At 41.3% G+C, this 117,069-nt stretch overlaps 1 protein-coding gene and 2 long non-coding RNA genes across 6 annotated transcripts; 1 reads left to right on the top strand and 2 right to left on the bottom strand.

Annotated features, from left to right (window-relative positions):
• Positions 1 to 8,084: 8,084 nt before the first annotated feature.
• MED27 (mediator complex subunit 27) lies at positions 8,085 to 91,537 on the bottom strand. 4 transcript variants are annotated; one of them, XM_068211194.1, is made up of 8 exons: positions 91,293 to 91,536; positions 88,679 to 88,823; positions 58,783 to 58,913; positions 34,582 to 34,675; positions 24,418 to 24,525; positions 18,215 to 18,256; positions 10,996 to 11,073; positions 8,085 to 8,534 (listed from the first exon to the last, which is right to left on the bottom strand). In XM_068211194.1, the coding sequence occupies exons 1-8, from the start codon at positions 91,496 to 91,498 to the stop codon at positions 8,400 to 8,402; spliced, it is 939 nt and encodes a 312-aa protein (XP_068067295.1). In that variant the 5' UTR covers positions 91,499 to 91,536; the 3' UTR covers positions 8,085 to 8,399. The 4 variants fall into 4 exon arrangements, with proteins under 4 accessions (XP_068067295.1, XP_068067296.1, XP_068067297.1 ...); XM_068211195.1 differs by lacking the exon at positions 18,215 to 18,256 and having other exon boundaries at positions 91,293 to 91,537; XM_068211196.1 differs by lacking the exon at positions 24,418 to 24,525 and having other exon boundaries at positions 91,293 to 91,537.
• Positions 91,538 to 92,260: 723 nt separating this feature from the next.
• Positions 92,261 to 96,563, top strand: LOC137486163 (uncharacterized). The gene is made up of 2 exons (XR_011005604.1): positions 92,261 to 93,505; positions 95,777 to 96,563. It is a non-coding gene; the product is annotated as an uncharacterized lncRNA (long non-coding RNA).
• A 1,080-nt stretch (positions 96,564 to 97,643) lies between these two features.
• Positions 97,644 to 98,872, bottom strand: LOC137486164 (uncharacterized). Its single transcript, XR_011005605.1, has 2 exons — positions 98,667 to 98,872; positions 97,644 to 97,683 (listed from the first exon to the last, which is right to left on the bottom strand). It is a non-coding gene; the product is annotated as an uncharacterized lncRNA (long non-coding RNA).
• Between the last annotated feature and the right edge of the window lie 18,197 nt (positions 98,873 to 117,069).

The following is a 117,069-nucleotide window of genomic DNA, read 5'->3' as shown; positions in this document are numbered from 1 at the left end:
TTGTAAACATGGCACACGGAGTTTTTGGGATAAAATGTGAACACCGCCATGAGGGCAGACAGAATGTCATGGCCGACCTGCTGGACAGAGCTCAGCAGGGCAGAGAGAGAATGTTCTAGATAAGGGAAAATAAACAACCTTGAGAAGCCGATCCTACACACTCAGAATCCTTCTCTGGCTGCACGGGCTGGGAAACGAGGACTTTTACACTCTTGGGGTCACCTCGATCCACAGACCCTGAGAAGATCCAGCCCATGATCTTCCTGTGTTTTATTCAGGCTGATGAAGCATCTCCACTTGTTCTACAGCATCACCCTGTGAGGTTGAACATCCCCCTTGCATTGCTGCACCCTGGGACCTGTCCAAGCTCCTTGGAAAGCCAGTGGAAAACTCCCATTGGCATCAATCAATCCATGATTAAACAGAGGCTGTAAAGCCTCTGATACCTGAGGGATGAAAGATAGAAATATAACTCCTTTTCAAAACCTACATTTTAAAGAAATGCAGTTTTCCATGATCAGTAAAAACCCAGCACTGCTTGTTGTGGTGAAACTCGGGAGGTTGTACTCCTGATTTCAGGAGACACTGAGCACAGGGGGAAAGCTGCTGAAATCTGAGTACAAACCTGGAGGACAGAGAGGAGCACATGTGCCAAAAGCACCTCAGAACTCAGGTTGAAGGATGCTTCAAGCCAGGAGAATTCACCCCCAACGGCCTCTTAGTGCAATAAAGAAAAGACTCTTATTTTTTGCAGCTTCCTTGAAATAACAGGGGAAGAGAACAAAATGCCAGGTATCCCAAAGTTATTTCTTTGAAAGAGGAGCATTAAAAGGACTAGTTTTATCTAAAGGTGATAAAACAACAGAACTCAAATGGCATCCAAGGAGACCAAAAGCACATTACTCGGTGCTAGGAGCCTTACAGGAGAAAAGTTCTGGTTGGCAGCACCAGTTTAAAATGCAGCTTAAAAGCCAGGGACTTCAAGGTGGGTTTTTTGTTTCTGTTCTGTTTCATTAAAAAAAAAAAATTATTTTGCCTTTTGAATGCTCTTCAAAAGCTTTGCCTTTTCTATCTAGCAATTCTCACACCATGCTTGTGCAGGGCCCTGGTGGCACCAGCCTTGGGAAAAATAAAGTAAATCCACTTTTAATCTCAAGGGCTGAAGGTGTTAGGTTTTGTTTATATCACCACTATTTAATGTTGAATATTTTCAGCCCTTCTGATAACCAGGGTGAGGGTGTATCGATTTCTCCACCTCGTGCTGTAAGGTGGCTTGTATTAAAAAAGAGAAAACTCAGCTCTTTTCTAGCTCAGAGCCTACCCATGTTTGACTGTTTTTTAAGCAGTGGTGAACCACCCTTTCTCCCCCAAGAAAATCCTTAAAAATATTCACAGATGAAAACTAAACACCAGCCTTTCTGCTGAGTCCAATAACAGTCCATTAACAGTAAAACAATCAAAAGGATTTTTAACAGAAGCAAATAAACCAGTTTAACTGATTTAACAGGAAACTGAGGTGTCAAATGTGGGATGGTACCCAAAGATTACAGCTAGATTTGTGAGGAAATGCACGGTTTTAAAGCTTCTTGAACAAGTTTGGGAATTTCTGCCTGCACACCTGCAAAAACTCTCCAGGGACCAGCTGTGCTGATATTGGAGCGCTCACCTGTATTTTCCCAGCACCATCAGCGCGGTTGTCAGGTGAGCTTGGCAGGACTTCCTTCCTGATCCCCCACCGCTGCTGTAAGGATGGAAGAATGTCCTGTCACAGCAATTTAAATGTTTCCCAGCCCGGCCTTTCCACTCTCCTACTCAGCAATTTGCAGTTTTAATTTCACGGATGTTTGTAATTACAGCGAGGGGCTCAGTGAAAACAAAAAGCAAACCAGGAGAGCTTGGCAGATTTGCTTCTTGGCATGTTTTGTTGAATACTCTGGGATTAATTTCCTCATGTTTTTTTGTGGGAGAAAAGTACTTAATACAATGAATCTAATTTGGCTATAACCTCCCAGGGCCTCAGCCCCAGGTGGCACCTGAGCTGCGGCCAGGAGCACATCCTGCAGCAGCATCAGTTGTTCATCCACAGATCCAGGGGAGGAAAAACACCCAAAAGCTCAGGGAACCACATGGGCCCTGAGCAGAGCAGACTTTGATGTGAAGGAGCAGCATGGTTTCTCTCCCTCTCCTTAGCTGGGAGCACATTTCTGTCAGAAAATCGAGGTTTGGGAAGCTCAGGAAGAAGGGTTTTGGAAGCATGGGCGAGCATTTCATCAGAGTCACCTCCTGGCTCAGGAGGAATTCATCACGAGAGCAGGATTTATAGGAGAGCTGGGTAAAACCTCAGAGAAAGAAAACAAAATCTAATTAAGCCTCCTGTTAAGGTCGTGGTTTAGCAATTTTTGCTGAGATTCAGCATCTCGGGACATCACCCGGCTTTGGCTCGCCCGGTCCAGGACGGGATGCTCTGTCCCCCTCTGGGACCACCTTTATTCCCTCCCAGCCGGAGCCTCCCGAGCTCCCATTCTCCTCTGACATTTTCCTTCCCCTCAGGTCCCTCAGCAGGTTCCAGCCTCGCCAGCTACCGGCTGGTGGAGTTTTTCATCCAGCAGAAAATGAGCAGTGCCCACGGGTCACCTCTGCCTGTGGCTGCTCTCCGGATTGCTCTGAAGCGAGGGGAACCCACAGCCCATTGTCACCCCCGAGCCCCGGCTGGTGGCACTTTAAAAAAAGCGCTCCTGCTTTCTTTTTCAGCATTTTAAAGAGGGATTGTCAACAGTAAGGAAGGAAAAAAGACTAAAAATACCGTAACAAACCCAAAATGCAGGGAGGAATTGCAGATGGTGAGAGACAAGGGCACGGCACAGGCACAGGCTGCTGCTCCCCTCCATCAGCTTTATTTTTATACCAAGGCTACACCGAAATTTCCTGCTCATAATTCTTCACCTGCAGAGGCCGAATGAGCAGCTTGCTGTGAAACTCAGTATCTGAGACGTTGGTAGCACGGGTTAATTGTAATTGGGTACATAAATCCCAGCCTGCGTTACTGTCCCTTAGAATCACGCTCTCGACGCAAATATTTGTTCTCATGAATTCAAAATGATCTCACCATTAATATTTTTCACATATTTGTTGTTTTCTGGTAATACTCCTGAGCTGATTTGCAGGACTGATGGAGATGTTGAAGACCAGAGTGGGGCACCTTTAAACCCCAAACGCTCAGTCTCAGAAGCTGAATAACAAAACTTCTCTGTCCTTGATCCTGGTCCTCTGGTTTTCAGAGCAACTTTTTAATCAGCACAGCCCTGTCTATTACAAGGACTCCCATTTCAAATTAGCCTCCTTATTAACATAAAAAAGTAAATAAAATGAGAAATGCTCAGCTATCTCTTGGTTCTCTCAACTCAAAAGACAATAAAAGCCCATTTACATTCCTATGCCATACTTCATTTTTTTAATCCCCCTTTCATTTTTATGACACAAACCCAGTAATCAGGTATTAGTGCTGCTGTTGAACTTTACAGAGGATAAAATGCCAGCTGATAAAAAATCTTGGTTGCTGCAGGGACACACCCCTACCCTTCCAGAGGGTCACTGCTCTCCTTGTGTTAACAAGGAGCATGTCTGGAGATGTCTCTTGTTTTGATCATTTGCTTTTAAAAGGGAAGAAGAAAGACAACATCACAAATTCCAACAAGTTCATGACACACACATGTCTTTATAGAAACTAATTATCTGATATTTCAGTCACTGTTCCTCAAAGCAAGAGAGGAGACACAAACCCCAGCGACTCGGAGCCAGCTTTGTTTTGGGGCTGCTGCTCACAAAACAACCAATTCCCTCCTTACCCTGCTGCTTCCAGCCAGGGAATAACCATGGGAAAAACAGCTGATGTCTGATGTGAAGAAGCCCAGCTGAAGCCCCCCCTTCCCATGTTTACCTGCAGCAAATCTCCTCTCCTGAAGGACACCAGGTGAGTTTGGAACAGAAGCTCTGACTTGCAGTGGAGCGTTCGTGATGAACCGCGGCACCGGAGACCTCGGCTCAGGCTGTGGGATTCAGCCCCCATGGGACAGCTCCTGCTCAGTGCTGGGGGAGGAGGACCAGGACACGGCCTGGAGGGCCAAACTCTCTGGTGGAACCTGTGTTCAGGGTCAGCTGGAGGCTGATTTGACCCCCCTTGCATGGATGTGAACTAAATCCATGCAGGGATCTGTGCCGCGGTCACACCAGCGGAGGGGAGGGTGGCAGGAGGAACTTTTGAGGTTTCCCTGCAATTTTGGGTGACAGCTGGAATGGGACCCTGAGCCTCCTGCCTCACCCCCTCCCTGCCAGCATCTGCCACCTCCAGGGGCTCGGCTCTGGGTGTCCTGGCACAGAGCAAGGAGGGATGCATTCCCAGGTAGATGCTGGTGGAGAGTTCAGCCAGGGGTGTGAAGGGGCCCAGTCCTGCACTGCCCTCGTGCAAACCCTCCATGACAGGGGACTTTTGGAAAGTTTTGCCACATTTTTGGAATTCGCAGCTCTGGAGACATCAGAACAAGCTGTGGAGACAACACTCAGGATGGGGATCCTGCCACACACCAGAAGCCCCTTTCCTGCTTACCCAAGACAGGACTGCAGCACCACAGCACAACACAGAGCCCAGAGGCTGCCACCGAGAGACAAATATTCTCATGTTTAAGCTGCATTTCTACCTTGAAAAGCAATTTGCAAACCCACGGAGCGATTCTGACAAGCCTCACTGAAACCACGTTCTGAGTTTGCAAGAAAGATGTTTTTACCCACCTGCCAGCCCTGGGATTCATCATCATCAGGGCCTCAAAGTGCTCTACAAGGCAACCCAGCTCTCACATTTGCAGAATTCCAGCGGCTTTCAGCGTGTGCAGCAGCAGTGGGGTGGGTGAAACCCGTGAGCCTTCAGGGGGTTTAGCCAAGGATGTCAATTTGGGGTTGAAGAACCTGCAGGAGCCCTGTCAGGTAGCCAGACCCCAAGAGCTGTTGGTGTGGCCAGGGCTGCTGCACTGCTGTGATGGGATTCCGCTCGCTCTAAAAAGAGGCCAAAGAGAAAAGGGAAACCTTTCCCACGTGTTCTTCAAGCCCTTCTCCAAAAGGTTTAGCTCTGAAATGGGACCACACCAACAGCACTCACCCTCTTACTGCATTCCTGGGTAAATACTTCCCTGTGGATTCCTCTGGCTGGTGCACAGCCCCAATTAACCCAGGGCCTAATTCAGAAATGTTATTTGTTTCTGAACAGACGTTAAAAACTTTGGGGAAAGGCAACAAATATACAAGAAAGGAAAGAGAACGAAAAGGCTTTGGTTAGAAAATTAAAGTTGTTTGCCATGGCTTGATGGCTTAATCAGTCGATCAATATTGTTCACAGGGCAGGCAGGGAGGGAGCCATGAGCTGTGATGAAAAATGCATGAGGGGACAAGGGAGACCTGGGAGTAGAAAATTAAAAAGTCAGCCTGTTACATTTGTCCAATATTGGCAGAGAAATTAAAGAGGTTTGGGGAGGGGTGCGTGGAGGGAAAGGGGAGCAGCTGGGAATCTGCTGCGGGTTCCCTCCACCAGAGAAACGCGGACATTAATTAAGTTGCTTTCTTAGCAAAAAGATGGATTTTGTAACCTTTAGCACTCGCCAGCACCACGAGCACAGCGGCAGGGGTTTGCACAGGGAAAACAGAAGGGATTTCTTGCCAGAGGAGCAGGTTGGGCTCAGGGAGGGTGACAGCGAGTGACAGTGCCCAGGGCGAGGGGCTGCACCTGTCCCGCAGCAGGAGGGGAGCTGGATGGATCCTGCACAGAAACAGCCACCCCGGGATGATTCAGCTCTGTCACAGCCAGAGCCACTACAGCAGCTCTTGTTTCTGCATGTGCATCACTTTCCTTTTCTTTCTCTGCTCAATTTGGCCACTCCTGATTCTGCTGGCCTTGCAGAAATGAGGATAAGGACAAGTGCAGGCCTGGAAGATGCTCTGGAAGAAGTGAGAGCCAACCACTCCTTATGGATCACGGTCCTTGGTGTTTGCCTTAGAGACTGGGACGGCTTTAATAACTGCAACAAACTCCAGTGGTAAAGAGCAAAGCCTCTCATTCTTCAATTAAACTGCTTTTGGTCACCCATCCTTTCTAAGGGTGACAAAAGTAATTATAATGCCCAAAGCTGAAAAAAACCACAGAAATTCTGTAACTGTGAGAATGGCTCTGTACTGAGGAGGGACCTCCCAGTCTCCAGCCCTCACACTCAGAGCAGCCTCTGCTTTCCTTGGGAATCCACATCCCAGGGACAACCAGGCACTGCCACCAGGCTCGTGGACTGCCAGGACAAGGAGCAGGGACGGGCACAGGCTGAATCCAAACTGCTGGAGCTCCTCAGGTGAGTTCCACTGCCCCAGATGAAGACATTCCAACCCTTGCCCTTCAAGGCTTGCAGGGACAGAACTCCCTGCTCCTCCCAGGGCCCTGGGAGGGGAGATCCCGATCCCTCTGCTGCAGCTCAGGGGGAAGGGACGTGACAAAGGGGTTTGTGTTGCACTTCAGTAAGACAAATTATTTTTGTACTGAGGTACCTATGGTGAATTGTGTGACTCTCCATCAGACTCCCCAGTTACAGGTTTAAAATTTCAGGCTCAATTAACAGACTTGGACAACGCTGTTTTCTGCAACTAATTATCTCCAAATGCCAAGACACGATTCCACACACGGTACTTTTGTGAACCTCAGGATTTGCTTTCTACACCATTATTTAAGCATAAACAGAAGGGAGCAGCCAGCAGTGCCTAAAGCAAGCTGGATATCATATTATGACCTTTATAGTAAAAATAATAATAAAAAAAGCTTATGCTATCAGAAAGCCAGGCTTTCTAATTAGCACAGGAACAGGATGGAGAGTGGGGCTGATTATTTCCAAGGCTTGGGCTCATCCAAGATGCAAACGTTGTTCTGTCTTGGCTGATCTTTGGACTGAGAAGGCTGCTTGGGTCAAATAACAGCACAAAAAGTTTTCATTAGGTAATTCAACTGCAGCTGGGTTTGAAATGGCCATTATCCTACTGCTATGGTAATTCTGTTTGGTGACTGGGAATGTTAATAATAGTATGGAAAAAAATTAGATCTCATTATTAACATTCTCAAACACACACTCTCGTCCTTCACACACAATGTTGTGCCTCCAGAGTCATAAACATGCATTTTCTTCCAATTTCTCTCTCCTTCATACAAGCCAGTCCTGCAACAGAAGTTTCTCCAAAGGCAGAAGGAACCTCAAAAATTACTCAGCAGCACTGTCAATTTATTTGACACTTAATGGAGTGACAAGGGTCCTCCAGAACTCCCCTTCCGAGCTCCCAGCTCAGCTGTTACTGACGCCTTTGTGGTTTGTAGAAGCAAAAGGTGGGAACAAGAGTGGAATTAATCAAATTGGCTGTCAGGGGGTGACACAGGAGATGTGGAGTCGGCAAAATACCAGAGGAGACACTTCACCCACCACACCCCTGAGCTAGGACAGGACCAGGACCTTTCCCTGTGTCTGGGAGAAAGAAATCCAGCCAAGGCTCATAGGATGGAACTCTCCCACCCCTTCCAAGCTCAGGGATTGCTGGGAGGGTTCCTGCTCTTCTCCAGCGTGTTCCGTGTACATTTTAAATCATTTAGGAAACATGCTGGGTATCTGTGCTGCAGAAACTCTGCTTTAGGGCTGAATTATTTCAGTCGTAGAACACGACTGTCACTGCTCATCACACGTTTCCTAACCACTTAATACATGCAGATTTTGTTAACATTTCTCATTACAATTTCAGTAAAGGGAAACATCTGTTTCCCCCCCACCTTAGAAAGTTACACTGCATCTTCTAAGCTGTCACATGCCTTTGAAATTCCGTGTTTAATCAACACCATAATCTCCTCTCCCACAAAAATATCCCAGCATTGAGATAAGCAGCCTTGCAACAATTCCCCTCCCCAACATTTCAGCATGTTTAAATGTTTCCAGTTTTCCTAAAGGAAAGAGCAGCACTGAAAAATCCAAGCACCAAACCCAAAGGTTTTGCTGACCAAGTAACGGAACAAACAGCACAAATTTTGAGAATACAAAATTTATTTCAAGCTTATAAAAGTCCTCAGCATTTCAAATTCTGTCACAAAACGCAAACTGTACAATGGACATTTTCATTAAATCTTGGAGTAATGATAATTACTGCCAGATCTTCCCAGGCAGATTATTTCAGATCACACACAGCTTCTCCTCCAAGATCTACCAGTCTCACCTGTGCCTCGCAGATGGCTGTTCCAGAGTCAAATGTTTCAGTGCAACCTCACTGCTTAGGACAGGGAGGTTCAGAAGTGGAGCCATCAGTGCTGTCCCAAACCCCCCAGTGCTGTCTCCTCTGGGCTCCTACTGCCTGCAGGTGTCGTGGAAAGCCTCGAGGGTTCGGAAGTCCCTCCACGTGGGTGGCAGGCCATCCTGCAGGAACTTCCCACAGCGCTGGCACGGAGCCTGGAACAGCTTTATGTAACTCCTTAACCAGGTCTAAAAGGAAAAGGGAGAGAAATTAAAGAAAACTGGATATGGATGCTCCCATTTGTCATTACTCTTGTCAAACAGGAGCAGCAAGGACAGAGGATGTGCTTTGGCCAGGCCCCAGTGAGGTGCAGGGTGATTTTATAAACACAAGCACACTGAAGATTACAAGGTCACCATAGAGCTGAATTCCCACTTTATTAATCATCTCTTGCTTTTTTAGTCACTTAAGCAAATTTGTTAATAGAAATTCCTGCCCTGTGAGCAGGAGGCATTTGCAGCTCCAGAATTGCGAGAGGAGGCGAGTGCTGCAACGCCTTGTATTTTTACTGGGATATAATTGTTCCTCCTGGCGGTGCCTTCTCCAGCTGAGTATTGGTTTGTCTCTTGCCATGACCATCTATCAGCCCCTGCTGCACTCCCACTGCAGGCTGGGCTCTCCAGAGCTGAAGACAGAAGGACTCCCACATCCAGCTAATGAACTTCCTCTCTAATGCGATTTTAGGATCAATACTCACTGGTCATAAAAATACTGAGCCATTTTAAACCTGATTACACTGATGACTACACACATATACATAAATAAAAGGCCAGTAGTGCTGAACAACACAGGGTAAGTTCAGATGTTCCTTCACAAAGTTCCTGCCTCTGAAATGGGTTGTTCCCATCATCACACGCAGCAATGAGCATTGCATAACCCAATTCCCCACTCAAAGAGATACACAACTAAAAAAGCCCTAGACCAGCAGATTTATACTGTGAAGGATGCACATGAATCTTGTCATTTAAAGTCCTATTGAATTACATCGATAAGAGAAAATTGTTCTCTAAAGAAGAGGTCAGCTGAGTTTATTGAAACAAATCCTTCCATCTTCATCAGAGTCTTCTCTATAGCAACCAAACCTCGGGCTGTCAATAACTCTCCTCCAGAAGAGCTAGATCTTGTCTGGGTTGAGCAGTAAATATGGGGACAAGGGCAACACAACTCTACAAGTAAATTGCTGTTATTTACTTCAGCTTGGATGGGCTCTGCTTGCACTATCGAGAAATTGAATTTTCTGAGCCATAATACAAAAATAGGTAAATGAAGTTAAATTGTGCACTTGAGATGTGTGTTGACAGAAAAGAAAGGAATGGGTTCTTCATTCCCATCAGAAAATTAGGGCTCCAGAAGATCCTGTCATGTGGATTGCTCAAATGACAGCTGAAAGGCCCAACATATTGACACTTGCGCTGTTTTTGCTTTGTTGGAAGCTTTGGTGTTTTCTCTGATCAATACAGCAGGGCCTTGGCTCACACAAAGCACTTGTTCTACTCAACATTCATTTTCAGGACCACGTTGAACATGCATCTGACCAGTAATGGTTGCTTTCACCTTTCAAAACCTATTATTTTAAGATACACTTTGCAAATCTCTCATCTTAGTGGCCTTTTTATTAAATAACCCATCCAGCACATCAGGAAGGAGAGCCTGACTGCTCTGAAACTACACACTGGAAATTAGGGATGTAAAAGAACTGGTGCTAAACACTCCTAAAGACAGTGAATGGCAAAATGAGATTTATGTTTCCCAAGGTCTCAGCTGCATTGCTCCAGGTGAAGTGGCAACATAAAGGAAGGAAATGGAGTAAAAAGCCTGATTTGTGAAGAAAATCTCTCCCCAAATCCTCCTCTGACTGTAGCAGAGAGAACAGCAAGAGCCTCTACTGCCAAAATTCATCCTGGTAGAAGGAATTCTGAATCTTAGTTCCTTGTATTCACCCTCTGATTAACATGGCTGCTCCTTATGCAAGTTTATTTCACAAATAGGATTCTAAATACAAAAAGAATTAAAGGGGATAAACATAAATCTGTATATGAAGGCAGAATTGTATTGGATTAATTTTATTCAGTAAGAGAAGGTCTGAATACTCCAGTATTTCCTTGCTTCTCCAAACACCTGCTGCTGAGCTGGGTGAGTACACACAGTTCCACAGGAACAAAGTTTGGATACAGCAAAATGGAACCTTCTGTAAGTAATGCCCATCACCTCCCATACTGGGCAAGCTGCCTCAGCTGGATTACTAATACTGAGAATTTCAATTTCCTCTTACCAGGAACTTCCAGTGCAGCAGATTTTGTACATCCAGAACCTGCACAGCAGGAACTGTCAAAGGGCTGGGCCAGAGGACAGAGTTTGGTTTGGTTGAGGGGGTTTTTCCACCTGTTCTGACAGATGACCCAGAGCTTTGCAGACAGGAATCATCAGGCCAATATTCAGACCTGGACAGAAGAGCCATTCCCAGATCCTTTTTCCAACACCAATTTCCCCAGGGAAATAGGGAAGGGCTCTTCATCCTTGTCCAGGTAGGAGACACAAAGAATCAGAGTCTCCAGCTAGCCTGAACTGGGGAAATTCCAACTGCCTGATGCCAATCACTGCAAACACACTCAAATCGGGCTGGGAAAAGGTGTTTTCCAACACACTCACCATGAAAGACCTGACCACCACATCTGGCATCTGGGGCAGCTGGTAGTGCAGCAGGGCAGTGGTTGCATGATCTGTCACCTGCATCAGAGCAAAGGAGAAAGAAAATACCTTTATTCACTCCCCATTTCACACAAAGCAGTGTGAAATGCAGGAAACGATGAATTCCACAGGGAGGTAGCAAACCAGGGAGTACAAGGATTACTCAGTTTCATTTCCTGTGACATCAGGAATCAATTAATATGATTATGGTTTACAAATACTTGCATTACTAAAAGATTTCTGATAAAAAGCTTTTTAATTTCCCACACAGAGCCATAACAAGATCATACATCTGGGAATTGCACATGGACACAATACATATAAAATGTGTATTTATAATAACAAGAATAATTAAAGAAAAATCAGGAAAACTAACCAACGCTGACAGATTAAAAAAAAAACAAACAAAACTACCATTTAAAAATTATTCTGGAAGGGGCAGTTTCTGACAGTTATGATACAATTTTCTAGCAATATTCAGCCTGTCAGCTGTTATCAGCACAGTCAACAGCTTACTGCTTCTTAGAAATTCCAGGCTGAATGCAAGGAATTATTGGAAAAATTCTTTAGGCTGGACAATAAAGAATTCAAAACAACAACACAGTCACAAGAGCTCTTTCACACATTTCAACTCATGAATCTCAATGGTCCTCATCAGTAATGTGAAAGCTTCCAACATAATCCATGACTTTATAGAGAGTGATTCAATTGTATTTTCTAGTTCTGGCACGGGGGAGTGGAGCTCTTCCCAGGGCCAGTCTAGAGACTGTAGCAAACTTTGAATAATAGAAAGTGAGAATTGAAATTCCCATTGCTATTCCCAGCTAACTCCAGTTGTTCCAAGTTAAGTCCAATTCAGCAATGGGAGCTGGAGCACTCCAAGTTTCACTGGAGAAAAGAGAGGCTCGTGCTTGAAGCTATTCAGGGAGGTGGTTTTGTCAAAGATATATTCCTGAATAAATCCATGTATAGCCAGGCTCTCATTCACACCATACAAACTTCCTCCACAGAGCTCTCCATCACATCAGTCTGTCTGAATCCAGTTCTGAGTTTTCCTGCTATTTCAGACACAGGATGTGCTCCCCATCATTCTCACACACCCAGCTCTGTCAGCCTGAGCAGGGACTCACATGTGATTCTGACATTTGGAAGGGAAAACTTTCAGGACTTTGCACATTCTGGTGAGTTTGTAAAAATATTCACAAAACGGACCTCGGCCCATTTTAGCCATTTCTATGTTACCATGTAAAAATAAATATGAGAAATAAAGCGATGAACTGTGCATTAATAGCACAGCACAACTCAAACCAGCCATTTCTTTTAAACACATCTCATGCAGTGCTCAGAAGCCAACCCGAGCCCCACCAGCTATCTGAATTTTTTTTGAGATGGTGCTTTTATAGGATAGTAGCAGACACGTCAAAGAATAGGAAGTTCTGAAGATATTTATGAGCAGCCGTTCTCCTTCTGCTGTATTTCTACTTCTAACAAATTGTGGTGGTTTTTTTTGTTTTGGTTTTTTTTTGTTTTTCCTCCTGAACAACAAAGTTGTTTTCTCTCGGCACCACCCGAAAGAAGTTGCTTAAAAAATACTGCTATTAACAAATTTAAATTGACTGGCCACTTTGGCAAAGTTGCCCATATGCTGTTGCTATTGTAATGTAAAGATAATGAGATTCCTTGGGGAGATGAAAGCCATCCCAGCATTGCTGGAACACTAATAATGCCTTCTGCACGAAAAGAAGGCAGATTTCTACCCTAAGCAAGAGCTGATAGCTAAAAAAGATCAAAGTGGGTGTCAAATTTGAGGAAGAAAAGTAAAGGAATGACTCCCCTCCCCTTCCCAACCCAGCAAAGATCGTGATGTCAAACAGAAAAGAGCTGGGCCATGGATAAACTGCCCAGGGCATGGGAGGGAGGGAGAATTTAACCCCCTCAAGATAACAGAGATGATGAGAGAAAACACAAACTGACCAAGATTTAAAAAGAAGAGGAAAAAGGGGAAAAAAAAAGGAGGGGGAAAAGAAAAAAAACCCAAAAGATCAATACCCAGCTTTCCTAATGGCAATACAATTTCACACCAAAGCAAAGCAAAGCAAACTGTGGATGTGCCAGCTCACTTAGGGGACACGCTTTTTCTTCCAGCCAAGCTGGAATCAGAAACTAATTTATTCTGGGTGTAGGATGATATTTTGTACATCTCAGGGTTTTATTTTATTAACTCCGCTTTTATCGTTGTGCCTTACCTACTGCTAGCTAAGTTATCAGTCACTTTCTAATTTCTCTACTTTTTTTTTTATAGGGAAACATATTCAGGGGAGCACACATCGATTGGGATAGCTCTGCTCTGGACCTTGAAATGGATTTTCAAGATATCTTGCAGAAGAGCTCAATATTTCACAATTCATCTATTGAAAAGCACTTGTGTTTCTTGTCTAAAAAAAAGGAAAAACAAGGCAATCTCCTGCAGCAAAATTCTGCTAAATAAAATAGCCATTGTTTAACTAAGCACTTGGAGACTGAGGAAAAGAGGCTTCAGTGACACAGAAAAAGCAAATTTGGCAAAAAGTCTCAATTTTTCAAAGGAAGAGTTGTAATGCATTGGAATAGTACAGAGTTTTCCAAAGGTGACACATCAAAAAATGGCTTTATTGGGCCTTGATGACACTGGTTTGTCATACAGAATTCCCAAAGCCGGAAAATTCATTAAAAAAAAAAATACAATTGACATGGGGAGAAGGCTGAGCAGTTGCTTCCTGTAACTGGGATAAGCAGCACAAAAGCAAAGACCTAAGGCACAGCTTTGCTCCACCACAGACCAGGTGAATGAAGCTACACCTGGCCTAATAAAAACCATCACAGGACTGAATTATAAAAGTTCTCCTTCTCCCCATGTATTCTATCTCACTGCCAGGAAATATCCTTCTCAAAAGTAAGTGCAGAACTTCCTTTAAGAGCCACAACTTTCCTTGCCACTTACTGGTTTATTCCCTCAAGCATGGCACTGACAACTCCATCTAATATAAAGGGATTCTTTACATCCCCTGGAAGGTTTTTAATTTTTTTTTTTCCAAACCCTTGTAAGTTCGTGGCCTTAACAGCAGCCTGTAGCAATGAGCTCTGAAGGCTGATCACAGCACTAAGGGAAAGGAAAAAAAGGAAGTTATTTTATTAGTGTTTAGATCTTTTACAGCGTGGAAAACTGCACAAATGCCTTTGTTCATTTCCAAGGATCCCCATTACTCAATCTTCTCTCCAGGAACACATCTGAGTCTCTCTGGAGGGAATGTGGAGCACAAAATGTGGTGCCTGAGAGGTGCTGGGCAGGATGATGGATGGAACAGGCACTGAGGAACTCACACAAATCTTTACACACCCTTCCTCACTCCCAGTTCAGGAAAACACCACCACACTCCTCTGAAAAACAGGATTTATCAGTTGTTTTCAGAGCTCACAGTGTTCAGTTATTATTTTGCTTGTTCTGCTTATTTGGACTGGGTCACAGAGGTTTTCTTTCACTAAGGGAGGTCTCTGAAGAGAGCCAGGGGCTGATCCTGCCCAGGTGACCCTGGAGCAGCTCAGCTCCTCTCCTTGAGCAGCAGCAGCAGCAGCAGAGCCCACACTTTGTCTCATGCATGCATTCATCCTGCATGTGATCTCACTCTGAGATTATTGACAAGAATACATCTTCATACATTACAATACTTATGTGCCCTTGTGGTGGTGAAAATGCCATCACTTTGGGATCACACAGCTCAACAACAGCTTCTCAAAGTTCTGGTGAAAATCTGCCATGGGGAGAAGCAGATCAAGCAAAATCATGACCAGTTTGTGGCATTGCTAGAACTGGTGAGAATGTTTAGGTGAAAATAAGGATGGGACTCTGAGATCAGAATGAAATATATGGGTTTAAAGGCTCTGCATATGATTTAAACAGCCAAGGTCATCATAGTACCCAGCAACACCAGCTATGCTGCTCTTAACTGAGCAGCTGTTTGACACCATCTCCCAGTTTGATTCACTCACAGCAGCTCCAGAATTCTATGTTCTTCTCTCTTTTTTTGAATGCAAAGTTAAGAACATTGCACCATTCTTTACAATTAGAATTTTGAACCCTCTGCACAATGACTGGAATTATGCAGCCTTCATGTACACCAGGATTTAAGCCTCAAAATCTTTCCGTATTTCCTGTTTTATTCCTCTTCTTGCTTTAGTGGATCAAGAGGCACGAGGTGTTAAAATTAGGAGGTTTAAGATGAAAACATTTGCTGCTCCTGTGGAGTTTAAATGTCACACCAACATGGAAGCCTGAAAAACCTTTTCTTTGCTCCTCATGCTTCTGCCCTTTCAGCATTCCCCTCTCTCATTTCCCAGCTCCATTCTCTGGCTCTAACCCTGCTGGTGCATTCAGTGCCTGTAAGGATTGCTCACCCCAGGACCAGATTCAGGAAGTCTCCAGGGAACTGGGAAAATGACTGTACACTGGAACAGTAATGGGCCCTCCAGGAGCTGCCCCCCACCAAATCACACACACTCAGGTACCCTGCCTAATAAGGAGAGAGAAAAGCCTTGCTGACACAGCCAATGTTTGCAAACAAAAAGGACAAATTTAGCTTGGTTTGACAGGGTTGGATTGAAGATCAGAGGTCTCTGGTCCTTAACCTAGAAAGTTGTGCTGCAACCCTGTGAGGTTTTGACAGGACTGCAGCTCCCCCAGGCAGGAATCTGGGGAGCTCCAGATGTTGCTGCATTATCACTGAAGAGAGATTTTGGGCACTTGGTTGGGGTTTTAAAGAGGAACAGCCCTGTCCTTCAGAGGGGTGATGGACTGTACATTTAAAGGCAGCAGAAAGGGCTGCCCAGCCTCCTCCATGGGGGCAGCAGTTACTCATCCCTATTTTTCCTTCTTCCACATTGCCATACTGGTGACAGCCATGAGAAACACATTTCAAGAACATTCAGATGTGCTCTGACACATTTACTCATGATTTTTTAGTGGCATGAAAACATTTGTTCAGAAAATCCTGCAGTACAGATCCTACCCTGGTAACAGAGTGTAATAGTTTCTGCAACACTATTTTATCTATTTCCTTCATTTTGCTACTCCTAAATCACTACTCCTGGGTATTACAAATAGACACAAGTGCAGCTTTAGAGAATAAAGAGGAAATCAAACCAAGCACTGCACCACAGAGAATTTACTATGCTGAACCACAACACTTTCTATCACCTGTTTGAAAACTTGACACAGGTCCCAGCCTTAACTTCTTCAACTATCAGCTCAATCTACACCACCTATTGATTAGAAGGTGCCATCACCTTGCATTTTTATCACATTTCTCAGGCAAGAATCTGAGAGCTCTATGCAACCAATTCAGTGAGAGCTCCTGTCAAGTCAGCAAATATTACCCTAGCCTGAGGGAGGAGAAACTCAGCCAAAGAGAGGTGAAGCTGTCCAAGGTAACACAGTGACAGAGCCAGCAACAAAATCTATAAAACTACTATAAACCCCCCCCTCCACAGACAGTTGTTCAGCTGGTTACACAACACCCTTTCCCTGAGGTCTTTCTGGGTTGGTTTTTATTTTTTGGCAAATATTACTAATTTGGTATTAACCAAGAGAAAACTGGACAAAATTAACTTAGGAAGAGAACAAAGATTCTCATTCATCCAAACTGCAGCCACAGAGGCAGCAGGAAGAGGGTTATTTTATGTTTTCTCACCGATCTCTTCCAGCTTCTGCTCTGAAAGCATCACCTGGACATGAAGGGAAATTTATTCCACTTCTTTATTCACCCTGAGTCCTTAATGTGGACATCTAAGCAAACTGGACATTTACTGAACTCTGTTATCTTGCTATAGACAATTATATCATCAAAACCTGATTATTTATTACCATTTAACACAAATTTCAGCAATATGACTTTACCCTTTCAAGTTATTCTAAACCAAAACATCCAATCTTATGCCCAAATGAGTGTTCAACCAAACACACACATTGGGAAATTGAGATGGTGCAGGTCATTCTAGAACCTTACATTTATTCCACTGCAAAAATCACTTTAAAGCAGGCTGATAAACAAATGCTGTTTTACTTCCTGATCTATTACCCTACTTGATGCTAAAATAGAAAGAATATTTAAACCACTAATCTCCAGGGTAAAGAATCAACTGCAGCAAAAATTCGCTTTAATGCCGGGCAGAGAAGGGAGAGCAACCAAGCTCCCCAAAAGCTGTCCTTTGATCTGCAGCAGGGCAATATCCCAGGTCAACCACCTCCCCTCCTGACTGCCTCTGAAATCCTGGAAGGGAGCTGCACAAACACAGCCAAGGTGCCAGAGTTTTGACCCCTGTTTTTAAGCCCTTTCGAGTCCCTGACCCCCATTTGCTTCACAAACTCCAAACGAGGATGAAAGGAGCCAGAGCAGCAGCTGGAGGCTCCAGCTCCTTGAACTGGGGCTTGAGGGTAGGGAAACTGGAATTTAAACTCGGATCAATCTGAACTTACAGCATTCTGACAAAAGGCCTTCAAAGAGAAATCTTCCCTTCCTTGAAAATAGCAAGGTATAGATCTTTCTAAAATGCACTTTAACCTTCTTAGCAGTTTTATTTTTATTGCTGCCGTTCTCTCAGCGGTCTGCTCTCACTTTATGGCACAACATTCATTCCAGTAAGTCCCTCCTCTTGCTTACACCATCATGGGAAGAAGGGCAGGCAAAAATAATGTCATGGAAAATATTTCCAAACTCATTTTGGAAAGGGAGTTCCACTGATTTATTAAACTCAAACTCTCAGGAATGTGAGGCAACCAACCCCAATGAAAACAACAAAGCAAAATCCAAATGAACATGAAATAGTCTTTTCTCCCCCAAAAGATTTAAACTCGAGAAGGGAATGCTCAAAGATTTCTCATGAAATTTTAAGACTAGTGTAGTATAATCTCTGATTTCCTATTCCAAACCATGGACCGGAACTGTGATGGGAAATAAATCCAAATTAAATAACACTAGAAGTGATCTTCTTTTCTACTCACAGTTTTCCATCATTACAGATTATTGTTTGCTATTTGCAAGTTGTGATGACAAAGAATAAATTCTGAATTATTTAACATAAGGGCCCAGATATTTAAAATCAATTCCACATATGTGCCTTAGGTAGAGAGAAATGATGTGAAACTTACCTTCTGAAAAACTTGATAGTTGGATTTAGACCATATGTCAAGCTACAGTAGGAAAAAAAAAAGTAATATATTACTACTGATAAAGAAGCAGCTTTGGCGAGAAAATGGAGCAACAAAGATGCATCTCTGAGTTCACTCTTTTGACCCTTTGCCCTCACCTGTTGCAATCCAAGAAGGGGAATTAATAACATAAGATTTCCTTTGTATTGCAATGAAGAATGAGCATAGTTCAGCACAGTTTCAATAAAAAAATTATACATACAAGACCTGTTGAATTAATGAGTTCTCTTTAAAAAAGCAAAATCTTCATTTGTATGGGGTTGTGGCTGATCTATGCAAATATTCATCAGCTTGAGTGTGTTTCTAAAATGAGGGCATTTTTATTAAGTTTATGCTTGTCTTGTGTTGAATAAGTGATTCAGTTACAAACGACACAAAGAGCATTTAGCTGAATTAAACCAAAGCTTTGGGTCTACTGGGGCTAAATGAAACATCCCTCAGGAAACTGCAAATTTACATTTGCAGACAAAAATCACACTAAGAGAGATTTAAGGTTGTAGATAACTGCATACATCCATGACTTAAACGTGTTACATGCAAACTAAAAGTACAAAACTGAAATTTAAGATTTATTAGCCCAGTGGCTCTGGTGTTTAACAATTCCTACTGACACATTAATGCTCTCTTAGCCAGCCCCGTGGAACATCTCAGACTCTGTCAAGGAAAAGCAGCAGGGAAAAACAAGAGGAACTTCCATCAATCCCAGACTTGCAAATCACTTTTTTTTTAACAGATCCCAGTGTACTCAACAATTCTGTGTGCACAGAACTTGTCACAGGAAAGGTGTTTGATAAAGCATTAATCTCAGGAATCTTGGTCTAGACAGAAGAACTTCTGAGTGAATTTATGAAGGAGGGGTAGCTCCTCTAGTGCCTATACCATGGCTGGACACGTGCTCTCACAAGGGGGGCTCTCTCTTTTTCTGGTACAACTGATTCTTTCAGTTCTGCCTTAGGTGTACATACATTCTAACCGACAGTACAAGGCTCTTCAAAGGCACAAAAAGAGTCTGAAATGAAGGGAGTCATGTGAAGTGAGTAAAACACATGAGAGGGAGGTGAGGGAAGTGAGGGGGAAGGATGCTGAGTCCAAGTGATTAATTCACCATGCTAAAAATGGTCAGAATGCTAAAAGCTCTCATTCTTTTAGGTGCAGCAGTGTGAAGTGGCCCATGTCCCAGTCCTGCCCAGCAGTGACTCCTGAGTCCCCAGTGCTCAGGGTGGACAGGACGTGATGCTAAAACCTCAAAAGCCACTCCAGGATCGATGTTTCATGGCTCAGCACCGCTGACCTTGCCCTGAGACAAAAGGCAGCGGTGGATGGAGACACAAGTATCCTGAGGCACCTCCCTTCAGACCTTGTAACATTTCCTGGCTCTTGGGGTGAGATCAGGAACCTCTGTGAACACCAGCACTCAGGGTGCAGCCCAGACTTGGATCCAGGCTTGATTTACTATCCCACCTGTGCCTGCTGGGAAGGCAGCACTGCACTTTCAGATTAGAAAAGCCTACATTTGAAAATAAAAAAATTAATGTATATTAAAAAAAATATGTTTTAATGTAATTTACAGCTTTTCTTTGACGGCAGAGTTGCTGTAATTGGAATGTACAGATGGTTTGCTAATCTCCCGTGATCAAACCAAATATGTGATCCTCTCTAGTTAAGCTCAAAAAAAAGTCCACTTCAGATGCTGGTTTAAGATGAGTTCAACAGGTTCTGAATGTTCATTAGTTGGCATGGAGATGGAAAAGCTGAAAAAGTAATGAATGTCTGTCTTACAGATGTGATGTTAACCATGTTAAAAAAGGAAGAAAGAAAAAGGAAAGAAAGAAAATGCCACTAGACCCTGCTCCATGCATACATCCTAAATGAGTGCCCACCTTTCCCTCCTGAAATTGAGGATTAAGGCAGAGGCAGATTAAAGAATGCATCGTTATAGGTCTATTATTCTTCAACTTTTCACTTTCAATCAAGACACACATTTGTAACTAAAAAACTGCTGAAAGCACAATTTCAGGGCATCCTCTGCATGTGAATTAAACAGGGGCTTTCTGTCCCCAGTGCCCCTCTCCCCACCCAGCCCCAGCAGCTGGAACAAGAGGCCGTTTTCTGAAGGTCGCAGAGCGATTTCAAAGGCGATAAGAAGCCAGAATGTTCCCTGCATCCCATATCAAACAGGTCCGGTGCCAACACTTATTAGAGAAATCAGATTCAACCCCCCTTTCACCCAAACACACACACAGCCAGCTTTGAAGTGGTGAGAATGCAGGGATCAGAAATTACCCCAGAGACAGCTCTGCCTGTCTTTGAAGCTTTCCTTTGATACTACTATTTCTTCTCCTCTCTTACGCTAGGAGGCTAAAAGCTGCCTTTTCTTATTGATATGGGGTAATTAATGAAGCCATAGCATTAACATAACCCAAGTTCCTGAACATGAGAATTCAACTGAGACACTTATGTTTCCTTAGTTAAGTCTAAGGGATGCAAAATAGGAATTTGGCTAGGCAGTGAAGAGCCCACATACCCGGTCAAGGTGGTTCTTGGTCACTGCATTCAAAGAAAAGCATGGTATTATCATGCCAAAAAAATCCCAACATGACTTTTTTTTTGTTGGCAGACTGATGGCTTAGCTGCCCTGTGAAGATGAGGGGCATATCTTCATTTAGTCAGGAATCAGGAAAACACTAGTAATTAATTATTATCCATGGTTACATTTCAATGCACAACAAGCATGCCACAGTCTGAAATGAAGGGTGGCACTGTGCCACCACTAAAATGATGAGGGTAATTAAAATACATCAGTCTGTGGTGGACACGAAGGGTTAGGATGGTGAGCAACAGCAACTGTGAGCAGGTCCAGCACCCACGACATGTCAGAGCCTGCCACATCTCACTTATTGTTTTTGCAAAGTGGCACCAAAAATGTCCAAGTTATACAGCTGGCAACTTGGCAAAGACATTCTGCAGGGTCTGTGAATAATTCACAAGAGAGGTACACGAGGCACTTGAGAAATGCAATGATTCTGTCTGTATAAGCAAAGCTTGAAAATAAAACCCCAGAATGGCTGGTCTTGTTTTACTCACTGCAAGCTTAGAAATTCTGCTTTTTCACCTTAATTTTGAAAGTATTTAAAAGCGTAAGAGGGAGGACCCAGTTTAGGGAAACTTCAGCAGAGACCACGTGGGGCTCTCATGTAAGCACCTGTCAACCTGCACAGCTCAATGTGTGAGCACACAGCAAGATAAAGCAACCTGGAAAATGCAATGTCAGCTTTGCTGGGTAACTGCTGGTGTGTCACTGTGCAGCTCCACAACCAGGAGAAACACCCAGATCTGGGGGTTTCTGCCAGACTTGCCTGACTGAAGGAACCAGAAGAGTCTCAACAGCTCTGCTGTTTGCAATTGTCTCTTCCTTTTTTCTTCCCAGCAATGCAAAATTTGCTAAAAACCAGCGTATTTTCAGTAATAAATGATGACTGCTCCGATCAGAAGGGAAATCTTTGGCCTCTTCTGTGCACAGCCCATTTCTCATTTAGTGTGTGTGTGACCAGTCTCCCAGTGATGGCCAGTCCTCCTTTTCTAAATACCACTGAATACATCTGGTTGTCCCAAGCCCCTCTCTACTTGCAAAAAGTCTTTTTCCACTGAATTTCACTTTTTGTACTTAAAAGCCTTTTCAAAGTGTGCAGTTTGGAGGGTGACTCAACAGACCCTCATCCAGTTATTTCAGTGCAAAGAAGATTTATCCAGTGTCCCCTCTTCAGCATGCCTTACAGAAAAGAGGCCCTTCAGCATTGCCATATTGCATGTTAGCACCTAATTCCTCATCTCCCTGTTGTTTACAAATATTAAATGTTTCCTAGGAATACATAAGCTAAGTCCCAAATCAACAATGACTATGTAAACTGTTCCCTGGAAAAATTACCACCGCCTACTGTGTTCCTGAGGGTTCTCCATATTTCTGTTATTTAATAAGGATGATACTCACTGATCTTTTTCTTACTTTTTTTGTGTGTTTCTCCTTAATGCTGGTGCATTTTTCATGCTATCAGGCTAGCAACTGAGAAGCCAGAATGGTGTAGAAACCTCACTGAAGTACCTTCCCAGCAGCATCTGTTGTGACAGGAAAGGAATTGCAATGGACTCTGTTCGTAACTGACTGCAATCGCTCATTCCCAGCAGGCACAATGAGGAAAGCAAATCATTGTGAGAACACAATCTTAATTCTTATTCTCCAATTACCAGAGTAGTTAATTAGTGACAAAAAAAAAAAAAAAAAAAAAAAAGAGCTCACTGTTTGTCAATATGTGCTCCAGTTGGCAAAACTAGCAAGCTACGCATTTATTTAATCTTTCAAGCCAAATTTGCTCATGATTTAAGTGGCTCCACCGCCAGTTCTACTTCAGTAAAATGAAATGTTCCTATTTATACCTAAAACAGAGACCTTCAGGTTTGCAAAATCTCTGGGATGCCCACTGGAATAGCAAAGTGCCACGTAAAGGTCACAGGTTGGTGCAGCCTTGCAGGAGCAGTCACACAGCCCAGGTTTGGACACAAAGCTAAATGAGTAAAGAACAGACTCCCCTGCAGACTGGCTTAAAGCAAGAAATAAGCCAGGTGTTAACAGCAATGCTCTGGAGGAGCAGAACTGCTCCCCACTGACAGCAGGCAAAGGTTAGTGCCCCGTGCCCAGAGCTGGCCTTGGCAAGTCCTGCTGTCCCCTGGCAGCAAACGATGGCAGAGGAACAATGTGCAGCTCCCAGGAGAGTTCACCTTGAGCTGAACAGAATCCCAGTGCCAGATGCTGAGTTTCAGAAAGGAACTCCTTACTTAGCTTTTCAGCATATATAGCATTATTGTATTTCAAGGGAGCTTCAAAGGAAACTGGATTCATCAGAGAAATCGAGCACACCCAAATGAAGTGTGACACGGGAATCCATCACACACTGTCAGTGCTCTCTCAGCAGACTATCATTTCACTTCCATGCAGAACTTGGGGTGAAGAGGGGCTGGTGCAGCAGCTCTGCATTTATATACAAATATACAGGGAGTAGAGAGCAGCTGCTTCTGTGGCAAACTGGTATTTAAATCTGCCTATCTGAAAAAGGCAAATCAAAATTAAGCAATTTTTACTTTACTACTTCTTAGGCCAATCCTCCGCCCTTTGAGAGAGAATGTCTCACCTGGGAAATGGAGCTGCACTATTTCCTTCAGCAGCTCAGCTCCTGGCCTTTCCCAGAGAACAGAGGCTCAGACTCAGAGCTGCTGAACTCTGGGTCAGCACACAATGTGCTTCTGTGTGCTGAAACACAGTTATCACTTTTGAAAGGAAAAGAAGTCTCACCTCATTATAACATGGCCTATGGGTGCCAAATATTCATCTTGATATAATGAACTTCTTATTTTAATAGGCTTCATAATCAGAAGAGAAAGCTCCAGAGAGACAATGTGAAACATGGAGGTATTTAGTGCTGTTACTGGAATGGAGAATCCTGGCGGATGTCTCGGGAACAGAGACCCTTCCACCCTGGAAAGAGACCCGAGCTGAGCTAAGGCCGTCAGGTCCTGTTAACATCTCCTGATGTGCTGAGGAGAGCCATATGGAGTGTGTGCAGGCACAGGAAATCTCAGAGTTCAAGCAGGGTGAGCTGTTCACAAAATAAATCACTTGTGGAAACAGGTAACACTTGCTGTAGTAGCTGCTGTTCAAGATGTGTTGCTGCTGGCAAGCAAATTCTTGAGGAGCACCTACCAATGATCCTCTCTGTTGTGTTTATCAAGCCAAAAAAAACCAGCCCAAGATTTTTCAATGGCTCTCAGAAGAGCAAAAGCTGAACCTTGGGCTGTTGATGTGCTGGTACACTGCAAAAATGTTTTCTCAGCAGACCTACAAACACAACAACTGGGGTCTAAGGTGATAAATCAGAAATTCAAGTGAAGGCTTCACAGCTTAGAAAGAACTCAGAGATTTGGGGATGCAAAACCCAAGCGAAGCAAGACAAATTTAAACTGGAACATTCTGCAGACATCCTTAGTCTTTTGCCAGTTTTAGGTTTCTGGTGTGCCTGCAGCAGGATCCCAGTTTTCTGCCATGCAAGCAGATGGAAATGAACTGCAGTGCTGCTGGAGAGGCCAGGACCCACCTTGCCATCCTCGGTGTAGACGTTCTCGTTGTAGCCCTTGACGATGGTGCGGTCGATGAAGAGGCTGCGCATCACCACGATCACCTTTAACACCTTCCCCAGGGTAACCTGGCAAGAGCAGCACAAGGACACGAGCGAGCTGAGGGCGAGCTGAGGGTGTCTGAATTCATAAGACCATCGAGTTAACAGCTTAAGTTGATGCCATTTCAGTTTTCAATATTTTATAGAGAGACCAAAATAAAAGATCTAAAAGCAGTGTGTGTTATGAGGAGGAGAGATACTATAAAGTGCAGAACAAGCAAACATTCATTTGCAACTGAAAATGTATGAGTTCACAGAATTCCCTTGTGCAGACGTGACACTGCCAAGCAATTCTCTCCATTTTATTAACACCACAACTCAATAACTTGTCAAAAACAATGGGCAAATGTGATTATTTTCGATGAATTTGATATTCTCCAATATAAGTCCACTTAGAGAAAAACAATTTGAAAGAAGAATCGGACTCTCCTAATGCTGGCTTGTAAAAGCACCATGAGTTTAATGGAAAACATTTTCTGTCCAATAAAAATGTAAAATTATTTCAAAGGAAACTACAGCTTAAAGTAAAAATGTTACATTTTCAAAGGTTTCATTTCCTTCTGTGAAAGTGTTAAAATGCAAAGAATAAAACTAGTATAATGGAAAATACAAAGGGACAGTCGGAGTATAACAACAGAAACAAGCCTAAATTATATTATTGACAAAAATGCAATAATGAAGGCATTTTAATCTAAAAATCAATTTACATTTCAAAGATGAAGTTGTACTTCAATACAGTTAAGATGCGTGTCTAACAAGAATCTCGTCTTTGTATTTTGTTATGCAGAGATTATTAGAGAGTTTTTCCTCACCCACAAAAGCATAAAACTGAGATAAAAAGGAAACAATTAGTTCATTTCAGTATTTCCCAACTGGCAGCAGCTCATTTTCTGCCAGTGTTCCAACATTTCATCCTGTACAGATTAACACCCCCTAAAACAAATGTGTTTTTACTGCTGACCTCAGCAGACAAATCCACACCTAAATAAATCAGTCAATATGCACCTTTATTGATCTGTTGGATGTTATTCCTTTGTAACTTCTGTTAATGACTGCTGCCCATCACCTTGTTCCAACACCAGCAGCCCCAGCCTGAGCTGATTTAATCAGTACAGAGCAGGACAGAGCCACAGACAGACAGAACTGATGCCAAGCCTTTGGCACGGGACAGGGAGAACTCCAGCAGGGAAAAGTCAGAACAACAGGGCAGGACAAGTTCACAGCAAGAGAAAAGACAGGGGAACAAGAAGGGAGGACAATGACAGCCATCAAGCAGACAGGCTGCCAGGCATAATGCTGCAAGAACATAAAAAGTGGGTCAGAAGATTGGGTAATTTCTGAAGAAAAAAATGTGAATATCTTGCCAGGGTACTCTTAAACAAGATCTAGTTTGTCCTCATATACAGAAAATTGGCAGAGTTATTTCAGCACCTGGCACTGGTATTAATTAAGTTAGAAATGCTAAGTCATTACCCAGAGGTGCCCAAGCTATGATGCTGATCATCCACTGGAACCACAGATTTGTCATAATTGCTAAGAGGAAGAAATGAATAAACTTTGAGAGAAGGTGCCAGCACATTAAGAGTTAACAGTTCTCAATTTATTTTTCTGCCTTATTAAAACTGGCACTTCAGTGGGATATTGGTCTGCTGAGAGAACAGACTCTTATTTATAACTTCACACTAGGCATCAACCATACATAATAAAACTAAAAGGAGGAAAAGAAGACATTTTAAAGAAAAAGAAATCTTAATGGAAGAGGGATAAGGCTGCCCTGCAAACATCCAGACCCAGCTTTCTGTATAGTATTTCCTATCCCCATTGCCTTCACACACTTTAGTTGATGCTCCCTCCTTTCCTCTCTTTCCATTGTGCATTCACAGCACCTCCCATTGCTGCCAGGTAGAAATAAATCTGAGGTTGATCTAAAGCCTGTGTGGGATGTTCCTGAAAATCCTCAGAGTGAACAGTGGAACATAATACGGTGAAAAATCCTGTGTGTGGCACTCCAGCCTGCTGGAATGAACTCACTGCTGGCCTCAAACCTCCTCCCCACATGATTTACCTGCACAAATGCTCCTGCATTAGCTCCCTGCCCTTTTCCAAGTGATCTGACTTCATACCCTTCCAGTGGTTCACTTCCCACTTCCAGAATCCATCATAGCACTGAAATGTCACATCCTGCACAATGTCCAGGACAGGACCTTGATCATCCACTTGCCTGACCACAGAAATTCAAAATTCCTGTCTCCCACATGTGTAAGGAGCTGTGGAAACCCAGCTTTAGCTGGATACCTCAGTGAGCTCCCTGAGAAAGGTCCTACAGCTGCACTCCCCCTTTACAGGGGGCACCCAGGCACCCTGGAAATCCAAACTTTGGCTGGGTTGGTGCTGGGTTGTCTGAATTAGCTCTTACAGTGCTCTAGAACTGAAACAAAAAACTTCCCTCTTTTGTACCACTCTTGTTTTGACAAGGGATTCCTGCAGATTTTACTCTGGCTGGAAGAGAGATCCAGACACTGAGAGGATTTCTGTAGGACTGTATCATTAGTTAAGTCTGACAGAAGCAGGAATTTTGTAAAAGAGTAGCTCAGAGAAATTACAGTTCATGGTTTTAAGAGCACTGAAAGAATGAGGGTAGTAGTACAAAGAATGAACAACAGCCTGTCACCAGACTGGAGGATGCTGTGAGATGTGGAAGCCAGAACTCTGCTCCACAGCTATTTTCAGGGTGAAACACATTCCATACTGTACACAGCAAATGCAATAGCCTTCATTTTTTCCTCCAGTAATCAAGATTCATATCTATTTCCAGGGCTTAATGTTTTTGTTCAACTCTGCTGTATTTCAGAGATCATGTTTTTCAGCAGACCATTTTATTCCAATCCCTGCTCAACTTGGCTACTTGGAGATGGTGTTCAGAACAGATCTATGTATGGAACATAATTTACACTTGAAGTCATACAGCTGAGTCCCTGCAGACCACCTGAAAGAAGGTAATAAAACACTGATGGCTTTGGTAAACCAGTAATTTGATAGTTCTACTCCAAGCTCCAAAGGTGCAGATCTCTCCTGGAGGTCCAGACTCACCCAGATGATCCCTATTTAATGGGCACTGAAATGTCCCTGCATTTCCACAGGTACTAACTAAGAGAAATTTCCTTCCTTGTTCAGAAAAGATACCTTTCAATTGTGACAATATAGCAACAATTTTCCTTCTAAGCCAAGTTTTCCTATTAAATTTCAACTTCTTCTGTCGATATCCTGTTAAGACAGCACTTGGCTTTTTAATATTTTGCCTGAAGGATATATGCCAACTCGTCCTTGATGTAGAAAATTTTAATTCAAATCAATACATGTACAAGGTCACTTTAAAATTCAATTAATATGAATGAAAAAATATGCCCCACAGTTCTGTGAGCTGAAAATGGAACAGTTGCAAGTTAAATACTTCTGTAGCTTCTGTTTTGGGCTGTGTAATAACAACATACTTCTAACTTCCTTTTAACTAAAGTATACTAAATTCAGACAGTTAAGTTATTCATAAATCCCCTGCTTCCTAAAATGGCAAGCCCGAGAAGAAGGTAGGACAGGCAGCTGATTGAAATCTGCAATATTATGCAGCTTTTCTGACAAAGACATATAAAATAAAAATCTTCTTGAAATACCCCAGTTTTAAAAATATTTTGTCTATCACCAAGATAAATCTCAAGGAGCATCTGACAGACACAGAATGCCAAGAAAGGGAGAGGGGGAAACAGAATAATCAGGGAGAATGACTTAGATAATTTCTTGTAAGACTGCTAAAAAAAGTCCCCATTTAACACCAATTAAAACTACTATAAAAGAAGAAAGTATCTTTCCAAGTAAGTCAAAATAGGGTCCACATGAGTTTACAAAATGAAAAGGATCAAAACTAATTTACCATGCCAGAACTCTGCCTGGAGAAACAGTTTGAAATCCCCTCCTTTAATTTTGCCTCCTCACTGAAACTAATATCAAGTGAAAAGCCCTTTTATGAACCATTTAAAACAACACATTAACAAATGTTCTTTCTTAAAATTTATTTAAGTTCGATATCAGGAAAATGTATGCTGACAACACCAAGCTCCCATACTTTTTGAAATGAAAAATTCCCAAAGCTGCAGATTTCCCCTCAGCATTCCAGGGAATTTGCTGCTGATTTGAGCTGCAGATGCTCTGCAATGCAGAGCTAAAAGAAAGAAAACATTATTTTCAGTTAACATGGGCACCTCCCCGCTTCTATAAAAAGGAGCACAAGTGTGTGTGTGGTTTTTATTCACCTCAGATATAAGGCAACATCCAACCAGAGATGTAACCAAGCTACAGATTTCCAGCAAAAGGCCAGACACCTGCTCCCTGCCATGGAACCAGCCATAAGCTCAGCCTCCCACTCGCAGATCCTTCTTACTAATCAGTACAATGCATGGAAATCGTATTTTTATATGCTGGAAAAAAAAGGTTTTGCATTAAAAATAAAGTTAAAAAAAAAAGCCAACACACAGACTTTCAACTAGATTTTTTTCCTCTCGTTTTTTATGTCTCATCTGCTGTTGGTATGGCTGCGTTTTCCCTCACATGCTCATTATTCTTTAATGATGCCTATTTGTAAATAGCAAGATAAGATGCAATTAAGCCATTAGAGTCTAAATAAACAAACATACTAATTAGGTTTTTTACAAGGATTTCTTTTTTTATGCAAGGGCTGGAATTTACCTTTCATTAGTCTAACCTAATTGCAATAGTGCCTGATAAAAAGTCAACATAAATGAAGGACTTTAAATGCTTCCACCATATGAAGGATGAGCTGGCTCTTCTCCCTCACTAACATTCCCTATTCTCTTAATAAGGCAAAAAATTGGCACAGGAATATTGTTCAAAGGTTTAAGGACAGATTTTGCCACTGTCCAGTCACACTTAGGGAACACTCACACCAGTCCAGCATTGTTACAGAAGATGAAATGGATTTTGTGTCTTTTTTCCTTTCTAAATTAAAGCACATCAGGAATTTTACAAGGATAAAAATGATGTCTGATCTTCCACATTGTAAATCTATGGGAATATCCATACACACCTGAGAGCTCTGGGCACAGTAATCCTGTGGAGGGAGCAAAGCTGAGGACATTTCTCACAAGTCTTTCTCTACTTTTTTCTGTTCTTGTTCCCTTTTCCCAATGGAAAGGACTCCTCCACATCTTCCTCATTCTTCATTAGACAAGCAGAGAACACTTTCCACTTTACATGCCAACCCCTGCTCATGTACTTTGTTAATTCAAGACGTCCTTCCCCTGCCCCTGTCACCTCAAACACTGACTGAATGCCCTTTAAATGCTGATTTTAATGCTTTTTAAATGCTGGTTCTCCATCTTCAGGCACTAACTGTGAAGCTACTGCAGTCACAAGTCTCACTGTGAGCCCAGGAGTGATTCCTTAAACACCATCCCAAGAGTTCCCTTAAACACCAAAACCAAGCTGCTGTTTCCAAGGCAGTAAATCCCTAAATGAATATTCATCCTACAGGCTTAAAAATCAGCTGCCCAAGCCACCAAACGTGACCACCAGAGCTACATCCCTCCCATGAACCTGCCTGCTTTCATCCCGTGCCTGCTTTCCTGAGAAACACCCAACGGGGAAGAAGGAAGGTTTACACTGCAAAGCACTCTGGAAATATGAAATTGTTTTGGAAATAACAGCACTGAATTGTTTCCAATCAATACAACATCGATACTGATTTCAAATCACTCTGCAAATTCCTCCCCTCACTCCTCCCAGTTCTCCAACATCAGGGTCTCATGCACAGAAATCAGTCTGATGCCTTTCTTAATGGGCAAATAACAAATTTCAGCATCCATTTTCCCAACAAAAATAATAATGGTTTTATGTAAAACACTAATAAACAACAATGAGACACAAGGAATTATTCAGTTTCAGGGAACAGATGTCTGGCCTATTTGCAATTAATACAACCCACTGCCACACAATCAGACTGCTGCAAATGCTGGGAACAAGATCTGAAAGTTCAAATGCAAACGTGTCTGGTTTTAAGGAGAATGAATAAAACTCTATAAAAACTTGCTTCATATTTTTATATGACAGATCTATTAAAAAACTAGGCAGCAGTATAAATTTATAAAAATCAATTTAAAAGCAAAAATTTGTAAGATAACCTGGAAAGAAAAAAATCATGATTTCTGACCTGAGTTTAGCAGAAACAATCAGTTGTTTGGGTTGGAAGTTACTTATACATATCATTATGCTTTAGAAACACAAATTACAGAAAATAGTTCCATTATCTGCAAAAATATTTACCCAGTGCTTGTAATTTCTGTAGTAGTTCTTTACAAATATTGAAGATAAAAAGACTTTAAAGGCAAAGTAGTTCCCAGACACAGATAAGAAAATAAGCTTCTTCCCTGAGTAGGACTGGCTGGGTACATGATGGTAAGGAACTCATATTTCTCAGCTGGAAAAGTAGGGCTGAAGTTTACTGCCTTCTACAATCTTTCTGTTATTAATGAGTAAATTGTACACAGGATTTGTTTCACACAAAAAATATTATGAATGTTGATAACAGAAACAAGGTACGTGAAACAATCACAAAATAATTTGATTGTTACAGTAGGAAAAATAATGTATCTAGGAATATGATTAATCATTCAAGGAAAAAAATGTAGGTATTTTCATTCATTAAAAATTAGTTAATGTTTTCTTAATACACAAGATAAGGTTTACCTATTTACAATTCCTGGCATTTGATCAACAAAATCTCACAAAAACCTTAAGGAGTCCATATTTCCCTGTGCTGCTGCTGGAAATTAATTTTGCATTACACAGTTATTAGAGCTGATATAATTCTATGTTTAGTCTATTTTATACATAGTGCTATTAAAAGATTAATTGGAAAATCACTGGTGAAGACTGGGATTAAACAGCACCTTGAAATGCCACAATAAACTGCTTTTAAAATCGGCTGAGGATCTCACACAGCTCTGAAAGGTTTCAATTATTTATGTGTTTGGCCTGTGTAGCATAAATCCAGACTAATGAGGTACAATTGCTGTGTATAAATCTAAAGCATAAAAACCTCCTCATTGTCTGGAGGCAGCAGTTCATTTTTCTCACAGGAGTTTGCAGCTTCTGGTCAGGGAGAGCCCAGCTGAGCACCAGGGTTACTCGCCAGCAGAGTTTGACCAACAGGCTCACACAGCTTCTAATGATTACAGAACTCCAGAATTGTTGGGGTTGGAAGGGACTTCTGGAGATCACCTCATCCAACCCTCTGCCCAAGGCAGGGTCAGCTGGAGCAGGTGACACAGGAACACACACCCAGGTGGGTTTGGAATGTCTCCAGAGAAGGAGACTCCACACCCTGGGTTCCTCTTCCAGAGCTCTGCCACACTCCATGGAAAGAAGTTTATCACAGAATATTCTGAGTTGGAAGGGACCCACAAGGATCACTGGGTCCAACTCTTATGTGAATGGCCCACAAAGAGATCAAACCCACAAAGCTGGCATCACTGGCACCATGCCCTAACCAAGGGAGCTCATCTCAGGGTTCTTCCTCACACTGAAGTGAAACTTTTCGTTGTGTCTTTTAGTTTCTGGCTGTAACTCCTTCTCCTGTCACTGGGCACCACTCAAGAGAGTTTGGTACTGACTTGACACCTCTTGGGAGATATTGACATGGATTGCAGAGATCCCCTCTCAGCCTTCCCTTCTCCAGACTAACCCGGCCCAGCTCCGCAGCGTCTCCTCATCAGAGACACGCTCCAGCCGCAAATCCTCTGGGTGCCCTCCGCAGGACCCTCTCCAGCCACTTCTTGTTCTTCTTGAAGAGAAAGACTTCTTGAACCACCAGATGAATCTTAGTGGTGCAAGTCCCACCTCTACAGCTAAGGACATAAACAGATTTCCATGTGCACATGAAGTTGTAGAGTCTGGGGCTGAAAGTTTCTCTCTTGGGTCTTCTTCCTAAAGGTAATTTGTTTGGCAAAGGCCTCAACGTTTCTTGAGTTTCAAAGAGTCTCCCAGACCCCCTTTCCCCTTCTTCCCCATCTCTCTCCAATCATTTACACGTTTTTAAGATATGTATAGTGCTTACCAGCGCTTTTGAAGATGATTGCATGGGTTTTCTCTGGTAGATGGAATGACTGTAGTTAAAGATGCTATAAAAATTAGACCTTTGTAGGAAGGACCTTCCCAAGACACCAGGTGTGCCATGAACAGTCCAAGGATGAGCATGGTTGAGATTATACAGTTAGTTAATTAACTCTGGGCGAACAGTTTGGCTGTGAAATATTTTGATAAAATGAGCGTTATGTGAAGCCTTTGAAACTGAGGTAAACCACACTGCTGCAGGGGAGCAGCTCCAGATGTAACTTGGGCTAAGTTCAGAGTGAGAAATCACAAGTGCTGAAGAAACCTCCCTCCTTCTGGGGGAGGTGCTCTTCACACTGCCCATCCCTCAGCACCTTTTTCACTGAAGGATCCGTGGCTGAAAACAGCAAAAGCTTTTGTAGCAGTCAGGGCCAGATGGAAAGTGCCATATTGGCAACATCAACTGAGACAGATGGGGAAGAGGGAAAACCTGGCTAAAAGCAAAAATGATAAACCCATCACACAATCACACACAAAAATACTTTAAAAACAATCTTTTTGATCTCTGATCCAAGGAAAATATGCACACCACTAGTTCAACATGGGGCTGGGATCTTGTAGAAACAAAAATGTCCTTGATTTAGAGAGCCACATGGAATTCACTCTGTTACTGCTGCTGGTGAAAGGCACTTCCTTTAGTTACCACCCAACCTTGTTCCTTGGCAGTCACATCCAAGATAATTTACCTTATTTCCTAATGGTGCCTGAGTCTTGAAAAACATCATCTATTTCCACACCACCTCAAAAAGCCACCTAAAGTGGAAGGCACTTCAGTATGCAAAGAAGGGCTCCAAGAGAATGGAAAGAGTTTCAAAGTAGGGAAGCAAAACCAGACATTTTTTTACAGCAAAATAGATAAAACACAAAGTCAGCTTAAGAGGAAATGCAAAAACTTCTAAGACTTATAACTTCTTAAGACTGCACTGATGAATTCCATTCTTTTCTGGAATATATTTTTCCACTTGGTGAATCCAACAATTGCAGATTAAATGCTTTAATGCCAGCTGTTTATTTTAACCTCTGACTCAGTTAATCTCTTGTGAATTTGTGGCTGTTCAAAGAAAGTTAATAATGAGATGTAAGGCAGTTGATCAATTCAAACTAAATACAATTAAAATACTTAAACATTAAAAATAATCACAGCAGTAGTTGCTATAGGGAAATTTCCATGAGAAATGTGAGATGGTAAAGACTGAACTGGCCTCAGTTCTTCATCTATGTATGTGGTGTATTTTCTAGTTTTATTAAAAATTTGGCAAAATATGTGACTTCTGCCTTTCCCTAGAAGGAAATCAGCATCCAGCTGCCACACCATGGACTCCTCTTCCACTTAAAGTCTTAGAGCTCTGAAGACTTCTTTTGCTGTAAGCACAACAGCTGCCTGTAAAAATGGATGTGAACAATAGCTTCCTCTGCAATGAAATCTTGCTTGGTCAGGCAGAAATAAGTCGAATGTATTGGACTTGTTTATCTCAAATCCAGCCTTTACTGCTCAATTACTTCAAAGGCAAATTCTTAACTTCATCATATAATAGAAATTCACTGACCCAAGAGCAATGTGAACAAATTTAAATCATATTGGTTTCCTTCTTCTTTTCTTCTTCACAACATTCTCTTCCTTCTTAATTATCATGATTAAGATTCACTCATTGCCAAGTCTGCCAAAAACCACAGTGAATATTTGAGTTTTGTGCTCATATTTCTACAATCATATTTAACAATAAAGCAATAGATCTTCTGTTTAAAGAGGAAATTATTTTTATCACTTATTTGCCTAAGAGCAAGAAAGATGCTGCATTTCTGTAGCAAATGAAGAATGATATGTTTCTGGGGAAAAAAACATCTTTAATAACCTGCATTTTTGGGACAGTAATTCAACTCAAGAGATTAAATGTTTCAGCTTACCAGAAGCATTGCAGAGGTTCCATTTGGCCGGGAGAGCTGGATGGACATTTCAGGGAACATCCTATCAATCCGACTGATCACATCATCAACGTATCTACCAACCAAACCAAACAGCAGCATTAACACAGGGGCTCTCTCTCACACTCTCAGATTATAAAACCTATGCTTTTTAAAAACATTTATCCTTTTTAGGAATGATCAATTTAAAATTTATCCTTTTTAACCCTGTTCATGGGACTTTCCTGAATCAATTTCTCTCTGATAACGGCATATTTTTCAAAACCACATGCAAGCAATAATTCAAGAAGTTATTGACAAGAGGAAACAAACCAAAGTTCTCTGCAAGTTGTTTTGAAAATCAATTACTCTGCCCTTAAAAACATGCACTCTCTTAAATTTTAGTCCAAATCTGTCAGCCTCCAACTCCTGCCATTGTATTTCCTTACTTTCTCCTCAGGAGGATTGAAGGACACATGATTACAATTACTCTTCCAGTGCAGGAATTCACAGGCTGTCATGTCCTTACTCTCTCTTTGATAAATTTAACAGATAAAGGTTTTATCAAAGTCTTCGGATGATTCTTAGGGGTGTTTTTTTTTCCTTGAATCTTTCCAATTTATTTCATGCACTGGTGACTCTGAAATTGGTTGGTAAATTCCAGATGTTTCTCTGGAGCAATCAAACACGAAGGTAAAACAGCATCCTTTCTGCTGGGTGTAATCCCTGTTTCTGCAGGCCAAGGTGTGCTGGCACACAGCTGTCCTGTTCCCTGGGATCAAATTAAGAACTGACCTCCATTAACACTGAAAAGAGCCTTACAGAGACCTTGTTTCTCAGGACACATCACCCCAAGCCATGGACATGCCACTTCAGCCACTCCTCTGGACACATTAAAATCCAAATATTTGCTTTAGCAGAGTTCCCAGGACAGTCTGTATCAGCTGTGCACTGATCTGTCCCCATTTACAAACTCTGCAACTCAACCAAATTAATGAATGAATGAATTCGTAAATAAAACTGTTTTCATGCTAAACCACATACATGCTCTGAAAAAAAAAAAGACTTTGGAAAAATTGGTTGCCTGAGTTAGATTAAGAGTAAAACTCAAAAAACAAACAAACAAAAAAAGCTAATTATTTCCCTTTATTCTGCTTAAACAAAGGCAAAAAATGTTGAATTCCTGCTCTTCAAAGTAATTAATTTCTAATGTTAGTGCTAAAACTTCCTGAACATCAATGAGGTGCTATGCTCCAATTGCTACTTTGCAAAGGATTAAAATAATCAGAAAAATTAAAATCAAATCAGGAAAGCTACACCACCTCAGCTGGTAAAGTCAGCTTTTAAAAGTAACCAAAGAATGAAATGAGTTATGGCAATTTTGCACAAAAACCTTAATCCACACTTGTCATTGTGCAGAACAAAGTTCCCCCATTCACTGCAATGTCTCATTAACACTTGCTGCTGATAAGAAAAGCCAAAAACATCCAGAAGCCAAGAACTTCCTCAGCACTGGGAAAGAGGAGGCACATTAGACACTGCTCCAGGAGGAATCAACTACACATGGACAGCACAAACCCAACTCATTTCAATGACTGCTAAATCCCAGACTGATTTCATACAGCAGAAGAGTTTATATTACTTCATAAATGCTGTTACTCCAGGCTCTGCAAATAAATTCATCTCTTGCATGTGGGGGACCGGGGATGACTGGCTGTGGTAGGGGCAAGGAGAGATTCTGTGGTTCTGAACATGTCGTGATGCAGATTTTTGCATAGCTTAAGTTTTCCAATTTGCCAAGCTGTAGCCAATAAGAAGTTAAAACAAACAAAATAAGAAGTTGTAGAAAACAAGACACTGGCATAGTCAATGCATTAAGGAAGGAAAATTCCAGCAATTTTAAATCATGTGAACAACAGTTGGACGTGGACACTTAATCTGCTTACGTCCTTCTGAAAATCCCAGTGGACATGCACACTCATCCTTTGAAAATGGGATGCAGGCTGGCTGGAGGTAATCAATTCTTCAAAGTCTTTCTTAGATAAGATTATTTTTAAATGTAAAATTGTCTTGACCATGAGGCTTAAAATCTGACTCAAACCCAACTGTCACCTTGTACTACGTGAGCAGCGTAAGGCAGAACAGGGAATTCACAGGGTTGCAGAATCTTCCCTTTAAATGAAATCGCACATACAGCAAACCAGAAATCTCCTAATTTGCATTAACCGCCTTCTGAAAGCACTTAAAGGTGAGTTACTATGACTTTTTGGGCTCAGATGCCTGTTAATTTTGTACCACTTTTCACAGATCAGTTGACAGAAGACGCAAAATGAAAACCACGTGCCCCAGGAAATGTGCTGTTTTACTCTGGAGCTCTGTCAGGATCATCACACAGGGAGCCTTTTCCTTCTCTTCTCAATCAATGGGATGTCAGAGAAGATCCCAGACCAACAGGAGAAGAGAGCATTGATGTATGCAGCATTGTTTTGTGCCTCTATGCCTTTTATCAAGTAGTCATCAGGCTCTCCTGAGCACTCAGCAGAACAAAGATTCTTCCAAAAATACATATATAATTACTCAATTAGCCTGACTGGATTGTGTATTGTATCAAATAGGAAATGACAAACAACCTTATCTGAGGCAAAATTCCATAGATTTGCCCTTCTGAGAGGACATCTGGTAAAACATCATGTGAAAGGATAGACATGAGAAATCAGGTGCAGTGAAGTAATGTAAAAGTGTAATTGGTGATGACTTCAGAGAAAGCTGAGGAACACATGTTAAAGAAGAGATAAAGTGCACTCTTGAGGCTGTTTGGAAAGAGGGTCAGAGAAAAAGCTGCTGTCTGGAACTTATTTTGTAGAACTGAAATACATACATTTACTGCCAAAATAAGCACTTACAAAATTTACACATCTCTGTCCAGTTTTAGCTCAAAAATACGACAGTTCCTATTTATGTTACAGAACCTCTTGCCCAGTCTCAGAGAAGCAAAGCACTTGAGGATGGAGAAAAGTCTAATTTTACTTTGCCAACAAGCACTTCTAACTTCTGACGTCCTTTGCACATCTCAGTTTTCTCCTACATACAAAAGATGATGGTTGGAACGAGTATTTACCAACCCAGATGAAATAACGCAAAGCGGGGAAAAGCAAATGGCAATAGGTTTGTTCAGACATTTGGCTTATTTTCATCTTAAGAAATTAATGGAATTCTCAGAATTAAATATAAGCTGAAATTTCATGTCCTAGAACAGGCATTGTTCCACCTACAAAGGGCTGAAGAGAGTGTCTAGACAAATTCCCTATTGCTTTTCTGGGATGCAAAAATGGTTCAAAAAGGTCTGAAGCCAGATTGCAAAAGACTGTACCCAATAATCCCCATTTTACAGCCCAGAATCTTAACTCTTTTTAGACAGAATTTCATATTATGAACCATCTTAGGTCTCAAAAAACATTTAACAACTTCTCATTGCAACATCCTGAGTTAGTCTCATTCTATTTAAAAAGGCTTTAAGTAACTTCATCAACACCTGCACCCTAATCCAGATCCATATGTGCCTCCTAATCCAGATCCATATGTGCCTCCTAATCCAGATCCCAGAAGATCCTACTCAGAAAAGAACAACAGACTCAACCAACAGGTCTTCACCTCATTAAATCTCATCAAGTACTAAACAATTTCCCCAGTGTAATTTTATTGGTCTGGGAGGAAATTGTTAAAACATCTTCAACAGCAGGTTTGTACCAACTTTCCCCTCCCATTTTTTCTTCTTCTTTCCTTCATGACACAGGTTCATGATTTTTCAGGAGGTATTAAAATTGAATTTTAGATACAAAATCTTTACTTATAAAATGCTAATATTATCATTCAGAGGTTTGCATCTGAAGGTGCAGAGCCAGCCAGTCTATTAGATGCTCTCAAAGGCTGTCAACACTATAAATCAGTATTTTTATTTTAATGTAGAAGAGTTATTTTTTCCACAAACATGCCAGATTAATACTACAAAAGTCAAAACAAATCTACTTCATGAACATCAGCAATGACTAAAATTAATTCAAAATATTACACTTCAAATGAAGCGTCATTATGAACATGCAGAGAAACCAAAACTAGAATAAAGTAATAGAGATATTAGTTAAAAAAAAACTCTCTGCCATTTTGCCAGTAAATGTACACAAAAACCCTTTAGTCCCTATTAGAGAAACAATGCCTGGGACATGCAGAAGACACCTCTGAAGCCAGTTAGAAAATACTGTTTAGAAAGACCTAATTATCTATGCAAAACACTCACTGAGAAGTTTCATGCTAAAACATCAGGTTGACAATGTAGAAATAATTCAGGAACCATTTTTGTAGATAAATGGCCTTGTACCATCTCTTTGATTCACATAAAGGCCCCCCAAAAGACAGCAATATAGGAAAGTAATTCATTATAAATGCCTTTCAATTCCACACTGGACAGATGGCTCCGCTCTCTAATGTGACCTCTCTTTTTAATTTTTTTTTTTTATTTTTACTGGATTAGATCCAGCAATCCAGTGTTGGTGTGATGTTTAACAGCTTAGACAAGACTTAAATAGCATTTTTCCCACACAGTGTTTCACTTGCATGCTGTTCATTTTTTCCACCCAATACAACAATTCAAAAATTAGAAATATAGGTATTAATAATAATTTTCTTTTCGAAGAAAGAAAATTTTGCTACGTGATCTTGGGAAGATGGACATAAAGAGAAAAGGAGTAAAAAGACACATTTGTAACATGAAAGAAGTTAATTTTTCCTATACACTTAGCAGAAAACATCACACGTAAGACAAAAATAAACTCTACAATTCTGTCAAATCTGGATTCATGATATTTTGGAGAGCAACAGGGGAAACTCTCCACACATCCTCTCACTTACTAGCACAGTATTTACTTGCTCACAGATTTTAATTTTTTTTTTTTTTTTTTGGCTTTCAGTTAATAATTTCTTTTCACATGTGTGATATTTCAAAAGCATGAGCTGGCCCTGTTGCACATGTTGGGTTGGTTGATGGAGGCATCGGGGGACAGTGTTTGCCTGCACTCGTTCCAAGACCTATGGAACAGCTATTTTTGGAAGAACCAAGACTCAACATACAACTTAAAGACTCTAGCAGCAGCAGAATTTAAAATATTATAGTCTTACAAAGAGATTTAATAGTTTCCAGGCAGCCTGATTGGAGAAATAGTATATTTTAACACATACAGGGTAACCACAGCTCTAGTGTGATTTATTCATCACGGAATTTAAGTTTTAATTTGATTCAGCTACCTGCTAGGCAAGTCTCTGCAGGTAGCAAATTCAAGTTGATAGAAGACTTTTCAGAAGCATCAATTAACAATAGTTATTAAAACAGTGACCTCTGCCAGCTCTGGTGAGATGACACTTCCTGCTTGGATAGGCAATGAAGAGCGTGAAAAGAAATTCAACACCACTCACGCTGAGAAAGCGACTTCACGTCTCAAGACTAAATTAGACAGCTGGCACCATCCCTGACATCTGTACAACAATCCTGGAAGTCTCTGCCTCCTCTCCCAAATTCCACAGGTTCTGTAGAATTTTTTTTTATTATTATTGTTAACACAGGCTCTTGCTTTTCACTTCTGCAGAGCCTCTATAAAATGCTCACGGTTTCCTGGCTCCGGTACTAAACTCTCTTGTTTTGAGCAAATTCTCCTCCAGCTACGAGTTTCCTTGCCAGGCTGTTTTCTCTTACAGTTGTTAACACTGTCCTCTTGTCCTTTCTGAACAAACTGCTTCAGCAGTTTCCTCTCTCTTCTCACCCAATTTCCAAGTTTCTTGTGGTGGAAGATTCCAGCCAGGATCCTCTTGGCTCATCTTTCTCTTCCCTTCTCATCTGCACATGGACTTGGTCTCTGCTACTCCTGCAATGCCTCTGTTCCTGCTGTAAAATCTTTATTCATGACACATCAGAAAGGAAAAACATTCTTTCAAATAACTGACTGACTTCGAAGTACCAGGAGGCGAGGTGAGGGCAGAAGGAGCAAATCTGAGTTGTGCACAGTTCTTCAGTCTTGGGGCTAAACCCCAGGATGAGCAGGAGGGAGTTTCAGCACTGGAGAGTCTTGGCAGTATGAATCCACAGGTGTGGGAAGAAGTCAGGATGTGTGGGCTGCAAGGAATTGATTTGCTAAGACACCTGGAACAAAGGTCCTAAGGAACAAATCTGCTAAAATTTTTGTGCAACCCCACTCCACTCCACCTTCAGAGGACTGGAAGCACTGAAAGATCCAAACCTGAGAGAAGGCAGACTTCCATTCTTAAAAATCTTAAAAATCCTCCTGTTTTCAACTTTGCTATGGATGTTATTTTGGTCATAGAGGAATTATGCTTTATTACTGAGTGGATGCAAAAGATTAAGTTATGTGCTTAAATAGTCTAGCAGTGTTTACATATAAACACAGGGTGGTCTGCTGCAAAAGCATATGCACACAGAGCTGTATCAAACACTCACCATCTGCACTTCTCACTCACAAAAGGCCAAACCTGGTACAGCACTTAAGGACACATGTGGAATCATTTGGACAGCTCTCCAGAAGCCAAGACAGAGTGTTTAAGGGTTGGATTTACAAAGATATTTAGAAACCTGAGGCTGTGATTCAACAATTTTCGGGCTTCAGCAGCAATAGTGACATAAGGCACTGACACATCCCCTCCTGCACAGCATTCAGCCCCCTCAGATGTGCTGTGCTGGAGGAGCTGGAGCTCACAGCTGAGCTGGCTTGAAAAAAAGAAGTATTGGTTTAAATCTAAACCAGTTTCATGATTCAACTCCCTGTGAGGCTGCACACATGGCGTGCCAGTACAATTCCTGCTGGCACTACACATCATGGGCCACGAATGCTGCACACTGGGGTCATTCTATTACAACAATAAAATATTGGTTTATGGTAAAATGTTGTTACTTAAGCAGCATTGTTTATACAGCAAACACAATTCTGAATTCTTCAGTGAGTCCACTGCTAAATGACGTGGTGCAGACCTGCCTGGAATGTCCTCAAAGGTCTGAGCTGACAGTGATGGCACAAATGAACACAGGCTCTCCTCCTGAAAGCTTCTGGAATGCAAACCTGCTGCTGAATTAAATACTCTCTGGACATCTGCACATTTACATTAAATATGAACAAACAGCTCTGTAACACACTCTGAAAACACACGTTGTCAGTGCATACTTTGTTTTTTAATACAGAGCAAAAAGACATCTCTTCACAATGCTGAATTCCAGTGCACCACCTTAAAAAGCGCAACTTTAATAAGGAAAACTTTAACTTACAAATAGAGACCTTGCAGTCCAATTCCCAGGGCTATTTTATTATAGTACTGAAATAGCTTTCTTTGTACTTATGCAGAATGCTCTTCAAAATGCCTTTAATTCACAGCAGTAATCATGAGAGGAGTATGGATATTAGAATGTGTGAAAACTGGTTAACAAAACAAGCATGCATCTACTTTACAGTCATCACCAGGATCCTGCCTGAACCTGCACTGGTCTGTGCTTTATGAAATAGAAAAGCGTTAACTCCTTTATACACACCTTGAGAGGAAAACCAGCCCTCCCTTAACCATTCAGCATCAGAGGTGAAATAATTTCAGAACCAAAACTCCACAGCACAAATGCACTGTTTATATTTCCACTTCATGAAACATGATGTTGCACAACAACAATAATTATACTGCTATTATTAACAACAAATGCTAAAGTAGTTTTCAGGGGCCTGGGTAAGAATCAGAATTATTACATTCGTGTTTATCTACAAAGATGATTCTTGTATTTTTCCTAACTTTTCAAGAAATTTGTGCCACTCACATCAGCCTAAATTTGCACGTGCACACCCATTTCCATACAGCAGAGCTGTGTCAGAATTCCTCAGGAGAAACTCAAGCCAGAGTCCTTTAAAAAGGAAAACAAATGCTTGCACACACACAGAGCTGTCCCCCACGGTGTTCCAAAGCTGGATAATGCCCCCACCCTCTCAGGGTTCACCTGGGGCTGCTGGGTCAGTGCTGGGAGATGAAGCCCCCTCTCCTGCACCCCCAGTCCTGCAGGTAGGGACAGGGGGTTCAGCTGATCCCACTAAACACCAGACACTGCTTTGACAAGGGGCTCAAAGGAAGGCACAGAGCTCAGTCCTGCCTCGAGGAAATGTGATGGGCTGGGATGGCTTCTTAACCAGCCAGATTGCCACGGGAAGTGAGTGGGGCTGTTTCCCACCTGGGAAAGGCCCCACTGTGTGCACTGACCACCTGATGGGACCCTGACACCATGTATTACTCCACACTGGCACTGAACTTGAGTTCAGCCTTCTCAAGGTAGAATTCATTATTTTATAACCTGTTATTTTCAGCTCTGCTATTGAAGATTTACTGCAACAGCAAAGCCTTCTCACTCTCTTTCTTTGTGCTTTATTTCTCCCTGAACAGAGCAGAAATTACAGTACTTACCTCCTTTTATGAACACCAACAGATGATGCATGATTCCTATTATTTATTCTATACTTATGGGAAGCAGCAAGATTTTACCTTTGGGTGCAGTGAGTGATGAACAGGAAACACAGGATGTTGTGCCCAGTTAGACCTTTTCACACACTGGGCTTGACCATGACAGGCACTGCTGGCAGGGAGAGATCCTAGTGATCACTGCACTCAGGCACATCACCTCCCTGAACTTAGTGAAGGCATCACAAGTTCCAGAGGCGGGGAGGAAGGGAAGATCAGGGATCTAACCCTTGGAGGATAGCTACTATATCAAAACAGGAGAGCAAAGCAGACCATTTCATACACAGGACTAAAATTACACAGAATTAGCAAGTGAAGACTCAAATTTTAGACCTCATCAATAGAGTTCAAACAGCCACTCCAAAAAAATAATCCTCTTCAAGGTCTAGAGCTTTTGTTAAAATTATAAATCGTGGTAGAAACAGGCAAGTCTTAATATCATTAGTTCTAAGGGTACTTAAGATACTTGATATCAGCCTTTAAGAATCCTTAAGATCAATTTGTTCTTCTGTAATTAAGAGGGAAGCAAAGGTGAAGAAAAAATCAGAAAAGATGAGATATAAACGTTGCACAGCCCACTGCAATTTATTACACAAGCTTTTACCCATTTCAACTTTTGTGATCACTTACTTTAAGTTTTCTTGAGGGAATTTCATAATTAGTCCTGGTTTTTAGCTCTTCAGAATTATGATCTGACCAAGTACTTCGATCTGCCTGTGATACTACAGAGATAAAAATCTATCTTACAACTCAGAGGTTTATCAAAGGACTCCTTCAAGGTCATCTTCACACTTCAGTAGAAAAACTGGAGGTAACAAGAACAATTAGGCATTTATAAACTCAAGACTCTCCCAGTACAAACATTTAGGAGAGAGAAGCCCTTCAAAACCCTATTTTATAAAAAATATGCTTTCATCACTTCTTCCTCCAGCATGACAAGCTGTTCCTTAGGTTGAGATTTTGAGATTTTTTATAGGGCTTATGGAAATTAATTGCGTGGCTTCCGCTGAAAGTCAATGTGGGGGAGGAGGGTGAATTCCCTTGAGAAAAACTGAGAAAAATTCTCCTTGAACAAGAAAGTTGGTTAAAGGAAAGGGCTCATCATGGCTGTAACTCCTGGGCTTGGTGAGCACAGTGCAGACATGGCAGCAAAGTGACAGCAGAAATTCACTGCACCTTTCTGGCCATTTCCCCACTCCTGTAATCAGATTCCCTCTCATTTGTTATTTCCACTCACACAAGGATCATGTGCAGCCCCAGCACAGATCACACAGGTTTTAAGTTCACTGTGGCTTTTGAAATGTTGGAGCCTCTGAGCTGGAGTTTGAAGTCTTTCATGGGGCTGAGAGCTGGACTAAAGCCAAGTACCAGAGTAAGAAATACAGAAATTCAGAAGTGTAGTCCTGTACCTGCATTGCTTGACATCACCTGATGATTTTCCCTAAAAAATAGAACCTAAGCTAGCATTAATGCCAAATATATTTAAAGTAGAATAAGCCCTGCAAAATTACCATGTCTGGTGCAATCTGGGAGAAAAGCTCAGCCTACTAAAAAATACTATGATTCTGTTTATGTAGGCAGACTAAGAGAGGAAAGTGCCCAAGTGAAATCCAAGGAATGAAGATCTCCCAAGGTAAGCACAAATATTATCATTAACACTGTCTAGCTTAGTTCCAAATACGTTTCCCAATCTTCTTCATGAATATCGAGCTCAAAACTTGTGAAGAGCAAATTCCTTTAAGGCATGTCAAGTTGGTTATTCAAAGTAAAGAAATTCCAGGTTGTCAGATAATTTCTAATAGTAAACAGATAGAGATTTAAAAAAAGAAAAGACAGTCTATGCATCCACAGTCCTTTATTAAAAACAAAGAAAAACTAAAGCCTGTCCACTGTAATGTGACTGAGTGGTACAAAATAATCCACCTGTTCCTGGGTCTGTACTTGGTCAAGAGCCAAGGTTTGTACTCTGCCAAACATCTCAAAAGTGCTGCTAGAGAAGGGCCAATAAAACATTTCCTGCAAGCCCTGCAGACAACACGAGCCTGCTGAACCCTTTCTGATCAGCAGCCCCAGTGTCTGGCCTGTCTGTCAATGCCAGTGGCTCTCAGCAGGGAGTGGTTTATTATTCTAATAAGATGCTCCAAATGAAGAAAGGGTCAGCTCTGAATCACTGCCATGAGAAGATTTAATTAGATTTTTACACTGACTAAAGACATTCCCTGCACACACACACAATTTTACATATGGAGATAAATGATAGTGTCTTTTAAAGCAAGGTTACTTTTGTTTTCTTTCTGTTTTAAATACCCTGCTTCTATTTTTCCTTTTCTTGAGATAGCTGTTTACATTACACAGTTATAGTGTCCAAGCTTAAAGGTTTCTTGTGAAAGAGTTCAATAATTTTCTGATTAAAAACTCTCTGGGCAAACCTGAAGTATTCCACCCATTACAGAGCTCTATAATTTCCTAGGAAAAGGTCTGAGAACTCATACCCAATTAAAAATTAGAAAAACCCAACAAAAACAGCCCAAATTTTCTTAATGACAGAGTAAAACCTACAGAACAGATTGATACTGAATACATGCACATTATATATCAACGCATTATTGTTAATATGCTGTTTTAATTAAAAATATACTAGATAAAGAAGAGAAAGAGGCTCAGCTGTATCTGATCCACACAGCTGCAAACTCTACCTGTATTAGCAGACAGAACATTCATTAAAGGTAACCTCACATCAAAGATTTTTCTAAAAGCCACCAGAGGAACGTTGAAGTCAAGCACGAGGGCCAGAGCTATTAGGGCTGTTTCAATCATTAGGAAACCATTATCTCAAATTCATGCTGCTACCAGGATACAGGTTCACCCAGTAACATGACAGCAAATTATATGATTAATTAGCTCCCACATAGCTACTGTGAGTCAACCAGTTGAATCTGATACCCTAGAGAAACAGATAAAATTTTACCCAATGGTAGCTACTGGCTGCACAGATCTTCCTGCAGTTACACTCCCAAACATCAGAGAATTTGCAGATGTTTTAAGGGAGCTCCCCAGCCATGCTCACTTTGCATTCACTACTCAGTGTACAGATGTGCATTTCTGTATTTGATTTTTCTTTCGCCATGTAATTATTTTCACTTTTTTGCTTAACTGCCATCAAGGTTCCTGTAGATTCAAAACATAAACTACACTGGCATTCATCTAATGGTACCCATTCTTAAGAGCACTTCATAGGCATTTTTAAAAAGGAGACAAAATATTTGCCTCCTTTGGCAATTTGGCAAAAGACACAATGAGACAAACACTGCACAACAAGTCTGAAAAAGATGATGGGGAAGCTGGAAGAGAATGCTTAACTGAGAACAAAACAAATTAAATTACATCCACCACTGAGAACTTCCCTGCTCTGACTGGTGTCCTGCACCCCATCCCGCCAGCTGAGTCAAGTGGTGAGAAGTAAGCCACAGCAAAATAAAAACAAACATGGGAAACAAAACAAATCTCTCATTTTATTCTTTTCAGGGGTTTAAAAAAACCCCAAAGAACATATGTGTACAAACGTTATCCAGTATTACAGCAGTTGGTGCTCCCTGACACCTGGAGAGGCTCTGCTCACTCGGAGCTGAACTTTTCTCAGTACATCCTCTCCTTCACACTCAGGAGACAGGAATGAACTATTTATTTAGGATCTGACAACACCAGGAGTCATCAGTGGAGAGACCTTATGTGAGAGAAAACAACTTCATCCTTGAAACTCCCAGAAACAAACCAAAGCAGATTAAGAGATAAGGAAATATTTGAAACAACCTGAAAATCTAAGGACCATCCAATAACCAGGTTCTCTGTGTGCCTTCTTCCCACCAGCATTTTAAGACATCTTGAGGATTTCAGCAGAAGGTATTTGAGAGATTTGCAGAATGCAGACCTTTAAGATCCAGTATTTATTTACTGACACTTTAACAAAGCAGTTAATGCAAAAGCAAACTGTTCACTGGCATTAAGAGGTTTCTGGTGGAGGGTGATGCCTAAGACACCAAAAATTAACTGGCTTTAACACATACCAGCACAGAAAGAGATGATTCAATCATGGCACTGCTGAGAGATGCAAAAGAGCAGGACAGAAAGAAGGATATTACAACACTCAGGCTACAATATCAGAATCTTTATCTCTATTGATGACTTAATAAAAAATGAGGGAAGACAGCAATTGTGGAACAACAGAACAAAATTAGTAGCAGCAGATAATATTTCAGTTGTACTAGCAAAAATTATAATTGATTTTCTGTCTATGGTGTTAAAGTTGCTATCTTTGCTCTGAAAATAAATTTTAATTTTAAAAGCATAATCACATGTTAAAATAGTTCAACCTGGCACTTTCTGTCCACAGGCTCCTTTTACAAGAGGGATACAGGAGCCACCATTGCTCTGTCATGTCAAGGAATCCATTTCACTTCCCTAGGAATACCTAAGATTAGAAAGCATTGAATTTGCTTATCATCTGCTATGCTGTAAAATCAGGTTGTTGAAGAAGCTACCTTTTGTCTAAATGAAGAGCAACTTTCAAATTAGAAAAGATCATGGAAGCATCCAAATAGAAACTGTTTTAAAGCCAAATTTCAGATTTTTAAAAAACCATGCAACTGTTACTTTAAATGCCAAGCACTCTTCCTTGTAGCACTCCTTTCAATTAACTCAGCTTCTCACTGTGGGTTTTTTAAGAAGGCTACTATAATCTACATTATTACTTAATACAGTTTCTTCAAAAATATCTGTTTTCTCCTTCCATCAGCCACTGCCCTCAAACAGTCCTTCTCAAAGGTTCACAAAAAGAGGGCTCAGCTCTTTTCAAGACCTGTCTACATGGCACACACAAATCTGTCATGAGCAAAGGCATCATCTTTGCTGAGCAACTGTCAAAATGCAAAAACCAAAATGAAAGAAGGTTCTGCATGTAAAACAGGCAAGTAGAAAAGCCTGGGTTTGGCTTCAGGGGAGCTCAGCTTTACAGGGCTATTTTGGACACAGATATTACATTCTGACTTAAAACACATCAAAACTGTAGGGTATTTTTTTGCCACTCCTGGAGCACGTTTGATTTTAATACCAAACACTAAATATAACAATCAGCAAAAGAGTTCAACAATTTGAGGCCACAGAAGTTTAGGCAGCTTGACACAGATTGACAGGCTCCAGCCAGGCTTGTGTGGAATTATTTCATGTGCTGGCACTTTGCCTTCCATCACTGAAATGAGCACCTAAAGGCAAGAACACAAAGGATACAGGATAATACATCACCACTCATTTATCACAACAATAGTTGGCAGTGGATACTCAGAGCTTCCTATCAGGCCCTGCAAGTAGGAATTACCTGGTCATTCCTTCATTCCTCACAACGTGTCATTCCCAGACTCTGGATTTTAAAAAATATTACCTGGTCTTGAACAAGAAAAAATAAAAGGTAGAAGTCCAGACTCTCTCCTTGAATGAAGGCATCTACTTTGTGGTTAATGCCTTCTTGCTTCATTCACTCCCAGCATTCCTGCACAGCTGATAAAATTCTCACCATTCCCATGGGGAAACTGAGGCACAGAACAACTCAACAAAACAGTATTTGCTCTGCAAGAACTTGTTTAGGAGTCTCTGTATCTTTAAGAGCTTTCAAACACACATGGCACAGAATGAAAAGGCTGAACACTATTCCACAATCACATTTTGTGAGGGATGGAGTCAAAGCATTACAAGCAACAGTGGAGCATAATGATCATACACAGAATACAATTTTTATTTCATTTCATTCCAGGTAAGCTCAGCAAACGTTAAATACATGACTCACTACTTTACCACCAGCTCTGTGCCAAACTTTCTTTCCCAAAACTGAGCTTCAAAGAACAATCTTGAGCAACACTAAAGCATAAATTTAATTTCAATGCAAAACTTGCTGCATGGAGGTGCTTTTGGTTGCTAAAATTAGAGGGCTTACTATAGGATTCCCCTGGCCATGACTCACAGACAATAAAGACACGGTGTGCAGCCACAGAAAAAAGTCAGCCCAAGTCTCCAATGTTAACAAGGTCTTCCCTGTGCAGTTTTTCTCCCGTGCAAAGGTAAGAATCAGGTAAACACACAAATAATGAGGTGAATGTATGTCAGTTAGCAATGTGCATCACACTATTAATTCACAATAACATACACATACTGCTGAGTAACATCAGTCAAATTGAAAGGATGGTGTTACTCCTGTGTAGGTAAAACCTACACAGCACAGAGCAAATGCCTTCCAAAATCAACCCATCAAGAATGGAAATAACAGTAAAGCAGCATCTGTAAAGAGATGAAAACTGAGTCACTTCACCCAGTGAAACTTCTAATGGTTCCATTTTATTTATTTTTTCCCACTGTGTGCTGGGAAAATGGGACTAGAAAATAAGTGTACCAAAATACTTCAAATCATTTTAAGTGAAGATTATATTTAGAGGAGAAAACCATGAAGTCATCAGCTGGAATTTGCTTCCCCAAGCTTTTTGCATTTAACCCATCCATAGGACTCCTTGTAAACACATGAATACCCAGAAAATGCCCTAAAGTGAAATTAAAAAGTAATAACAGCTATTTTTAACAGCAGGTGAAGAAAGCAGAGCAAAGCAGTTCTCCTTTGTAGTTAGAAAGGACAGCCAGGCATCCTCTCAGACCCTGCATGTGGTCAGGAGCACGGCCAGAGCCTGGCACCCCACGGTGCCAGGGATGGGAACAGCCCCCTGAGCTCCCAGGACACCTCCATGGTGCAGTTCATCACTTGGGAAAACTTTCCCCTTCGTAGAGTTCTTGCTGAAACTACTTTAATTGTGTTTATTTCCAGGTAAGATTTGCATTTTTGAAGTCTTTTACTGTGATACACACCTACAGCTTCCTTCTCCTCAAGGGTACAGGGGTCCCATCTGAAAGCACTTTTATCCCCCCATCCCAGTGTAGCTGTTTAGTTTTCCTCTCAGATAGACAAAGGTTACTTTGTAGAGATGCAGAAATAAAGTTATTAATTAATACATTCACAATGGGCTTATACCACCTTACACAATACAATTATACAATAAAGCTGATCTGGCTAAGCCACCAAAATATAAAGACCTTTGCATTCCACCTTATTCCAGCTCTGCTCCTCCTGCTCCTCATCTCTGACAAGGGAATATACAGCCAATGCAGTTGCTGTAATATATTTTTGAATTTGGCAAGAGGCAGTTTTAATTTATTCTTTTCAGACTGACTGTCTGCTGCAGTAAAGCAGCCTCGAAGCCTCATCCCTCAAATAGCAAAGCTAAAAAAACCAGAAATGGGGGGATTTTAAAGCAATCTCATTATAAAATCACAGCTTTAGCAAAAGCTTTGATATCATTATTAGGTTCCTACAAATTTCCTCTCTTACCTCGTTTGTTCTTCATTGTCTTAATTAGTTCAACCACATGTAGTTTGTGTTCTTTTTAACTTTTCTTTGACACAGAAACAAGCAGTTAAACTAGTATTTGCAGTCTTTAATTACACATTAAAGTCTTCATCCTTGACTTTCTTTTTTACTGGAAGTACAGGGATTCCCTACAGTGCAATATTAATGTTCAGCTCTAAATGCTGCAAGGGCATCTTCTAATGGTTGGGACTGTGGAACAACTTTTAATTAATTGCCACCTTTTAATGGCACAGTTCTCACACAAACATTACCTTTAAGGCAAACATACATCAAAGAGTCAGAAATTTGCTCTTTTACAACAGAGCTGAGGTCCCCAGTAATTCTAAACTCGCTAAGGGTCTTCTGCTCTGGATCTGTGCATGTTTTGGAAACAGCAGATCAACACTGCTACATGGCCCAGAGTCTCCAAAAAGATTCATCTTTTTCACTTCCCAAACAGAGTGTTCCAGTTAATCTTCCCCAAAGTAGATGGGAATGATTTCAAATCGCTGTGCTCGGTCACACAGGGCTCCACATCACACAACAATCCTGTATGGGGGATTATTTGTGGAATATGACAACAAAATATCAACAGGCACCAGCCCCAGGTGCTTTTTGGCTCATGTCTCCTTGACAGGCATGTGCACAGAGCTCATCACATAAGTCCACAGTGGCTCACAACACACTTGTAGAAAAAGCTCCATACACAGTAAAGGAATTGTGAAATCTTAATTGCATGCACTCTCTTTCCACAGTACTTGGTTGGAAGAGGTGTTGAGAAGTGAATAAATAGAATAGATTTTCCCTCCATGTTAAAATACACTGTGAAGTTTTATCCCCTAACCAGTGTTTCCTGCCCAGAGAAGCTGTGGCTGCCCCTGGATCCCTGAAGTGTCCAAGGCCAGGTTGGACAGGGCTTGGAGCACCCTGGGACAGGGGAAGGTCCCTGCCCATGGCAGGGGGTGGAATGGGATCAGCTTTAAGGTCCCTTCCCACCCAAACCATTCTGTGTTTCTTTAATGCACATTTCAGTAATTTACTAGGGATAAAGCAACATCCAATATCCTTTTGTATTGTATGGATAGAACTTATTCTCCAGTTAATGAATATCATAAGGAACATTTAGTTTTAGTCAAAGTATTTCCTTTGGACAATCTATGTTGATCAATGCCTGCTGTTTTTTGTAATTACTTTGTAAGAAAATATGCAGCTGTATAGTACTTAATGGAATGAAATTAAATACAGCATATAACTGCAGCCAAAAAAAAAAAGCACTGATTTGGCATAACAAAACAAAGAAGATTACTGCAGAAACCCCTGCTGTCAGATATATCAACATATTAGAAGATTAAATCAAGATTAAAATGTTTAAAAGACTTGTGTTTCTAAAGATGCACAGAGCAGCAAAGCTCATGTTCTGTATCTTTGGCATCTACATAAGTTACAAAGCATCTCTGAAGTCCCAAAGTTAACATGATACATAACCCAAGTGAACAGCACTGAAAACAGAGAAATCACACAATTTAAGAGCATCTATTTTAAAATTTACCTGTTACACTGAAATTAAATTTCAACTGGATTACCCTCTTGTCTCATTTTTGGAGCAGAGTTTGGTAGGGTACCTTTGGCTACAAGTAGTGAGATGACCACTGTTCTATCCCTGGTATGTTACTGGATTTGATCTCACTGGAGTTGCCTAATGAAGCCCTTCATGAATCAAAACTATATTGTGGAGTTTTTTCTTTCCAGCTACATTAAACTGTGTGCTCAACAGTAAATACCACATAACTGAGACAGACTGCCATTCCATTTAACAGCTGACTCTTTCTCCCTCATCACATTGAAACAAAACACACCCAAAGCAGCAGGACAAAAACATCCAGTCACAGAGCTCTGGAACATTTGTCCCTGCTGCTGACATGGGCAACTGGGAAGGAAAAATACCTGTCTTTAGAAGCTTAGAATAATCTCTCATCCAAATGACAAGGAGTGGGTAACTCACTCGTGTCACACCTGAAATCCAGAAAGGACCATGCAACACCCACCCCAGGGCTGTTCCCTGGGAAAACTCAGCTCAAGACAGGTTAATGCTGTGTCATCACCCTGGAACTGTCCCTGATCATTTGTTACACAGGTGGGATCAGTCAAGGGAGATGCTTCCCCAGCTCTGGGATCCCAGTGTCCTGGCTCCACAAGCCCTGAACACGCTGGAATCAGCATGGCAGTCAGGGTTAAATGGCAATACACTGCAACTCCCACTGAAACAGCTTCACAAAAGAGCTCTACATCAGGAGTCCAACAATTTATTCAAAATAAAAAGAAAACAGCACAATTATGTGATCCAAACTGTGCACAGGACATCAAATACTAAAAGTAATGTTCGATTGACATGGTACACGGCTGCAAAGTAATTAAACTTATTCTTGTAAATATTATTGTTTTACAATATAAAGAACTAATTTTTAATCTTTTTTTCCTTTCACATAAAAGGGGGATTAATTTGTGGAGCAAAAGGGTCACATGTTTCAGCAACATGTTCTTTTACAGTTCCTGTTGCACTGTCTGGCTAAAATCAAGCTAAAGAATTCTGTGAGAAACTTAAACATGAACAGGGATATGAAATGAGCTCCCAGTCTTGAAAGTTATTGGAAACTGATCTCTTCCTTATTAATACAATTCCCCATCATGTACAAAAAGATATCTCCATGTTCCAGAATGCAAACAGAGTTTTAATCTTTAATTATATTCTCAACCTCAGCTCTTCTGGAGAGAAGTACAGATGTGGGTCTGAGGATTATTGCTTTATTACATTATCATCTCCGTGGTATTTAATGAATATTGATACTTAATGCAGCTTTGCCAGTGCAGGCAAATAAGAATTTCAGAACTGCACAGAGAACTTCTGATGACTTTTCTCAAAACAGCAAATACAGCCACACACTTCACTCTTCTACTCTTGAACACTCCAGGAGGAGGCCCAAAGCTTGGAGCCCTGATACTGAATTATTGCAATAACAACACTGGCTGTTAAATAACCCCACCCCTACACCCGGTGTCACACTGAACTGAATCAGATTCATCACAGAATTTGAGTTGGAAAGGACTAACACAGCATAATTTAAACAAGTTCTCTTAAAAATTACAAAACTTACAAACATTTATTGGCTTAAGTATGTTTTGCATTACCTTTAGAAAAACCTGCCTCTTTCTAACATACTGAAAATCCCTGAACTTAGGAAGCAATTAGATGCTGTTTATAAAACAAAATGCTGAAAAAACACTTTTCAAAAAACTCTTGGCAAAGGGCTCAGGATTTTTCCTTAATGCAAAAATGATAAATTATACAAGTTAAATTCCAAAGAATTTATTCTGGCACATCTGATGACTGGGGGTATTGTTTCATATATATATATAAATATATAAAAAACAATACCCCCAGTCATCAGATGTGTATATATATATATATATATATATATATATATATATATATCTGTTACAAACAGCAACTTTTTAATTTAATACTAAATCCTTCATTAAAAGTCAATTTGAGTATCCTGAAGAAAGCTCTTGACCAAAGCCAATGGAATCTGACAGTACTCATTTATATGACAGAACCATTAAACAGGTAAGACATTAATGCTGTGACAGAACAACACTTGCTGGTATTGAATCAAGCTCCAATAAACACAGAGTTTGGGATATCTGCACAGTTCTGTTCCAAATCCAGATGAACAAATACCTGCTGAAATTAGACAGGAAATTAACTTTTTATGGAATCCACTCACTATGCAGTGAGTGGAGTAGCTAATGCAGTTCCAAAGGATGCAGAAAGTATGGACTTCTTTTGAATATATCCTTCTTCTCCAGAAGAATCATCCAAATGAATTCTGAGATGTAGAGAGCAGATCAGAGACCTCCTCCAACTCACCCAGAACAATGAGTAGAAACAAACTGCACATCCAGAGTCTCTATATCCTCAGGTCCTTGTTATCTCCTAAAAGAAAAGTTATCTCTTTTTTTGCTCATTCATCTACAACAGTTTCATGAGCAGCACTGTCTTTTCCTTTATTAAAAAAAAAAAAAAAAAAGAGTAATTTTGCTGGTGTGCTCCTAGCAATAGAGTACAAATTTACAGAGATTTTTACTCAAGCTATTACAGTATTTTCACTGACAAGTTAGGGCATACATCAGACCACAAGAGATTCACAAGACAAGTTGAAGAGCCTTAAAACAAAGAAAGTGGACTCTCTTTAACTCAAACCTCTCTGCTCATTGAGCCTGAAGTTGTCAAACAAGAACAAGACTTCCACTTGTTTATTGTTTAGAGTGTTCTTATTTCTCCAAAACCACAAAGTGACAACAAATGACCCTAAAAAGCACCATAAAGGGCAAGAGTCTCAGTACCTTCTGTGGTGATCAAGTTCTTGTTCTGGCAATTTTCTTCCAGACAGAGAAGACAGATGATCAATCTGGGAGCACTGAGAAAGCTCCACAAAACAGAGCTATCAAAATCACAGGGTTTCCAACGGAGACCCCTAAAAATTCCCATTAAAACTGACTGACTCTTGTGTGTGCCACTGAACTCCACTGCAAGAATACAGACAGCATCCTGGGCTTCCTCTTTTCCTCCTTCCCCAGCTCACAGTGGCTCACTGCTGTTGTTTTCCAGCTGGACAGTGACACACCAGATTCCCTGGGATCCCAGCAGGGTGGTCCAGCAGCAGGAATTCCCCTGTGGACTCCGTGCTCTCAGCACTCCCCGAGAGAATTCTGCTGCCTCAGGGTCTCAGAGACAACTTCCTAACTGCAAATCTGCTTTTGACATGTAGTGCCATGCAAAATAATACCAGATTAATTAACTGCACCAATTACTACATTTCAAGAGGAAAAGAAAAGCTACGCCACCATTTCCCATTGTCTTTATTTATTGATTCCCAAGCAGGAGCAGCCACCCTGGTTTTCAGCAGGGCTGAAAGACACAGACAGTTCCCTAGGCACTCAGAGGAGCTGACAGCTCTCAGCACTTCAGCAAACACTGCCTTGAGATTCCTTAACAGAAGGAAGGAACCCGCAGCCAGATGAGAGGCATGTGAGGGAACGCATCCATTAGCACGTACAGGGAGATGTCTTGTTAATAGAAGACAGAAGGAGGGACAAAGCAGGCAGAGAAAGCAGCCAGCAGTTAGTCATTTTCTCACACAGATCATTTGGCTGGGAATGAGACACATATCAATCCAGTCTTCCTTTCTGCATTTTCAGAGCCAAGGAAAACCAATACTGAAAAGCAAAACCCAGCGCCAAAAGGCCTCTCTTCAAAACTGCTCAGCACCCTTACAAGTCCTCAAATAAACAGGAAGAAAATGCAGATTTTGCTCATAACAGTTGCATAGGGCAGAGAACTTCCATTTTCAAAACCACTTTCTGGATTCAAAATTGCTGCTGTTTCAGATATTTACTAGTGAAGAACTAGAGGCTCTCACCTGCAAACCACAGCACAATGCAGAAGACAGCCTAAGGTTGCGGAGGAAAAAGTGTAAGGACATGCCAAGAATCACTTTTGCCATCACCAAAACCCTTTCTCCAGCTCCTTCTGCGAGCATAAAATAGGAAGAGATGGCTGAGCCTCCAAGACAGGCTTGGGTTTGCTTTGTTTGATTGGTTTCTTAAAAAAAAAAAAAAAAAAAGGCATTTTAGAGGGGAAAGAAGAAAAGCAGAGCAGGGATAGAGACTGAAGGCTCAAGTGAACAGTGAATTGAACAGAACTTGATTTTTCTGCTGTATCACTCCTTTTATGAGACGAAACACCATTTGGGAATTTTTAGTTTGTGGAATACAACCCAAGTCTCACCCCAGCAGCACAGATTAAAGACCTGGATGAACACAAAAACTGCTCAGCTTGCACCACTGCCATGGAGAACGTGAAGTGCAATAGCAAAAGTTACTCATGCAGTTTCTTCAAGGAACAGGACCATAAATAAACAGATAGTAACCTGCCCTCTAATAATACCTGTAACTCAAATACAGACATGTTTACTAGTAAACTAGCCATGTGCAAAATCTGCATAAGAATAAACTGGTTTCAGGAGATTCTTTGCCCAAATCATCACCTCTGATACCTCCTGAGCAAGTGTTTCCTGCGGTCCTTTGCTGGCAGAAAGGATTTACTGCAGTGTTGATATTCACTCCAACCTGCTCTCCTGAAATGACATTTTGGCATACAGCTGCTTTCCACTACTTCTGTTTAAGAAAAGCTCAAGATAATTTAGCTGCTCTGAACAACATTTAATAAACACTTGACTCATTGTTACTCAGCCCAATGACTTGTCACTGAACTTAATTTTAATAGCATACATCAAAGCAAAAATAGACCAAGAAATAGTTATCCCTTTCTTGATGAATTAATAAAGCTAAAAAAATATCCTTGAATTGCCATGGGACTATTAGGATGTAGGATGCCCTTTCAAGGAGATCTGTAGTTTTGCATCTGGATGTTTTCTTCTTTTGCATTTTATAAAGAATGAAGGGAAAAAAAAAACCTACTCCATGATTCATCACTATTTGCATGAAACTACAGCAAAATCAAGATATTAAAATCCATTTGTCACACCTTTTTTTCTTCTTTCTAAATACTTTTCATAAGCCTATTTCAATAAGTCTTTTCATAATCTGCTTCTGTCCTGTGCTGGAAACAAGATACTGAGCCCAACAGGTATTTGATTTGCCTTAATATCACTATTATTCTCTTAAGACACACTGAGATAGCAAAGAAGAACAAATATGGAAAGGTCAAAGAGAAGCCAGAGAGGAGGCAACCAGTGACAGATAAAGGGCCAGCTCAGCAGAAACACATTTCCCTGTGAATAATGCTGGAAGTAGTAATAAGATACTGAAACATAATTCAACTACTGCCTAAAGTTTAGCTACCACACTGAAATTTCAGTCTACCTGCAGATCCTAAGTAAATGCACCACTGAAGGAAAATCATCTACAGATAACAAGACATATAATACTTTTAAATCTATTTGTTATGTACCTCAAATTAAGATTTATACAGCTGCAACTGTTAGGAACAGATTTTTCTATGCAAAAGTACAAGTTAGCTCTTTATACGTATTTCTAGTAACTAGAGAGGACATGATTAAGGAATAAAACAAGAAAAACACCAAAATACTTTAAGACCTCTGAAAAACTGTGTTAACTGATATACCAGTACTCCAGTTTATAGACTTCCTGGAGAAGGAAGTCCATTTGAAGCTCCAGATACCTGAACAAAGAAGGAAAACTAACCAGCTAGTTTGTCACAAGATACCCCTGGTTCCATCCCACATATCAGAGAAACAACATCTGGTTTTTAAACTACTGCTGGAGCCCCCTTCAAACCACTCTCCTTTGACTGATATATTGGTAAAACAAAAGAGCATTTTATGGATTCTTGAATTACCAGCACTTCAAAGTTAATATACAAGGGGACAGCTCTATAGAATCTGATTTTTTTCACATTTCCTTTAAGGAAAAAACCCTCTAAATGTTGACCTGTGAAATCTGGTGACAACAGGGACTTTTATTATTGCAGCTACGAGGTTTTTGGTAGCACAGTATTTATACATCAGTGACTCTTGTTTTGTGAAAAAATGCAGGCAGTTTCCACAAACTACGAGGATGCTCAGCACAATGAACAATTGCTTAGCACTTCATTTTCTACATAATAATCATTTTCTTACATGTAACTAAATATATTTCAGGTTTATTAATTTATAAGCTTCGTTGTGCACATCTCTGTGTTTCTGGCATCTCTACATACAGTGTTGGTACTCTCTGTCCTCAAACAGTTTCTAAGTGTCCTCATAATTGCTTGTCACCTGTAAAAGAGGTTTAGATCCAATGAAAAATTAACATATGGTGAACAGATGGACTCGGAACAGACGTTTGCCGAGAAAGTACTCACACCAAAGACTTTTTGGCTTCAGTCTTTCAGGACCTTCAGAAAAGTCCTGCTTGAAGCTCCAAGTCATAACAATTAGGTGAACATCATTCCTCAGTGACAAGCTCATGTTGCAAAAAGTTTTTTAATGTCCTACTACAAAGAGAGCGTGTACGGAACAAAAATGCAAGCACAAGGTTGATTATTACCATGATTGAAAATTAAATCCAAAAACCAGTAAGTCAATAAGAAATATTCCACCCCCCAGCATGGAAACTCTTCCAAATGTTCCATTACTTACTGAGGAGGCAGGACAAGAGTTGTTGGCTGGGCTTTTGGTCTGCGCTTTGCAGAGACTCCCATCTGGTTGGCCGAACGTTTCAGAGACTGCTGATTCAAGAGGCCAGATGCCAGCCCAGCATGGTACTGCAACTGGATAAGAAAAAACATATATATATATTAAAATACACACCACTGCAGTGCTCTGTCTGTGTCAGACCTCTGCTACCTGTGGCACCTGATTCAAATTACAGCCAGTCAGGAATACCAGTGGTATTTCAGATCTATTGCTTGGTGGAAGACAATAGGGACAAAGCACATGGAAAAAGTCTGCTGTGAAATGGGTCTGAGGAGCAAGTCATGCATTAGGGCAAGGAAGATGATGAATCAAGGACTTCCTCTCAAGTTCCTCTCTTGAAACTTGGGCTTGCTTTTGAACATTGAAACTGCTTCTCCTCTCTAGGGACTAAACAATCTCACTTTAGGAAGAAGATAAGAGGAAGACAGATGCAACCCTTTCACAATATAAACCAGCTTTTTAGAAATAACACTCATCTTTTTCTTCTTAAACATAAAACCACAAAACATTTGCAAAGGAGTTTCTATCAGTGTAAAGAAAAATCATGCTTTTTAAATACCCGCTCACACATCTCCATAGCACTGCAGAACAATTCACATTCAGTAGCTTTCTCCTAAAAACTTCTCTTTTCCTTGCCAATAAAAGACAATTTTTTGAAGGACACAACATGAATCGGCAGGATTTTGAGTACACTCCCACAGCTCTCAGATTTAAGAACAGCTAGAGGGCTCTGCCTGTCCTGCAACCACCTCCAAGTGCAACAAGTTCTCCTCTGAACACTTTCAATTACATTCTGAGTTCCCCATTTTTGAACTGGAGGGGGGAGGAAGATTCACTGTCAGACAAATGCGATTTCCTGCATCATTCCAGTACCTGGATCTATGTGTTCATTACTTTGTCTGAAGATGTGTTCTGAAAAAGATTAATTGTTTCACACGTTAACTCCTCTAACCCCATGGTCTGCACATAAAAAATGGGTTATGGTCAGGAAAGTATGATTTAAAAATGTTCAGAAAATGAAGTGGTCTCAGACCAAGCTGTTCTACAGGGGCTGAGTGAAAAGGAGGGAAGCACAGCTTGGAATGGTGTATTCAAAACCACCTGTGAACAGGAGGGGAGCCATCCCCTGAGCCACTTTGACTCAGATGTCACTGCTCAGCACATCCAGAAGGATTTCTAACAGGCTCCTGGTTCCCTTGGCTGCTTTGCCACGTGAGCTCAGCCATGGCACAACATGAAGACACATCACATTTCTAATGGGAAGAGAGCTGTGCTCCGCCAGGGAAGGGGGGGAATTTTATTGCCCCAACCAATGGATTTTGCTCAAATTTGTTTTTCTCCAACAGTTTTCTGAAATGAAAAAAAATCAATGAGAGCGATGGAGGGTCCATGTTTGAAAGGCAATGTTTCAGTGTCAGGGGCTTAGTTTTCAATCTTCACTACCTGAATGTGCAGGGAGTGCAATATGCAGGGAATTAAAGGCAAAGACAGTTCTGGCAGAAGAGCCCATTGACTCCAGGAATATTCTTTTCCTTTTCCTTCCTGCATCTTTTTGTGCTGGTGACACCATCCACTGATGTGCCCTATGCAGATATTTCAGGTAAACAACGTTATTTGGACACTTGCTCAGAAATGGAGGTAATCACTGGTACTAATCAGAGATGGATTTTAAAGGTAACCTCTTAAAACCATTTCATAACCTCCCAGCTAGTGACATTTAGTAGTCAGGCATTAAAAAAACAACCAAAAAACAACAAAAGCAATAAAAAAGAAATAGATTCTAAACCAAAATTTTATCCTTCAAGGCTGACTCCAAAGTGATTAAGTTATTTTTATTAATTATAAGTATTTCCTCTTAATCTACCTTTGCTCTTAGGGATGCAGGTCCAACTGTCAAAACCTGTAAGGGCCATTAAATATTTACCAAACCATCTCTATAATGGGAGAAAAGGTCAAAGTTAATAAAACTGACAGGCAGCTTCTGTCCAGCTTGATTTATACATTATTAAAGCATCACACACTGTACTGCACAGAGTGCTCTCCTTTTTGGGGACAGGGGGTGTGCACTGAAGGGATCAGGAAATTGTTTCTTAATTATTTTTCTGAGGAGCAGAAGCAAGACTGAAAATAGTGCCAAAGCAGGACCACAGGTATCAGAACTATGGCCAGGAGATTCATGGTCTGATGGATAATACAGGCGCCATTCAGTTCCCTTTACAAAATAAACACCTTTGTCTGCCAGCATCAACCATGAGAGAAATGTCAGCTAAAAACACACCAACATCCCCCCCAATTTTTTTGCTTACTAACAAGAGAATGCCATTTCCAAACACATTCTCTCCACTTTAGGGAAAAGTGCTGAAATGCACTGTCAGAGGATGTTGTGGGTGCTAAAAGGCTCATGCAGGGAGGCTGAGATGAGCTCATGGGACACAAATCCTTTTTGGGGTTAATGAACATACAGAAAGTACATGGAGCTCAAGGAGTCCTGAATCCAGGAATGCTGGTGGCTGCAAGAACACTGGGGAGAAGGCTGTGGGCAAGTGCTGCAGCTGGAGATGGACAGGGGGTGACAGAGCCCTGGGCTGGACCAGCAGAGCTGTTGGGTTCCAGCATCTCTGGTGGGTCTGAGACACCACGGCCAAAAATTGCAGATGGTCAAACCTGCCCTGCCCAGGGCATTCCCAACAAGCTCCCTCTGCTCCCAACACCTGTGCCCAGTTCCACCAGCACAATGGTGAATACTCACTGAAATGAGCACTCCTGCAGCACTAGGCAGTCGTGCAAATCATTCCCCTATCAGCTGCAAAGGAATTCCCCATCACTACTGCAAGCATCCATGTTTTCCAGCTTTGGGGAATTCCACCTGTCTTGTGTGAGGCTAAGCTTTCCCTAAGGAAATATTTTTCTGTATAAGATCAATAAGATTGATCCATTTTCCCCAATACATGCAGATGAAATAGAAAATCTATTTCAGAAAACCAAGAAATCAAAACCAGCAACAACAAAAATCAATTTACAGCATTTAGCAGCCAGGATATACCCCAGTGCCAGCTTGTACAGGTTTATGATGAATCTGAGATAGCTGATATTTTTCTTAAAACTGCAGTTCCAAGTAGATGTGTGAATTCTCCATTTTAAAATCAAAAGTGAGTCTTGTTAGGAATGTAAGAAAGGTACTGAAAGTAACACTTCAATACATACAGAAGCTTTACATGAAGCTAAATGAAAACAGAACTTGGATTACTTTAAATTATTTTTAAAGATTAATTATTTTTCTATGTTAATGGCCACATGGCTAGATTTTCTAGAACAAAATGCTATCACTAATATTTCACATTTTCAGTGTTCCTGAGTATATGAAAACTATATTCCTATATTAACATCTCTTAATCTTCCTCACTAAGGGAAAAGCATCAACAGTGAAAGCACTTGGGAGTCACTTTTCTCACAGCTGTAATTGTAAGGAGGACAATTTCTTCATCTACATAAGATGTCTTTGGCTTTCACAGGAACTATTTAAACAAAACCAAGGTGTATTAAAGAATTACAGATCTGATTTAGCACTTAAAGCATTATCTTTTTAAACAAGTTAATCACATAACATCTTTTCCTTACTCTACCCCAGTGACTCTTCTTACCAGAAATAAGGTAACACATCTTCTAAAACAATGAAAATAACCAAAAAGGACCTCCCAATCCCCCAAAAAATCCTGTCTTGTGCAGATGATCTTTAAAATTTGGAGCAGACAGAAAACTTTTGCTACAGCCAGAACCCTGCAGAAAAGGCTCCTCTGCTCAGCTGAAAAGCACTGACCATATTGTGACAGGTTTCCATCTTAGCCCGTAGGGTTACTTTGCAGTGAATGTTATGAAACCACAAACATGGGCACAGTGCTCATTTAAAACTTTGAAAACTAAAGCTTCATCATTAGAATCAAGCTGGGTCTAGAGGTCTTTAGTTTACATAATTCATGGGCTAGAGATTTGGCATGTGCTGACTGCTGCCCAAACAAGTGAGTACACTGCACTTACTGACAAGGCCATCCAAAGTTGCAAAAATCGTTGAAAGAAGGTAAGAATCAGGGGAAAAAAAATAAAAGAGCAATCACTTGGAGCATTAGCAACAGAACACATCAGCTACAGCTGCACATGACATTTACCATTTTGCCATTAATTAAAGCTTTCTAAGCACCAACACTTTGAAAAGTGAAATCAGAAAAAAGATTTTCTTCGTAATCACATTACCCTATTATTTCTTCCATTCTTATGTAAATACTTAGGGATCATATATATAAACAGAATAACTTTTTCGCAGATCCAGGAAATGTAAAGTTTACATTCCTCCAAGGAATGCCTTTTAGAGAGCAGATACTCACCCACTGTGGCATTTTCTGAGTTCATGTAATCCTGGTGATGCACATTTGCCTCCTTTAGGATGCACAGTGCTCTGCCCCTCATCATTAAACAACTTCCCCTTGCAGATGAAAAGGGATTTGTTTATTATGATAGAACTCTACTTGCTGTTTTGAAAAGAGCAACGAGCAAGGAAGCAGGACACTCCCACAGTTTCATCTCTGCAGACTAAAGTAGGCAAGAGAGAAATTATACTACCTTAATTGATATTTTTAAGCTTTTTTTAGATAATGAGGCCTGTTTGGAAATTCTCTTTTTCTCCGAACAACATTTGATCATTTTAGGACAGCTGAATTCTTGACTTGACCAAAACAGCATCAATAAGCCAAAATAAGAGTCTCCAATTTCTTTACTCATTGGTTTTCCTTTTGTCGAGCTGGGTTGCAGGCTTTTCAATTAATAGAAAAACTAAACAGCATGTCTTTGCTCTATTTTACTATTTAATTAGGACGCTTTGTTTTATTTTTTTTTAAAGCATTTATGCCCCCCAAACACTTTCCAGTTTACAAGAATATTTAAGCAAGAAACATCTATCCATGAGAGGAACAAAGGCTGCTCCCTTTCCATTCTTTTTTAAATCCCTGTGGAAAAGTTATTACCCCTTTTGCCAAACACCCTGATCTGACTAAACTGTGACAATAATGAGCTCACACTTCTCTTAGGGTCCTCTCTCCTGCCCAGGCTGTGAGATGTCAGGTCAATAAAGTGGGATATGGAGCAGGCTGGGAACATCAGCCCTGCATAGGGCTTCTCTCTTAGGCCTCTCTCCTCCCTCCCTCCCTGAACTAGGGAGTTCAAAAACAAGCTGAGACATTTTTATTTATTTATATATATAATGACACAATAGTAGGAAATGCATGGATACACATCCCTGTTTCTTTTAATGCCTTGTCTTTGCTACAGGTTTTATTCCATTGTCTCTGGATTCCTATTTTTGCTGAGAGTGCTGTTTTAATTAGTGTCAGATTTCAGCCTTAAAGTGTGTTCTTCTCATACTTTTCTTTCGAAAACACTGAAGTTCTGCTGATGAATGACTGCTGATGAATGTTCCCTCACTCCAATACTGCTTGCAAGTCTTTGGCTTTTAACCATGCAGAGATAGCAAATCTCATGGCTCTTTCTTCAAGAAATTGGTCAAAACTTCAGCATCTGCATCCTTGCTGCCAATAAAATGACCTGCACTGTCCAAAGTCTCTGCAAAAGCCACTACTCCTCCTCCTTGTTTTTAAAAAAATGTTCTGGAATCCATTTAGTAGTCACAGAAGTGACATATTCTTGCTTTTTGGATAATTTCATCACAAAGGGACACTACACAGCCACCAGGCTGAATTTTAAAGGGATCTAGTGTTTGAAATGGATAAAGAGGCAGAGTAATCATAATCTGGGGTTACAAGCTACTTTATGTACTCTTTAGAAGAATAGCTGTATTTTATGCTTAAAATGTTTATACCTCCAGGTATTCTGAAGGGTTTGAACATACATATTTACTGAAAGATAACTAAATGAACTGGCATTTATTTCATTGTATATGCAGCTACAACATCAACACATAACAGAATTACAAAAAGCAAAGAAGAATTATTACATTGTGTTCTGCATCTAAATGATAAAATAAAACCAGGTGCAGTAACAAACAGCAGCATTTTTAAGTAACCCTGAGGTGAAGGCAGGTGCTTGGTACAGAGGTTGTCCAGAATAGGTAAATGGTCATAGTGTCACTCTGTGGGGTGTATTCACAATTATGTGTTCCTTTAATGGACTTCATTAAATTCTAAAGACCCAAGAAGTGCACAGGATCAATATCTGACAGAAAATCCTAATTCCTTTTTGACAGAAGCATTATCTTTGTATAGGACAAATAATCTGCAGCAGGGGAAAGTGATCATTAAACTACAAGATAAGGACACAATTAGTACCTTCCCCCAGAGCTCCATGCTCCCTTGAACAGCCACCAGAACTCTGGAGACACTGCTCTCCTGCTAAAATTAGTATTTCCTAAAGCCCTAGACTAAATCTTTGGTGACAGGGGCTCAGGTGGCAGCTGTCTCAGTATGAAGAATGACCCGCTGCCTCTGTGGCAGGGGGTGCTCAGGTGCTTAGACAAGAAATGGGGAAGATAAAGCTCAAATGGCAGAATAAAGGGCTGCAATCAGGTACAGAAACACTCCCCAAACTGTCCAGCACCATGCCATGATTTGCAGCTCAGAGGGTGGCCTTTACTACTGCAAACAAAGTGCTTTGCAGATAAATCAAGAAATTAATACTCTTCAATAAAATGTCTACATGGTGGAGCTTATGTAAATCCAACCAGTACAGTGCACAATCAACTACGGGGAGACAGGCAGTCAAGGCAGAGATGAGGGAAATCCATTAGTGGGTAAGCAGTGGAACAGTAATAACAACACCCAGCACTTGTGCTGCTGATTTATTCTTTCCCTAACTCATTACATTTAATTAATTTAACTTCTCTTAAATGCCTTTCCTCAGCTTTGGTGACTTGCACAATAATTAAAATGCACAATATCTTTAGACTTTAGGCAGATACCCATACTGAGCATCTGACCACAGCCCAGCTGAAGGTTTTCCTGCCAGCACAGGGAAACCTGGCTTTCCTCGGTGTCCTGTGGCTTTCCTAAGGGGAAATTGGAAGACCACAACTCCACAGTCCATCCCAAGGCTCTGCCAAGCTACACCAGACATCACCACTCTCTTCTGCTCCAGGTGACCACCACACTTTACCAGCAGAAGGGGCTGAAGGAATATTGCTTAAATTGAGCTGAAGTTGCCAAATTAGAGCTAATTCTTCCTTAAACGGTTACTTTTGCTATCTTTCTTTACATCCAGCAGGCATCCTCAAGCAAGGCTGCAGGGGATGCTGATTTCCAGCCCGCCAGCGACAAGCAATTAAAGCTTGAAGCTGGAGACTTCTGGAACAGAATGCATGAGGCCTATTCCCCTATAAGAACATTCCTACTGCAGCTGCAGAATATTCGTGACCAGATTAATTTATCCACCTTTTCTAGACACTATGAATTAAGCCACAGAAAATATTTTAATATTCATATTAAGAGCAAATCTTAAATTAAAGGTCACTGTTACCACTAGTCTGAGTAAGAGGTTTTAACTCTCATCCTTCTATTTTACAGAGACAAACCCTGGAATCACCACAGGTGTCTGGAACTTCTGAAAAATCAGATTAAAAGGTATTTCAAGTTAGACGTCCAAAAAATAAATAGACATTTATAAAAGTCTTAGGCAAATTATTTCTTTAGATATCAAAGAGTTAAGTTATGAATGTTTTTGGGAATGCAGAAAGAATCTATCAGGTTTGATTGATAAAAGTGTAGCTTTTAACCAAGACTGAAAAAATGGAAGACTGGCAACATTCTTTTCCAGAATAATATGCTTCCTCTGCTTTTTTTCAGCATGGTGCACATAAATCAAAGAAATGTTAAAGAGGCCCATACATCACAAGCTGGCATTTCTAAACTATTTACAAAATCCGTAATAGTCAAGAGGGTGGAAAACATACAAGTGTGACCAGCAAAGTTCCTGAAAGAAAAAAGGTAGTTCTACCATCCCAGCAGGGTAAAGGTTGGAAACTCTTGATTGTAGGCTTTAAAATCATTAAACCAAGACCATCCTGATAATGCAGGGTTGCAAAAAGCAAACAGGATGGTGTTATCAGCCAAATCTGGTGACAACTAGACCAGAGCACTGAGTGCCATGTCCTGGGATGGTGACTTCACCTTCCTGGCCAGCCCCTTCCAATGCCTGAGCAGCCTTTCTGTGGAGAAATCCTTCCTCATGTCCAACCTGAACCTCCCTGGCAAAAGCTCAAAGGAGGTTGGAAGTACAAAAGCAGGGCTGACCTCACTGCAGACAGACAGCCCCAGAAACAGCAGGAGCTCCAGTGCCGAGTTGTGTATCCATCACATCTTCACATCCCCACATCCATGCACACAACAGATTTTGACATATAAGGTTTTCCTCAACAACTTTTACAGATGAGAATCCCATCTCCTCTTCTGAAAGAAGTGGATTGTGGAAAGTTTATGTGTCCATCTGTTGGAGATGTCACACTCTGACTAGAGAGTGCAAAAAGCACAGACATGTTTTACAACCAAATCCCAAACTTACAGTAGTCTGAACGAGTGAAGAGCCATATGCTTTGCAAAAAAACACTTCTTTTGCTACACATTTTTTTGCCACTGCACAAAGAGTAACGGTTCGAAAGCTGCTGTAATCTTTATTTCTGAAAATAGAGCACATATTCTTACTCTCATTGCCACACTCGGGTGAGTTACTGATAGGAAACCAGAAAATCAAGGAAATACTACTCTGGGAAATGCAAATTAAAGACATTCTGCACTGCAAGGAGATACCTGCAGCTACAGAAAAGGGGCAGCTCAGAGAGCTCGGGACTGGGATGATGCACAACAGAAGGTTTGGTGCAATGACACATGAAATGCTTTTCAGTTTTCTCTGCTGGAGACTTGCAGTGGGAGCGTTTGAGATGAAGCTGAGGGACCTCAGAAATAACTTAAAGAGTAAAACAAATGGAATACACTTCATCCTATTTCCATGGGAGCTTATAATGATATTATAATTAACTCAATTACACCACAAGATTAATAGCCTTTAAAATGCTCCCAGTCATTCATTACAGGCCTAATTAAAACCCTCTTTTGGTGCTGAGCCAGCAAGAAACATGAAACTACTTACAAGTAACCATACAGAAGTATACAAGGTATTCCCTTTACTGTGCTGGTGTTTCCATAGTCACAATTCAGTGAGAAGTTTGTGTTTGGGTTGTTTATTTTTTTTAAAATACCAAAAACAACAAGAAAAAAGGACAAGATCCACTTTAGAGGCTCCAACACCTGCAACAGCATATCAGCTCATGCAGCTAACCAGTTTATTTCTAGTTTTGCTGCAACAGTTAAGGGCTTCTACAATAGCAGATGCCTTTCCTCCCACACATCAATTAATTTGCAAATGCGCTCAGGTTGTAGAAATAATGAAGTGCTGAATGCTTCTCTATTGACAAGTTTTGCTGTCAGGAGGTGGATGCTGTAGGCGAGGTGCTAAAATCCTCTGCTTCTCTCTGCACGCCAAAGGAAAGACACCACACGAAACTTGGACATGAAACTTGCTCAACAGCTAACAGGGCACATCAATTACTTTATTTACTCCTCTCTCACTGGAACCAAAAGAAAGATATCCTCTCCAAAAGCTGTTTATTGTATTTATTTAGGGATTTACAACACACCGTTTTACAGGGAGGTGGGAGGTTTTGTGCTGACCCAAGAAACATTGTGTATTTGAGGAGAAAAGTAGTATTTTTCATGTATTTTTAGGTATGCTAAAGAAGTTACATTAAAATTAAGGTTACAAATGAAGAATTCCGTAACTAGGAAATGCTTCATAATGCCTGTGCAATCTAAATCAGTCTGCCTGTGCTAAGGATTCAGACTTTCATTATGTGCTTCCTTCCAGACCTCAAATTACCACAGCCTGCAGGATCTCATGGATGAAGAGGCAGTTACTCAGCACCGTTTTCATGCACAGAATGTTATTTGCAGGCTCTCACACAATGCCCACACTTCTCCTCTCAGATGCCTTCTACCATATTTTCCTGCTTTATCCTGCTTCTTTACAAATACTGTTAAATTTACCTTCACAATTCTTATTCCACTCATGCTGGGTGTGGATCTGAGGAATCTCAGATTTTTAAGAAAACTAAATGTTTTTACTACATACTTACTATATTTGTAGTAGAGTTTCCATAGATAATGACTGCAGGCAGGTGCTGAGCAAGTCTTTGAAGCAGCCAGAGGAGGCTTTCAGCCAGGGCGTGGCAAGGTTGGAATCTCTATCCCCACTTCTATCACTTGAAATAAAGCATTAGTCTGGAGTAGTTTATTGTAACTTTCTGTCTGGACCAGCCACTAATTGGAAATAAAGCACATCCTGCCAGACATTCTCTGCAATCAAGTTAAAAAAATTGAAAGTTACTGAACTTTAATTCCAAGGAAGGCAGGTCCCAGACTATTCCTCTCCAATTCTTCCCATGTTTAATTACCACAGGTGTTTAAACCATCCACATCACAGCAGCAATCCAAATTTGTTAAGCTTTTATTTTCAATTACTGATTTTTTTTTGTTTGTTTTGTTTGCTATAATGAAGAACCCACTTCCCCCCCCCCCTCCCCAGTTGATGTTGGTAAAAAGCAGGTGACCCCTCCATTATCTCTTTTTTCATGAGTGGAATAAATTGACTTTTTTTGATCATACAGAAGGAGCACAGGAATCCAAAAGCTTCTGGCTCAGTTCTCACATCTCTCAACTAGAAAACCCCATATTAATGAGCACTGGTCAAATGGTAACTAGGTAGTTATACAATTAAAATGATGCTTAAAACCATTTTCAAGTCTTAATAACTGAAAATGCTATTAGTAAAGGTACTAACAGGTAAGGAAATTTGCTGTTAAAAATAGATGATTTTCTGCTTTTTAAGATATGCAATTTTCAGGCTGACCTTGTTCCTTTTAAATTTTTATAGCATCTTCAGTTCCAATTTGAGATTTTCATATGGGCTAGGCAAACCTTCTTATGTTCTGTATCAAATGCAAGACACCTCCTTGGCATGATCTGCAATATTAATAATATAACAGTACCAATTCCAGGAGCAGCACTGTAGCATCAACACATGCATACCTACATGAATCAAAATTTAACCATGTACATCATGGAAATCTTTAATATATCACAAGAAAAAAGCAGTTCTAAGACAGCTCAAAGACAATTTGAGATCTCCTCTTTTGCCATACAAACACATGACCTTGTCATGCCTCACAAGGTAACAGCGACGTAGCTGATGCAAGAAAACATATGCTACTTTTTACTGGGCTCAAAATAGGAACAGAGGGGAAGGAGAATCATACTCAGGGCCAAACCCAGGTTTCTGAAGACCAGACTTGCAGCTGTCACTGTACTGAGCAACAAATGTCCCCACCCACACAAGCCCTACAGGATTCCTAACACTGACTGCCACTACAGAATTGGGAAAATACTTTCTGGAAATTACAAACATTAGGGATTCATTACTTAGCTAGAAATTTGCACTGGTGTTATCACAGGGTTTTAAGACTTGGAGGTTGAGCCGTTTTTATGTTGCTGTGGGACACAGTTAAAGCTACAGGAAAATAGAAATTATTATTTTTCATGGATTTCAAAGGACACCGACATATATTTGATTTTCCATGCTGTCTTGCAGGCACTCTTCAACAATCCAATTACCACTTAAATGCTGGCCATCTAGCCCACAGACATTTCAGATCCTCATTTAAATCTGGACATACCTTATTTCTGTATCTTGATAATCACTATGAAAATCCTACCAGATCAAAGCCCAGCAGTTTATCAGTACCTCAGTTCAAGGCACCAAGTAAACAGACATTTCTCTCACTGCTCTGTGGACTTCATTACTAATGAAGTAAAAATTGCAGACATCAATCTATTGCTTCAGATGGCCATCATCAGAAAAATAAACAAAAATGTGGCTGCTCACAGTAGCTCATCTGGCACGTTCACTGGAAGGTAAATTAAAAGCACTAATGACCAGAGCACAACAAGCGAGGGAATAACACTGGATTTGAATAAAAAATGCTTCTACAAGGCTTCATTCAACTAAGGCTGTGTTTTCTCCCTCAGTCATAAGATAAACAACTATCAGTGATAGTTTTAATTACTTCACCCATCTCTGCTGAAGGCCACGCTGCCTACAAGCCCTTACAGAAGAAATGAACACTACTTGCCTTTTTTGTTTCTGAATGTTCCCCAGTACCAAGAAAAAAATTAAAGGCAGGAAAATGAAAAAAAAAAAAATCATCACAATATTCCTTAATCTCTTGAAAGAGACAGTGAGGCTCTGGGGGGATTCTCCTTCCCTGCACCTGCACCACCCAGTTCACACCCATCCCTGAACTGGGTAATTCCAAAAAGTCCAGCTGCCTCTGGGAAACAGCACTGAACTCCCTACACACAGTTTGTGTGGTACCAAAATTTCAGCATCATCCTATTGTGCACTGGTCCCAAACCCACCCTATTGACTGCTTCCCATAAAAACCTCAATGCATCCCATATATATGGTCTGCCACTTTCCAAAGCTTGCCAGTTCTGAACAGCCACAGAATACCTCATATTCTCACTTATTCTTCTTTTCCTCACCTCAGAAACCAAAGTAACTCCTTCTCCAACAGTTCTGAGCTGGCCAGAAGCAAACTGGAGCTGAGCACAGCACGGTGCCTATCACTGCAGTATTGTGGGTACAGAACAGAGGAAATCCACCGCAAGTGGGAATGTAAAAATACATGTAAGAAAAAGGAAAACAAAACCCAAACCTGTATCTTTTGGTCTTGAAAACAGACAAGGAAATTGCATTTAAAAAAACCCTGATGCAACTTACAGTTACAGTTGGAATTTTCCATTAGAAATACAATTTTGAAGTAGACACGAGATAATAAATCCAGCATTAAGTTTTCTAAAAGTATTCTCAACTCTTCAGCAGTGCATGTACTTACACAACCAAAAAGGATCTTTCTGTATGAGCTCATAGCACCAGCAATATGACAAACTGGTGTGCATTTAAGGAAACTGGGGCGGTGGGGGAGCCAGACACTGCTTCTCACAAATGATGATTTTTGAACTTGTTTCCATCACTTCTCTAGCCATAAGATCTTTTTTAATGAGGACACTACCTACCTACCTCACATAGTTTATTTTATCAAGCCAATATTTCAGCAACATGAACAACTGACAATTCACTCAACTATAGTTTCTGCCTGAGGCGTTCACAAAAACATAAAAGAGCAAGAAAAACTTAAAAATGGTGCTGGAGAGCTGAAGCCTTGCTGGCGGCACGCTGAACAAACAGGAACAATTGAAAGCTGAGGAGCAGTCAGTAATTTATACTACTGAGCCCAATGCCTGGACAGTAAGGAAAACAGATGGCTCTGCAATATGGAGATGGCTCCATGAAAAGCAGTCAGCACAGGGATGCTGCAATAGCTCAGCAGCAGTAGTTTGCCTGGCTGTAACAGCCACAGCAAAGCGAATTCCATCATTTCAGAGGATAAAACAAAAGAAAAGTAAACGAGAGTAGAAGAAAACAGAAGTTCTTATTACAGTTGGCCTATATTCCATGATGAAGCGTGGGCTCCTTCAGAGTTTTTCCAAGAGTCCTGCATAGACAGTTCTGTGCAAATAAATGAGCTCCATGCAGCCGGCAGGAGCAGCGCTCCTCTTCCTGTCCCGGCCCCCTCCCAGGAATTCTGCATCACACCAAACGTCTCTGAACGTCAGCTATTTAGTTCTACTTTTAGCTCTGCTTTAAATAAAAGTGTGTGGAGTGCAAACTGCATAATGAAGGCTCAAAACCATGGAGATGGCACAGACTGCACCGGGCAGCATTACCAAGCTGAGGGGGGTTTAGGGTTTGCTTTTCTTTCTGGCAGACTTATTTACATGGAACAAAACCAAAATTTGCCAAAGGAAGTTTCCAACTCCATGCTGGAGGAGAAAAGAAGTTGGTTCCAAATGGAAATGGCCCTGTTCGAGCCTTGAGGACAAACCCAGAGGCAATGGCAGGGAACACATCAACAAACACATCAACACAGGAAGAGAGGGCGAAGGAGTTCTTGACAAATGCGTAAGGACCTCAGATTAATTTTTTTTAAGTATTGCATTTCAAGGCCATTGTGACTAAGCAATATACCAGTTATGCAAGGACTTAAAAAAAGCTAAAAATCTAGCACAAAACTTTTCAGAAAGGCCAAAACACTATAAACTCTTTGACTGTAAGAACCTCTTAAAATAAATATATACTCACTATGGAACCAGAGCACAGGTGAAAGCCTCAATTTAAAGCCAAGCATAAGATCCTTCTTCCTCTGCAAGTTTCCTGTGATAAATCAGGTTGTTTAAAGGGCAAGCTCAGTAGCTGGATTTAGCAGAGAAAATATCATCTTGCCTTGCACACCATGACAGGTGATGCTATTCAGCTACAGATTATGCTGACATATTCCTGTTTCACCTACTGGATTGCTTTAATTAAAAAAAATTCCACCAAAACGAGTGTTTTACTGTAGAATATGTCTATTATTTTTCTTAAATCAAAACGCACTGACACAGTTGCTGATGTTGGTGGAAGGGCTCTGCACACAGTTTTACAAATGGTTTAGAATTCAGCATGAGCACACAACTGCCTGAACTTGGGGTAGGCTTGTGAAACTCAAAAGCACAAGTTTATCATCACTCTCAGGGAGTAACCAAATGTTATTGTTCTTTAAAGTAATAATCAAATAGAAAAATCAAAGCAAGTTCTTTTTAAGGAAGATGCTTTCAGATATATTTCTCTTTTCCAGACTTAAGCCTGAGACATTGTACAAGAATTAGAACAGAACCTGCAGTGTACAGTCCCAGCATCCTCCTGCCAGGACTGCAGCCGCTGGCATTGCTCTTCTCAAGAAAGCAAATATTAAGATTGATTAAACACCTTTGTTCAAGTACTCTTGATAATAAAGGGATTATTCTTCTCCTTTTCTAATGGGTATTTTATTCTGGCAACTGATGGATCGTATATTAAACTGTTTCAATTCCAAGCAGCATCTGCTGCTACAGTTACCAAACTGAAGAAAGAAGGGATATAAAGCCCTGTGATTCGAAGGAAAAACAAGAAGAGAAAAAGGCATGAAGTTTACATGACACTAACAATCCTACTGACAGGTTTTTCTGACTTTGCAAACTTCCTTTCACACAGAAGCATTCTTTTATAACCTGACAATTCCTCGTAGCCTGAAAACCTCATGAACATGTCACAGATTCTTGTTTTCAACCTCTCAGAAATTCCTGCAAAAATCTTTCTAACCTACTGGTCAGGATAACATCCAACTTCAGACATGAAATTAATAAGTGCATTTGCAGTCCCCTTCTTAAACTACTTCTGCCCTTTACAAGATTCATTGTTTCCCTAAGTACCTTTTAATGAAGACAAACAAACATCAACAAAGGTTAAAAAAAATAGATTTAAGCAACTTGCAAGAAAAGAAAAACGAAATCATTCAGCCAAGCATGTCTGACTTCATCAGCCACTGAGAAAACCACAAAGGACGTGTTGCTACTCCAGTTTGATCATGCAAGTCTCTGAAACCTTTCCCTGGTCCATTATTTATGCAGGAAAAAAACCCTTTCTAACTTTACCATAAGAGTAGTGAACATGAGACATTAGTTTTCCAGACTTCACAGTGGCTGACAAAGCAAAACACAGACTGAATTTAGGCAGCCAGCAGAGCAAGAATCTCTGAAAAAGGGCACCTTAAATAAATGTACAATAAATGTCTCCTCAGCCCACTTAAGCAGAGCCTTCAGCCACTGCTGTATGTCCATGTCTGCTTTAAAAGCAGGTCATGGATGCTTAGAGAAAAGCCACAGACCCTGATTTCCATCCATCTGGGAATTACTACATTTTGCAAGTTAGCACATATGAAAATGCACTAAGGACAGTACTCTCTGAGTTCATTTAGGCTCACAGAGTTCTACTACAAATAACCTTTGTAAAACAGCTAACGGGACCTACAACAGAGTTTTTGAAGGAATATGACTCTTAAAGAGAATAATCTTCCCATGTTCTGTTAACACAATAAAACCCTTTTCATAGCCTGACCGTCAGCAAATATGCATTTACTAGCCACAAAAAAACCCCATAAAGTTACTTCGAAATTTGTTTGAAGATTAGCTAAAAGTATCTGCAATACTGTACTTTCTGATTCAGGAACAGCTCCCATGCCATTAAAGCCTATTCCATTTTAAACTTCTTCTCCTCTGTTATTCCATGGAAGATCCACACAAGTTTATCAGTACAGGAAAAGAGCAAAACTTCATTAATAAAGTCCTATCAAATTGATACAGCAAGACTATGGTACATGAGGGAACAAACTTGAACAGTAATGTGTTTTGGTTTATCAACCTAAATTAAATCTCTTTCCCCCCATCAACCCCTTTTTCATTTCAAGACTCTCTTACTTTGCAGGGAAAATTAATTTTATCTGAGCAGGTGAATATTCCATGCCCTGGCTGCTTTTAATTCATGCAACCTTCTATGGCAACACAGTCATTTCATTTGGGCTCCTGCAAAAAATTAACAGGAAATTTATTCACCTGTGTGTGCAGATATTGTTGCCTATTACATGGAAATACCACTTTGAAACACCATATTTACAAAACAGAATATTCCAAAGCTGCCTGGTCTCTATGGACATCTGTACAACATCAAGTGCAGCACAAAACATGAGTAAAGAGAAGTTCTTTTGAAGGTCCCACACATGAAAGGGGGTCATGCTGACTCTCTGCACCTGTGCTGCTCTTTGAAGGGACAGAATCATCCCTAGGATGCATCAGCCCAAGCAATTGCATGGATTATCTAACAAGAGAGCCAGACTGCAGCTCTCCTCACAGCTTTTCCCTGCAAGAGAGATTTATTCCTTCCAAATCTGCCGGGTGCAGTGAACTCCTCTCTGCTTCAGCTCTTCCAGAGGGAAAGTATTGGCTTAGAGGAAATAACAACTAAGTAGCTCCCTCATCGACAGCAGAAAGCGAGCGCATTGACTTGTGCCCTTTCTGTATTGATGCTCTGGCTGAGTAAATGAAGATGTACAGGGGAAAAGCAAAGAGCACCACAAGCAGGTATGTGACCCAGAAAAGCACAGTAGCAATTTTCTATCTTCTTCAATCTTCCTGAAATGTGATTACAGTTGACCTTTAAATCTAGTAGATCAACCAATCGATTCTGCTGGAACAACCCCGTGTGTGATCTAAGAGCATGCCCATGCTTAAAAAACTTCCCATGCCTGCCTGGCATAGTCATTTTATTTTGTTGTAAAAGTTACCAAGATTTGTCTGAATTGATTTTACTTGCAAGAAAAACACACCATCAAAACTGCAGCATCAGCAGACACTAAAGGTCTTAGATTCTTGCAGGATGAATGCAATATCAATACAATTAGGATGTATCCATACGAGATGCACAAGAGGGATGGAAGAAGATGCTTCTAATCTCACTTAATCCTAATGCAGCCCCAAGTCTGCTTTTTTAGACTGTGGGAAAAAAATAAATACAAGGAAACCTACAAACACTCCAAAGTATTTGCCAGGCAAAACATTGAATTTGGAACGGAAAGCATATTTAACAGCTCTTTAGGAAGTAAAGCTTTAAGGCTTTCCTGTTGTGTTGGATGAGTTTTATTTCAGCTGATAAACTGTCCTTTTTTTAAAAAAAAATGACCCAAAAGAGACTTCAAGATGGTGTTTGTTGGGCTTCAAAGTGAGGACCAGCAACATCAGGGATCCTGCTCATGGGGAGCATCTCCCTCAGATTTCTCTGAGCACTCACTCTGTAGCACAACCTTTATTTTATATTTAGATATTTTACAGATGGAAAAAGACATGCACAACAAAGACACTCATGAAAACTCATCCAGCAAGCTAAAGCCAGAGGAAAGATGAGGATGGATCTCTCCAGTCCCATAACAAACTTGGCAACACTGCTGCTCCCAAAATCTTTATCCTCCCCATCAGAAGTGTTCTGGGAAGTCCACATCACACACTCGTGTTCACAGAGTCAACTACATAGCAAGTTCTTTTAAGCTGAAAGTTATGAACTTCACTCCATATTACATGCAGAGTGTCCAAAAGAACCAGAAAATTGGAAATGAAAGGTTAGCTGGTGCTTTATCAGGCACAAGAGAGCTTACAGACTTGATCAGCTCTGTGATCTATGAAATTTCTACAAACAGCTTTGGAAGAAGCATCAAATAGTGCAGCCAAAAAAAAAAAAAAAAAAAGAGAAAAAAGAAAAGATGGCACTGAGGAAACTGAAAATGCTACACTGAAAATTCTGAAAATACAAGATCTGACTCCAGAGTAAAACTGAAGCAGACGGCAAAGCAGAGAACTTGTTAAGTCTTAGTGCAGAGACAACTGCAGAGAAGACTCTAAATAGAACCCAACTGAAAGCAGATGGGTAGGGCAGGGAACATTAGAATAAAAATCTAACTAATGGTAAAACACACAGGGATGTTTTTTCTCAAAAGAGAAACATATAACCACCCTCACTGAGGGATAACCTCCGAGGGAGGAGGAACCCATTATCTTTTTAACTGCAGCTTATTTGATACAAAAGTGACATTTTCTCTGAATGAGGAATTCTTTTTCCATAAAGAAACGCCACCATCTGAAATGAGACAGAGCCAGTAATGCTGCAGTAGTTGAGAATGTCATGATTTCCATCAGAAAACTGTTTTGCAGAGATCAGGAACAGCTGTTTCAAACTGAATTAGACTAAAACTGGAAACAAGCTGTCAAAACCCAAAAAATATATTTTATACATAAAAGAACGTATTTGATTCAGCTGTTTTATCATGGTGGTCAGCCAAAAGAGAAATAAAGTAACATTCTGAGATCCAGACATTGTCGCAAAGACTCTCTCATTTTAACACTCTTTATGTAGATTTATTCCTTTGAGCATTTGGAATAGGAAAAATGTCAAACAGCTCATATCACAGATTCCTGAATATTTTCAAACCATGGGCAGCTTAAAACAGTTTAAAGACACCTGAGGACTCTCACTGCTCCAGTCCACATTCTCTGTATTTTCCGTAGCAGTAACAGGCTGGTGCAATAAGGAAAATATACTGAATTGATGTTGACACAAAAAGATTAAAATAATTCACTTTAACCCACCACTTGTGGGTAATAGCACATGCATCCAGCTCCTTTTTGTGCATGCTTGCAGATCCTGGGAGGCTTTTAGCGGGTATTTTCAATATTGATTTCCCTAGGAATAGCAGTTTAATGTAATGAGAAGTAAATACATCTATTTTAGAATATACTGTAAAATGTCACATCAAGATACAATTCCTTTGTGTCTAATGGCCCATGCAGTACACAGAGCACCTTTAGTACTCTGCCACTACCAGCTACAGGAGCTTAGAGAATCCAGATGCAACATCCAAATTAATCAAGACTGTGCTGGTTTTGAATAGAACTAATTGTTCCAAAGCACAACTCTGAACATCAAAGACCTCTGTGATTTTATTACGTGCTGTAAGATGTAGCCATTATACCCTGCTTGCCAACCAAGTCTGAGGTAATCTTGAAAATACCCTTAGCATTTCAACATGGTCATTACTTCTCATAATGATGATTCATGCTAATTCCATCTAATAAGGATATTAGTTATTACTGTCAGCTTGTCAGCAGATGAGCTTTTGAAGAAGAGGTATCTGAGAACAAGCAAATTTGTGAGCATATAAAAAATGTACACTCCAAGAAATGCATTTTTAACTCTCTAGAAGACCAGGCAATCATGCAACTGCAGCCATGTGTCATTTCTCCTCTCAGATTGCTCACCCAGTCCAGATTTAGGCATTTTAACCTGATAGCTTAAGTTTTCAGTGCACTCAGTGCTGCTCCAAAGAAGCACTGAATGCTTCACACTAAGCCAAGAACTTCACAAAAGCAACAAGATAACTGCTGCTCAGGATACAGAAACTTTTGATATTTCTCTGGAAAGATCAAAAATGTGAAAGACTAGCACCTGGTAGAATCAATCAGCTTTCATTAAATCTTCTTTTATTAATTCAGAGGACAGCTTTTTCCACATACACAGTAACTGAACAAGTGTCAGTGGTTAAAAGATTTATCTATGTTTTTTTGTTTCTTCTGCAAGAATCATTACATTCAGGCACTTTAAAATTAGATTAAATGAACTGCTATAAATGCTTGGGCTAATCTTGTATCAGCAAAGGACATGATAACATGTACTGATAAGTGTCTTTATTTCCAGAACTTCAGGATTTGACAGCTCTAGTAGATTTAAATGCTAGCTCATACCAAGAAAATACACCAGCAGCAAACGGAGTTGGGAGTGAAGCAGCTCTGAGTATAATGATCATATTCTGATCTCTTCTCTATTTTCAAACCAACCCCCAAACCAGCCCAACCATGGCACCACTGAGATTCCAGGAGAGCCAAGACATGGTTCTGAACTACTCAAGAAGCCTGACAACAGGCACAGAGTTACACAGCCTACAGTTCTCACCCAGTAATGGTCTGTCATTTCTTATTCACATTCTTCAGCTGTCACAGAGCCACAAAACACCACCCTTTGTCCAGGATTATTCTTCCCTCCCAGGAAAAAAAAAAACAGTCTGCATCGACCTCGAGAGACAAGGAATTCTGAGGGTCACCACAGACCCTCTGCTTTACACACCTTCAACATCAGCAGCTCAGTATTGGCTCCTGCTGAACTAAAAACTGCTGGCACCTTTTTGCCAAATGCACATTTTCACAAAGCAGCAACCAGTGGTCAGAAATGCAGTTTTGATTATATGCTTCCACAGTTCCTTAAGTTCCTTACACAGACTACTCTCAATTTTATTAGCTGTTAAACTATCTCCATGTTTTGTTACCCAATTATCAACAGCATGAGATTAAGATACAATGGGGAAGAACTGAGCATTGTTTATATGCAATTCAAACAAATAAATCCACTGTGAACTGTCTGGGGTGGGGGCAACTTCAGTAACTTCAAAAGAGAACTCAAAGAAGAATACAGATACACTTCTGCATTAAAAAACCCAAATAACAGTCACAATAAAAGACCTGACAACAACAAAAGTAGAGAGCAACAGGGTGACATCATTATATTTTCCATTTTATTTGATTTCCTCTAGAAGCTACAAAAAATCTTTCCCATATGAAAAATACCTGTGGGATTTTTATCACCTGCATCAGTTATTTTATATTAGTGTTCATATTCCTTGAATGCCCTTCATATGAAGGTCAGCAAATGCTTTACAAACATCTTTAATTTGCCTCAAAGAAAGCAAGAAAGGACACTGAGTTCCTGAAAACATTCTCTGTGTTTTCATGGTGGCACCATCCACGAGACGATCAGGCTGGTTCACCAGCAGCGAGTCAGTCTGAGCCATGGAGAGCTGAGGCAGAAGAAAACTGGAAATTCAAAGGCATGCTGGGTCTGAGGCTTTCTCTCAAAGCTGCTCTTATTCTGCAGTCCTGCATATTCATCAATTAATCCCCAGACAACATGGATTTCCAGTTATACTTTGTTGTATTCCTCAGATTCTGCAAGTAAAGCCTTTTCTGCTGCTCTGGTGGCTGTACTTTGAATTACCCAGGCCACACTTCTGTGTCTGTGCCTGGCTTAGCTGCTTTCAAACTCAATACAAAGCAAGGCAGTTTTAATTTAGTTTGATGACCACATTACACAATTTAGAAAGGGAAAGTGATCACTGCCTTATAAATTACATATTTGAGCCATCCAGCATGAAATGTATGAGGAGCTCCTGCAGAGGGAAAGAAGGAGTTAGAGGAGGAAGAACTAGGAGTGGGCAGAAGTGTTTTGGTTTAAACAGAGCCACATCAATCATTTCCATCCTGAAATAGGCTAACAGCTAGAACATTAATACTTATCAAAGAAACAGGGAAAAAAACCCACTCATTAGCAAATAAAGGTGTTGCAAAGCATTAAATAATTCCCACCAGCTGACAAGGGGGCTGTGATTTATAACAGTGTGTTATTGATAGATCACTTCCCATAATTAGGAAAAGGGAGACTGGTACTGCTTACAGCATTATTTTGATCAGAGCCTAGAAAAATACTGTTGAATAATAACAATCACTAGGCATAACAATAGAAAAACACCATAACATTGCTCTCAGGCTGCTTCAGATTTGAAACAAAATATTCTTAAAAAAAAAAAAATCAGTAAGAACAGCAATTCTGTTTGGACACATAACCTTACTTCACAACAGCATCCTGGTGTGAATTATTACTACGATAACTCTGTGAGGATCACAGATATAAAACATTCAAACTATGCAGCAAAAAGAAGTCAGAACCAAAGGCTAATTATTTCTCATTTTTAAAGCAACAAGTTACTCCTCATAAGTCTTCTCTTCCTGAAGTAACAGGGTAACCTCAGTCTACTAAAATGTCCAATAAATTCAATTAACTTCCCTAGTAGCACAAGTCAGCACATGCAGGAAATTCTCACCTGCCATGATAACTTTCCCAGTACAATGAAAAAAACACATTGGCAATTTTCATTTCCTTTCAGTCACATTATTAGGCGTCAAAACCACTTTTATACCTAACAACAAAAGAGTTACAATAGCCCTGGCTTGAACTTCTGTCAGAAACCAACATTAAAATCAAAGGCAAAGCAACAAAGAGCCCAAGAGCTGAAGATTCCAGGAACTCACAGCTGAGGAGGGAAGGTGCATTTCCAAAGAGAAGACATAACTGATGTTATCCATCTCTAACGCCCCAGACACTGCTTTAGGCAGGATCTCCAGGGAAAACAAACCCTGGCTAACAAGCTGCAGCTGGTGATTCTCCCTTTACTGTTGCTATTATTGTAAGCTTCCCTGTTTTTCTTATGGTTTTTCACCATTTTCTCCTCTCACTATATCCACTTTCTTTTTTTAAACTATCAATGCAGAGCTCAAAGACCCTCAGAAAAAATTTCATGTCCCACCTTTTTCCTTCTCCACTAAAGCACACATAGACTACTGAAATTACATTTTGGTACAAGCACTTTCTTCCTCAACACAGCTTTTGCAGTGCTTTTCCCCTCCCATCATTATAATATCAAGGATAATTTCCACACTACCTGAATTTGCCATCTCTGCCTTGTCCTCTCACTAAATTCAACCCTGAAATAAGAAAAGTCAGTATTCTCCAGGCCTACAATTGAGCAGTAATTAATAACTGCAGCAGTTGGGAGCACAGAGGTAACCACCTGTTTCCCAGTCATACTAAAAAAAAAAAAAAAGAGGAAAAAACAGAACAGAACATTAATGTAATTCTGAACAGCAAGGGCATTTCACCAGATATTTGCCCAAAAACACACGGAATTAAAAGCCCATAAAGGACGTTTTTCCAGACTGCTAGGCAAACAACTTTACTCAGTGGCTATATAATACTTGGCACCTACAAAACATTTCTATCCAAAGAACCCAATGCACTTGAGACACATTTAGACTAGAAACTCTCCCAAGAAGTAGGTTAAGTGATATTATCCTCCTTTATCTGCACCAAAAATGAGGCACAGTAAAAATTAGTGTGTCCTCTTCAAGGTTACAACAATTAGTGAGAAAAGCAGGAATAGAATCCAAGTGGCACAGCTCCTATTTTGTGTCCAGTGTACAAAACCCACCAGTCTGTGCCATTCATTTCTCCAGGGACAGGAATACAAATTCCTGTGGCTGATCTGCACAGGAAAGGAGCCCACAGCTGGAGTTCCCAATGCAGCCCCCTCTAGGAAGCTCTGATTCTGCTCTTACAAATCAGATTCCACCAGAATCTGTGGATCAACACATAACAGGATGTCACAATATAATAATGCTGCATTTTTGTAAAAAAAACAAAAAACAAACAAAACAAAAACGTCCTCAAAGGACTTTTTGGCCGCCTGCCTGAAATCCCCAAGAAGTGCCAACACAATAATCCAGTTACATTGTCCATGCTGCTGTAAAACTGCAATGAAGTCACAATGTTTGAGCACACCCAAAATTCAAAATTAATATTCCTTGGAATAAACATATCCTTTTCCAATCAGGATGAAGCGAGTTTTTTTCCTGTTGTGCAGTGCTTCTCTACTATCATGGTTAACATTTCATGTCATTTATTGTCATTAAACTCAGTATTTGTGTCTAATCAATACTAAGCTACCAAGTGCAGCTGTAACAAGTCTGGTCTTTCTCTACATGCTCTATTGATTTTTTTTTTTTTTTTGTGCCTTACAATAAACACAATTCATACAAATAATTTATCAGGGAACATATCAAAATAATTTAATAAACAAAACCTATCTATACCTTTTCTCTTCAGTCATGTGACAGAAAATAATTTTAACTCATTAATGGTAATCTTAACAGTTCGATTTTAAATTTATGTAAAAACAAGAGGAAGCTATGAAGCAACAAATTTACATCTAAACATTTTTAGCCTATTTCCACATGCAGATCAACAGTAATTTTTTTCATTTTGTAATTCCCAGCATATTACTTTCAAATAAATTTATGACAACTCCTGTCCAGTTTTGTTCACTTAGAAAACTTATAATGCACAGATATTGTAAAGTTTATCCAAGTTGCCAAAATAATCTCTTCCCAGATAAGTAAATTAAATCATTTTATATAAATCCTACTTCCCCAAAAAGTTACAAAGTCAGAAAAGTTGATTTTTTGCTTCCTGCTTGAAGCAGTAGAAAACAGCCTTCCCTAACACATGGTTGTCACGTGTTGTAAGCAGCATCTCATGAAGATAAAACAATACCACCACCCCTCACACACCCCCACACATGGGTTCAAGAAGAGTTGGAACTGGAGTAAAGCACATGGATAAATGCAACTCTGAAAGCAGCAGGGGATACAACACTGCACTTCAGTGAAGTTAAAAGTCAAGGAAAACATCTGAAATAACATCACCTGTTCAAGACTACAACTGCTCTCAATTTCCCCACTTCTACTGCTGTTAATAAAATTATTTGAAGGTCTGAACACAAGCCCTTCACTGCAAAGGAAGGGGGAGAAGGAAAGATGACTTGCAGAAGACTATTTTTACTTGAGCAAGTGAACTCAGCTGATGCTGCTGTCACTCAGCAATGCAGGGGAGACTGAGTTTGCTGTTCTCCAACAAACACAGCCTTCCTTCACTGGCTGAAAGTAATTCTGGAGTGTTGGTTTGGGAATTGATCCATTCTGCACACACCCTTCACCTAAATAGACAACAAACAAGCAAAAAACCTGTACAGTGGTTAAAGCTCAAGTGTGGGTCATGAACTACTAAACAGCATCCCAGCAAGAGAGGGGAAACCTGCCCAAAAAAGCATTTTCCTTGCTCAGTGGACATAAAATACACTATTTTCTGTTCCAGTGGAAACCCCTTAACAGGCACTGCCTCAGGCACCCACAGGGCAAGGGCATGGAACACTTTACCAAGGGCAAAGGATGAGCAAGTACACACTGCAGGCCATAAATAACCTCACTGAAGCTGCAGATGGAAACCCAAAGTTTATACCATTCAAAGAATGAGCTGACACTCTTGGGTTCCAAAAACCTGCACCTGCTCTGACCACCAGCATTACTGTAGCTGGATCAAGTGATCACACCACCAAAAGCTTCATGGAACATTTAATGTGTGGGGAAGTATGAGGTTGGATTAATCACAGCACAAACAAGTATTTTTCTCCCCCTACAAAACCTCTTTGTTGCCCAGTATTGAGAACAAATATTGAGAAACAATATTGAGGCTGTTGTTTAGTAAATGAAGCTGATATTCATCAGTTGGTGGTCTCATCTCCTGCAGGAAACAAGCAGCTCTGGGAGCAGGGAAGGGTGGCACAAGGGCCTTGGCACAGAAGTGTCCTGAAGAGCAAGAGAAGAGAGTTCTTGCAGCATCTACCACAAATCTGAGGTCACATCTCTTAAAAAAACAAAAAACAACAAAGCTTAATCAGTATTTCAGTCTAGAAAGTGACTTCCAAAACTTCCTTTAATCTGAGCTTAGCTGATGCCTTCTGCTCTGTGGTGATTTCCCTTGAATTCCAGGATAATGCAAGAAGCAGGCAGCTGTAATGAGGGGTGTAAGGCAGAGCCTCTGCAGACCCAGTCCTGACTGCTCCAGGCAGCAACAGACCACACACACCCTGACCAGGAGCCCTCCTGCCTGCTGCTGTCATCTCAGATTTCACCTGCTCAGACACAGCAGTGTATTACAAAATTAAAAAAAAAAAACCAACTTCCAAGATGTACATAACTACTAAACCCAGAATTCAAGTGCAATGACTCAACAGAGACAGTCCATGAGAAAAACAACTACTGCTATCTACACACATCCTATCTTACCCATAATAATCTCTCTGCATTAACCTTGCAGAATAATAGCTCATTTCTACCTTATCTAATATTGTATCTTCAGTATTACATTAGAGGGTACATATGGATCCTTCTGGGAAACAGCACTTCAATTGTAATAAAGATAACTTATTTTCTTAAATAAAATTGAAGAGGAGGGGAAAAGAAATTTATCAACTAGACCTAAATACTGTTCCATGGCTACTGCATGTCTCCATGCACCCCACAGGCAGCAAAGTAGCTCACTTTCATGATTTCTACTGATACATAAAATAGGTTAAAGCAAAGAAGAAAAACCACTTAGCTGTCACTTGCAATAAAATAAACTTCCTGTGTTTTTCAGTTATGCCTTGGTGAGAGCTGTTGAACACCTGAAAAAGGAAAGTTCCTTTACAGCTGTGTGTGTATGCAATTAATGCATTTGACAAGCTGTTGTGTTCCCAAACAGCTGCTTCCATTACACAGACAACTTTACCATCTGCAAAACTATTGGATAAACTACAGTAAGTAAATATCAGGAGAGCAGGTGCTCATAAATAACAAACGCTGCCAAGATAACACACTTCTGTAAGGGAAGTTTTCACTCTTCCCACTGGACTTCTCCTTACTCCTGAAGCAGGTAAATTTACAATTAGAAATGGAGGAACCAGTGCTGTGACTCACAGGAGCAGTAAAAAAGGGTTCAGGGCAAGTAGCTGTGGAATCACAATTAAATGCAACTCGTCTCTACTGCACTCAGCCAAAGGGGTCAGTAAATCTGCACCTGGAAGAGGGTCTTCTCCAAATACACAACCAAGCACAGCTACAAGTATTAATTATGGTAACAAACCAAGCCAGTGTCAGCTTAGTCTCATCTCCTGTGCCAACACTCACATCTTAAACACAGCATTTTCCATTTACATCTGTGACTATGATCTTCACTCCATTTCGCATCCAGCACTGCTACTTAAACCAAAAACTTGTGCATGCATCCAAGACCCAAACAAAATCAGGCATTTGCTGGACCCAACATCAAAACAAAGCTGCAAATAGAAAGATCCAGCTATTCTAACATCCAGTATCTCATGAATCATAGGACAGTGCTTTGATATGCTGAAGACTCATTTGCTTCTCATATGTAGCCCAGTTATTACCAACCTTACTTATTATTGTCCTCAAAATCACTTTTAACAGTCACCTCATGTCTTAAAAACAAGCAGACTGCATTGAGACATGCAGCACAGCCTGTGCACTCATTTTCCTTGTATTTCGTGAATGTTCTTTTGGAATGGCACCACTGCCCCAGAAGCCTCCTCCCCTGGCAGCCATGGGGCTGTTCATGCCATCAGTAATGCATGAACAATCAAAGGCAGAGGAAAATGCCCTTATCTCAGCTCATCAAAAATACAAGCAGGCAAGCCACAAAGGGGTCACAAATTAAAAATTAAATGCAGGCAGATCTAAAGTGTATTGACAGACCATCACTTCGAAACCATCCCCGCGAAGCAGCTGGAAACAGGAGGCACATGATAAGAATCGAAGGCAGCCAGAAGAAGTAATGAAATAACTCTTATTCCAGAAGTGTATTTAGCAATGAAGAATTAAGCAGGAACAGAAGGATCTGTGGTGGTAAAGCCAGCAGCTCACACTCTCACACAGGCAACACATTTCCTGCAACTTAGCCAGCATTTTTCTCTTCTTCTATCTCTGTCTCTGACTTCTGTTTCACAGCTAAAATAAAAGGTACTGCTCTTCTCCTTCAACATTTCCTTGTGAATATGAGTGCACAGGATACTAAAACTTCCAGCTTTCTGAAATCAGAATCCAGGATTACAAAAAAATTGCTCTTCAAAGCTCCATAACACTCTAAGTTAATAAAAAACTACATTACAACAGCTCTGTAAAGTTATTTCATTACTGCCTGAGTTTATTCTAATAATGACCTAAAGAAGTAATTAAATCCCTGAAGACTTAACTGCCTTACAAGTTTATAAGTTTTCCTACTTCTACTTTTGCTGAAAGTAGCAAATTAATTATTCTTTCTTCAATGCCAATAATCTGCTGCTAACAGCAAGGAACACAAGCAAACATGAAATATTTTCTCAGTTACTAAATCTACACTTAAAAATCTTTCCTGTCCCCCATTTTCCAATCATACCAAATTTCTCTCAATGCCAAATTCTGCTGATTTTAAAAATCATTAACACATATTTGTATTCTGACCCATTACTCTACAAATATTATTGTGGTATTTATACAAACATTATTGCAGAATCCTATCTTAAATCTGAGTAATATTAGAATGGTTGGCTCAATGTATAAGAAGAATTTGCCTACAAAGTATTTATGTACTCTCAAAGTCTTCCTGGCTCATGTATCATAATGAATAATTTAAAGTGGAACTGTTTCTTTTAATGCTCTAAATATTTTCAGATTTATTATTCCTGCTTACTCCTGCCGTCTTGCATAAGGGTATTAAAAGCTACAGCTCTGGACACACTTACTACTAATAACTGTTGTAACAGAAATTAATCCATCTTTTGTATTTCTTAACAGCTTACAGTATTTCAAACATAACTTCAAGAAAACTTTTAAATACTTACTCATCTTCATACTTCTATAAAAAGTAACAGGCATGCTGAAAAAAATTAGGATGGGAACAGGCAACCTGAAACATAACAGTGTTCAGAGGCCAGCAATAAATGCAATGCCATTTTTACTTAAGAAAATTAGATGAAAGGAGTATTTCTGACCCACAAGTAGATTGTTCAGAGTAGAAAAGGAAACATACCTATCCAAACCTATATATTTAATATACAGGTTTATGAAACTGAATTATGCTGTTGAGAAAGAAGTTTCTTTCAGCAAAAACAATTAAATTTTTTAAATGTAAAAGACTGCATCAATATTATCTGCCTTTTTCTTTTACACTACTTAAAATCCAATGCCATATATATGATATGAAAACAGGAGGGATGTCAAAGCTGCTGAATACAAAGCTGCTTTTGAGACCATGGGCAGAAAATGATAGGGAAAAGGCTTCAAGATTTCTGATGATGACAACTTCCCTAGAGGACTCTTTCCTAGAAACAGTTTGGAGGTGACATAAGCTGTTGATTCTCTGTTCTAATATCCCACTACAGTGTTTGCTGCCAGATGCAAGGACACAACATACTTTTAATTTATATCTACATAAGATGCTAAATGTGGAAATGCTTGGGAGTTAATACCCCCTTTGAGATCAAGGCCACGCCTTGGTATCACAGAAAAGTCTCCTCTTAATTAAAACACCATTTTATCCTTGAAAATATATTTAGGTATGTATTATGTTCCTCAATTCCCAAAAAAGCCAGCCCTTTTGGCAGCCCCAAACCCTCAGAAGTCTGCTGTATGGCTAATGCAATGGGAATACACAACTAAATCACACAGATGTGCTCTGTTACCTTGTTTGACCATTTGTAGGCCTGGAGGAGTTGGCTGTAGAGGGGGGTTTTGTCCTGCACAGGGTCCAGGCTCAGGAGCCCACTGTTGTGCAGGGGATGGTTCTCTGAGGGCTTCCCAACGAGGTTGCTCAGACGCTCCAGCTCCCTGGGAGAAAGAAGAAGGGCATTTTTTAGAGTCAGAGCTGGGAGTTGCAGATGTGCAATCCTCCAGGGACAGCAGCACGCACCAATTCTATGTTAGTAGCTAAATGAGTTTTAAATATGTCCCAAATTTGATTTAAAACAAAATCCCTCTTATTACGCAAACGATTTGAAGCAGTCTGTTGGTTGTTAAGCTCAGCTCTTCTTTAGAGAGAAAGTACAAGTCAAGAGTCTTTGAAAAGAACCTGGAAAGAATCAGACTATGGCAGGTCCTGTTCACAGCCCAGGGCACCTCCTGAGCAAAGCAATCCCTCAGAAATCAAAAAATTCTGACTTCAGCACTGCCTGCATTACTAGAAGTAATTTTTTGACCCACCAAGCAAGCAGATGCCTCATCATTTCATTAGAGAACTCCAAATTAACATTGTCCTCATATAAATATACACAAGAACTGGCATTAGTCCTAAGCCTGGAGACAATCCTGCAAAGGCTGTGATTACTCTAATCAAGTATTTGCCTTCCAAGTTCTCAGGGCAAGGAAGGATCTTCTGATTTCCATGAGCAATTTGTATATCTGTAGAGTAAAATACTCAACTGAAGCATAATAAGCACCATTTTCCCATGAAAAAATCCCTCACTGTGAAATGATCTATCATTGCTTCATATCTCATTTGTCAAACACAACATTTAATCATAACAAAAGTTAAGCAATTTTTCAAACTTGCATTAATCAACTGTAGAAGAAAGACTGGCCACTTTGCACAGATATAAAAAGCAGTTTTTCAAGTGACATGACTAATCAAGTGCTTTTCCTTCTGACTGCCCAGTGCTACACCCAAGTCTGAACTTCAGAACCTCCACTAAATTGAATGCAGCACTCAAAAGGCAGCTTATGAAAACATCTGTAAAGAAAAATCCAAAATATTTCAATTTACATTTAAGAAAGGTTACAAAAATAAACTCCCAACAATCAGGGAACTGGCAGTTAAAAGACTTCCAGACTTCACTAACACAAAATTCTCCTTTATTAATCATCATTCCTTGAAGTTTTCATGGCCTACATTCTTTCCAATCCTCTGGTGCTGTGAACACTTGCAAATCTGCTTAATACTCCTTGACAGAAGAATACAATAAAACAAGTGTGACTAGGCATAATGACTGAGGAGTTGCTGAGCACAGATACGAGTCAATATTTTCACTACATAAAAATCCACCGGTAATCTTAACTTCAGCACACCTTGGAGTATTCCCTTGCTACTTGAATAGGCCAGTTCATGGAATACCCTGAGTTGGAAGGGACCCAAAGGATCCAAGTCCAGCTCCTGAGTTGTTATCTATTGTCTGGGAATGAGATTTTGGGGTTATACCTGGTTACTCTAGGAGGCCACAGAGCTAGGCAAGGATAACCAAAGGAACAGCTCAGCTTCCATGGAACTGTGAGGCCTCCTCAACTTGAAAACTAAAAAGCAAAGGGACACAACACCTACGCCCAGAGCTGGGTACAGCATCATTCCTGAGAAGGGTTATCCACCACCTTTCCCAACAGAAGAGAAGTGGGTAACAAATTACATTACCATGAACACAGCTAAAAGTCAGGAAGGCCTTTAAATCGACAAGAAAGAAATTCTCACACACAAGACCCTGAAGCAGAAGATGTCCTGGGAAGGGGTGGTCAAGCACCTGAGGACACCTCTCTGGACAGTGCTAGGAGGATACAGCCAAAGCCAGCAACTCAGTGGTGGGATCAACACAGACAATCACTGAGCCAGTCAGGCTGGAAAACATCTTCACGATCGTTAAGTGCAACCATAAACCTCACATTGCCAAGCCCACCACCAAACCTTGACCCTAAGTGTACACGGAGTACTCAGTTCCTGTGTCTGTGTAGGGGTTTTCAATTTAAATACACAAAATTGCTGAATGAAACGGTGTGCCTGCCTCTCTCTTCTGCCCATAACTTTCCTCCACGTCTTCAGCCTCAGCAGAGTGTCTCTGCTCACACAAAACACACCTGATGGCACTCAGCAACTACACTTACCTGGGGTAACTTTCCAGCCTGACAAGTTTTGGTAATAAAACGATCATTCTTGAACCCCTTAGATGCTACTGAGTAGTCTGCACCTAAAAAGTGTCTTAATTTTTAACAAAAAACTTCAAGGATAGAGACAAATCCCCCTGCAGCCGAACACCTTCACCTCGTCAATGCAATCCCACCGACAGGCCCTTCGAGGAAACAAAACGAGAACAAAAACCAGGCAAATATTATGAGCATATTCAACCCTCTGGAGACTCTGGAGCAGAACACCACGAAGGGGTTAACGCGCACAGTGCTGGGGGGGAAACAAAACGAAGCATTTTCGCATTTATTTGCCTAAAACTTTCCCCTGGAGTGAAAACGGCCCCGCCGGGCGCTGAGAGGAGCCAGGACACCCCGGGACCCCCTCCCTGTAGCCCCGCCGGGGCCGCTGCTCACCCCAGGTCGCGGCTGACGGAGTGCAGGCTCTCCTGGAAGGCGGCCACGAAGCCCTTCTCGCGGCCCTCCAGGGTCTCCTTGTTGCGCATCCCATCCTTGAGGCAGTCGAAGACCCTGGTGACGCTGGAGCGCAGCGCCTGGATGGCGGCGATGGCCTGGGAAAACGCCTCCAGGTTCACGCCGGGGCTCAGCGCCCCGTCCGCCATCTTGGCCGGCGCCGCCGGCGCCGCCGCGGTGCACGCTGGGAAATGTAGTCCGGGCGTGTGTGGGGGGCTGGCTGTTGGTCGCCACGAAGAGGTTTTTTTTAGAAACTTTTGTCTTCTTTTCCTGGGCCGCTCTACGTCAACAGTCACGGAGTTGGCAAGGTTGGAAGAGACCTGTGAAATCATGGGATTAGCTCAGCTGGATAGAGCATGGCGCTAATAACAGCAAGAGTGTGGGTTAGTGTGTGGGTCATTTACTTGGGAGTTGGACTTGATGATCCTTGTGTGTCCCTTTCAGCTCGGAATGTTATGTGAATCTGTAAATCATCAATTCTAACCATCCACCCAGTACTACTAGCGTAACCCCTAAACCACATCGCCCCGTGCCACATCCAGATGCCTGGAATGACAAAATTACAGAATCATAGAATCACAGAGTATCCTCAGCTGGAAGGGACACAAGGATTATCCAGTCCAGCCCCTGGCCCTGCATGGACACTCCAACAATCCCACCATGTCCCCTGTTCTCCAAATGCTCCTGGAGCCCTGGGGCTGTGCCCGTTCCCTCGGGAGCCTGAGCAGTGCCCAGCACCCTCTGGGGAAGAACCTTTTCCTAAATCCAATCTAAACTTTCTAAACCTTCCCTGGGGCTGTGCCCATTCCCTGGGGAGCCTGAGCAGTGCCCGGCACCCTCTGGGGAAGAACCTTTTCCTAAATCCAATCTAAACCTTCCCTGGGGCTGTGCCCGTTCCCTCGGGAGCCTGGGCAGTGCCCAGCACCCTCTGGGGAAGAACATTTTCCTAAATCCAATCTAAACCTTCCCTGGCACAGCTCCATACCATTCCTTCAGGTCCTGCCACTGATCACCAAAGAGAAGTGATCAGTGCCTGCACCTCCATTTCCCCTCTTGTGGGAGCGGCAGACCTCAATGAGGTTATTGTAGGGTTTATTCCCTCCCTTGGATGTTCTGTGGGTCTGTAGGGTGTTTCCCAGGCACAGAACCAGAAATAAAACATTTGGAATGGGAAGCATTGACTCCAGACCTGCTGCAATAACTGCACTGAGTATGATGCAGGCAAGAGCATTTCCATCCTCCCGATGCTCCTGGGGAGACTGGAGATGTGCAGGTCCCATGTTATAGTCCCTGTCTTAGGGTTGGAGCCACCTGGTGCAGTGGAAGGTGTCCCTGCCCATGGCAGGGGCTGAAATGAGATGACCTCTAAGGCCCCTTCTAACCCAAACCAGCCTGTGATTCTGTGTTTCTATATTTCAGTTGTGATTACTGCTGAAACAAGGCCCTCATTACCCAACCTTTGCAATTCACTGCAAAGTTCAGGAGTGCTTTCACAGCACTGAACAGTACTGGTTTGATTTTGTAGGAGCTGCTTGTGTTTCCTGTGCCACTGCCAGCTCTTTTCACCCTCAGAATGCAGCTAAAATAAATAGAGCCAAAGTAAATGAAGCACTGCACAGGCCAATAGTCGCTCCACACAGAGTAAACTGCAGCACAGGGATGGGCCCTTTGTTTTCTCAGCTTCTAAAGTAAATAACAACCCCTTTCATAAAGGTATTCATTAAATTCAGTAAGCAAAATCCACACAGATTCTTTGGCCATGGGTGATCTTTCTTTTTCTGTATGTAAAATGGAAATTAATACAACAAGGAACAGCTGAGGTGTCAGTGGCCAAGTGAAGCGAAGCTTCGCCCTCCACTCAGTGACACTTTTCTGTCAAGTGATGGATTCTGAAAATTGTATCCAATCAATTAAATGTTCTCAGAACACCATGTGAGCTATTGGAAAGTGAAACCCTATTACTTAGCATGAAGAATGAGAAAATGAAAGGGCTGCGGTTCCTCTTGAGCTTAGGGATGCTGTTCTATCTGAGCACTGGGGTAAAACAAACCTGGAAGCAATATAGGCTGAAGCAATGGAGTCCAGCCTACACAGCCAGTGAAATACATAGCAGTGTGCTCCAAAGAATCAGCAACGGACTGAGCACACTTAGTAAAGTAAACAGGTCCAAGGTAGGAATAGTTCTTTGTGTTAAAAAATACTGAAGCAAAGAAAAGCAGCCAGAGGCAGAAAGGACAGGACTATCTCAGCCAGACCAGCAACGTAAACTCTTTATGGATCTGTAATGCTAGTTATTTTAAACATAAAATACCTTTCTTTGGACTAAAATAGATTGATTTAAAAAAATATTGTGTTATAAGGGAATACTTGCAGGCTGAGAGATCATTCCTTCATGACAGTATTTTTTTTCTTCCCAATACAAAGTTCAGACTCTTGATGTACATTGCAGATGTCTTTAAATTATTTTATGTGTTATCACTAGGAAATGGATGATTCTTTTCCATTTAATAGTTACTATTTTAAAACATATATTCTTACATGTCAATACTGCACTTATTTTAATTATCTCCAAGAGCCCTGTCATTGTGGTGCCCAAATGCAAGGCGTTCTGATTTCACATCCTACCTGGAACAGTAAAAAAGGTTTGACAGTTGTTTTACTATTTTTAAAATGACAAAACAGTGGCCTAAAAACAAACCCATAAATATATAAGGAACCATTTGGAACTTGCCCCTATAGAACAAAGTGCACCACATAGCTTTGCCTTAGAAACTCAAAGCAGGGCATTCACAATTTTTTGCTCCAGGGATCTGCTTTTTCTTGCATAAATGAGGAGCCAAGTCCTCCTGAACAGACAACAGGCAATTCAGAGCACTCAGAGCTCCACTGGCTCCGTGGGGAGTTAAGGCAGGCACTGCTCCAACACCTACAGATAATGGCTGAAGAAGAGAGCAGGAGCTCCTCTTCCTCTTGTTATTCCTCCTCCTGTTTTGCCACATCAAGAAGGAAAAGGCTGCATCATTTTGTGTGCTCATTTGTAGGGCATTGCTGTGCCGATGTTGCTCGTTTCTTTTAAGCAAAATTCCTTAACTGGCAGCTTGCCCAAGCCAAGGCAGTATGTTCACTTCATCTTCATTATAGGTGCATTGTAAGGGGGCATTATGGAGAAAATATGTGGAACCAGGATATCTCCAAGGTACCGATAAAAATCTTCTTGCCTTAAAATCATTAATAAAACATAAAAGCAAGAATCCAGCTGATGTTCGGCACATCCAAAAATCTTATTATCTGACAGCTGTTGAGTGGGCTCCTGCAAAATTATCTGGGTGGCTCGATATGGGCAGGCTTTCACACCTGAGCAAGCAGCAGAACTGGTATCTTTTATTCTCTCCACCAGAAGTTCAAGGACCTGGTGATCTCCCACGAAAAAAAAAAAATCACATTTAAAGCAAAGGGGGTATATCCACATGGCACAACTCAGTGTCATGTGGAGGGTGCTCCCTTAGTGCAGCATCCTGCCCACACTAATTAACCCTCTATCTCAGCCTGCCTAATTAGCTGTGGCAGACCCCTGTGCTAACACAGTGATGCTCCAGCCAGCTCAGTTCTCCCCATCAGTGCTGCTCCACGCTGAGCAGAGACACTACGAGATGGGAGAGGGAAAGCTGCTCTGAGCTGCCAGGTCTGGATCTGGAGCACATTCTCTCTGTGGCTAAAGAGAGAATTTCATTTTGGGTGCTGTCAGTCTCGGAACATACATAAGCTCTGAACTCACTTGGAGAGAAGGGAGAGGTAAAAAGTAACAATCCAGCCTGGCATCACATGCAACAAGAGAAGTTCAGCTCCCTTCTCAAGAAGAAGCTTGGCTGGGGGAGTGTGTAATTAAGATGAACATTTCACAGCAAAGTATGTTACTCAAATTGCAGCTTCTAAGAACCACGTGGGCTGTAATTAATCAGCAACATCAAAGCAAAGGGATGACTTCAGAATCCTTGCAGAGGTACTGTAAACAATTTGTTAGGGAAGAAAGTGTCCAATTAGAAATGCATTCTCATTTAAAAGAAATTCATTTTGTTGTCAGGAGAGACAATTAATGGCCACTATTGGGTTTCAAAGCAAGTGCAGATAATCTCTCACAAAACCTCCGAACAGGGCTCAATATTTGAAATAACTTATAACGTAAGAAATTATCTTTATCTTCCTCTGACAGAGATAAATGCTGATATTTATTCCATGGCAAGCTGGACTGATATTCATCACCAGAACCTCTTCATTTCTTTATACTTCATTGCTACATTCTTGACAGCACTTCAGATAAATATAATAAACTGATTTTGTTGTTGTTGTTGTTCAAATAATTGTGATGCTCAATAATGCAATTGGCAAGATGTTCTTGCTATTTTTACATTCCTATTAATTTCTTTCAGGTTTTCAGTCTTCAGTTAGCCACAGAGTTTACTACATGATGCATTATTGAAGCAGAAGAGAAGCTGAGGGGTTATCGACTCACGTTTGAGGCTTCTGCCAAGAGAAGGGAATGAGTCCTGCCTCCCTTTAGAGAAGGCTGGAATGGCAAGACATTTTCAGATGTGGAGGAGACTTGCTTTTCAGTGCTATTTATTTCCTATTGTTCCCTGAATCCCCCACTATATCCAACAATAGTGAGCAAAAATCTTATCTGAACACTCCTGCCAGAAGAAACAGTGAAATAATGAACTGAGCTGACAATGATGTAGCTATCATCAGATTTCCTGTGGGATGAATAGAGTTAGCTTCCTATTGTTTCATGCTCTCATGCGACCAGGCTCACATTCAAAAGGATCTTCTCCCACATCTTGTGGGGTGGAAAAGAGACCTGGAGGCCTCTGTCCCCTTAGGGCGTCTCTGTAACTGTAGGAACTACAATTTTCGGGTGGCTATTCAGTAATCCAGAGTGTTTTCTTTCAGTCTGTGGTTATAAGTGTCCCCATGGCACACAGAGAATCCAGATTTGTCTGCAGAACCACCAAGGGCTGGCTGGACTATGACTCTTGGATTCCCTCTTGCCTGATGAAACTGGTACTCTTGACATCAGTTTTAAGAAAATTGAAAGAGATCTGCTGTTGTGTTGTGCTGCTTCTGGAACTTGGTTCCTTGGAGATGTCAACTTAACACCTTATCCCAGCACCCAATTTACATGAGAAGTGTAAAGCAAAATACAAAAAGTAAACCATACCCAGCAAATCTCATGGTGTTATTTTATGCATGAGGAATTCTGTCCCAAAATATGTCAAATTTTACTTGCAAAAAAAAAAAAAAAAAGGCTGCTGTTTTATTCTGTATGTGTGCAATCTGCAGAGAGCTCAGTTACTTCTTTTCTTTAAACATTCAGTGATCAAATGGGGAATCTGCTGTAAAACCAAATGGGAAGAAAGTACCATTATTTAAAGGCTACAGAACTGCTTAAAATTAGAGCTGTGAAGGCACCAAAAAATACCAGAAATCACAGATGGTTTGCAGATAAATTCGCATTGCATTTAGTCCACTCAACATCTAAAAAAAACCCCCTATGCTTTTGCCTTGCTTTTCAGTCTATCTGTTGATGCCTGCTCAAAACATACTTTCTTTAAATTGGGCTTTGAGTCGTGTTCTGTTGCCCTACACATTCAAATCCCAGTCATTTTGAAAAATCTGCATAAATATGTATTTTTAAATGATGTCGTTAAAATTTAATCTATTCTGCATATTTGCAAAATCACAACTATCCTGAGCAGGTTAAATAAGACATTAGCAGGGATGAAATAATAGCAAGAACAGACAAGTAGTTCTGCAATATGCAAGTGGCTGAGACAGAATGACCCAGTTGTTTCTTCTTGTCTGTACTGATGATTCTGCAGTATTAGAGTCAGTTAAACATTGTTTTCCCCACTCAAAGACTGCAGGATTAGGCTTTTACATAATTCTGGGATATTTGTGTATTCTGTAATTTAACTAGTTAAAGCCTATTTGTTTGGGGGTTTTTTTAATGTCTAGGCCATATTTTCAAATGCTGTCTCTTGTCCCCTGTGTTTTCTTTCTGATACTGGCTTGCTTAGGGGAAAATTCCACTTCCATTATCATGAAAGATCAGGATTTGGCACAATCATTCCAGCCTCACTGCCTAGCAGCAGTCAGCAGAATTTGTTGAATACATAATGCTCCATTCTCCTCCTTACCAGGTTCTTGCGGAGGGATTTTGCAGCAGGCGAGGGGAAGCTCAGAGTGTGATGGTCGTTTCAATACCTGCTTGAGACATCCAGGAGCTCTTGCTCTTCATTGCACAGGCACAGGGAAGTTTTAGATAGCACTGTACCCACTGTTAAGAGAGTAAATATGATGAAGTTCATGGTACAGTATATGGCATTTCTTCTTGCCAGGAGCAAACTCTCACCTGCAGCCTGGAATAGCCGAGGCTGCTTTTCCCCCAGCTCGTTAAAAAGCCTGACACAGTAAAAATCCCTGAGACAAGTTCAGAGAGTTCTCAAGTCCCTGATTAGTAAATATTATTTGTGCAAAATGCAATCTCAGGACAATAAGGCCTGACACGAACCAGATTCGAGCATGTGTTTGGCAGTCCTCAGCTTTATTCCTTCTAAATACAAATGCAGCATGCCAAGCAGCAATCCTCTAACTCCTGAGCTTAGCTTTCCCCATTCCACCAGCCACTTGCCAAGAGTCATTTGCTCCAGTACTTCTCACAAAAGCCAAGCTACTTCTCATAACTCTCCATCCTAATTAAGCTACTTGCTGGCTTTTATAATCACCTCTCCATACACCAATCAATCTCAGCAGGATTTTTAACAGATGAAACTTGGCTGATTTCCCCTTAAAGCACCAACCATCCTGAAACAATAAGGTTGGGTTTTTTACTCTTTACTGCTTTTCTTGCAGGCCCTTTTTCTTCTCTATCTGTCAAAAGAGGAGGCCAACAACAAAAATAAATATTGTCAAGTATGCTTCAGGCTGAATAAGGACATGGAAACCTGCTGTTTTCCAGATGAGTCAAGCAGTTCTAGCAACTGCACGGACCAGTATTTACTTCAAGCTGTTCCACACGCACTACTGTTCATCAACCCATCAAAGAGGACAGACAGCCAAACTTTTTAACTGATATCCAGACAAAACAGGCAGAATAAAGCAATGTTCTGGGATATTCAGAACTTTAGCATTTCAGAAATTCATTACTTCGTCTTGACCTTTACTCAGGAAAACAGCTTGAATTAAACTTGGTGTACATACAAAGGGAGTTTTCAATCAATAAGCCCTTCTACAGCACTGCTGCCTGCTTCAAGACCCTACTCTGGAATTTGCAGGGCATCTAAACAGAGCTCCATTCACAGAGTCTACAACCAAGAGAGCATTGCCTCTGGAGGGGCTTTTGGGTGGAACACACATATCGAAAAAGTGCACAGAGCATCCCCGAGTCACTGCAGCACTCATCATGTTACCAGAACCCAACTGACACTGCTCAAATTGCCACTGGACTGGATTTACCCAGAAGCTTCTAATCCTTTAGACACTGCTATGTAAAACATCCTACATGAGGGGAAAATAAAAGTTAACCAATTTGATGTCAAAGGCAGCAGAGTGTTCCTTGCTGTCTCATAATGAAAGGGACATCAACACGTGGAGATAGTGGAGGTGCCAGATGATGTGGAACCAAACTGGCTTCAAACAAAAACCTGGCTTCCTTTTGTCAGGACAGAACCAGGGCAAATGCCCTCACAGTGGGGCCACAGAGCTTCCAGGACCCCCAGGCGGGGTCAGCCTTTTTGAGTCTTGCGCCATTGAGAGCAGCAAACCCAAAAGCCACACACAGGACTGTGCGCTGTCGGTGCCTGCCCGCTGCCACACCTCTGTGCCAGCTGACAGTGTCCACAGGGTTGGGATGCGTGGCGTGGGCAGCGGATACACAACAGATTGGATTGTTTCCAAAGGCTATTATGCGAAAAAGACTTTGCTTTATGCCTGGGCCAATATGGTAAACTGCATCCAGTTAGCTCAGGGAAAGGTCAGACATATTTTAAAGCTAAGAAAGGCCATCTCTGGCAGGTGTATCCAATTCAGAGAGATATATTATCCCCAAAAGAACACGAAAAAAAATATCCTTATTTATTTTATTTCTGCACATTCCACTTAGAGTTACCCTGGTGCATTGATGATATGGAATTGAGCAATGTTTTCAAGCAGAATCCAGCCAGTCTTTCCTAAAATGAGACATAGTTTGTCTAAACAGACAATCACTTCCTGGAATTTGCAGATCTAATTCCATACTTCAGTATTTAAGGCCTCCAAAAATAAGTGACATCCATCTTCCCTCTTATTAAAAAAAAAAGAAGAAAAAAAAGAAAGATTTTCCTTCTATCTGGAGATTATTTAGTGCTCTGTTATTGACACTGCTTCTATTGAAAGATTTAAAGATAAAAATGCAGTGTATTCAAGTAGTGATCATTTTTCATCGTCACTTAGTGACAGAACAGCCTGTAGTCAATTCCAACAGATTTATCTTTTCTGCTATTGATCCTGTGTGGGGCTGAGCTGTGCGCAGGGACTTGGCTGTGGTGCTTCAGAACTGCAGCAACAAATGCAAAAGGAGCGGACAAGAGAGGTGCCAAGCAGTCTTGTTTTCATTCTCAGGCTGTCTAATTATTTCCCTCTAAGTGGTGAGACAGGCTGCTAGGAGATAACTTGTGTGTAGACACATGCCACTTCCTGATGGACAAAGGGGACAGCTCACAAATGCTATTTCCCCATGTAGCTCAGTCTACAAGGTGTTCCAGAGCTGAGTTCAAGACATCGGATGCAAATTAAAACTTCAGGTACCAGAGGGACAGATGTTTTGTGAAAAGTAGGAACTGCCAGTCAGGTCCCTAAAGCAAACCTCCCATGACCTCCTGGGGTGAAGATGCTCTCTTGTGCTCTCATGAGGATGCCCATCACATAGTGGAAAGAGTTTTTCTGTTTTTTGAAGCCCAAAGAGAATGGAAAGTATTATCCTGAGACTTTGGAGCACTCCAGCCTCCAAAGTTCCATGAACAATTTTTATACTTAAGACACAGAGATTAATTCTGGTCATCTTCTGAGTACAGAGTGAAGCTGAAGGGGAAAAAAACAACAAAACATTTAGATGCAAGGTAGAACCTGCATCTTCTCAAACAGTTCAGTACAGATCCCAGACTATCTACTATTTTAAACAGAGCCAGACTTCTATATATGCTCTTCTTCACTTAAGCCAAATACATCAGTAAATGCTGATACAGAGGCTGTGAATTTGATGGCTGAATAACGTCTGAATCCTTCAGAGACCAAGAAAGCTTTCTCCAGAAGCTGTCATGCACCTCCTGATGGATCACCACTCACAAACCATAAAGGCATTTAATGTTGGGAACAGGCAGAACCAGATCTCCAGCTTCCTACAGCAGCTGCTCTGTTATGGAGCTGAAGGGTGCTTTTGGGCTTGCTTCCCTTCAGGTACTGGCTGAAATGTGACCCAGATACCTTTAAAGTTCCTATACATCAGGTGTAGATTTTAAATGTAAGCTGGAAAAGAGGCACCCAAAGAACTGGAGTGAATGAACAGACAATGGTGCCTCTGTGCTATTTGCAGGTTTCTCATCCTGCTGATGCCATTTGTACACAATTCCCTCTGTGACTTTGGGTTCGTTTTTTAGATATTTCCCACATGGGTTAGGAGATGGAGACACAAGCACTGGCTTGAACACGGGGAGCAGTTCTAGTCCTTGTGGCTGGGGACACCCAGCAGATTAATTCAGACAACAGCAAAACCCCCAAACACTGCAAGTGCAGGAACTATGTCAAGATGAAAATCACAGACCCTGTTCTGGAGGCAATGACTTAACCAAAGCCAAGCAAACTATACAAATAAAACACATATACAGGTGCACCTCATGTATGAGCTTGACAATGTTCTAGCCCTTCTCTCCTTCCTTAATCAGGAGCTTCTGAGGTTTGTTTGCTAACCCCTTCTGTGAAAGATATTCTTCTACAGGGATCTAATCTTGCACTCCTCTGCAGCTCTGGCTGTCTTGTCATTTCCTGATCCAAACCCTTTTGATTAATCATCTCTGAACAGGTTTATCAGTCTGTTCTGAAGCCTGCACACAGGAACATACATGTTCAGCAGATATTTCCTCCATAACTTTCTTTGCTACACTATTTTGGAGAACTGTTCCAAACTGTGCCAGCTCACTCTTGCTATTTGCAGACATGGGAGATGGGATTCTAAGCCATGAGCACTTGCCAAGGTAGCTATATGGGTATACTAGCAAAAGGATATTTCTCCTACTGTATAGCTCCTTCCTGCTCTTCAAATAAACTGTACTAGTAAAAAGACTTCCACTGCCTCAGCAGAAGGGTTTTGTTGATAGATAATTTCACCTCTTTCGTGGCAAACCAGTGTAACAGTGATAATGCAGCTTTTGACCAGAGTTATTTTCTCAGTATTCACAGCTGCCAGAGAAAGAATATGATCAGTGTCTTAAAGAGTAACAAGTGGCTTCATTTTGTCCCCCAAAATAATCTGCACCTTAGATCCATTCTGAATTCTTTCTCTTGCAAGGCTTTCCTGCTCAGAGAACAACGTTAAACAAATTAACAAATTACTCTCTCTGCAAGAGCCAGGTCATATTTCATCATTAGAGAAGGAGTCTGATTTTGGTTGGGTGAAAATAAATCCACGGTAGCACCATTTGCTATCATTCATGTCTCAACATTTCCCCTCAAAATAGTTTCACTTTGTTATATTTAATGCTTCAGCATTACATCTTAAAATAATGCCAATAATTACAAATCTCACTGTTTTATTTTAGGCACTCCTGAAGTGACATAAGCACACAGATTGAAAATGTTGCTGAAAGATTGCTGGAAGGGAGGAAAAACACGTCCAAGCTTTGCCTAAGTGGTAAAAAGGAAATAGATGCTCTTTGGACACAGTAGAAGGAGATAAAAAAGTTTGTAATATTCTTCATTTGCTTAAAGACTGAAGAGGATTTTGGGACAGCAAACGGAAGCAGTGCAGTGTGGTGGGTTAGTGGTGCAATATTTTGGTCCTTGTGGGATGCTACACTGCAATATTGAAATGAAGGATCATCCTCTGAAGTCTGCAATCTGGTGCCCCTCTCTGGCTGTCATACCCAATTCTAGGCACAAGAAACCCAATAAGGGATATCGATCAAACTGTCTGATGTGTCAGTTAAGAAATAGACCTTCATATGTAAACAAAACCTATGCAGAGCAAAAAAGAAATAAATTCAAAACCCTCTTCTTCTTCAAGTTATTAAAGCTCTTTCTGCTGCTATACAATGAGAATCTTTGTATAAGTTTTATGAGCTCTATCACTGATCTATTCATTTTCTAATGCCTGAAAAATTACAGACCTTGTGCCTATTGAATAGAAAAGCAAAGCCCTTTACAAGCCTATTAGGAAAACAATATTTACAACAAAGCACCAAGGAAAATTCTCCCATTAAATTTTACAGCAATTTCCTTGGAAGAGTCCTTTCCACTGAGAACAGCTGGACTTAATTGCATATGAGCTGACTGAAGGAAGTACATCTGATTGCAGATGTAATAAAATTCATGCTTGACACCTTAATTTTTTTTAATATATATTGGCCACCATCAAATCACTGCATTTGCTGGTTTGCAGGCTGAATCTATCAAAGTTTTGGCAGGAGAATAGACAGGGAACGGAAAAGCTTGTGGAGGCCTTCAAAGCTTGGTGCTTAAGACACAGCTTTTTAATGCTATTGATTCCTAAAAATCAATATTTTTTTTTCAATAAGAAGGTCTCATATTACCCCTTTTCCCAACCACCCTTCACAATGAACTTAGTTAGGATGAAAAAGCACTTAATGGCTTTCTTTTGAGATTTTTTTCCCATGTTCATTGCAGTCTCTTCTCCCTTACAAAGTTCACCTTGTTCAGCCCTTCCAGCTGATGCTGCGTGGTTGTGGAGTGGTTGATCAGATGTTTTCCAGCATAACAACCTGCCATGAAGCTAAGCTTTGACCCAGAAGAGCTAATTTCTTTCAAATAAAAGATATTGCAACCACATCAACCTCTAGCCTTTAAGGTTATTTGCTTAGAATCTACCATAAAATCTAAGAGCTTGCTCTTCTTCTTCGTCCCTGTTGAAATTCTGTAGATAATTTAATTCTCAGTAAGTTTCACAAACAAGGTTTTTAAGTAACTTTTTACCATCAAACTTGAACCAAAACAGTTACTTCTGTTAGGAGTTTTTTACAGTGACTTTTCAAAATGTAGGGTTGGTCATCTTCTGTTGTGCATCACGAGGGTGTGGAAATTGCTTAGAGAGAGAACAGGGGGAGTAGGAGCTGTGCTCGCTGCCACTAGAGATTGCCCAGGAACTGAGTTGCAGTGCTGAGTAATTGCAGGCAAATTGCTTCTTTTGGAATATATTGAGTGAACAGCAGCAGCAGTGCTTGCCTGGAGAGCAGAAAGTTTAGCAAGGATGGAATAAACACTAAATGCTGCCTGAATCCACCTGTAGTGGGGGTTTATAACCCCTTCTCTTCAGTCTGTGATATGGGAGTGTGGGATCCCACTCCCATTTGCCCAGCTGTTCCATTTTCTGCTGAAGAAAATATTGGGATACTCTTCCAATTCTTTTCTGTCCCCTGACCCAATAGGATTATTCCTGGACAGAAACATACATTTCTGTGAAAGGAAAATAGTTCCATTTCATCCTTGTGTTGTGAGCTGAAGCTGATAATCAGGACTCATTGCAAACAGAGGCTGCTTCTCATGCCTGGGGGTTTTTGTTTGCAGAGTAACACTGCGTGGGCATCCCAACACTTCAAAACCAACCTGCTGCTCCTCAGGTACCTAGCATGCCACTAAAAACAGCTTCATGAATCTTGCAGAGTCTATAATAAGAAACTTAATTTTTTTTAAAGGAGTAGCATTCAGTGCTTGTTTCTGTAAGTGGCTGTTTAACCAGGCCTGCCAAACATTGCAGATGTACACACAACTGCATTTTAATCAACCACAAAAACACTCTGTAGCATAAGTAGTTAGGCAGCTATGCCCACAAGAGCACAGGTAAGTGGGCTAGTAAATATTTAATCAACTACTGTTGCATGGGATAGTAAACATGAATATTTAGTATAATATTTACTTACATTTATATCCCCATGTTTAGAATAATATTATGTTTAAGGACAAGTATACATTTAGATGTTTGGTCTGGTAATACTACTCACAGACACCTGCTTAGGTAAGTTATTTAAACACTGTCATGATGCAGGCAAGAAAAGGAAATGATTAGTTTATAAGATATAGACAAGGCACACAGCTATATACATATTTAGTTTTCTTTGTGGAGTAATTGCACTGTGAGAAACAAATGCAATGAACACATCTGAATCTCTTTGCAAGGTGGTAGATGTTGGGTTTTTAACATCAGACTCGTCACCTGGCAGGGAATGACCTTGGGGGCTGCATTACAAAATGCTGGACTGGCACGAGGGCAGTTTTCCAATGAACACAGCATGAAGTGCAAATATCACTCCCCCAAGGCACAGCCCCAAGCAGAGACAGACTTCATGTCTTTCTTAGAGAGTAAAATGGAGGGGTTGGTGATTCTTTAGAGAAATGCAGAATCCAATCACTCCAAAGAAAAAGAATTCTTTACCAAAAGCCCTGGGAATGCACCAGCTCCCTGGCAGGACTGCAACTCATCCTCCATCAGACTGGCTTTTGCCTCCATCCTGAAATAGAGGTGGCATCCAGCTTCACACATTAATATTTACTGCAGCTTGCAGTGCAGCAATAGTCCTACATCAGAGCTGACTCTGTTATAGAAAAGACCTGCATTATAGCAAGAGGTGGCTCTTTACAGGGATTTGGGTTTTCTGCCTGATAACACTTTTTTGACTACAGAGTCTCTATATACATTGAAAATTTCCTGTTACAGCCACCTTGCATTCATGATGACAGACAGCCTTTCTTTTCAGCTGGAGGCTTCTGAAAGAGTTCCTTAAGGTCTTTTTTTAATTTATGAACTAAATGAGACTTCTTGTAAAATGTATATCTGTATGTGGATGTGCAGGCTTGGGTACAGGTTAGTGCCATTTGTATTGGACCCCTGACCAAAGCCACATCATGAGCTTGGCCAGAATATTTTGTGCCCAAGTAGAGAAGTCATCTGAGGACCAGTAAAGCAGTAATAAGCATTTAATCACATTTTCATGGGCTTACAGATGGCCCATGTTACTCAGGACTGCTTTCACAACCATGACCTCAGCGAGATGTGGCGTGGCAGTGGGTCTGCTCTTAGGGGATACAAGTTGTCTGTTGTACAAACAACATTGTCACTGCTGATGTCTCTGCCAGAAGGACCTGTGTGCAGCGCTGGGGTTTGCTGCTTCTTTCCTTAGCATGCACTGCCTTTTTAGCAATATGCCTGCTGAATATTAACCACCCTAACGATCCCAGCGCAGCTCCACAGCACTGCTGCTGCCTTTAGTTCTGGCTGAAGTGATTTTCTGCTTTTGTAGCAGTTTCAGTGGAGGGGCCAAGGACTGGCAGAACTACAGCAGCTGAGCAACCTTCCTCCTCTTCACAGGCAGCTCACAGCCAGGCACCAGTGCTGACGCACCGGGCAAAGAGACGCTGTCCTCTCAGGCTGTTTTGACAAGGGCATTTGGACAAGGGGGAATGGCTTTAACCTGGAAGAGAGTAGGTTTAGATTAGATATTAGGAGGAAATTCTTCCCTGTGAGGGGTTAGGCCCTGGCACAGGTTGCCCAGAGGAACTGTGGCTGCCCCAGCCCTGGAAGTGTCCAAGGCCAGGTTGGAACAGCCTGGCTGAGTGGAAAGTATCCCTGCCCATGGCAGAGGGTTGGCACGAGATGATCTTTAAGGTCCCTTCCAAACCAAATCACTGTGTGACTATGATTCTATGACTTACACACCCTCCTCTGGTTGCAGCTGGACTGGCTGATGTGGTGGCTGTGTTTGGATGCCCATCACTGCTCTCCCCTCTGTCTACCAGCCTGGCTGGGGGTGAGGGCATCCAGGGAAACTGACCCAGCCAAGACCCTCCCAAAGCAGCATCTGCTCTCTCTCTGACCTGCCCCCAGCCTCTCTGCAGGCACACTTCATTTTTCATTGACTGCTTGGTAGCATTGTGCCTGACTTCATTGAGAGGCTTTTAAAATCTTCAGCTTTGCTATTAGTATTGATTAGCCTTGTCCTCTTAGCAGGCTATTCTTTTTGTGTGTATGTGTCTCCTGGCTTGTTGCATCATCATGTTCTATATTGCTCTTTAGGGTCCTTCCCATGGATTTAAAAGTGTGAATACAGCTGGGGACAGCTCTGGGAAGAGATGCTATTCTTCTGAACAAACCTCCCAGGCCATCTTTCAGTGTTTAGGAGACAATTCACAATGAGAAAGAGGACAAACAATCTGGTCATTACATCTAGGCAAAAAAAGAAAAAAAAAAGGAGAAGAAAAAGAGAAAAGAGGAAGAATAAGTATAAGTTGCTCTTCCAAAGGGAGAGAATGAGTATTCAGTAAGTTAGAGAGCCAATGCACCAACTTCATTCCTGCAGCCATGGGTTCTGAGCTTAAAAATACAGAAGTAGTAATTAATAGTTTGCACTTACATAGCATTTTTGCAGATTAACCTCTCCACCAAAATTTCACCTAAATCTAAATGCAGCAATTTCTGGAGTGGAAAATAGTGGGAGTTTAATAATGCATAGAAACATCATGCAAGAAATCAAGTCAGGAATACTATAGAGATATAAAAATGCAGGGGCAATGTTCATAGTGAGAGAACTCAGCTACTCGGGCTGAAATTGCTTTGTCCTGTCCAGCTAATAACCTGCCTTACAAAGTTGTTGCTGAATTGTTAAAATATTACTAGTAGGTGTTACAAGTACACTTTAGTTCCATATCTTATCTTACAGCCAGCATCTCCCAGAGTGCAATGCCTCCAATCAAATCCACCTGCATTAATCTGATATTTATTCTGAGGAAACAGATTTTCTGAGCCACCCAAACAATGTTTTGCAGCACAGAAGTTTTCCATTGACATCTGTCCTCCAGCCACTGACCCAGCACTCCTGCAAGTTGTGAGAACAGCAAATATCACTTTGCAAGGTGCTGTGGGTGCAGCCCATTGATTAAATGGTCTCGTCCTCATCCACAGGGAATGCATCCATGGCACAATTTAGCTCGGATGTCAGAGAGGTACTGCAGGCAAAAGAGCTGCCTCAGAGACTGATCATAGTTATTCTGCTTTCCCTATTGCTAGAAAGCCTTCTTTGCCATCTCTATTCCTCATTCAATGTCCCCAGTTCCCAGCATTGGTTGGTTGGTTGATTATCCAACGGAATGAGGATCGGGGGTCATTTTTAGCCTCTTCCTTGGGTGCTTGTGCCTGGAGTTTGATGTTGAACTGCCTCAGCTCATCCTTGTGCCTGTTACTGCAGACCATGAGCTCTCCAGCAGCACACACCTCATCCTCCTGCTGCATGGAGAAGTCCTGTGACATCTGGATCTGGAGATGTTGCTCATGTACAGCAAGTTCAGCTCATGGAAGAGGGAGAAAATACTCCTTAGGGGGGTGTTCACTCATTAGCTGACCCCAGGTATTCCTTAATTGGACGCTGCTTCCCTCAAAATTCTCTCTTGAGGGTTGAGCTCTAATCAAATTAATTTGTCTCTTGGCCGGTGAGGAATAACAGTAAATCTGAAGTCCCTGAAGGCGTATGGAAATTGGCCCACATGAACCATATAATTTTTAAATATGAAGGAGAAAATAGATTTGCAAAGGAAGTTTCTTAGCTGGCAAAATAAGCTATAACAGAGAGCACAGCAAAAGGGAGAAAGTAGTCAGGAGAATAATGCAACACAGCTGGAACACAAAGTTTTGTCTGAGAAAAGCACTTTCTTGTATTTTACCAGAAAGGCATTTCACTCTGAAAATGAAATCCAGACAGGCTGTTACTGAAGGTCCACATCTTATTTTCAATAAATGATGAACCTTCATGTCCCATGAAATATGAAAGTATAAAGCTGCATTTCTATCATATTCAACAAAGGTAGGGTTTTTTTGTTCCCTTTTGTTTAAATATATTCATTATCAAAGGTGTAGTGCCCTTGAGAAGCTGAGACAGTTGCTTGTATTGCTGTGCAAGGAATTTGAGAGACTTGGTAAAGTTTTTATGAACAGTGATGCAGAGAAGTGTAGTGTGTCTTTCAAGACCCCTGATCCATCCATCCAGAGCTGACACTTGAGCTGTAAAGAGACATCCTTGTCAAACCACTTACATATTGCATGTACGATGAGATAGCCCTTCATTTCTAGCACACCAGTTGCAAGAAGCAGAATTTAAAGGAGAAGGGCTCCAGAACTCTTATTTCAGATTCTTGTGCCACCAAGCATAGAAATAATTGGCAATAATGAAAGGTCAGTATCTCAATGCACAGCTCGTGAGAGGGCATGGAAATATTTTGATGAAAAAGAACCTGTGCTTCGGAAATTGTCGGCGTGCTACAAATCTGAGGGGTATGGAGGGCCAGTGCTTGTTTGGGATGCAGGTTATCCCTGTACATTTTTTGTTTTTTCCTGCAGTTAGGAATGACAATATGGAAAACAAACCCACCTGCATGTAGCATATGGACCTACAATACAAAAGAAAGGGAAAAATATCTCAAATGGCTGGTTTCTGACAGTCAGAAAGAAAAATAAGATTCAGTTCAGCCCTTAGATACACACCAATGGCCTTACCTTATGATTCCTCTATACCTTTTACACCTCTTACTATCACTATGATTTTATTTTAATAACACTTTTCTACCTTCTTCCTGTCCTTTAGACACACTTGTTACTATTTAATATAATATTTCCATTTTTAATTGGTGTGATACCCTCACACACAGTACAAAATCAGGGAGAATTACTTACCTCCTCAAAAAGTAACAATGGTTGCTATTAACCAGATTTTGATCTCTGCAGTGCCATTGGGAAAAGTTGGCTCAATGACTTCAGTTGTAACCCAGGAACTGAAGCAACCAGAAGTCAATGCCTAAGCTGACAGGAAGCTTTCTCCTCTGGCTGTGTGTTTCCAAGGAAAGTGCAGGCACAGTCATGCAGGGTATTAAAGGAGATCCATTTTATGCCAGATTTTGTCCGTGACAATCTCATCAGCAGCCATAGAAAATGATATGAAAAATCTGAAGGTGGGTGTTAACAATTAATTTCTTAAATTTCCATAGTTAATGTAAACTTAATAACTTCCACATCCTACCAGCTTGGTTGTGCCTGGAGTTCACTGCTTAAATAGTTCTCCCCGTAAGGAAAATGTACCGGGGGCATCATCTGGACCAGCTCATTCACTGCCAGGAACTCGGATGATTTCTTAGAATAACGATCTAGGCAGGTTTTTTACAAATCACCGCAAGTTCAGCTCCTGTGAAAAGGGTTTTCTGAGGAAGAACTTGCAGGCACAGCATGTTTGGGGGCAAGCAGGAGTGGAAGATTCCCCTCTGCCTCCATGGGAATGGCACCTTTCCCAAGGCACCTCTCAGAGCAGCAGAAATTCTGCACAGCACCAGGTCAGTCTTACCCAGGGAGGCTCCAAAGGCTGCTCCAGCAGCTGGAAGTCTTTAGAGGTGCTTTATAAATATGAGCAGGTGCCACATCCTGGTCCGCCAAGGAATTTTCCTGCATCTGTTCCACGGAGAGATCTGTGCAAGGCTGAAGGTCACAGCTCTGAGAAGTCCTTGTGTTAAGTGACCTCAGCTGGCTGGGATGTGGTCCTGGCTAATGTCTAACGGGTTTCATATGACTCAGGTTTTTCTCCTTTGTCCTTCCTTCTCCTTGCCCAGCATTTTGCTAGTTAGTGGTTATGCAGCAACAGCTGCAAAGTACCCTTTCAAGGCAAATTATTAATAACATCGCTTTGCCAAATTGGCACAAACTATTGAACAAGGAGTCACAGAGTGGTTTGGGTTGGGAAGGACCGTAATGATCATCTACTTCCAAACTCCCTGCCACGGGCAAGAACATATTCTTCCAAGCAGCCTGCTCACTGCAACCCTCTAAGCAGAGCACGCTTTTTTCTCCTAGAAGAGGCGAAGGGGCAGGACCTTGGCTGGCTGCAGCAGAGCCGAGCGCAGCCCGGCCGGCCCCGCTCCGCTCCCGCGGCTCCGCTGCAAAAGCGCTGAAGGCAAACTGCGGAGAGCGAGCGATGCTCTGCGATGTGGCAGCTCCGGAGGTGCCAAGCGAAGCTAATGCTCCGGAGCGATACTAGAGGGCACTGTAAACCTGGCAGTTTTGGCTTCCGAATGGGACGAAGCAAAAATTGAAGTGTTTGCTATTTGCGGTCGTTAAAGCTCTCCTGGTATTTAGTGCAAAATTAGTGCTAACCCCCGGGTCCTGAGCAAATTAATTTGTGGAGTTACACAGGAATTACTCCCTTACAGTCCAGGATCCTTATTCATTGCCAGGCCCTGAACTGTTGCATCCACTGCTGGAGGGGCTCCTCTCCCATTAAATGGGCAGGCTTGGAGGAAAGGGGAGCAAGAACCATTATGAGAACTCAGCAACTTTTTTTTTTAAAGCTATCACTTAGCAGTAATGTGTTCATTAATTGGCAGCCAGACCACTGCCTGGCTTCATTTAAAACCAGATGATTTCCTTTCATTGTGGTAGCAAAGGTTTCATCCTGCACCTTCCCTATATGCCGACATAATTTTTTTCCCTGTGCCTGATTAAGGGTACACACCTATCAGAGAGAAGGAGAGCTCCTGCACTGCGATAAAACAAAATTGTTTTTAAAAGGGTCTTTTAAAACATATTTAAAAATAGGAACATGCTACTCTAAATTAAACACTCCAATCAATGTGATCGATAGATTAATAGGTTTCAGTACCTATCTCCTCAGACAGTCCTCATACACCCATCACTGTAATTTATAATTCAGTGTTCAACTTAAGTTAGTAAAATTTAAACTGAAACAACAACGGACTGACAAGTAAACAAGACTTTCCAATTTAAATGTAAAATGTTTACCCAATGTGCAGAATCAAGCTCTCCGCCCTCGCAATATCACCGCCATACGAAATAAACACAGAGCCACAGGGGACAAGAGGAAAAGGCATCTTGAGAGGTCACCTAGTCCATCTCCTTCCCCCAGGGTAGGATCAACCCTGCCCAAATTGGTCGTGACAAGAGAGTTTCTCTAACCTGTTCATCCCTGGAGGTTTTAAAGGAAACTCCACAGGCTCCTCAGATGGTCTATTCTGGGTGTCAGCTATTCTTATAGATGGAACATTTTCCCCAAAGTCTAACCCAAATTACTTTTGCTGCAGTCTAATCCCACTAATTCTGTCTGTGAGCAACAGTTCATTACTTTCGTAGCATCTTCTATATTTGGGGAGATTATTACTGTATCTTCATCAGCCTTAGGCAATGGACCATAGTTCTTCCCCTCCTGGGAGGTTTATTTTCTAGACTGTTCTTTACATTTTCTGTATTTCTCTGGAAGTCTGATGACAAAACTGCTCCTCCCCAACACTCAGCAGAGATGGGAGCAATGTACCAATGTACCACACCACACTCTCGTTATGTAAAGTAGTGTTAGCTTTGCTTTGCTCACACCAGGGCACCGCAGTTGGCTCAGGGTTCATTTCTAGCCCATGGTATTGTCCCTTTCTCTTAGAAATGCTGCCTATGCAGCCATTTCTGGACACACATTTCAATAGTTTTAATATATTTATCTTTGCTCCTGTCCCTGTAGAACATCAATCTCTGCTTTCCAGCCTGCTTCTTCAGTTTGTTACGATTTTTGAATCTTTCTCTTGTTCTCTGAGAGCACTTACAGCCCCTCTCAGCTTGGTGTTGTTAACAGCTGCAATATGTCTCCTCCATATTCCACTACCCAAGTCACTAATGAAAATATTGAGTAATGCCAGAGCTGCACAGACCCCTCCAGCACCGTATTCAAGCCATCCTTCCACTTGGACAGCAAACAGCAAACGGTTTTCAGCGTGTTTCCCAGCTGGTTTGGTACCTTACAGCATTTCTCCCCATCCATATTCCCCCCACCTCACTCCTGGAACACCCCATGAGTGAGAGTCAAAAGCCTGACTGCAGCTCCTCCCCTCTCAGGGACCTGCTGCCCTGCCAAAGGAAAATTAGATTGATTTGACATGATTTATCCTTGACAAAACCACAGCTTGTGGGGCTACTGCATCCCTCGTGCCAGTGCCATGCCTTACCTTTGGATCTAGTGAGAAAAATTCTGTCCCCTTTGAATTAAGGGACAAAACTCCCACAATCCAGGGACTTTACCATGTCCAGGCTCCACCCAGCCCCCAGAAGCAGTGGAAATACCATCCCATTACTGCTCATTTTGGTAAGCAAGGGTTTATTTCCACTGAGAGCTGCAGAAGCAGAACATAATCAGGGATATCACAGCTGGGGTTGAGCTTTACACCCCCCAAGTACCATCATGTTGTGGGCACACAGCCTCTCCCCAAAACTGGTGCTCCCTCATTTCCTTGGGACAGTTCAATAGAGGTGGGAGCAGGTGTAATTTACACTCTGAAGGGAGCTGCAAGGAGGTATAAATTACTCAAGCACAATCTACCTAAGATTCACTTAAAATTCACTCTGAATTTGGCACCAGAAATGTAGGAGATAATCAAGTTTTCCTTTTTGAGATCTTGTGTATTTAAAACCTGCTGTGTTTAATTTTTGCAGTCACAACAATGCTCATTCATAAATATTTCCTAATGTTTGATCCTATTAGTATGTACAGTGCAGTGTTTGATTAATGGACTAGAACAATGCGATCAAATATATTTTGGGCTCCAGAATATCACTTTGTAATGCCTAATATTTGAGGAAATATTACAGATAGGCTTGTCTTCTGAGTAGAAGCGATTGCACTTGAATTCTGAGAAACTCAGATAGAGATCTTGGATAAGATCTGAATTTCAAGCAAGTCCTAATTACACAGCACGCTGGACCAAAGCTCGAGGTCTGCACATTCCCAGCGTTGGATTCTTCACAGCTCAGATGCAAATGTTTTTTCTTAGCCCTGTCTCTCAGGAATTCATAACATATTCATCAACTTGTAGTACCTAAGAGCCCTGTCCGACTGTATTTGGAAGACCTTAATTTGACTCCAGTAGGAGTTTAACAATATTAATAACTAATATTAAACTGGATTCCTAACGGGGATGCTGGGACAATACTCTTTGATCACTGCATTAATCTGGTGCAATTGTGTTTATATCAGCCTCGTTCATCCCATGTGAGCTTAGTGCCATCTTGGCATAAATATGAAATATGCAAATCTGGGGGATACACGTTAATAGTGGGTCCATCTGCTTGGATCTTTTATTAAAGGGAAGTGAGAATGCAGTTGCCATGCAATACACTCTTACACACAAAGAGCACGAGTTACGAAAACAAGAGAAAACATCTCGTGCTTTGGCCTTATTGGTATTTCACATTTGTCGTTTCTGTGCCTGGTTTTCATTTTAATTTAGGAATTTTCCCCGAAACGAAATTTGAGTGAAAAAGCTCAACAGTTAGGAATGACTGTGCGTATACACACACGCACATCTCTTCCTCTCTAGTGACAGACAGGATATTACTTTTCCACTGCATATGAAATTAATAGCAAAAGCACAAGAAAAAACATGTAAATGCCATCCCTTAAAGCCTGGTCTGGATCTCACTTCTACTGCTCAAGACATATATAACATCAAGGAAAACTAGTTGTTGGAGTGAAAAAGAAGATAATCTAGAGCTCGTTTGGGAGAGCCAAGCCCAAACGTGAGCTCAGCCTTGGCTATAGAGTCATAGCCCCGTGCCTCCACAGGATGTGGATGAGCTGCTGTGTTCTGCTATCCCACTTTCTCTGTAATAAACAACTCTCTCAACTCCATCCAAAAGGAAGAAGCTTCTATGGCTCCTTGTTCCCGTGCACTGCCGTGACCTTAGCTTGTCTCCCTTGGGTGTGTGCTCTTCCATGCTAATGGTTTGGGGGGAGTGTGCTGGGATTTATTCAACAGCTGGCAGGTCAAACCTCCGTGCCCCAGATATGCAAGTGCTGATTTGTGTGTGGAGGGGAGAAGGTGCCCTGATGACACAAAGCCAAAGTATGTGGTATGAGAGTTTGCGCCTTGCTGAGCATTCTTAATCCAGGAATGGCCCTTCATCCACCACCCTGCAGAAATGGAGAGCTCCTGGCACCACAGTTGGTTCTGAGCCTCACACTCATCCCAGAAGGCTGGATTGAGCAATCATTTTATTCAAGGACACTGGGATCTGATGTACAAAAGGGCCCATTCTCCTCCTTGATTCACAGATATTTGAGTAGGCAGCAGAGTAAGCAAGAGGATTTTTTTCCATATCTTCAATATGCAAATAGATGAGTGAGCTCAGCTCTCTATTCATTGCTTCCAACATACATGACACAGATGATGCTGTTCCCATTGTCACGCTAAAACTGGGGGCTTGATGACAAGAAATTCACTGAGCTTCCATCTGCACAGAGCTGACATGGTGGTTGGGTAGGGAAAGTCACTGCACTGGATTATGTCAGCTCTACTGTTTGCTTCCACAGTTTATTAGCTGTGCTTGGGATGTGAAAAGCCAGTTGAGATCACAGTTATTAGTGCAGGATCAGCTCTTGGTGCCACCTGGGCTGGGCCTCATTTGTCACTACCCAGGACTGGCACCTTTTTCTCTAGTAGGGGCACAGGGATTGTGATCTGGGAGCCAGCAAATGACTGAAGGGAGTGTTCAACCAGCACATGACCCAAGAAAAAGGTTGAGATTTATTACATATGTATTTCTTAATAGCAACTTAGCAGAACTGGGTCAGTTATCTGGGAATCAGCACATGTGTGCCTGGGAGGGGGACATGTGCATGGGTCTGCTGGCTCTGTGCTGCTGAACACATCACCTGCTTGGGAGAGAATGAATGTGTTTATCGCAGTGCTAAGGAAAGAAGGAAAAAAGAACAAGTCAACCTTCCACAGCCAGCTGATAATGCATTTTCCACATCAAATTGTCAGCATTTATTCAATTACTTCACTTATTACAAGTGTGTTCTTCAGCCACTAATCTGAAACCCCTCCCTGCTGCTGTCAGCTCCATTAGAAGTGACACGTTCCTTCCTCAGGTGAAAAAGCTTTTGTGGAAGGACTCTCCTCCCAGGACAGGGCTCTGGGCTGCTGGGGGAACACAGCCCTGCCCTGGGAAGGGAGCTCCTGTCCCTCTGCTGCCCTCCTTGAGCACAGGAATCCGCCCAGGAATTGAGGTGAGTCCTCCAAGGGGTAGCAGGAGTTGTTTTAAAGCCAGACACTCTCTCAGGAAGGAATTAGAGGAATTCACAGGGCTCAGCCAAGGATACAGAGGAGATCCCCAGAGCCAAAACTGTATATTCTCCAAACACTTCCACTTTAATAGTAAGTTAAAAGGAAAGTTCCCCTTCTGAGGGGTTGTTAATTATAGATCCCTCCTTTAAACAGTCCTCCTGTTTTTATCCATGCTTACACCCCCACGGCTGGTAAAGAGGAGGAAAGCTCTACCTTCCCCAAAAAATCAAATACATCTGAAATGCTTCCTGAGCTGATTCACTTGGCTGGGCTCCTATTTGATATATGAAACAAAAGACAAGGCAGCAGAAAGCAACGTATTTTCCCTGTGTCAAGGTGAAGCACTTCCCATCACCCAGCCCATCTCTGCTGGGGTTAATGCGCATCAATAATATTTAAATGATCAAAGTTTTTCAGCTCAGACAGTGATGGGTTTTTTTCTGACTTGTCATGCTTGTTTTCCTTAAAGAGGCAATGACCTGCTGTAGTCAAGGCTTGCAGTTTGGCACGCAGGAGCGTTTTGAGAAGCGTTATCTCCCGAACAGAACAGCAGCCTCATGTTTCCCTGCACAACAACCTTTCTTAGCCTCAAATGCTTTGCATCCCATTTCCTTGATCTGGCTAAGTGCTTGCATGCTGAAAATCCCACCCTCCCTCCAGCTGTCCTTCTGGCAGGGAAGAGACAGCATCTTCTCTCTGGAGAGTACAGTCACTGCTCCTTTGGTTATCTAATCAGGGAGGACAAAATTCACTCAGGGCCCTGTGAAAGCGGCTGAGCTGCAGAAAATGCATCCCGAGGTCTTGTGCGGGAGGGTAGGAGGAGGCAGCCGGGGAAGCCTCCCCTCCCAGAGCAGATGCTCTCTGCCATTTCCCCAGTAGCTTTCACAAAGGAAGAAAAATGTGGAGTACTCCAGGGACTGAAGCATTCGGCTCTTCCCCCTCCTGCTCCCCGGGTCTGTGTGTGCCTTGGAGCAGAGCAGGGTCTGCCCCGAGGCCAGGGCAGCCTGGGCAGGAGGAGCAGGAAATAAATGTCCCCCACCCACCCTCCCGGCCTGCGTGTGCCAGAGCTCAGTTTCTCAGGCTTTGTGTGGGTTTTCCAGCATTTCTCCTAACTACAAAATATTATGCCTATCTGCCTTCTAAAACTCCATGGTTTTGTCTTTGCACCAAGCACAAAGAGCTAGGAAGCACAAACCTTCCCATCCTGATCAAGCTGGGAGCTTTCTTCACATTCAGCTTGCTGAGAACAAAAGGGCAGTACAAGGGTGGTGGGATGAGACAAATCCCCCCTGGAAGTGCAAGGTTCAAG

The sequence above is a fragment of the Anomalospiza imberbis genome, chromosome 21, assembly GCF_031753505.1.
Source record: "Anomalospiza imberbis isolate Cuckoo-Finch-1a 21T00152 chromosome 21, ASM3175350v1, whole genome shotgun sequence".
Classification (NCBI taxonomy): domain Eukaryota; kingdom Metazoa; phylum Chordata; class Aves; order Passeriformes; family Viduidae; genus Anomalospiza; species Anomalospiza imberbis.
Note: the sequence above shows the minus strand (reverse complement) of the source record. Positions and strands in the feature narration are given on the sequence as shown.

Coding starts and splice junctions, on each gene's coding strand:
- MED27 (XM_068211194.1), bottom strand. CDS start 91,498: ATGGCGGACGGGGCGCTGAGCCCCGGCGTGAACCTGGAGGCGTTTTCC. Junction 34,676..58,782: donor ACTCTTGTCCTGCCTCCTCA/GTAAGTAATGGA, acceptor TTTGGTTGGTAG/ATACGTTGATGATGTGATCA. Junction 11,074..18,214: donor ACTATCAAGTTTTTCAGAAG/GTAAGTTTCACA, acceptor GCTCTGATGCAG/GTGACAGATCATGCAACCAC.